Raw genomic sequence first — 144,179 nt, 5'->3', positions numbered from 1 at the left:
AACTTGTGTCTGGTAATATGTATATGGTTGCGGTTGGCTATCTCTAGCGTTTATAAATTTTTAAAAAGAAGGGGATGGGGAGTCATTTGAACTTTAAAAAAAAATCTATATGTTTCTATAGAAAACCCCTATCTTCTTTAGTCCCCTCAAAATACATGAAAGTAACCCCCAATACACAAAGGAAAGATTAATGGTTCCCAAACAGATTACAGTTTAATATTTTCTGAAACCCAAAGTAAATTTCAGAAGGTTTGGGAGAGCCTCTGCGGACATGTTCTTCTTTAAAGCGGCAAAAGAAGAGGAAGAAAAAGAGGAAGAATAATTCAGTAATAACAATATGAACATCAAAGACAAACAAACTTCTGATTTAATTCTAAAGAAAAATTACATTTCAAACTGTTTGGGAAACGAGAACGTCTTTTACAAGGATTATAAATTATTTATTTCGTGATCAATTTCCAAGAGTACACTTTAAAGTCTTATGTTCTTGAATTTCTTTCATGTACTAATGTATGTACTTGGGTGAGGTTTGGGAATAAGTGTCAATTATATTCTAATTCGTCACCTCAAACGCATATAAAGTATTTATAAAATAAAAACAAACACTTGTTACATAGGAATAGCTCGCCAGCATGTGCAGCTTACTGTTAAATTTTATTAAAACAAAATATTGAGTCCCGATGTCATGATATCGGCAACACCGCTGCGTAGTACACGACAGCCTACAAAATAGAAAAACAAAATCAGAAACCTTATATACATATAAATATTAATAATATCCTACTGATAGTATAAATATCTATCTATCTATGCGTGAAAACATTTCAAATATACAAGCATCTTAATCCGGGTGTGGTGGTGGGGGGGGGGGGGGGGGTCTTTACCTAGACTAAGCTGCCTTACTGAACGGTATACGAGCTTCGAATGACCATATATCTTAAATCACTTAAACAAGACAACTATTCGCGCTTTAAAAATCCCGTGCTATTTACATAACAAATATCATACTCAATATATTTACGCAATGCGACAAATATTGACCAATCCGAAATATCATATATTTAAAAACACAAACCTGTTTATCCAATATAAACACCAATAGATGACCACTATGCGGACACACAATCACGTGTGATTGTTTACATAATAGAAAACACGTGTATGCTCAACTTTAATAAATACATATGTCCTCAGTGTTTTTCAAGGTAAAATAGTTTGCCCATCACACCTATTTATCTTTTAACATAAGACTTAAAATAGCTCATAAAAGGTCATCTGACCAAATTTAAGCAGATTCTTTATTTTCTATCTTTGATTTGAGACTCAAATAATACCAATTTAAATATAAGGTAAAAGTCCAAGTCAGCCCTATCCCGCCATATTTCATAAATCAAATATCTCGAAAAGGTGCTCCATGACCTATCAAAATTTTTTAGCTTATTTTGATCTTTAACTAATATTCTTCCAGCTTAAAGTATCAATTTTGAATTCTAAATTTACTTAATTTTACCTTATATCACCTAAGTACATCCTTAATTTAACAATGTAGTTAGATTTGGTATTTTGTGCACCTTTCTAAAATTGGTCCTTATTGAGGTCCAATGTATCCTAAATTAAACTTATTTACATTGTTAACAAAATTAAATTAGCTAGGTTGTTTGATATGCCGATCAACCATTTTATTTTGATTTTTAATTTTGTGGTTTGTTTTAAAATTCGTCCACTCTAAAATGCTAAAGGGCCAAAATAATACACATTGTTAGATGTCAACAGAAATTGAATTCTTGTCCGTTTTAAAATTCATTCACATTAATGTCGAAATGGTACAACATTAATTTCTGCTCGACTTCAATAGAAAAAGATTTTTTGTAGTCCTTTGATACAATGTATGTTGAATCTAACTTTATATCTTTTTAAATCATGATCCATAAGGTCCAACATTGAAATATTTTGGCCACGAGCATCACTGAAGAGACATGTATTGTCGAAATGCGCATCTGGTGCAAGAAAATTGGTACCGTTAATTTTATTACTACCACTAGGTCGATGCCTCTGCTGGTGGACTATTAGTCCCCGAGGGTATCACCAGCCCAGTAGCCAGTACTTCGGTACTGGCACGAATATACGGATATTTTGTGTTATTAAAATTTGCTGTTACAAAATATTAAAGAAATTATTATAAATTAAGGAATGTATCTCCCTCATACAAAGCTCTGATTCCTTTCACGGATTTGGCTATACTTTTTGACCTTTTGGATTATAGTTCTTCATCTTTTATATAAGCTTTGGATTTCAAATATTTTGGCCACGAGCATCACTGAAGAGACATGTATTGTCGAAATGCGCATCTGGTGCAAGAACATTGGTACCGTTAATTTTATTGGACATTATTTTATAATTATAGATGTTGAATTTATCAATGTATTTATAATATTTAAGACATTGGACCATAGTCACAAGTAGATGTCTAATTCCAAAATTATAATTTATTAGTCTACGTTTATTTTGTGTCTTAAAGGGGCAATATGTACCAGAGAAAAACATGATTGTGATTTTTTTGGGATGGGTTAATCAGTAATGAAAGTGAGATAGTCCCATAATATTTCGCATTTAGCAACCAGTTGGGTTCAAATGAATACGTAATCAGACCGTAAGGTTTTTTTTACACAACATTTTAAGATAAATACACATGTTTTAAATATAAATAATAACTTACCGATAATCATTGGCTGATATTGGTTTTTTCTTTGAGTTGAGAAACGGCCCAATAAGGTCAATTCCTATTTTCTCCCAAACTCTTTCTGGTACTGGTACTGGTGTCATTTCTGAGACAGACGTCTTTGTTTTTTTGTTGTTCCTTTGACACTCCTCACAGCACTTTAAATAATCTCCGACATCCTTAGTAATTGTATTCCAGAAATACCTACAAAAATGATACCATTTATAGTAAATAATACTTCCATTATGCACAAGATGAATAACTAGAATTTAGTGAGGTATTGGTTGCATATTATCCAGTGGCAAGTATTTCATGCATATCCATAATAAGAACAAATTGATAACAAATAAACTATGAATGTCTTGTAATAGAGATAAACTATAAATGATTGATTGTTGGTTGATTATTGTCCAGTGGCAAATATTGCATGCATGTTCTGGATGAGAGACCAACTAGGATGAAGGTCATATAAATTCGTTAGAGAATCAACAAAATGAGGACGTAATCGTGGTTATCATAATAATGATTATCTATTTATCTATCCATAGATTCTATTTGTTGGCTCTATCGTTGTATTCAAGATAATAATGTGATTTTGATTTTGAACACTGTTGTTGGATTGCTGCATCAATTATTATAACGTATATAAGTCTAATTGAATATTTTGGCAAACAACATTTTGGTAAGATGTACAATAAATATTTTCTATTCAATTAATCCTAAAATATACTGATACATATTGTTTATTCTTACCTTTCTTTTACTTTGTGGTATGTCTTGTCACGTCCCAAGTGTGATCCACAATCTACATGGCATAACCTCAACACAGATCTTAGTCTTTCTTTCGTTACAACTTGTTTCTTTCTGCTGTCTTTAATGTAGTACAGATTGTCTTTGCTTCCTAACAAAAAGTTCTTTGCTTTTCTTCTTAAAATCCGTTTTTCACTTTCATTCTTACCATCAACGTACTTGGTCTCTTTAAGGTACAGAAAGATGTCGTCGTATTCGTCTTGTTCCATTTTGTTGAATGATTTACTTTGAAACTTGTGTATTATTTATATTGAACTTGTTAAATGAGTTCACATTATTTTTGAAATTTTCTAGTATGAGTTCATTATCATGCAATGTGAAGGGTGCTAAGTGAGCTTCAGTTCTATATAAAACAATAGAATCATGACTGGTGATTTAAACATTGATTATCTTAAAAACAAAAATCTCTACTAGAAAAACAATTTTATGATGAAAACTATTGAATAAACAACCCCATCTTAGTTAAGAATTGAAAGTTTTTATAATAATTTCCAATTAACATAAAGAAAGTGGACCTAATTTCCTGCAATATTAAAACAAGACTTGAAAATAACAAACATGGACGTTTTTACCTAGGAATAATAAGAACATGGACATGATTTCCTAGAAATATTAGTCTGGGGAATTATTTTTTTTCTTCATAATATCAATACACAATTCTAAAACAATATTAAAACAACACAAGCCATGTTAATTAACCTTTAAAAATAATTGATATGGATGTCTTCATCTAGGAATAATAATGACATAAACATGATTTCCTAGGAAAATTAGTCTGCAGTGGGGACATAAATTAAAAAAATATTAATACATAACTCTAAAACAATATTAAAACCATTTATGTAAATAAACCTTTGAAATTAAATGAAATGGATGTTTTTATCTAGGAATAATTATGGCATGGACATTATTTCCTAGGAAAATTTGTCTGGGAACATATTGTTTTTATATATTATTACACAACTCTTTAACAAAATCAACATAAAAAAAATACATGAAAGGTACTTGAAAAAGTTAGTTTGGTTAAAAATAACCTTAATTTAAATTATAAAAAAACATGGACGTTTTGCCCTATCAATATTAATACCACGGACATGATTTCCTAGGAAAGTTAGTCTGGTTACTTACATTTTATCAAAAATATAAAAACACAACTCTTAAAAAAATGTTAATTATGTAAATGAATTACATGTTTCAGATTTAAAAAAAAAAAGGACATGGACATTTTTACCTAGGATTATTAATGACATGGACTTAAATTCCTAGGTAAATTAGTCTGGGGACAAAAATTACTAACATCTGGGGCCGTATGCATAAAACATCTTAACTTAAGTATTCCTTAAACTTAGATTTCACTAAGAACCTTTTTAGTTAAGTAAAATTTTTAAGTGGTATGCATAAACTTACTTAAGTCTTCACTTAACTAAGGAATACTTAAATCGGAACCTTTCTCTAATTACCGTATGATATATACTAGCTCGTCACATGTACTCATCCGTGTAAAAGTTTGTTATGATTATTAAATTTATTGATCAATGCATGCTATTATTTTTAAGAGCTGCAGGGGCCGTATGCATAAAACATCTTAACATAAGTATTCCTTAAACTTAGATTTCACTAAGAATTTCCTTAGTTAAGTCAAATTTTTATATGGTATGCATAAACTTACTTAAGTCTTCACTTAACTAAGGAATACTTAAATCGGAACCTTTCGCTAATTACCGTATGATATATATTAGGTCACCACATGTACTCACCCGTGTAAAAGTTTGTTATGATTATTTAAATTTATTGATCAATGCATGCTTTTTTTTAAAGAGCTGGGGTTAAATTAATATAGGTATGTAAAACAATTCAATAGAAAGTAACATAGTATAATGATGAACAATTTGCGCATATTTAAGACAACGCTTTTTATGGTTGATGTTTTGACGGATGAGCATTGGAAGAAAAATATTTCGGTAATCCAAACCTTTCCTCTTTAATTATCTTTAATGGGTGAAATATTTTCTGGAGACAACAAAATGTTTTAAAAATCTTAACAAAATATGACCAAGGTTCCAGTGGCATAGCACAAGTCAAGACTGGGTGTAGCATTGTAAGTATGTGCTAACAAATAAATTTACAAAACACTTTTTTCAATAAAATATTCACTTATCGTTCAGCTTATTATGCGATGCCATCTCCCTTTCCATCTTCCTTGCTTACATTTGCTTAAGGTTTAAAAAAAACTATTTGAATGTGAAATTAACATTTTTATCGCTTCCCTTTCACAACAAAAGAAGAGGGAGGGTAGATTTTTTTCCAGAAATCCATATACAAACTAGGATATTTTTCAAAAGTCCTACAATCTTTACTAAAACAAATTATAACTGCAGGAAGTATATTATCCACATCTTAACGTACTTGGCAATATTTTCGAAATCGCAATATATCTCACTGAATATATGAGGTAATATGAATAAAAAATAATTTAATACGAGTAAGGCATCATAAATTCCTTACAAAACCGACGAATTCCATGGAGGTGTAGCAGTGGGGTCTTCTGACTGCCGTAACAGTGATTCTAAACAATCAACCTAATTATTTTAAAAAAATGTAGGTCCATGCCCCCCCCCCCCCTTTATGAAAGAAATCCACCTCTGGGTAGGTCTTAAAACTTTTCGATTTTGTCCCTGCAAGTGATTTTTTTAGGCTACATCTTTAGAATAAAACTGAATTGAAAATTCAAATGACGCACAGCCCCCCCCCCTTTCCCCACCCCAAAAAAAAATGTGGCTTTGCATGCTCTCTCTTCATTCCTTAATTCTTTTTTAACTAACGGTTACAATTGATACAGCGCGGTGTATTTTAACAATTTGAAAAAAAAACGTGCACGTACAGAGTAAACAAAAGAAAAATATTACCATGAATTACATGTGTGTAAAAACTGAGTACTTTTCGGTATACATAACAACGAGAAATTGGGAAATAGTATATATAACTACCTACTGTTATCTCTTGATTTGTTGATTATACGTGATTTGAAGAAAATAACAAAATAACGATGATCTTTAATATTTACTTATTATTTAGCAATAAATAAACGAATAATTAGTATTTTATTACTGATATATATATGTTACAGTGAATTTGTATAATCAGTGATAATGTAGAATCCCTGAAATTTTCAGGGATTATGTAGAATCACTGGCTAGTTTAGTAATTATATATAATCACTAAAATTTTCAGGGATTGTGTAGAATCACTAGAAAAAATGTTAGTGATTATACATATATATATAATAACTGAAATGAAGAAATAGTTTTATTAAAGAAAATGAATAAAAGCCAAATAATTTATTCTATAAAATCATATTAAAACATCAATATAAACATAAATTGTAAAATGTTAAGAAAAATATATCAAAATGATAACCCCATTTAAAAAAATGTTAGGCACAATATATTAAAATGTTAAACCCAATATATTAAAATAATATGCTTCACATCTGTTTCTATCACAATATCCACATTTAAAAAAACCTTTTCCTTCACATATCGAATCAAATTTTTCGACACGCCTAAGAAAAATAAAGTGTTCAGTAAAACCATCTAATTGTATCCCGAAAAAAGGGAATGAGCAATCTTGAACCTGTTCAAGCAAAATACCATGTTTTGTGGCCAGGCAATATTCTTTTTCAGACTTTTTGTGAACAATTGCCAATGATTATGTTTTTGGGTTTCCCTTTTCTTTTTTCCCTGCGGAATTGCTATGAGAATATTACACCAAATACTAGCTTCCTCTAAAATATTGTTTTATTTATCAATCCTTAGTTCTGCCTGTTTTATCATCATGACATTTAGATGCGTAAGTTCTCTCAGTTTGAATTTTCTTGTTCATTTGACAAAAAAAATAATAAAAAAACAAAACAAAAAAAAACACCACAAAACAGATGTTCCATAATCTTCTGTACCACAAATAACAAGCTCTGTGGATTTACAAATAGCAACAAACAATATATACATGTAAAGTTATCGCTATAAAGGGAATGTTGATTATTATTAATTTTGAAGTCTTCAACTTTATCTCGAAACCCTGTGTTGGTTATATAAGTTAAGATTATCCTCTGTGTTTAAAAGCAAAATTATTTCATCTGGCAAGGAATATGAAAGAAAAAAATGTTAATTTGTCTATATTATTTATTTTTTAACAAACAAAGGATCCTTACATTATTGATAATCCCTGAAATCATATTAGGGAATATGTAGAATAATTATTAAAATGTTCAGTGATTATGTAAAATCACTGGTCATATTCAGGGATTATATATAATTACTAATGATTTCAGTGATTCTACATATTCCCTGAAAAATCAGGGATTCTACATAATCCCTGATTATACAAATTCACTGTAACATATATATTAATCAATCAAATTGTAGGTAACATATTAATGTTCTACCAAAATGCAAACTTTCGACTGATTTTTAACTATTTTTGAAAATTTAAGGTAGCTCTATAGGTACCTTAGACTTAAGTATTATCTTAGGCGTTTCCTTAGTATAAGGAGTTTTATGCATACCACTTAAGTTTTGTGGGCGTGACTTAAAACAACTAAGATTTTACTTAGGAAATACTTAGTTTACGATTTTTTATGCATACCACTCAGATAAAAAGGGCGGAGTTTCCTTAACTTAAGTGTTTGCTAAGGAAAATCTTAACTTAAGTAGCTTTATGCATACGGGCCCAGACTATATTTACTAGTAAAATTTGTAACCATGGACATTTTATACTAGGAATATGGGTCCGCCCGGACATATTTTACAAGGACAAATTTATCGCTTACACTAACAGTATTTATCTTCTGCAATGGGATAGGCAAAAAATAAACCCGATTGGTCCCAACTTGGTCCTGAGTGGAGAAGCAGCTAATACTATACCTGCTATGAGTCAATCATAAAACTGTTATTATATCAGATTATGGTGTTGTGAGCAATTTCTTAGATATGATATGACAAAACCAATTTACTAGTATATTTGATAAGATAAGTTGGATCATACTTAGTGAATCAGTTTTAATTATTGCGCTTAAACACTCAATATGAAGACATATCTCGAAAACAACATCGGTGATTCCAATTCGTTTCGCTTAAAATTCCGAAATAAATATACTATAATGGTTTACTTTTTGTAGATTGTTATTTGGATGGAGAGTTGTCTAATTGACACTCACACCACATCTTCCTATATCTATCTAAGTAATCTATCTTTATGCAAAATTTCAATGATTTATTATTAGAAGACCAAGTATGAATAGTGTGCTTTCCCTTTAATCTCAGCCATCCAGGCTATTTTCCGATCCCATACTGCTGTCTGCTAATGTATACGGATGATAAGCATACTAAAAATTAAAGTCTTTTGTTTAATAACCTGAACAAAAATAAAAACTCGATCTCTCAAATATGGGGCTAGCACGCTAACCACTAGTACTCCACATTAAATAGGATTCCAACTTCATAACGTCGCATTTAGCTAGTATAAACATGCAACGTCAAAATTAGACCATCACATTTCAGCGTACCCACCAACGCACGTCAGCATTTTAACAACAAGTTAGCATCACAATGTCGACACCATCGCACTTCAGAGTGATAACCAACGCACTTCAGCGTGACCATCGCGGTTCGGAGTCCAACATATATACCATATATAACCCCGAATAAGTATACATTACATAACAAAAAAACATTACAAAAGTATCATCAGGTCAAATTAACAAGAAAGTACGATTTGAAAGTACTCGAAGTTACTGACAGCTAGTTGAAAGCCAAAAGACAATTCGTAATAAAAAATCATGTATCAGAGACTATAATCATCTAAAACATATCCCAGGGATTTAGTATTTTAACGTCATGGACAGTCAAAGAACGCATTACTTGTGCAATGCCAAAAATAAATGTATCAACAGGCAGTAGGATACATGAAGTTAGAAGTTAACCTCTTTATAGACAAAAGTGAACGTGGGTGTGTCTATTTACATCTCGTTTGAAAAGAATACAAATTTACTTATATTTTAATTTGCTGATGACAAAATCGATATTAGTGCCAATGTAAACTATATTCAAAGATCCAATTACAAAATTGTTAAGATAACCTTTATCAATAAGTTTGTTTAGCAGTTCGATTAGTTTACATGGATCATATAGTGATTTCCGCGCTTTTAGTACACTATTACCTTAAATTTAGTATGTGAGATACCGTTTTCAATAAGCTTTCTACAGGTACAGCGAAATTTACTAATCAAATCGTTCAATTGTATCTATGAAAGAATTTAATAAATATAAAACTTTTAATTAGTATCAGCTGTTTTATAATTATTTATATAACTTCAATGAATTTATCAGCAACTATTATCGTTTGAAATAAATATAAGTTTATCTGCCATCTGCCATCTACAAAAAAGAAATAATGTTTTTCTTAAGTCATAGAGATTGGCACTAATGAAGTCTGACGAAAAATAGATGTACTAATACTTGTATCTTACATTCGTAATGATTAATTACTTTTGTAAGTTATATAACTTCTAAATGGAAAAGAGCTTGGCATTGGCTAGACAACAAACATTGTTCTGCTGCAGATTTAACAAACAATTCTATTGAGTAACACGCCATCACGTAACAAGGAATAATTGTACAGTGTTCTGCTGCAGATAATTTCCATTTTTACTTTTTAAGTTATTGGAAATAAAGTTGAAGAATTATTTTCACTTAATTTCAAAATGTTGAGGCAGAAATATTTTTATATTTTGTATTTCATTTGCACAATATATGCGTGCATATGTCAGGATTTAGAGAAGTTTGTTGCCCCGATACTGGACAATAAAAAAGCGCCACTTGTTGCAATAGTCGATACAACAAACATAAGTACGCATATTGTCCGGTCAATAGAAATGCCGCTCCGTGAGATTATTAACACAACGATAGAATTCAAAATAAACGAAGAACTGAAAAAAGACATAGTTTCCGGTAAAGAGTTGAGTGACGTAAATGGTCAGCTTGAAACCTTACAACACAAGATTGACAAACATATTGGAGATAACCAGGTCAAAATTACTGACGTTAAACAGGACATTGCATCATTAAGGATAGACACAGAAGAGACCATTTCACATGAAATTCTTGAACAAAAAAGGGATATGACCAAGCTTGTCGATACACTTAAGTCAGATCAAGATGAAAAGATGAAAAATTTAACTAGACATGTGGTTTTAATGCAGTCAGAAGAACAAAAAGCAGTTGACGTACATATTGGATATAGCAGAGACGAATTTACTTTAGTTAAACAGGACATTGCGACATTAAGGAAGGAAATGGAGGAGAAAATTCTTGAAAACATGAATTATTTTGCTAAAATTATCAAAACGGTGAACAAAGATCTCGATGAAAAAGTGAAGAATTTAACCAACAATGTGGAAATCATACAATTAGAATTAAGGGAAACCATACTGTCTGTTGATAACAATGCGTCAATGTTAGCAGAACAACTGGTAAAACACTCCAATAGATTGGATGCGCTCCATTCAAATATCCAATACTTTTCTGGAAAAACAAGCGCAATGCAGAGTGATATCAATAAAGTTATGTCTACAGCTAATATTAATAATGGATTATTAGGAGGTCAGGACTCTAGGCTGAACGACTTAAATGCTAAATTCAACGCCATGAATTCAAGAGGTAAGTTTAATAGGCAATATACTATTGAATATACTTTAAAAGATTCTATAAAAGTGTGGACACAGATCAATGTGGATAGTTTTGGTTTTATTAGTGTTAGTTTCTTTGACTTGGCTATCAAACTTTTCTCCGGTAATTGATTTATGTTGATGAACCCGCCAGATTTTTCTTGAGATCTATGTTTTTCTAATAGTGTTCTATGTTAAACTGTGTCTATAGTGAGAGACAAATTGGATATCAGATTAGTAGCAAAAGCTTAAAATTAATATAGTTCCATTCCTGCCATATTTGGTTAAGATTTTCGGAACTGTTTAGCCGATTTCCAGCATGGGTCCATTGTAAACTTTGTGACAGAGTAGTAGCCATAACTTATTTTGGAAAAATAATAAAACTTATAAATATGGAAACCGTAGATACACTTGTGCAAAATTTGGCTTTAATGTATGACATGGTTTCTCAGAAGCTGTATGAGTGTATAATTCATATGGCTTTATTGTATGTCACATTGGTATTCATTTCTGATTCAGTTAGGCAATAAAAACTGCAAATTAAAGATTTGATCCCCTTATCATCATTAGTGCAATATTTCATTTAAATGTGTAAGAAGATGGTCTGAGAAGTATGTATTTCCATTTCCATTCTCAATTTCATGCATGATAATATATACATACTTAATTCTATTGCTTATATGTTAATCTTTGTCCAATGGTGCAAGTGGTAGTGATAATCTGAGTTTTGGCCATTGACGAAATAACTGTGGTATAAAGACTGGCAATTGATCATTCCTACAATAATCATTACAATTTTAGACAATCACGAAGTTCGTATTTCTAAATTCAGATTTACAAATCGTACTTCTACATCAGTTGGTCTCTGGTAGAGAGTTGTCTTATTGGCAATCCAATTACACCTTGTCATTTTTATTTTGTAATGGATGAAAACATTATTGTTCCAATTGGCAAAACGATTTTGCAGATAATTAAAATGTGAAAAATTAAGACAGTACCTTGAACTCATACCTTTGGCCTAGGTGAACTAATATACTAGTATGCAGACAGTATATTTTCTTGTTTAATTTTATTCTTTTTTTAGAAATGTTTTCTGTATAGATTCCCAAGGCCTGATTGAAGTGATACAAGAGTTTGTTTTCGAATTACAAAACGTATTCTCTTAAAATATTTTTTCTTTTCATGATTATTAATTTTGCGAGAAGTCAATAAGGATTGATTGTGTAGACTTCCAGATTTATTAAACACGAAGTATAGCACATTACTGATTTGGAAATGATTTTGTAATGAAAAAGATTTGCAAAGATCTTATGTCATCACTTGGCGTCCGTCGTCTGTAGTTGTCAACAATGTTCAGCGAGTACAAAAAAGGTTATTACAACAAAAATTGTCAATTGACCCCTTAAGGAGTTATTGCCCTTTAAAAACAATTTTGACACAATTTGTTCATTATGTTTACTTACATATAAATAAAAAATTCTCCTCTGAAACTATTTGGCCCAATACTTATTAACTTTAACTATAAGTGTTCTTTGGGGTAACTTGTTTATTAACTATATCCGAAGTTTAGATCCATTAACAGACATGGCCGCCATAGCTAAAAATAGAACATAGGGGTCAAATGCAGTTTTTGGCTTTTAGCTCAAAAACTATTATAGCAGTTACAATAAAAAGTGATAAATTGGTCATGATCTCTCTGTTATGAAAGTTCAAACAAGCTCGATAACCCATTGATGGGTTACTGTCGGAAATAATGTATTTTTATTAAATTTTACTGTTTTTGTTATTATCTTCAATATTATAATAGATAGAGAGAAATTGTAAAATGGCAAAAATGTCCAGTAAGATCTACAAATAAGTCAAATTATCGAATAGTCAATTGACTGCGTAAGGAGTAATTGCCCTGGGACGTTTATTTTTTTTTTACCTTTTTCCATCTTAGTCTATTACTTTTTACAAAAATCATTTTCTCTGCAACAACTTGGCCAAATACTTACAATCTTAATCTGAATGATCTTTATGGTATCTTGTTAATACTTTGTATCAGAAGTTTTGATCCATTAACAGACATAGCTAAAATAGAACATAGGGGTCAAATTCAGTTTTGGGCTTTTATCTCAAGAACTATAGAAGTTAAAGCAAAGGTGAAAGAGAGTTACTGTGATAAATGGGTCATGATCTATTTGTAATGGAATTTTCAGATAAGTTCGACAGCTCATTGTTGAATTACTGTTGGAAATAGTTTTTATTTTTTAAATTTTACTTTTTTGTTATTTTCTTTAATATTATAATAGATAGAGAGAAAGCATTAATCATGGCAATAACTGTTCAGCTAAGTAAGATCAACAAATAAATAAACATGATCATGATAGTCAATTGATCCCTTATAGACTTATTGCCCTTAAAACGGTTTTTTATTTTATGATAAAATTGAGAATGAACATGGGGAATATGTTAAAAAGGCAACAACCCGACTTTTAAAGAAAAGATTAAAACGAAATCATTTAAAAGCAAGGCGGTAGTTTTAAAAATTAGAAAAGGGTCAAATGAAGTTTGAGGCTTTCATATTAACACTCAAAGCAGTAGGAAACAAATTGACATGCGTGAAAGTGTTAAACGGGTTTAGATTTACCCGTCAAGCAATCTACAGACTAAAAGGACAACTTATTGTTGGTTTACTGTCTAGAAATAGTTAACTTTTAGGAAATTTTACATTTTTCGGTTATGTATCAACTTTTATATTATTAAAAAACATTTTTAAAAAGAGAGAAAGTGGTTATGACAAAATTATTCAGGAAAGTAATATCTACCAATAAGTAAAATGCCTGAAACTGAAATGACAGGTGAGCGATATCAGGCTCGCATGATGATCCTCTTGTTTGTGTTTGGTTATCTGGAGAAAGATATACTAGTATATTGTATATGCTGAAATTTTTTTTTAACAAACGTGGTAAAGAAAATAGAAGCATTCATATAAATGATTGTGTAATAGAGCAGAGCTGTAATACACATTAACATGATTAAGAGGAATTAAGAATTTTTCAATACATAATGACATTAGTTGAAATGTTTTAACAAGTGGAGATAATTATGAAAGTTTTTAAGGCTTTGTGAGTTTCGTCCTTTTACAGAGATGAAACATGTAAACATAATGACCATTTTTACTTACGACTCTTCCGTGGAAAGACCTATTGGTTTTGTTCTGATTGTTATTTTTCTTCCGCCTATTTTTTTTTTCTTGTGCTGTAATTTTGTTTGAAGAAGATATTGCTTAGTTTTTTGTATATAATATCATACAGTCTATACGCTTTTAGAACTTACCCTGCTTTTCCCTCACATTTTTCTATGTAAGAGTTATCTCCACGGACACTGATTTTCCTTCGCAATCGTAAAAGAAAGTGACAAATATATTTATCCAAATTGCTCGTTATATCATCAGAATGTTTCGTTTTATTTTGACCGAAGCTTTTCAGAGACTTCATATGAGAGTTATTTCATCTTTTGTATTTAGAATAAGTGACATACAATTGTAACTGGTAAACCATAATTGTGATAGTGCCGTAGGGTCTTTGAATTTGAAGTCCCTGGTCCAAAAAAAGACAGTAAAGTCAAGGTTAATATTCTTAATTTATATTTTTGTTTATTTTTACTATTTTTTTATTGAAAGGGTACCTTGACATTTAATGAGAGTTTTCTCCCCTTTTATATACTTAATATTGCTTATATCTAATATTTCGCATAAGATGATATAACTCATTTACAATATATAGTACAGATCTAGGGTCTATTGATTTGAGGTCCTAGGTTGATGACCTTGAAATTGAGGTCGAGGTCATAAGTAAATTGGACGTTCTAGATTTTGATTTATGTTTTGACTTCGTATGTTTACATGATAAAGCCATGACACTTTATGCATTAGTTGCAAGCAATATATTCTTGCAAAATTTAAAAAAAAAAGTAGTTATGTTTGTTTTATTTAATGTAAAGGTGTATAGAATTGTATATTTTTAGAATCAGTGTCAAGTAAACAATCAAAATAAGTGACATTTTTCAAAACGGAAGTAACAAATTCTCTCCTTTATTTTGAAAAAAAAACGTGTTATAAAACCCTATATTTTTAATGACATTTAAAAGCAAATTTTAATAGTTTTATGTCAAAGTATATTGTTTCGAGTTGAAAGAATTTAGATGTTCTCTGAACAATTGGTTTTTAATTATGCTTACTTTTATTTGGCTACCTGATAGACTAAACAAAAACATTTAGTAAGCAAGCTCACATACAATCTTACCCGGGACTCTAATTGACGGCACACATATTCTGTTTCCTTCAAACTAAGGTACGAGTTGAGATGGATTAACTGTGACATCCCATTTGTCCGACAACCATTATTCTGACAGCCCATTACTCATACAGCTCACTATTCCGACAGCCCATTACTCCGACAGCTCATTATTCCGACAGCTCTTTATTCCGACGATGCATCTGTCTTAAGTGTATCATGTGTATGGGGAAATTGTCTAAAAGACCAACTGCGTACTTTATAATATTTGTGGTTGTCCGTTTTGCTTTCGATTAGACAGTCTTCTGATGTGGGATATTTGTCTCAGTATATTTGAGTTGATACACATGCGTATTGCAATTGTTCAGTCATTACCCTCGTCCCTCTTTCGTTTTACGGGTCTGGGTGTCATTCAGTGCTGTTCTCGTTTGCTCGGATTTTTTTTGTCTTGGTCTCTATTCTTTTCACTAGATCTTCGGTTTTCCCCTTTCGCGTTTCAGGGGAGTGAGCTCGAGGTTTCACCGCTATAAACTACAAAGATAAATACAAACTCAGGTCCTATAAAAAAGATGACAAATAGGAGATGAAATATGTGCTCCTAAACGATAAGCAATAAACTCAAAAACACCCACCCAAGCGATTTTTTGAATATCATGTTCGGTTATATGAATCCACGAAATACAGAGACAGTACACAGCACTTCCAATAACGATCGATCAGATATAGTCTGAGAAATGGCACTCAATATATTTGGTACCGATTCTATATCCCGAACTTATTTTTAATTTCTAGAAAAACATGCCTCTTTTATAATGCATGGTTGGGGGAGGGACATGACTGATGAATTACAACAAAACTATTTACGAAAAATAAATACGGTATGACAGACATGAGCTATGGAAAACCACTTACCTATCAGATACTGACTTGGGACAGGCATAGTTAAGAGTTTGGCGGGGTAAAAATTAGTTGAAAAGCGCTTAACTCATCAGATCAATACAAATCACCCACACTTTTAACACTTATTAATACCGGACGTAACAGGGTATTTATTATACATCCCTCACAACAATAAAAACTCAAAGTACATATCTGAGAGTATTTGCCGTCATTGGCAGCTTTCGTTGCATCTTTCTCATGAACTACATTACAAGGATTTCTGAAATTTGGTTTCAGGGTTTATAGAAGTCATCTATACCGTGTGATGCTTTTTAAGACTCACAACCCAACTACTTCCTGTTTACCGAAATATTTGGGCGGGGTATCATCAGTGAGCAGTAGCTCGCACTTTCACTTGTCATTAATTTATATGCTCTTTATACATGTTATAGACCCTGTAATTTGGAAAATGCAATATTCTATTCTGATCTATTCTATATACAGATTTCGAATTAAATATAAATAAAGTATTCGATCTACTTATGTAATATAAACGGAGTTATTTATAAAAATATGTTATAGCATTTATACTATTAAACGAGAAGACCTCATTTTGTGTGTCGCTTCTCTTCCTTCCACAATAAATTAATCATCATGCTTCTGTGTCCTATAGGTACCATGTATTGTCGCATTTGTCATTCATTCTTATGATTATTCAGTTTGGGTTATTTTGGGAGAAAAACGAAAAAAAACTGCGTCCGGATATTTTTTCCGTCTTGAACGAAATTTTAAGTCAGACTAGACATCCGGTTTGCGTTTTTTTTTTTTTTGTACTTTATACATACCAAAGACTATGAATAACGTGTATTTGCTATCTGCTATCAATTTCAGAATTACTATCCACGGCGGTCACTGAGTTTATTAAATAGAGAGGGTCTATATAATATGTCAATGACCGCCGTGGATCGATTAGTAAATTGAGAGTTGAAAGTAAAAAGCATTATGGAAATCAACAGAAGCAAAAAATATAGGAGTTTTGGAGGAAAACAATTGTCATGTCCCAAGGTACCTATATTTTTTTATACTTTTTCTGAAATTCTTCAGTCATAAAATCTTTTACAAAAATTCATCGGGTCACTAAGTATAGTAAATACTGTAAAAGCACAAATTTTCGTGGGGGATTAAATTTCGTTTATTTCGTGGATAAGAATTATCCTCAAAATTAAAACCCCAACGAAAATTTAACTGTAGATTTACATTATTTTATGATCTGACTAAATCTTATTGACATTATATAATTGATTAACATAAATGCAGACAATGAAATAAATCGGTTAATTGATTAGACATCGATATTCAAAGGTTTTCTTTAAGTCAGATGATAATCCTAATCCTTTGTTTGTTCAGTAATTAATAATAATTAATAATCACCAAGAACTGTCAATCAATGTCATTTAACAGTCTAATGCGTCTGTAATGCCCTCAAGTTGTAATACATTTATTACACAATAATTGTCCTTGGATAAAACATCAAAGGTGTGTAACAGCCAATTAGCGTGTGCAGGTTACAACACTTGATTAGTGCTCACTGTTACTATGAAATGCAATTATTGATTTTTCCCAACGGCAAAAGTTCACATCAGTTTTATTGAGTATTGTCAATTATAAAGTGACATTTGTATAATTTTTTTCTAAACTTAAAAACCACGAAAATTAATCCCCACGAACTTACTTTTGGATACAAAACCACGAAATTTTAACCCCACGAAAATTAATGTTTATACAGTAGAACACGTAGAAAGGGTCTATATAATATATCAATGACCGCCGTGGATTGATAGTAAAAAGCAAACACACTTTATTTTTTGTAATGTGTGTTCATAAACGTATGTTCATATTGAAATAAATAGAAAACAAAAAAATGGAAATTTTGAGAAAAAAGGGAGAAGGGCTTGAAAAACAATTGTCCTGTCCCCAAAAACTTTTAACTTTTGTTGACTTTCCTGAAATTCTCCAGTCATTAATTTTTTACAAAAATTCATCCTACAACACTTTACATGTACTGGCTTTCAACCACGCTCTGGATGCCCGCGATTTCGCGGGTGTGTTTCTAGCATTTATCATCATGCCTCGCTAAAGTATTTCAGTTTGGGTTATTTTTGGAGGAAAACGAAAATATAGGCGCTCATATGTTTATTTTTTCAGTCATCGGACTGACTTTTTGAGAAATATAAAAGACTTCCGCTGCCCTTATAGTATTTGCTACTAGAACTTATATAGTAATGTAACGTGTACACAGGGTAAGCGTGTCTGTTTCTATTCAGAATGAGTCCGTTACCAGTTTGATACTGGATCCAAAATTGCTCTATTTACAAAACATATAACAAATAAGGTTTATTCAAATATTAACGTCAATGAACCAAAATATGTACAACTGCTCTTTGCAATCTTTAATAAACTATCTATAAACTATTCTACTCAAAATATATACACTGGTACAAATTTGTACTATTACAAATTTGTCCTGGGTCTGGAACAAACTTGTCCTCCTGGTACAATAATGCACCCTACAAGTTTACACACTTGTCTTTGTTCCTCTGGTACAACTATGTACTTTACAAGGTGGTCATACAGATTCACACTTGTCCTATACGGTACAATACGGTTCCGCTTGTAAATGTACAAGTCCGTATTTATAACAGGCACCGACCTGTTCTTTATTACACTTACTTAGTAATATTATCAATAATACCTTATATATACGAGACAGCGATCTCGAATATCGACGTACCGTAGCTTGGTCTTATGTCTCCGAAGACTTATGACAATCGACCCTGAGCTAGGAATCTCTCCTGCTTATATACCCCAATGGTAGCCGTACCATTATTATAGGAGGGGTGTTCTTATTTACTCTCATTACTCCTACTGACAGTTTCCTTTGGAATACCACTTCACGTTTGACCTGACCCAAAGTTTACCCGCGAAACATCTTACTCTTTTCTATGTTTTATTAAAGTATATATACAATGCATAAAATAATGCTTCTACCGAACTGTAACTAATGTAAACAATCTAACCTTAGATACAAAATCATCACATAACCCACGCCTCAAAAACACATGCGTCCCGCATGTCTAAAACTAACTTTACAACATAGAAATACTATATACACTTTTGAATTCAGTTAAATGTACAAAATCTATTTAACAATATGATCTGCCATCCAGGCTGGTTTTCGCCTTGTTCGGTGCCCTTCGTGACTACTTTCCTCAGTTTCTTCAACAGGCAACGTTGACTCATGAACAGCAATGTCTTGAACATAAGGAGTTTCTATAGGGTCGTTTTCAGCTGTATCATTTTCAGTGTCTAATGAAACAAAAGTGTTATTATCTGATTCTGTCCTTAATGTCTGTTTGTTCTTTTTCTTAAGTCTGTCAACATGTATGACTTGTGGTTTCTCTCTGTATCCACAGTCAACTTTATCAGGAATATGACAGTTCTTGTCCATTCGTTTTTGATGCGTTTTGTTATTTGATTTTGCCATGTGATTATGGACTTTCCCAATTGATCTTCCTCTAAGTTCAGTATTTTTGTGATTTTACTTTTTATATGTAAGGTCACCATATTTGTCGAGAATTTTGAAAGGACCTTTCCAGAAACTAGTCAATTTTGAAGACATCCCAGGTTTCTTAACTTGGAAATAAACATACACCTCGTCATCTTTTCTGAAATTTTGGTATGACAATTTGAGGTCGTGATAGTGTTTCTGTCTTCGCATTTGCCCTTTTATTTTGCCTCTGACAAAACTGTGGGAGATTTCTGACTTTTCCTTAAGCTCCCAAGCCCACTTATGTGCAGGAATATCTTTAACTGATGGTGGCATTTCATACATGATGTCTAAAGGGTTTGATAGTTCCCTACCTAACATGAGACTATTTGGCGTTTGTCCAGTCGTCTCGTGCTCGGATGCCCTATATGCCATCATGACAAAAGGAATGTATTCATCCCAGTCTCTCTGGTTCTGTTCCACAAATGAACTTAACATTATTGCAAGAGTCTTATTAAACCTTTCCACCATACCATCAGATTTTGGATGATATAGAGTGGTACGTGTTTTCTTAATGTTTAGAATACAACACATCTCTTGAAACAACAAACTTTCAAATTGCCTTCCTTGATCTGAATGAATCCAATGAGGAACACCAAATCTTACAATGACTTCTTCAACTATAATCTTAGCCACAGTCTTAGCTTCCATATTTGGCATGGCAAAAGATTCCGTCCACTTTGTGTAGTAGTCAGAAACTACCAAGATATATTTGTTACCACTCTCTGTTTCTGGCAACTCACCAAGGATATCTGTAGCTATCCTTTCCATTGGTCCATTAGCTTCAACTAAAGCCATTGGAGCTATTTTGGACTTTTGTGGACTTTTTCGCTTTGCACATTTGTCACATCTGTTTATGTAAGTCCTGACGTCATTTTGTAACCCAGGCCAATGATAAGATTGTCTAATTTTTGCCAAAGTTTTATGGATACCCAAATGAGCAGAACATTTATCATCATGGGAAAATTGTAAAACCTTTTTGCGTTCTGATAAAGGAATGATAGCCTGCATTTTTACAATTTTGGTTACAGGGTCTTCAAATCGTCTGTAAATAAGTCCATCTCTTAACTCTAAGTTGTTCCATTGATTCCAAAGTGATCTCAAGAAAAATCCCTTGTCAGAAATATCTTTGTAATCAGGACGTTCGTCCGTTTCTACCCATTTTTTCACTATTTTCAGGTCATGATCATTTTTCTGAATTTCTTTTAGAGACAAATCATGATGGTCAGTGTCATCATCTTTGTCATTACTATCATCAAAACGGATGATAGCATTAACAGCGTCATATTTGTCTTTAATCTCAGTCGAAACAGTCTCTTTTTCTAAACCGGAATGATAACCACATTGTTTGCAAGGAATGCGACTAAGTGCGTCTGCATTCCTATGTTGCACTCCTGGCCGATGATGAATTTGCATCTCAAATGATCCTAATGTCTCTATCCATCTAGCTATCTGTCCTTCTAGGTTCTAAAAGTTAAGTAACCACTTTAATGATCCGTGATCAGTTCTTACCGTGAATTTTCTACCGTAAAGGTATGGTTTAAAATGTTTAACAAAACAAACCACAGCAAGCAACTCCTTGCGTGTCACACAGTACTTTCGTTCTGATTTTGAAAGTGTACGACTAGCATAAGCCACAACATGTTCAAGTCCTTCATCAGATGTCTGAGTCAGGACAGCTCCGACTGCCAAATTGCTTGCATCAGTATCCAAAATAAATTCTTTATTAAAATCTGGATATGCAAGAACTGGTGCGTTTATTAATTTACCTTTTAATTGATCAAAAGCCTCTTGGCAATCTGAAGTCCAAACAAACTGAGTTTCTTTCTCTGTAATTTTGTGTAACGGTTTAGCAATGTGGGCAAAGTTTTTGATAAGTTTTCTGTAGTACCCACAAAGACCTAAAAAGGAACGAACTTCAGTTATATTTGTAGGGGTAGGCCACTCTTTAACAGCTTTAATCTTGTCAGGGTCAGTTGATATTCCTTCCTCAGATACTATATGTCCTAATAAACGAACCTTGGTGGTACACAAGGTGCACTTCTTCGCCTTCAGCTTTAAACCAGCCGATTTAAGCCTAGCAAAAACGTCTCTTAAATTATCAAGCATACCATCTAGTGTTTTTCCAAAAACGATTATATCGTCAATGTAAACCAGACATGTTTCCCACTACAAACCAGCAAGTATGGTTTCCATCAATCGCTCAAATGTCTGTGCAGCGCAACACAACCGAAACGGCATGACCCGAAATTGAAATAAACCCCTTCGCGTTGCAAAAGCGGTTTTGTGTTTGTCATTTTCGGCCAGTTCCACCTGCCAATATCCTGAACAACAGTCCAGAGTACTGACCCAATTCGGGAAGTGATTCGCTGGTTCTCTGACTTCTCTCTTTAAACTGAACTCTGTACAACTCAGTTTGACTAGAAGGCGCAAATCGCTCTTCAAGTGCACTGACTAAATCGGAAAAGTTTTGTCTTTTCTCACTTGGTAAATCTCCAAGTACAGCCTGTGCTTGTCCCATTAACGATACCGCTAAGTATAACCCTTTTCGATTTTCCGACCAATTATTTACAAGTGCACACATTTCAAAATGGGACAAATAGTCCGTCCATGATGTGCTACCATCATATTGACATGGATTGATTTTTACACCAGAATTATCTGTGTTACCAGTTTGTCGGTACTTTGATTTGTCAGTTTTGTCTTTTTCCCTAATGTAACTAGTATTTATGGGTAAAGGCAAAGTATCCCCTTCCTTTAAATCAATTTGGGAAAATTTTACAGTTTTGTGCGTATTCGGGTTGTTGAATGTTGGTAAATCAACTTTTTCATTATCTCCCTTTCTTGACAATAAAGACCCTCTAGATACCAGACCCGAATCATTTCTTTTTATATAAAAGTATCTTTTGGACGAACACCCTGATCTTTAGGTGTAGACGAAACAAAACTGTTTCTGTTCCTTGTTTCTTCCATACCTTCAATTTGTTTTGTCAATTCGTCATCAAAAGACATTATTGTATTTTAATTTGCGATATAACTATGCATTCACAATATAATAATATCAACACAATGTCATAAATGTACAACGTAATAAATGTCAATCAAAATATTGCCTGTACCACTATCGATCGTTAATCCCTAATGTAAATAATAATCGTAACTTAACCGTGGGAAATTTAAAACGTTAACAGGACAATTTTGATCTGTGCAAAAGTGAACAGTTTGAACAAAAACGATCTGTGCAAAAGTGAACAGTAAATTCTCACAAGACAGTTTATATATAAGTTTATTAGATGATCAAATTTCACTGAGGATTTAAAAATGAACAATTCGGATCCCACCGCTAGCCACCAAATTATGTAACGTGTACACAGGGTAAGCGTGTCTGTTTCTATTTAGAATGAGTCCGTTACCAGTTTGATACTGGATCCAAAATTGCTCTATTTTCAAAACATATAACAAATAAGGTTTATTCAAATATTAACGTCAATGAACCAAAATATGTACAACTGCTCTTTGCAATCTTTAATAAACTATCTATAAACTATTCTACTCAAAATATATACACTGGTACAAATTTGTACTATTACAAATTTGTCCTGGGTCAGGAACAAACTTGTCCTCCTGGTACAATAATGCACCCTACAAGTTTACACACTTGTCTTTGTTCCTCTGGCACAATTATGTACTTTACAAGGTGGTCACACAGACTCACACTTGTCCTATACGGTACAATACGGTTCCGCTTGTAAATGTACAAGTCCGTATTTATAACAGGCACCGACCTGTTCTTTATTACACTTATTAATATTATCAATAATACCTTATATATACGAGACAGCGATCTCGAATATCGACGTACCGTAGCTTGGTCTTATGTCTCCGAAGACTTATGACAATCGACCCTGAGCTAGGAATCTCTCCTGCTTTTATACCCCAATGGTAGCCGTACCATTATTATAGGAGGGGTGTTCTTATTTACTCTCATTACTCCTACTGACAGTTTCCTTTGGAACACCACTTCACGTTTGGCCTGACCCAAAGTTTACCCGCGAAACATCTTACTCTTTTCTATGTTTTATTAAAGTATATATACAATGCATAAAATAATGCTTCTACCGAACTGTAACTAATGTAAACAATCTAACCTTAGATACAAAATCATCACAGTAAGTACGGTTACCTTGAGTTATCCAAGTAATTATGTGGCAAATGGCAGATACGACTTGAGGATTAGACGTCTGTCTTCATCAAGCTCTCTGATTATTCTGCAATGTTGGTTAGTACTCACCACCGGAAGTTGACAGTAACACTATATAGGTAAATGTCCGGGTTCGGTGATAATCAGATCCGGACAAGTCAATTACAACATTCTTCCCCCTTCTCTCTGAAAAGATTGTTGGTATAATGTAAATTTATAATAAGAATGATTAATGATAGTTCTCTATTCTGAAGTCCTCTTTGTTCGGCTATGTTTTCCTTAAACTGTGAATGAAGTTACTGTCATTTAATCATGTCAGAAACTGTCCCGCGGATATCATGATATTTCCATTGATTTACTTAAAACTTGAGGTGTTACTGTCATTTTACCATGTCAGTAATAACCCCCCTTTGTCCTAATATTTCCAGTGGTCCTTTGAAACGAAAGTCATTCAACAGAACGGCACAATATTTACAGATACACATCAAATACACAAAATTCACATAACAGTTTTACAACACAGTACAATTGTGACAGTTTCACATGATACACACACGCATAAAGTTATTTACAGTTAAAAATATATACACACAAAGGTACGCTATTCAAACTTGTATAGCTGCTGAGCATTTCGGGTGGTGATGTCAGCAATTTCCCTTCCTGGAATATTAAACATGATGGACAATTTCTGTATTATCGATCTTATCAATACCGGAGAACTGTCCTCATAGTTCTTAGGGTGAAGGTATGGTGCATCACTCTCCAGGATGATGTCCTCTAGGCTCATCTCGCAAACCTGTGAGCGGAGTTGTGGATATGTATCCTCCATTAATAGTAATGGAGAAATACCAAATTTGGTGTTCGGAAAGCACCGCTTTATATTTTCGTATGTTCTTTTATCTTGCGAGAAACAGTGCCAGTGGACCCCATGATCCCTGTCAAGTATCTCTGACATAATATCCAAGCACTGGGCAGTTATGTTTTTACCTCTGCAGTGAATCACGACGGGCAACTTGCAATCTCTGGCCAGCTCTAATTGTACTCGTAGTACCTTAACTTGCTCTCTCAAATCTCTCCCCTGACTCACGTCAATTGTACGATTAAATTAAATTAACGATTACACCATTTCTCAAAGAGTCTGATTAAATTAATGATTACATTGGCAAAGTAATCATGATTACATCTGATTACAATGATTTTTATATGTACCCATTTGAAAGATTTAAATTAAAATTGGTTATCACTGTTGCACTTATTGAGACGTGATTTAATTTGTGTTAATGTTTATACAAAATAATAACATCAAAACTCATCAATTTAATAGACCGCAAAGATTCACAACATATATACATGAACATTTTGTAACTGTTTATTGTCCGTTACATTTAATCATCATTAATCTCTGAAATGTTTGAAATTTGAGTCTACATCTGTCTGGTCTGAAAATTTTCCCTCCAATACTAAACAGTCTCTCAACAGCAGCAGAGGAAGCCTGTATTGAAAAATACCTCCAGGCCAGCTTTGACAAATGTGGATGTGTACTCTGTCTAGCTTTCCAAAATTCCAAAGGGTCACACTCCATATCTTCAAGTGGTTCACTTAAATAATCCTCTACTTTACATTGCATTTTAGAATGATGACGTTTTCTTGGGGTAGCAGGAGAGTCAAGAAAGGAAAACAAATCTGTTTTAGCTTTCTTTTTTGGAGGTGACAGAGATTCATTATCTTCATCCATAATGGTGTCCTCTAAACTCCTTACTTTATCTTTTAGTAAACTTTCTAAGTCACTTCTGTTTTGATCACACTACTGTAGTTTGAAACGTGGATCAAGAGCAGTTGCAATAATCAAAGCCTCATTTTCTTCATACTTAGAAAGTCTTTTTGCAATAGACTCTATTAAGGTTGTTACTATTTTGTTGTTATACAAAGACACCAAACTTTGGAGCTTCTTCCTTAAGCCAACAGTTACTGGAATAGGTAGACTAGCTGTAACATGCTTCTGTTGTTGTATAAGGTGTGTCGCATCTTCAAATGGTGTAAGAATTTCACAGAGCTCCTTTGAAAGCTTTCTCTCGTATGCAGACAGCTTTACAGAATAATCTATTTCCTGCAGTTTACTTTCTGGTATTTTTAATATCGACCGAATCATAATAAACTGTGAATTCCATCTAGTAACATTTTGTGCTTGAACACGTTACTCACTTTCAAGAATTTCACTTGCATTTATAGATTTCCTTATATGGCTTATAATTTGTGATGCCTTTGAAAATACATTCTTAAGATGTTGGTTTGTTTGTTGTATACCATCTCTAACAACAAGCTGCAATGTATGTGCATAGCATGGTAAATGAAATGACAAGTGATCAAAATGTTCCTGTGTATCAGAGATATCATCAGTGTCCTCATTGTCTTCATCGTCACTACTATCTTCAGAATTAACAGTCTCAAATGAATATCCTGGTAATGGCATGTCAAAAGTTTTCAGCATATTTGATGCATTATCAGTAACAATACATAAAACCTTGTCAACCAGATTAAAAGTTGCAAGAGTTTCTTCATAATAATGACCAATGTTTTCACTAGTATGTTTGCCTTTGAATTTATTGCACGCAATCATTACAGACTTTAACTCCCAGTCAGAAACAAAATGTCCTGTAATTCCAAGAAATGCTGACATCTGCCTATTTGACCATAAATCCAATGTAAGACACACATTTTGTGCTTTTGATAACTGATCTTTAAAAATATCTTGAATTCTATTTGCCTTGTCTACAATAAGTTTACTCGCCAGATATTTTCTAGATGGGACTTGAAACTTGGGATCCAGTTTTTCACAAATTTTTTTGAATTTAGGACTTTCAACAGTAGACAATGGTAGTAGATTCCCAGCAATAAATTCTACAGTTGCATCATTCAAATCTATTTGACGAATGTCTGCTTTAGCATACTTGGACTTTAGTTGAATAAAAGTTTGCATAGAGGCTTGGGTGTCTTTTTTCTGACATTTTGCAGGCTTTATAATTATTTCAGGGTGCACTCTCTGGAATATAAAATAAAGTTACCATTAAAAAAAATCTAAAATTATAATATATTTGTTGAAAAATCTTTAACAAAATATAAACATTTACAATCATTACATTTGACATGTCCATATTTTGTTTGCTAATTAGATACATTTTCACATATTTGATTTGCCTTTTGTTTTATTGCCCTGAGAGACAGCTACACACAATTGATCTTGAAATAAAAACAGACCTTAATTGGTCTTCCTGTCAATTCAATGGTGACAATAATCACATTATCAACAAAGGATTATAATTCAGGATTAAAGACAATTATAAATTGTCAAATATACACCTTAGAATTGTGAATACATGTTCATTAGTTTTACTAAGGCTAATGAGTGGTTTAAAATCTGTTTATGTTTTAATTTAACAGAAACAAAATAAATAAATCAAATCTAAACTAATACTAACATTTACTGTCTACACAATACACATGTTCATTAAAATTGTTTTTCCTTGAAAAATAATAATCTGATGATAAATAAAAAGAAATCTATATTTCTTCTTTGATAAAACCAAGAATGGCAAGTCTAGTTACGTCTAGTCTCAATTATAACAGAAAGGTTAATTTAAAAAACCCAATGAATTTGTTATATAAATTTATTTTTTTTACAATAAAAATCAAATTCAGTGTCTTCATTGTCCTCATTAATCTGAAATAAATCTTATAAATGAAACATATAGTAATAAAAATCCTTACCTTGAGATGTGTCAAAAAGTTTGAAGTCGTCTTTGTGTGTCCAGATATTACTGCAGTACAAAGTTTACATTTGGCTCTGACTTTCCCACATGCATCTTTAGGCAATATAAAATACTCCGAAATAGGTGGACCTGACATATCTGATCCACTTTTCACAATGAAAATCAACTAATTTTCTATACACTTTTATAACTCAAAATAAATGAATTGAACTCACTACGAATATGACCAGTCTTGAGGAAATTTTGCCAAGGGCTTTTGGAATTTAAAAAAACTAAATTTCTATCCAGTGAGTTTAACTTTATACAAAAGTCTTTCCTAAATTTCATTATAAAAACTTGTTCTCACAAAACATGCAAAACAAGTTTTAAAAAGATCATTGAGAGAACATTTGTTTGAATGCAATTATATGTGTGTCCATACTTTTTAATATATTTAAGTAAACATGAAAACAAAACTATTTTTACAAATTTATATATTTATTTAATACAAGGTGAACTCTTTTTTTTTAATTATTTCAGACATGCTATATTCATGATATTGACAATAAACACTATTTGAGATTTTTTTCATTGTAATCAGAATGTAATCATAAAGTAATCAGGATTACAGGGCATTTTGAGAAGTAATCGATTAAATTAAATTACATGTAATCAGATTTTTGGCTGATTAATGATTACACTGATTACTTGAAAAATTGTAATCAATTACAGCTGATAAACGATTACAATTACCCCATCTCTGGATTCTTCTCTTCAATTCATTATAGTGCCGACCCACCTGGTTCCCTGCTACCTTTGGGTGGATGCCAATAGTATGAAGAATTCTCTTATCCTCCTTTAACAAATCCCCATCTAGGCAAGCTGTCCACAGACTTGGAAACACAAAATTGGATATTAGTTTTCGAATCTGAAATTTCTCATTATCTTGTTCTTCCCAAATGTATGATGGCAAGCCAGAGAATCTGGCTTGTAGAAAGAATTTGTCCCAATGAAAATGAGTGTCAATAACTGTGTGTATTGGATGTGAGGTAATTTTGCATAGAGATAATTTACAATTGTATGAAAGAAAGTTTTCAGAATCCTCAGATGATTTGATCAAGAAAGCTAAAACCTTACAATGTAAAATAGAATGGATGTAAGTTGGTGGAAAAACCGTGTAAGCTGATGAAGAGTGAAAATGATTTATCCTGTTGAAATTTAGCAAAAACGGTAGGTCTGTTTGATGAAAGGATGCTTTGTCACACTGTTCTAGGGTTGACATCTCTCTGGCGAATGTTACCAATTTATCTAATGTGGAAACCTTGAACTGACGACAAAGTTCTATGAGCAAGCCATTCATCAATTCCACCCAGTCAACCAATAACTCCTCTTTGTATCCATGTTTGCTCTGAATTATGATAGTCGTTGCAATGTATGGTTAGTGCACCCTGTTGGCCAAATTGAAGTTGGCAGGTCCAACATGCCAACAGAGGTGCAGTATACCAGGGAACATAAGCCCGGAGCACATGTCTTCTTACATTTACAAACCTCCCAGTACATATACAACATGGCCTTGACCTTTTTTTATTATTGCTGCTACCTTTAATTCTTTGTTCTTTCAGCAAACCCACTTCCTGTACTTCTGGCTCATAGTCTAGCTCTTCCTCTTCCATTCTTTAAAAATAAGATAAAGAAAAAACAAAATTAAACATATATGACATATATACACTATCTATACACAAACTACATCACCATTAGTCCATTATAAAATCTTTAAAGTGGGCAGGGGCATTTCTGTCCCTCCCTCTGTTCCTCTCAGACAGTTTAACCTGTGCTTCCACAGTATCAGCTACATTATAGATTATTGTCTGATTCCCAAAATTATCATCAAGGTTCATGAGGGTTTCCCAATCCTGTAGTGTAAACTGTTCGGCTTCTTGTGAGCTCCTTTTATTAGTCAGAAAATCTGACTGCCCAATTCCAGTATTGCTTCCAACAGTCAGAGAGTCTGACTGTGAAAGGCTACTGTCCATCATGTTCCCCGACATTTGCTCATTGTTACTGAAAAGCCAATCTAGCCCTAAGTCACACTGTTCTTCTTTGTCAGTTAAATCCTCCAACATTTTCCTCTCCACTTTTTCTAGTATTCTTTTCTTGAGCCTTTGTGTCCAGATAGGTAAATCACGAATTTGACTGAGTTTGAGCCTATCATGATGAACAACTTCAGACGTCTTTTTGTTCCTTTTTTTGTACAGGACCGGTGATTTAACCTCAGCTACCACAAAGGGTCCTTTCCATGGTGCCTTTAGTTTTGGACACACCCCAACTTTCCTGGCTGAATCTATTTTAAAAACAGTATCTTCTACCTTATATACCTTACAATTGACATTCAGGTCATATTCTTTCTTATGCCCCACCTACGATAGTAGAGGGGCATTATGTTTTCTGGTCTGTGCGTCCGTCCGTCCGTCTGTCCGTTCGTTCGTCCGTCCGTCTGTCCGTTCGTCCGTCCGTCTGTCCCGCTTCAGGTTAAAGTTTTTGGTCAAGGTAGTTTTTGATGAAGTTTAAGTCCAATCGACTTCAAACTTAGTACACATGTCCCCTATGATATGATCTTTCTAATTTTAATGCCAAATTAGAGTTTTTACCCCAATTTCACGGTCCACTGAACATGGAAAATGATAGTGCGAGTGGGGCATTCGTGTACTGAGGACACATTCTTGTTTTGCCTCCACTGAGCCATTTAAATGTTTTTCCTGGCAAGGACATGTACCTCTGTCAGCGTCTCTCTAAGAATCTTTATATAATCTGTTAGCTCTGTTTGTTTCCTAGTCCTGTTATGTGCATCAAGACCCAAAACTAGGTCAATAGGTTGAATAATTTGCTTGCCAAAAACCATGAAATTTGGTGTGAACCCAGTTTGTCTGTTTTCTGTAGCTCTAATGGCACCAGTAAGTTGCTGTAGGTGCACATCCCAGCTATCTTGTCGTTTCTTAGTGAAGCACCTTATCATCTGCGCAAGAGTGCGATTATAACGTTCAACTTGACCGTTTGAAGCTGGATGATATGCTGTAGTCCTTGTTTTCGTTATCTCTAGGAGTTCACAGAGTGTCGTACCACGTTACCATCAACGTTTTTCCTGTATGGATACGGTGTTTAATTTCCCCTTTAAATAGGCCCAAACCCATATCCCCTTTCGCAAACACGTCCTGAAATAGAATCAATAATTCTGCTATGTCCTTACTTTCTGACTGTGTCATACCTTTAATGGTCCTTGAATACAGATCTTGTATATGTTTTGGAATAAGTTCATTCATATCTTTAATTGAAAGAGCTTGTTCGACAGAGACCCTGTCAGACATATTTTTATCAAGATTTTGTGAACTTACTTGAGAGTGGTTATTATCAGCTTTAATGGATAAAATTGTATGTGCTGGTGGAACCATATTTGAGTTTTCGTTTGTCTCTGAAACAGTTGTCAGGCTATCAGATATTCTGTCAGCCTCTGCAGCTTGATGTGTTACAAAATATGGCTCGAAATTATTTAGTGACTTGTCAGAAAACCTGTCAAGTTCATTTACATCTGTCAAAGGTATTGTGCATTCTATTTCTGTGCCAATTCCAAATTTCAACCCTCCTTTCAAAGTGACAAACTTATTGGAGCCATTACGTACTACTGTTGAGACCTCTTGACCTATTTCGAGCACAACATTTGGTGTTAATAAACCTTTTAGTTCATAGTTCGGCTGTATAATAATATCAGAATTAGGTGTCCTATCAATCTCAATTTTTAATACCATCATTGACTGAGGGGGAACAACTGTTTTCCTCCCTACTGTTACTCTGTAAACATGTGAAATTTTACCCTCCTTATTACCTAAACAAATGGCGGGTATACGATCTTGATTTATCTGTACGGTATAATTACCTAAATCAATTATAGCCTTGAAATGTTCCAAAAAATCAATACCTAATATTACCTGATCTGTGATCTCTGCAGCCACAAACCTCCATTTGACTTTGAGTTTACCAACTGTCACGTCAAGGTCATCTGTGTATCTGGCTTCCATTTCAGACCCTTTTCCAGTCCCTTTCAATATTATGTGCTGCTTCATCTTTACTTTTGGCCCCAACTGTTTAAGGAGTGATGTACTGATCACGGAAACTTGAGCTTCACTATCTACAACAGCTAAAACTGTTTGCCCATTAAGAATTAAGTTTATGTACAATGTTTTTGAATCTGAATTATGTTATACAGAAATAGTTCCTGAATTTTCGCTGTATTGCCAATATCCTCTTTTTTTAAATTGTTTACATCTGTACATATTTGGCCACCATGCCCCGAGCTGATCAAGAATTGGCCGTCTTTCTTGATCCCTGGTAGTTTAAAGTGTTGTTACTTGGGGATGGAAATCTACTTCGTATGGGCGACCCATTTCGATACATTATCCTGCTTGGACAATCCCGGGCATAATGTCCTTCTTTTCCACACTGAAAACAGCCTGTTCCCCTATATGGGCTTGTTAACCTTTCTGGTGTAGGAGACCTATATGTACTTCTTGTCCTCTGGTTTTGACCCTGATTTTGGTTAATTATATTGAGAATCTACAAAATATTTTTTGTCTCTGCAAGATCATCTTCTGTTTTATTAAGTCTTTTCTCAATACTAGCACTTACCCCTCTATTATCATCATCTTTCTCAACAACCCCTACAGCAAATTTTTTTTTCTTCCTGTTCTTGGACATCTTCTGTATCTGAAAATGTAACTCTTTTCACTTCAGACTTCTTACCGCCCATAATAACTTTTTGGTTAGCTGCTGCACTACGTACAAATTGGACTGCTTGATCTAAGGATTCTGGGTTCTTGTCCATGGCAACCAAAGCAGCTCTTTTATCTAGACAACCTCTCAAAAATGCATCAGTAGCCAGCGTCTCAGCAAACTTCTCTGGAGTATCAGGATACCCATCAACCGCCAACTCCTGTGCCCTCTCTGCAAAATCTCTCAAATTCTCTTCATTGTCTTGCCTCAAATTCTGTAATAATCTACGTAAAATATGGGGTAATTCCTTTTTCCAAAATTTCTCATTAAATTTCTGACAAAACAGTTTATAATTTGCCTGTAATGATTTAACCCTGTTACTGTAGTACTTCAGATCCCTATCTCTTAAAAGTTCTATTAATTTGAACAATCTTTGCTCATCAGTCCATTTATATCTATCAGCTGTGGTAGAAAACTGAAAAAAGTATGGTCGCCAGTCACTTTTGTCATAAAAAATAGCCAGCTTTGGAGCAGATGGACCATATTTGTCGGGAGTCGAAGGGAGTTTATACTCCTGATTTCGATTCCCTGTCAGTTATTACCTTTTGAATTCTAGCAAGAGACTCTTGCTGTTCTATTTGAGATTGCATTTTCTCTGTTTTTTTCATGATACCGGTCTAATTCCTTATCTTTTGTTTCTACCATTTCTCTAAAATGATTTAATTCTTGTTTTACCTTTTGTAAGTATTCATTTCGCTCTTGCTCATACTGCAACCTTTGTTGTTCCCATATCATCTGGTCAGCCTGTAACTGAAAACTAACTACCATGTCAGAACGATCCTTTTCAATATTAGATATTTTATCCCTTAGTAATGCTACCTTTAACGCAAGATCTTCCCCCGATGGCTTAACTTCTTTAAAAGTTATTAGATTGTCTTTTAATAAAGATGCCAAAAGAGTACTAGAAATTTCTGTAATATCAAAGATGTTGTCTTCAGTAAGTGTACCTTTTCCTTCTCTTGCCCTTACTATGGCATTTGCTTTAGCCTCCCCAATGCCTTTTAACGACTTCAGTTGTAAAAATGTAGCTGTGTTAATATTCACTGGTTCTGTCATGATTGAATAAATCTATTTCTTATAAAATGAAATAAATATAAGACACAATGTTTTGCTATATAATTAATCAGTAACACTGACTAAATTGTTAACAGGTTAAGTTTCAGTAACACTGACACTTGCCTGTATCTCTTTGTCATTGACAATGACAAAGAAAAATGTATCAATCAAACTTCAGTTTCTAAAATGATTAAATAATTGTCCAATAAATAATCAGTGAAACTGACAAAGGATTATTGACAATTGTTTTAAACACTTAGAAAATTATCCGTATATTTCGTCAATTTCGAATCTTTTATTGTTTCAAAATTCAAAAAGAAAAATTTTGCCGCTACAAAATCATTTCCGGTATTCTCCAGGTGAGTTGAAACAAGGATTTGTATATACAAATCCTTGGTTGAAACAAACTTCTGACACCAATATAGTATTTGCTACTAGAACTTATATAGTAAGTAAGGTTACCTTGAGTTACCCAAGTAATTATGTGGCAAATGGCAGATACGACTTGAGGATTAGACGTCTGTCTTCATCAAGCTCTCTGATTATTCTGCAATGTTGGTTAGTACTCACCACCGGAAGTTGACAGTAACACTATAGGTAAATGTCCGGGTTCGGTGATAATCAGATCCGGACAAGTCAATTACAACATTCTTCCGTTTTCTTTTTTCTTATTAAGGGTCACTAAGTATAGTAAATAGAAAGGGTCTATATAATATATCAATGACCGCCGTGGATTGATTAGTTAACTGAGAATTGATAGTAAAAGCAAACACACTTTATTTATAGTAATGTATGTTCATAAACGTATGTTCATATTGAAATAAATAGAAAAAAAATGGAAATTTTGAGAAAAAAAGGGAGAAGGGCTTGAAAAACAATTGTCCTGTCCCCAAGAACCTTTAACTTTTATTGACTTTCCTGAAATTCTCCAGTCATTAATATTTTTACAAAAATTCATCCTACAACACTTTACATGTACTGGCTTTCAACCACGCTCTGGATGCCCGCGATTTCGCGGGTGTGTTTCTAGCATTTATCATCATGCCTTGCTAAAGTATTTCAGTTTGGGTTATATTTGGAGGAAAACGAAAATATAAGCGCTCATATGATTATTTTTCCCGTCATCGGACTGACTTTTTGAGAAATATAAAAGACTTCCGCTGCCCTTTATGCCTGTTTTGAAATTAAACACAATTTGCATAAGTACTTGGGACAGAACAATTATATTTTTGTGTTTTTCTGTATACTATGATCATACATATACTATAGATAAAGTGTATTTGCTATTTATATATATATTATGAATTCCAATAGTTTTCTTTCCACGACGGTCACTGAAATATTTCTGTATACTGCATACATATACTATGAATAAATTGTATAAATTTTCTATAATTTACTATAAATTCCAATAGTTTACTGGGGTGACTTTTAATATATCAGTGACCGTTTTCTCATATAGTAATTATAGTATATATATAATATATGTATGTTCATAGTATACAGAAAAACAGAAAGAATAAAAATCGGTATTTGGAAAAAAGGGGGAGGGCAAAAAAAATAAAATTTGCTCAGTCCCCAAGTACCTTTGACTTTTGATAACTCTCCTGGAATTCTCCAGTTATATTTTTTTTACAGTTTACATACGCTCTATTTCCCCACGATTTCGCGGGTGTGTTCTAGTATACGTAATAATTCAGACACATGTTACTTTACCCTGATACCCTGATAATTGATAAGTGTCGGACTAATGGGTTGTCAGATTATTATGCTGTCGGAGCAATTAGTTGTCGGAATATTGTGTTGTCGGACTAATGGGTTGTCGGACCATTAGGCTATCGGTTTAATGGGCTGTTGGACTAATGTGCTGTCGGAATAATGGCGTGTAAACACGTGTAATATTGTAGAACTATTATATTTTTGATTTGTAAAACTTCTTAATGTGTAAAACTTTTTGATTTGTAACTTGCGGATTTATTTTAACTTGCAGTTGTTCTTCAGAAACAGAACTTCTTATTGGTGGGCAGCTGCATGTTTTATGTAACGAACGAAGAAAATACGTTAACAATATATTTAACACATGGCATGGATAAAATCTCTTTGTTCTTACTGTGCTATAATCTGAATAATGCACAGCTAAGGTGTGCATTAACTTCCTCAAATATACTGCAAAGTTCAAATTTATTCTTAATTACCTTTCAGGGGCGTTTCCTGGATTCTCAAAGGGGTGTTACACGTACTCTATAAAATTAAAAAATATCATCGTTTGTAGCGAGACTTAAAATGTAACGTTGACCAATTCAAAGATGACCAACTTATTCGCCCCCTCCAAAAAAATAATAAAAATTAAAACAATATCCGCCATCTGACTTGAAGTTTAACAAAAGTTGATTAAGTAAACACTTTGTATACAAACATCGTCGTTTCAAAATAAGAAAAAAAGATTGTTGGTGTTTTAATGTCACTTTTAAGCGCCACATTTCGGCTGTTCTGTGGCGCCCGTTTTTATTGGTAGAGGGAGCCAGAGTGTCCGGAGAAAGCCACACACCTTTGATAGGAAAACTGACAGTGCTAATCAATTAATACTCGAAAACCCCCGTACGGGCGGAGCCCGTCCTCAAACCCTCAGTGTTGACTGTCTAGTCTAGTGATTACAGTAGAAGAACTACTTAGAATTTTTGGAAAACGAGGCCTCTGATGAAAATCAGAAAGGTTTCTCCTGACTTTTTTATTATATAAACTGGGACATAACATTTTATTTTTTAGTTTTGCGCACACAATGTAATTAAAAATCTTAAATCTAATACGGAAGCCGTAAGGGGACACACAAAACATTAGAATTTTTTTTTTTTAATTCGAGATCACGATAAAACATTACCGTTTTACCGAGATCTCGATAAAAAATATATCGTTATCTCGAGAAAACGAAACTGTTATATCGAGATCTCGTATTATTAAATCGTTATCTCGGTTTAATATATCGAGATCTCGATATAAAATATATCGTTATCTCGAGAAAACGAAACTGTTAAATCGAGATCTCGGATTATTATATCGTTATCTCGATTTATTAAAACGAGATCTCGGATTATTAAATCGTTATCTCGGTTAAATATATCGAGATCTCGATTAAAATATATCGTTATCTCGATAAAACGAATCTGTTTTTCTGAATTCGTCATTCTGATGTTACAAATATTCAAATTAATATCAGAAACAAAAATTCAAAGCACTCTTTAAAAATTTTAACTTAACTTTAATTCATTCATTTATTTAGTTTCGGGGAATAAACTAGTGGACTTCCCTAGCTATTATTAACCGAAATTCCTTGGTTCAATGTATGGAAAACCTGACTACCAAAACATATAAATATATTAAAATACTCAACGTTACCATTTGTTTATTTTCACAGTACCTTTGATGTTCTTCCTGCCATATTTATAGATATAACATGTCCATTTTGCCGCAATGACCATTAGAGGGGTTACAGAAGACCTACATGCCAAAATTAGCGTGAAAATTATTAAAATAGCTAATTTTGAATAATGAATGGGATATTTTGAATAATGGAATGGACTGTTGCGACCCTTCAGACCCTATACAGATATACATTAGACCTTATTCGAAAGCTTATTAATAGAGAAACAAAAGGAATATAGTCAATATGTCCTGCAACGCATATTAGAGGAGTAACCAAGGACCTAAAAAAAGAAATACGGGTGAACATCATAAAATAGCTTATTTTGAATAATGGAGTGAACTTCTGCGACCCGTCAGCCCATAATTAAGGAAAAATTTATGGACCATTTGAAAGCTTATTAATAGAGAAACAAAATGGTCATAAATAATATGTGCCGCAATGACCATTAGAGTGGGTTACGGAGGACCTAAATGCCTAAATACGCGTGAACGTTAAGAAATATGTAGCCAATTTTGAATAATGGAAGGGATATTTTGAATAATAGAATGGACTGCTGCGATCTTATAGTCCCTAATTACATACATACCTTATACCTCATTCAAAAGCTTATTTATAGAGAACAAAAGACATATAGTCAATCTGTTCCGCAACGCATATTTGAGGATTGACATAGAACCTACATGTCGAAATACGCGTGAACATTAAGAAATAGCTTATTTTGAATAATGGAATCGATATTTTGAAAAATGGAATGGACTGCTGCAATCCTTCGGCCCCTAATTACATACATACCTTATACCTTATATAGCTTATTTATAGAAAACAAAAGACATATAGTCAATATGTTCCGCAACGCTTATTAGAGGAGTAACGCAGACCCTTCGACCCCTTTATACACTACTTGAAAGCTTAAAGAAAGAGGGATACAATGGTATATTAATAAGCTTTCGAATTAGGTATACTGTATATTTGGAATTAGGGCTTGAAGGGTCGCGACAGTCTATTCCAATATTCCAAACATCCATTCCATTATTCAAAATTGGCCATTTCTTAATATTCACGTGTATTTTGGCATTTAGGTCCTCATTAACCTCTCTAACTGTCATTGCGGCACATACTATTTATATCATTTTGTTCCTCTTTTAATAAGCTTTCAAATGGTGTATAAAGTTTTCCTTAATTTGTGGCTGACGGGTCGCTGAAGTTCATTCCATTATTTAAAATAAGCTTTTTCATAATGTTCAGCCGTATTTCTATTTTTAGGTCCTTCAATACTTCTCTAATATGCGTTGCGGAACATATTGACTATATAAATTTTGTTCCTCTATTAATAGGCTTTTAATTGAGGTCTATTAACAGCAAAGGTAACGTGAAAATAAAAATAAAGAATACGTTGAGTATTTTAATACTTATATATATGTTTTGGTATTCAGGTCGTCCATACATTGTACAATGGAATTTCGGTTAAAAATAGTTAGGGAAATCCACTAGTTTATTCTCTGAAACTAAATAAATGAATGAATTAAGTTAAAATTTTTAAAGAATGCTTTGCATTTTTTTTTTTATATTAATTGGGTATTTGTTAGATAACAACAAAATGACGAATTCAGAAATACAGTTTCGTTTTATTGAGATAACGATATATTTGTATCGAGATCCCGATATATTTAACCGAGATAACGATTTAATAATCCGAGATCTCGTTTTAATAAATCGAGATAACAATATAATAATCCCGAGATCTCGATTTAATAAATCGAGATGACGATATAATAATCCAAGATCTCGGTTTAATATATAGTTTCGTTTTCTCGAGATAACGATATAATAATCCGAGATCTCGATATAAGAGTTTCGTTTTCTCGAGATAACGATATAATAATCCGAGATCTCGATATAACAGTTTCGTTTTCTCGAGATAACGATACATTTTTTATCGAGACCTCGATATATTAAACCGAGATAACGATTTAATAATTCGAGATCTCAATATAACAGTTAAGTTTTTTCGAGAGAACGCAACTGTTATATCGAGATCTCGGATTATTATATCGTTATCTCGAGAAAACGAAACCCTTATATCGAGATCTCGGATTATTATATCGTTATCTCGAGAAAACGAAACTATATATTAAACCGAGATAACAATATAATAATCCGAGATCTCGATATAATAATCCGAGATCTCGATATAATAAATCGAGATCTCGATATAATAAATCGAGATAACGATTTAATAATCCGAGATAACGATTTAATAATCCGAGATCTCGATATAACAATTTCGTTTTATCGAGATAACGATATATTTTTTATCGAGATCTCGGTAAAACGGTAATGTTTTATCGTGATCTTGAATTAAAAAAAAAAATTTCTAATGTTTTGTGTGTCCCCTTACGGCTTTATAAATCTGTGTTAAAGGCAAAAAAGATAATAATGATTTTTAATAGTTTCTGCCAAACAAATAAATCATGTATTTAAGAATATTGAAATCTGATTTGAATAAATTTTAGACTCAATACATTTGGGGTCGGGGGGGAGGGGTTAAAGATTGGAAAGAAAATCGTTGTTTCTGTTTATCTAACATTTTAAATTTATGTACTAACATCTTTCTCGGTTCATCTTTCTCTAAGCATATCAATTAATATCTACTCAATAACACCGATTTGAAAGTACAATATGTCAAAGTATTAATAGTCACTTATTTCCAAAAAATATTATGATTAAATTTAACAGAAACGATCGAAAAAAATTACAATTAAATCGCAAATAATGTAACAATTTAGGAAGAAGTCTAAATATAAAAAAAAATAATAATAATTTAAAACTTACCAACCTCTATTATATAAACATGATAAAGGCTCATTTCCAACTTTCTATATTCTACAAGAAACTTTCCTATGAGCCGTGGATTGCGGAATATCGTTTGCATATTTCTAAAACGTTCACATAAATTAATGGCGTCATGTGTTAAAACAGTAAATGGCCAATCAAATCGGTATATTGGATTTAATTTGCACGGCTCGTGTGACCCTTTAACCAGAACTCCTACGTCGTTCGGGTGAATCAGGGTCACCCAAGCTATGCTGATTAAATCCAATATACCGACTTGCTTGGTCAATAACTATAACGAAATTGCATTACACATTTTAAAAAAGTAACATTTTACATTTATCAAGCTGAAATGTAGAAATCCATGCAATAGATGAAGAAAATACATGTTACAAATTAAGAAATAACATTTTACAAATTTAAGAAAATGCATGTAACATATGGCAAGCCGTTCTCGTCAAAACTATGTTTAAATCCTTTTTTCGAAAAAATTACACCATGAGATTAAAAAACCTAAATTAACACACTGAGAAATCGAAATGACACACTGAGATTTAAAATTACACACTGAGATTAAAACAAATGAAAAACACACACTGAGAAATTAAAATTACACACTGAGAGTTTAAAAAGACACACTGAGATTAAATAAATTGAAAAACACACACTGAGAATTGTTAATTACACACTTAGATTTCAAAAATACACATTGAGATTAATATGCAAAACGTATAATCACAAAATTACTGAACTTAGAGGAAAATCAATTCGGAAAGTCCATAATCACATGGCAAAATCAAATAACAAAACGCATCAAAAACGAATGGACAAGAACTGTCATATTCCTGACTTGGTACAGGCATTTTTAAATGTAGAAAATGGTGGATTAAACCTGGTTCTATAGCGCTAACCCTCTCACTTTAATGACAAATTACTAATGAATATTCATGAGATGAATAATTTATCATAGTCTCTAGAACTCTTGTCATTATTATGAAATGCGGTTCCTTCAACCAACGTTCATAATAAATTTTGCTAACTCATATTCATAAGTTATTTGTCAATATAATTCAGATTAATATTATTGCTAACGGTGTATTGGTATTGTTTGCTTAAAACTGTTTAAACATAGGTCCTTTTTCAAAAGTCTTTCAACTGTTACCCTGATTTCGCAAGGTAATCTTTTATTTATATTTTTGCTGTTACGTTCATATGTTATAATAGACACTTGGGTGAACATGTCATTGCATTGTTTGTCTTTTTGTAGATTGTTCCGATGATTTCTTATAATTTTAATAAAGTTTTCAACATTTGGTTATATCAGAGACATATAATACATGTCTCTGGTTATATTTTGTAATGAGAGTAAATGGGTATTTGTCTTATTCTATTAGTCTTTAACGTTGTATTGCTAATGTATTTTATAAAACATTTAGCTCCAGATTGAAGGACTAACGAGTTATGTCCCCTAGTTGTTTTAAGCTTGTAATTATTATAGATTAAGATTACGTATGCTAATTAGATATGTGCGCATAAAAGTGCGCACAAATCTCAGTGTGTAATGTAAAATTCTCAGTGTGTGTTTTTCAGTTTATTATATCTCAGTGTGTCTTTTGGAAATCTCGGTGTGTAATTTTCAATTCTCAGTGTGTAATTTTCAATTCTCAGTGTGTGTTTTTCATTTTTCGTAATCTCAGTGCGTCTTTATGTAATCTCAGTGTGTAATTTCTTATTCTCAGTATATGTTTTTAGTTTTTTTAATCTCAGTGTGTTTTTATTAAATTCTCAGTGTGTAAAATTTTCGAAAAATGTTTTAAACATAGTTTTGACGAGAACTTGCCATAGTAACAAATTTAGAAATTGCATTCAACAATTGAATAATTATGGCGGATATTCCCTTCTATAGCAATAAACCATAATGATAGTTCATAAGTATACAAATAAATTAATGTACTGTACAAACATGTACTGTTATATCGGTTTATAACTTCTTTACTTATTATCTAAAACCTATATTGATTTCTATATTGATAACAAAATAAATGAGTTTCACGAAATGCAATTGCTTAAGTGATAAAAGAAATATAGTCAGTTAGTAAGCATACATATGTATGATTTTTCAGGAAAAGGTATTTCACACATATCTATACTATTGTTTTTAATATATGTTTTATAAGATAAATAAAATTGTTTTCATAACATTCAATTTTTTTTTCAGTGGCCATGACAGCTCATCCTTCATTCAATGGAAGGTTACAAGGCATTATAAAGTTTGATTACATCAAATTTAGTGTTGGCATCAACAATCTACCAACATATAAAAGTACCGGGAAGTTTATGGTGGAGAAGGAGGGACTATACATAATAGCGGTTTCAATCTACTCCAAGACCAATAATGCTAACTACTACATTTCCCTGAATGGAAATACGATATCGTACACAAGGATTGCTTATACCAGTAATCTTCCTTCTTTAATGCAACATACCGGTTCTGTTGTTCTAGTACGACAGTTACATCCTAATGATAGTCTGTGGGTATACTATACTGGTACCTATTATATATATGGCGGGATTTGGTCGACACTTACCATTGTAAAAATCAAATAAAACAATCACTAACATCTTAAGCAAAATAATGTCCGTGTTTACAGACATAAAACAGATTGTAATTCTTTAATCACATTTATATGACTTTCAACACTAAAATTATAACCATCGCTATATAGAACTAGAAAGGGTGATACAATGAAATACATGTAGTTGAAATTATGACATATATATCATGCTATATAGAATTATCGAGTTCGTGAAATATATTTCTGAATTAGGTTAAAAAAAAGACAAAAGTAATGTGAATTTTGTTATATTTATGTAGTTGAAGATCATGGCCATATGTTAACTTTTTTTATGTATTTTGAATATGTTGTGTCGTTGGGTTGCTTTTTTGGGGCACAAATTCTCTCACTTTCTTTTGTTGATTAATCATATTATTTTTAAAAACTATACCTTGAGTCAGTTTTCGCAAGGTAAAGATGATCCCAAATTCCGGTCATAGGTTTGTAAATACAGTTGTACTTTAAGAAATGAAGTTGCAGAAAAGGACTGACATGGTTAACCAAAACAGGAAAATATGCTTTAATCATTGTGATATTTGGGAAATTTGCTGTATTACTGCTTTTCGGAAAATTCAAGAATATTTTTTTTAATTTTGTGTCAACATCGCCAGCTTTGATTTAAATGTAAGCAAGACAACAATTAAACATGAGAGGACAATGTCAAACATGAGAGGACAATGTAAAGCACGATATGTCACTGTAAAACATGATTGGACAATGTCAAACAGGATAGATCTATACCAAACATGATAAGATATGTCTAAATATGATTGGACTGTTTTAAGAAAATACAAGCTGCTTAACGATTTCCTTGGTTTTTCCAGATTGGGGTATAGTGTTTTGAAAACAACTTTCATTGCTTACTTCTATTCACGGAGTTCCAGTAAAACCTTCAATTTTGTTCATATTTTTTCCATTTAGAAAAGAGGGACGAAAGATACCAGAGGGACAGTCAAACTCATAGATTGAAAATAAACTGACAACGCCATGGCTAAAAATAAAATGACAAACAGACAAATAATAGTATACAGAAGACAGAACATAGAAAACTAAAGACTAAGAAACACGAACCCCATCAAAAACTAGGGCTGTTCTCAGAAGCTCCGGAAGGGTAAGCAGATCCTGCTCCACATGTGGCACATGTCGTGTTGATTTTGTTATATTACAAATGCGGTAAATAGTATAATTCGATAGATCAAATTCGTGAAAAGGGAATGGTATTGTAGTAACGACATAAGGAACATATCCGATATCATCTGTGAAATGGTTATTCCATAACGGTCAACCAACTCGTGATGGCGTCCGTGAAATTTACGAAGGGATGATTTCAACTTCACCATTTGGAACTCTTAATTTAATAACTTCCTTGTAATACCGCTGTCCCACTAGACCACCATCGCACTACGATCTGTGAAAAAATGCAAATTTTGACAATCGTAGTACGATCGTGTAGATCGCAGTAAGGTCGTAATAAGGTCGTGGTGATGTCTTCAAGAACGTGATGAGCGTGGTCAACATTGAACATGTTCAAAACAATCGTGATGCGGTCGTGGCGAATTAAGATCATAGTAGAATCGTAGTGAGAGCGTAGTAAGGTCGTTGTAAGATCGTGAAGGTCGCTGTACCATCGTAGCGGGAGCGTAGCTAAAGCGTGTTTCTATTCGTAGAGACCGCGCTACTATCTCACAGCGACGTTACCACGACCTCACTACGACCATCTAGTTCTCACTGCGACCCATCTACGCTTCTACTACGACTATACCTGTTTACCCCACGCTGTTCAAGATCATAGTACGATTCTAGCACGCTCTTCTTACGACCTGACTACGGTCATACTACGACCATCGTGTGCATTGTCTTTTTTCACATGAAATTTATAAAAAGCTTTCCATGTTTTGTTTGTCTGTATGCAATCTTTTTCTTTAACTGCTCAACCATGCTTGACACATCTGTGTCATCCCTGCTATCGTTCACTAAAACATCGTAATTTGAGCTTGATGGACCAGCAGTAGGTTGTGATTCAGGTTGCATTGGTCGGCTCGACATCTCTAGATCAGGATTCGTTACTATAAGAGCTCCCTCTGCCTCAACATCTACTCTTACCACCACGCCCACGTATTCTGAGAGATTTTGGTGGCATAACTGTGTTGTGTCCGAGGAATCTACTGTTATGTATTAATCAGAAATATAAGGAATGGAACAGTATTTATATGGAACACGATGTTGACGTTATTGATGAGAACATAGTAAGATCACGAATGTAGTATAATAGTGGTAAGAACGTGTTATAATCGCAGTAGAAGCGTGGTAAGATCGTGTTGCAATCGGATAACTCGTGGTATGGTCGTAGTAAGAACGTGATGAACGCAGAAAGATCTTGATAAGCGTAGTGAGGTCGCAGAATAAGCGCGTTGAGAACGTAGTATAATCGTAGCGGGATCGGTGTAGAAGCGTAAAGCATCGGTCACACCTTACCGGATAGCTCGAACGGACGCCTAACAGATAACTTTTTTTCAATCCGTTGATGTCCGTTAGACGTCCGTTCTTATCCGTTAGACGTCCGTTCTTATCCGTTAGACGTCCGTCCATATCCGTTTCATGTCCGTTTAGCGTACGTTTTATCCGTCGACGTCCGTTCTGTCCGTTGGAAAATTTTGAGCATGTTCAAAACTTTGAACGGACGTCCAACGGATAAAATGTCCGTTAAACGTCCGTTTTGTACTATACTCGTCCCTTTTGCTTCCGTTTCGTATCCGTTACTTGTCCGTTATACATCCGTTGGAGGTCTTGTAGACAAATTCACCAACGGACGTCTACCGGACGTTTAATGGATAAAACGGATGTCGAACGAATGTGAAACGGACTTCTACCGGACGTATAACGGATAAAACGGATGATGACCGGATCTGAAACGGATAAATGACGAATGAAAAATTCGCGTCAGATATGCCAATCATTGGTATGTCTGATTTTTTTAGTGTAATGAAGTCTTATATTCCCTAAAGGGCACGTCTTCACTATCAACAAATCTTATTCAGATTAGACACTACCCATATGGTTGCATTTTGGAGAACAAACCAAAACCAGTTACACAGAAACTTTTTGAATATTTATGCGATTTACATGTATTTTTATGCCTTAAAATTTTCTGTATATCTCTGTTCATCCGTTTTATCCGGTACGCTTCCATTAGGTGTCCGTTTTATGCAGTACTCGTCCGTTGGATGTACGTTCGTCATTATCCTGGTTCCCGGGACTACGTTCCAGGCATTAGCTATTAGCATACTCTCTCACGAGGTTATATTGGTATATGTGTAACATAGTGATATTAGGAACCAGTCTATTTCGACATCCGTTCTGTCCGGTACGTTTCCGTTTCTCGTACGTTGCATATCCGTTGTGTGTCCGTTATAAATGCATTCGTTACGCGTCCGTTTTATTTGGTTAGTACATAAACGGACTCCTAACGGATAACAATTTTGTCAACGGACAACTTTTATTTTCATCCGTTAGGTTTCCGTTCGTGCTATCAGGTAAGGTGTGTTTGCCATGTGTTTTTTGTTAATTCGATTACATGAAGAAATTGGAAGTTCAATATTCGTAGTATATTATTGAAATTTTAGTCTTAATTAATACCAAATAAAGTGTATAAATTGTACAGAAAGGAACAACATTATGTAATTAAAAACTAACTAAATGATAGAATTGTAAAATGAAATACGAGAATGTAGCTTTTAGTGAATGTTTTTGGGAATATCAAAAGAAAAGATAGGGTCACCGTACGTTTTTTTCTGGCTACAATACAAAATAGCAAAATTCCATGCAGATTCCTACAGAAAATGCACTGTTTTAGAGGTACTTTCCCTGAAAATGCCAATATTAAAAAATCAAGTAAAAATCAAGTAAAAATAATTTACACTTTTACCGATATTAACATTTAAAAGTTATAATCATGAACATTTGTTCTTTTAAATTAAAATTCACGTTAGTTATATGCATTCCTGGATCAAATTTTGCTAACATTATTAAAAATCTGGACCCTTGGTTCTCTGTTCTTTACAATCCAAGATGGCGAAAGACAACCTTTACGGTAATATTATATTTCTTTCTATGAAGAAATAACATAAAAAATGGGATTCACACTAAATAACCCACATAGAAGAGTATAGATTATTTCAGATTTGAGGTCTATAATATTCTTAAAAAATACTCAAAGAAAACGAAAGTAAAGTAGCATATAAAACTGAAAGCAGGCTCAAGGTACATAACCTTCTACATAATATATGGAATAATGACAATAGTTCATATAAAAAAGAAGATGTGGTATGATTGCCAATGAGACAACTATCCACAAAAGACCAACATGACACAGACATTAACAACTATAGGTCACCGTATTCAGTTCGCTGTAATTCTCTTCTTTGAACTTGTTGACTTGGTTACCATCTTACACTCTGAATTTTACTTGCCAATTTCCATTCCTTTAACAGTAAAGCGTTTGGTGTCTTTTCAATGATACATCCACCCAACGGCAAAATGTGAGGCGACCCAGAGGGCAAAATACAGTACTTAAAGTGTCTATACAAAGCTTTAGCTCAAAATCGCTTCCGAGTCTATAAAAGTGGGAAAAAATAAAATCACAAAAATACTGAAATCAGAGGAAAAGTAAATTGGAAAGTCCCTAATCGCATGGCAAAATCAAATGACAAAACACATCAAAAACGAATGGACAACAACTGACCAACAACTGTAATATTCCTGACTTGGTACAGGCATTTTTAAATGTAGAAAATGGTGGATTAAACCTGGTTTTATAGCGCTAAACCTCTAAAAATATATTTCAAATAACAAAAAAACAATAATATAAAGCATACGTCAACTACGATTCCAAAATGTGGACTTGCACATGCAAATGTTGTTAGAACTGACTCAAACTGCCTACAATCCTATCGTTCACTTTATTCCTTTAAGATATTTGTGTGTCTCTCGTGTTAGACAAGTTTAATAGATCTGAACATATTCCATTAAGGGCTCAGTAAGTAAGCATTCACTCAAATCTTTCCCATACAAAAATAAAATCGTTAGTTTTACTAGTGACTGTTAAGAACATTGTCTGGTAGTATCCAAAATACAGCAACAGTTACTTATAGTCCAGTAATTCGATATTCAAATTATTAAATTTCTTGAAGTGGCATTGTCCTTACTGTAAACATTAAAACAAAAATGGCCAAAAACAGTTTCATTAAATTGCATTCAAGTTCTATATTATATTTCGTACGTTGATAAAAAAAAAAAAAAAAAATATTTTAATGGTTTATCACGTTGAAATTTTCATCCAATAGCGCTAAACTATGTATGCAAGGAAACCCAAACTCAATGATTGACTGATTCAAATTTGCATGAAGGTTACACTAGGTACAGTTTTTGGTGAAGATGAAAAGATGCAAAAAAATAAGGTTTATTTAAATAAATACAACAAACATGCATCTTCGCTAGCCATGGGTTCCGATCCCCCCTGTCCTCTCCACCCTTAGCAGATTAACAGGTCGGGAACTCTACCATATATGGAAATGCATGAATTACAAAAATGTAGCATACTTATGTCCTCGCACATGTAACTGTTTATTTACGTGTGACGCAATTTATGTTTACCTGGGTGTTTGACCAATTCATTACATGATTAACAATGCACGAAGGGCTACTACGTGTTTACTATCAACGAAGAACACGTGTTAATTCCTGAAATACAACACATTTTTTTTGTGCAATGCGGGATCAACATTTTCGCTAAGTTTTTCATTTTATGTATCCACATTTATAGTTCGTGATAAAAAGTATTCGTTCTATGCTCAGTTTAACGAAGAGTTGTTTCTATGCGAAGAAACAAGTGTTTTCACTATCCGGTATATAGCCATTAATATGTTTGATGTTTGATACGGAGATTTCAGGTTTCGTCCACCAGACAGCAACGAAACAACAGTGAAAACACAATTACTAGTATAAGGTTAGTCGTCGATAACAGTCGGTGCTAATATTTATGAGGGCAGCAACTTTCGTACAGAAAGTTAAAGAAAAATATGTGATCCTTGAATTTTGAGTTCGTTCAAAAAGGCCAAGACTTGGAGTTTGTCAAATATCTGATGGGGTTTTCACTATTTTTTAATGATATTGTACCTTCTTTTATGATTAAAAGGTAATTTAAATTGCCGATAAGAATGTGTTCGTTCATTTGTTTTTAAGAAACAACAACGTATACTCATCAAGCGGGGCCATTTTTAGCCGTTTATAAGGAATGAGTTTTTCTCATTGTTGAAGTTTGCATATCATTAGTTTCATCCACTTCATTTGAGCTTAAGTAGATAATTGTCCCGTTGGAAATCATATCCCATTTCCTGAAGGTAGTGAAGCAAACTGTAGTTTCATTTTGTCTTTGCAAAGTTCGTTTTTATTTCTAATGGAGATATTAGATAATTTTTATTTCTTTAACGGACTCAGACATTTGCCAACCTTAATAAAATCATTAATATGAATGTATGTTCAGTTTTTTTCTGCAGTTTGTCACAAACATGTTTAAGAAATTTTATTTGACAATAAAGAATATCATTATTAATGATTTTATCCATGTTTATGTGCGACAAAGTGGGAACTTTGATATGTTTGTGAAAATTGCAGCGTTGGATCTAATAAAATTGAGAATGGAAATGGGGAATGTGTCAAAGAGACAACAACCCGACCAAATAAAAAACAACAGCAGAGGGTCACCAACAGGTCTTCAATGTAGCGAGAAATTCCCGCACCCGGAGGCGTCCTTCAGCTGGCCCCTAAACAAAGTTATACTAGTCCAGTGATAATGAACGCCATACTAATTTCCAAATTGTACACAAGAAACTAAAATTAAAATAATACAAGACTAACAAAGGCCAGAGGCTCCTGACTTGGGACAGGCGCAAAAATGCGGCGGGGTTAAACATGTTTGTGAGATCTCAACCCTCCCCCTATACCTCTAACCAATGTAGAAAAGTAAACGCATAACAATACGCACATTAAAATTCAGTTCAAGAGAAGTCCGAGTCTGATGTCAGAAGATGTAACCAAAGAAAATAAACAAAATGACAATAATACATAAATAACAACAGACTACTAGCAGTTAACTGACATGCCAGCTCCAGACTTCAATTAAACTGACTGAAAAATTATGATTTCATCATATGAACATCAGGCACAATCCTTCCCGTTAGGGGTTTAGTATCATACCATCATAACATATATGAGAAGAACATAACCCGTGTCATGCCAACAACTGTTTTTAGAATAAATGTGTTTAGTTCCGATGCAAAGACCTTATCAGTGACTCAATATTAACGCCAAAATATGCAATCTTTAATGACTTGACAACAGTATCGTAATTATATCCCTTCTTAATAAGTCTATTCAAAGGTTTTGTAAGTTTCTGAGGTGAATACTGACACCTTTGTGCTTTATAAAGAATATTTCCATAAAAAATTGGATGTGAAATACCTAAACGTATTAGAAGTCTGCATGTTGAGCTATATTTACGAATGATGTCTTTATACCGATGATAAAATTTAGTAAATGTTTAGACTAGTTTGTGATATCGAAAACCCTGGTGTAATAATTTTTCAGTAATACATGAATTTCTCTCGTTAAAATCTAAAACATTGCTACATACACGAGCGAATCGTACAAGTTGAGATATATAAACACCGTAAGATGGTGACAAGGGAACGTCACCATCTAAAAACGGATAATTAACGATAGGAAATGAAAAATCATCCCTTTTATCATAAATTTTAGTATTCAGCTTTCCATTAGTGATATAGATATCAAGATCGAGAAAAGGGCAGTGGTCATTGTTAGTATTAGCTTTATTTAAAGTAAGTTCAACAGGATAAATTTCATTAATATACATACTGAAGTCGTCATTATTGAGAGCCAAAATATCATCCAAATATCTAAAAGTATTATTAAATTTGTTTATCAGATGTTGTTTCGATGGGTCTTTGCTTATTTTTGTCATAAATTGTAACTCATAACAATACAAAAACAGGTCCGCAATAAGTGGTGCACAGTTAGTCCCCATTGGAATTCCGATAATTTGACGATATACGGAATCTCCAAAGCGAACAAAAATGTTATCTAGTAAAAATTCAAGGGCATATATAGTATCAAAGCATGTCCAATTAACATAGTTTTTTTGTTTATTGCTACTAAAAAATGACCTAAAAGAGTTTGAACATATATATTCACATTCTGATTTTTTGAATGCCCATTTAATTAGGTGTGTGAATTTTTTCTTAATGAGAATGTGAGGCAATGTGGTATACAGGGTAGAAAAATCAAAAACTTTGAACAGATTCAAAATCACCAATATAAGCATGCAATTTATCAAGTACTTCCAACGAGTTCTTGACACTCCAAAAGTAATTTATTCCACTATTTTCGAAGGCCTTATTTGAACAATTTATTATCAGGTTTTTAATTGTACCAAGTGTGCCGGTAAGAAGAATAGACAATTTAGTAGTTGAACAATGGCTTGAAGACGAAATAAATCTATATTTGTAAGGGGTTTTGTGTAGCTTCGGAAGCCAATACATGGTTGGGACTTTCATTGTATTTGGCTCTGCTTGTAAAGCGGTGGCTAAAAGTTTATGTTTGTTACAGATTTCGTTTTCTGAAAATGGAGTCTAAACCTATTGTATTTCTTTTATCTATTGGATAAATTTCTTCTCCTTGAGTATATAAAATAAGGCCGTTGTTTTTTTGTTCTTTGGATTGTTTTGCACTTGTGATTCGTGGTCCCTTTATAGCTTACTTTTCAGCATCTATAATACTAAAATTACGAGGTCCAATTTGTCAGCCGTCATCACGTAAAAACGACGAATCAAAGAATTCACTTTTATATACAACTTATATAGTACAAAGGTGTAGATCAAAAATTACACCACTCCAGGGCCTTTTGTTTTCCACGTAATTAATATTGCCAATAATTAGGAAGTTCCGGGTCGAGTCCGATACCGATACCAATAGTATAATCACCTGTTACCTATTACCTTATCTGTACGTTCCGCATCTGACAGGCGCACCACCAAACGGTGTATTCAGGATTAATATGCTATATTTACGGGTCATAATCACAGGGTTGACACTACTAAATTGTCAAATTGTTACCTATTGTAGTATTTTAATCCTTAAGACTTTCTAAGATAACAATACGAATACTAAAAATCTGGACTAAAAATAAGTTTCAATTTGTTAGCGGGAATGACGTAAAACAGCGAATCAAAGAATTCAACTTTATTTATAACGAATATAGGACAATGCTGTTGATTAAAAAATACTCCATTCCAGGACCTTTTGTTTTCCAAATAATTAATATTACCAATAATTGATAAGTTCCAGTTCGACGGGTTCAAACAGAAAGATTTGCAAGCAGAGAAAATTGTGTATCTTATAATCGGCATGACTTTATCAGATGACAGTACTAATACTAAAATAAGGCTTGCGCATAGTTATATACTTTACTTCAGTCACGGACCCGCGATATCACGGGTGTGTTCTAGTTGAATCTATGATTGCTTACTCTACTAGATTGTGTCTTGGATGGAAAGATGTCTCATTTGGCATTCATACCTCATCTTCTTATTTCTATAAACAAAGCACGTTCTAGAAAAACCTTATAGGTAATAATGGCCCACTATGATCCAGGGGCCGTATGCATAAAACATCTTAACTTAAGTATTCCTTAAACTTAGATTTCACTAAGAATTTCCTTAGTTAAGTCAAATTCTTAAATGGTATGCATAAACTTACTTAAGTATTCACTTAACTAAGGAATACTTAAATCAAAACCTTTCTCTAGTTACCGTATGATAAATATATATGTACTCATCCGTGTAAAAGTTTGTTATGATTATTTTAATTTATTGATCAATGCATGCTTTTATTTTAAAGAGCTGGGTTAAATTGATATAGGCATGTAAAACAATTCAATAGAACGTAACATAGTTTAATGATGAACAATTGGCGCATATAAGACAACGCTTTTTATGGTTGATGTATGGTTGATGCTTTGACGGATGAGCATTGGTAATCCAAAACTCTCCTCTACTTAATCTTTAATTATCTTTCATGGGTGTAATATTTTCTGGAGACAACAATATGTTTTAAACTCTAACAAAACATGATCAAGGTTAAATCAGTGGCGTAGCACAAGACTGAGTACAGCATTGTAAGCATGCATGTGCTAACAAATAATTTTACAAAACACTTTTTTTCAATAAAATGTTCACTTATCGTGGAGCTTATTATGCGCTGCCATCTCCCTGTCCAGAACCCTTGCCTTCATTTGATTATAGTTTAAAAAAAATCTATTTTGATGTGAAATTAACATTTTTATCACTTCCCTTTTACAACAAAAAAAGGGGGAGGGTAGATTGTTTTCCAGAAATCCATATACAAACTAGGGTATGTTTCAAAAGTCCTACTATCTTTACTAAAACAAATTATTACAGTAAGTAAATTCTCCACATCTTAACGAACTTAGAAATATTTTCGAACCGCAATATATCTCTCTGAATATATAAGGTAATATGAAAAAATAATTTAAAACGAGTAAGGTATCACAAATACCTTATATAACCGACGAATTCCATGGGGGTGTAGCAGTGGGGACTTCTGACTGCCGTAACAGTGATTCCAAACAATCAACCTAATTGTTTCATATCCTCCCCCCTTTTATGAAAGAAATCCACCTCTGGTAGGTCTTAAAACTTTTCGATTTTGTCCCGGTAAGTGAACAAAAAATTAGGGTATGCCCTACATCTTTAGAATAAAACTGAATTGAAAGTTCAAATGACGCACCACCCCCACCAAACCGCATCCACCCGGCAAAACAGAAACCACCCCCACACATATATAAAGTGTGGTTTTTCATGCTCTCTTCATTCCTTGATTCGGTTTTTAACTAACGGTTAAAATTGATACCGCGCGGTGCGGTGTATTTTAATAATTAAAAAAAACCGTGCACGTACAAAGTAAACAAAAGAAAAAAAGTACCATGAATTACATGTGTGTAACACTCAGTACTTTTCGGTATACATAACATCGAGATTAGGAAATAGTATATATAACTACCCACTGTTATCTCTTGATTTGTTAATTATACGTGATTCGAAGAAAATAACGACGATCTTTAATATTTACTTATTATTTAGCAATAAATAAACGAATAATTAGTTTATTACTGATATATATATATTAATCAATCAAATTGTAGGTAACATAATAATGTTCTACCAAAAACGCAAACTTTCGACTAATTTTTAACTATTTTTGAAAATTTAAGGTAGCTCTATAGGTACCTTAGACTTAAGTGTTATCTTAGGCGTTTCCTTAGTATAAGGAGTTTTATGCATACCACTTAAGTTTTGTGGGCGTGACTTAAAACAACTAAGATTTTACTTAGGAAATACTTAGTTTAAGATTTTTTATGCATACCACTTAGATAAAAAGGGCGGAGTTTCCTTAACTTAAGTGTTTACTAAGGAAAATCTTAACTTAAGTAGCTCTATGCATACGGGCCCAGAGGATTTAAATAATTGGAGATATTGCACATACGTCAATTATTCAATAGGACAGCAGCCGAACGATAAAAATACCTCTGAGGTATATTTTGGGATAAAATTAGCGACAGACGGACTTTAACGATGGATGAAACTATACAAAATATATTAAGCTATTTATCGTCCCAGCTTTTATAACATTTATTTTTAGCATACTGAATATTATGATGTTCTTACTTCTAGTTCATGTCCTGATAAAACGTTTACACACCCTGTACAGATGAAAGTGTTTCAGTGCCAGTTTTCGTGTTTTTCGAGGCAATAATATTTTGGAATGACTCATACAGGTTTTAAAGAGCTCACAAAATTTTCATACGGGACAGTGGTCACTTTATATGAAATATCACTGTTTCAAGCCGTGAAATTATTGCACAGGTACAATGCATAACAATGGAAAAAAACCTGTTCAACTACTTTTACAAGGCGAAAAAGAAAGTCGAAATGTGAAGCAAGTAAACAATACTTTTTTAATCTGAGCATGCAAATTGAAGATTTTATACTAAACATATTTTCAAAGCAAAAACATTTATTTTGAGAGTCCCATACACTATATTAGTTGACAGTTTTCTCACAAATTCCACGTGTTTTCAAGTAGTAGTATACTCGTAGTAGCCCACAATGCATTGTAGTTCATTGACCCGATTGGTCAGTTTTTCAAGCCCATATTGGCCTTGTGTTTGGATAATTACTATGCAAATACATTCTGACGCAAGGAAATCTAGAGTTATCGACCTGATTAAGCAAATATTAGTTATAACAATGTTGCGCCATCTATCGGTAGATTAAAGTCACGCCCATTCCGAATACATTATTCTTGACCAATGGTAGCACTTGAGCTCTTCCATTTGGAGGTTAAACACGGTAGCATCTAGATTCTTCACACTTGATAAAGCAGGAAACATAATAATATACGTTGACATTCATGCATTTGTGCAAGAAACATGCATAGAAACTTCAATTAGCCGATTAAAAACATTCAAATTGTCACTAAATATAGTCGTATGTTTCGGGATGTAAAGACTTGATGCACAATAAGCACGTGGTAATTATTTATATGCACATTTCTACATTTACACGTGATCATGGTCTAGGCACTTTTTGAATGGATGCAGCGAGTTTCGACTGCAAGCAATGAAAATCATTAACTTGTGTCTCCAACATTCTATCTTAATCCGCCTGGAAAGGAAGGAAGATGATGGTAACCCTTGGTTAGCAACGATGACAACAAACATGCAGAAATATGTTTTAAAAAGTCGCGAACCTGATATTATAACCGAATAGATTAAGGTGTTTGTCAACGCTGTGTTAACCTAAACAAATTCAAACTCTATATTTGATTCATAAATATTAGGACAATATACAATATAAAAAAGAAGATGTGGTATGATTGCCAATGAGACAACTATCCACAAAAGACCAAAATGACACAGACATTAACAACTATAGGTCACCGTACGACCTTCAACAATGAGCAAAGCCCATACCGCATAGTCAGCTATAATAGGCTCCGATAAAACAACGTAAAACAATTTAAACGAGAAAACTAAGGCCTTATTTATGTAAAAAAAATGAACGAAAAACAAATATGTAACACATAAACAAATGACAACCACTGAATTACAGGTTCCTGAGCATATTCTACTAAAAAGCCAACTGCCTCAAGAAAAAGCGTGAAAGGTATCACAGTTGCTAAGACTTTCATTGAAATCATGGATTCCTCGTTCACAGATTTAATCAGCCATTATATGTAACGTATGAGCACCAATGAGCAAGGATGCGTACCCAAAGAAGTAATTAAATTTTAAACGGTGAAGAATGAGACAAATATTTGCGTGGTTAGTAACTATTCAGCATTGCTTTCAACTGACTTGTGCAAGAATGTAAACACTATATATTCTTTCAATTCAAAAGCAAACAAAAATTCAACAACAATCTTTTGGTTATCAGTCAGCGGTCTTATGTTCACGTATTGCTTTATGTTTTAAAGAAAGCAACTTGTTATGATTTTTTATTAAATAAGTATTGTAGGAAACGAATACATAAAGGGAATCAACTGATCATAGATACCAAGCTTCAAAATGTGTACGACAGACACGAGTTTAATCTACGAAAGACTCATCAGTGACGCTCGAATTAAAACAAAGACCAAATAAAGTACGTAGTTGAAAAGCATCGAGGATAAAAAAAAAAATGCTAAAATAATAAATTCTTACGGATGTTAATGATGAAACGTTATCTTTTCGGAAATTTCAACAGTATTTCATTTCTCATTTGTATCAAAGAACTGTATCATCTCCTAGCCTTTAACACACCAACACCAACAAGTGCAATGCCCGCCCTTTTCCCAAAAAAAGATGCAATTTGTTCATTATATTAATCTCAGAGAACAATAGTTATATAAAATTAAACACAGAGACGGATTAAGGATGAGGGGGCGCGCCCTCTTTTTTGTACAAATTTGGTATCACTGAAGCATGACTGGAGCGGGTCCCTTCTCAGGCAGCCAATGTCATCAAAATCAATTATGATTTTTAAAAGAGTGATTACATGTACTTGTAATATTGATGTAAGTCTAAAGCATCAATTTTGACATTGTCATTTTTATGTGTCCATTGAGGAAATTTATATCCGGATTATTTGCGGTATTCGCGGTTTAATTTATTCAAAATCCGTTAAGAGTTAGGGGCGATCAGAAGATTGATTGTATTATGGTACTCTTTGTTTGTCCATAATCAATGACCGTAGTTTATCTTTTGACGTCTCCTTTAAAAATAATTGTGGTGATGTTCAGTGGTTGGGGTTTGTTGATGTGGTTCATAAGTATTTTTCGTAATTTTCATAGCGATAAGACCGTTGGTTTTCCTGTTTAAATGGCTTTACTCTAGTCATTTTCGGGGACCTTTCTAGCTTCCTGTTTGGTGTTAGTATTGAAGCTCGTAACCCTAAGTTAGCAGTGGGATTAAATTATTGATTTCAGTTGCCTATTTTTTTATGCTTTTTAAAGACTGCAGGCATTACAAATGAAAATAAACCCCGATGAAACAGTAAACCAACAATAGGTCTTTTATACCAATAAAATCAGACAAGTCCAAAGAATGTTAACTTAAGATTCAGAAGAGAAAGTACCTAATGAAATGGCAAAATCAAAAGATCAAACGAATGGATAACAGCTGTCATATTCCTGACTTGGTACAGGTATTTTCTTAATATGTAGAAAATGGTGGATTGTACCTGTTTTTAAAGCTAGCTAAACTTCTCACTTGTATGACAGTTGCATCAAATTCTATTATATTGACAACGATGCGTGAACAAAACAAACAGACATAACAGGTAAAAATGTTAAATAAAATAATAAGTAGTGGGTTTTCCCAAGTTAAATCGTGTAGTTGTTTATTTGTTTTTACACCAAGTTGTTGTTTATATGATATTTTATTTAAGTAGTGACATGTTAATTCATTTGTATCATTAGTGTGGTATGCCTTCTTTGTAGTACGGATATTGTGTACTCATGCGCACCGACGCAAATGGTTATTTCATCACTAGATTATGAATAAGTTTAGTAATGTAATAGGATAATTTGTTGCGCTTCTTTGTAAGTACGGTTTTCTTATTTATTATGACAAATTTTTGTCTACGTTTTAAACCGAATATGGAAGTAATACAAAGAATATTTCTTAAAATTAATTGTATTTTTTCAAATAAGTTTACTAACAGAGATATATCAATAACTTTATGACTGCCTTACGGTCAATACACACCTAGATAAATGAAAAACCTCGATAGAGCCCGTTTATCAATTGTTGATCTTTTTATATTCAGTGTATACATATTTATCAGACTTGTTCACTTGTCGTTATTGGGCATCACAGTAGGATTTGAGACACACTGTTTTAACATCTTTCATTCTGCATTTAGATAAACTGAGAAACATTCAATTACGTGTGTACATATAAACGTTCTTGTACACATTATTTTTATTTATTTCCACAATTTAAAAAAAGTTTGATTTCTTAAGAACTTGTGTTCGACTAATCTGCAACTTGTTTTGTGCAGGTGGATGTTATTTATATAAGATCCTCTCGTTATTTATGTGAGTGTGTATCAGTGAAAAGGTGCCTCCTTCTTTAGTTTCATTGATCTCTGTACGTTTACCACCTAAGGCCTCCTTGTTTTTCTAATAGTTGAAAGTATTTTTTTGTATTTCACTGCATTGCTTGTCATTTCAGTCGCCTTTGTTATTCTGTTTATAACCCATCGATTCCGTTCAGCAGGGTTGTCCATTTAATGCTTATTTTTTTTCAACCGGAAATATGGATAGTTCATTTAGTCGAGCTGCTTGACTTTTCTTTAAATCATTTAGTTTTATTATCAAACTTGGACTGTATTACAGTGTTACATTTATGTCAGGTTTAAAAATGTGGTGACTGAGAAAACGTTAAAAAAGGAAGGTTACATTATATTTCCAAAATTATTTTTATACTGTTGGAGTTCTTGTGTATCAATAATTTTCGATGAAGTTAATATTTACATAATTTGTATTAATGATTCACGATGTGACCGCTACGAAGAGTAAACAAGTGATGCGTCATGTGACATTTTTTACATATTAATGTCTTCTGATTAATGTTAATTAATGAGTGTTTTATTTCGCATGGTGATAGGATTGTAAGACATACAGTTACATGTAACCACTGCGGTTATTTTTATGATATATATATAAATACAAATTATTACGTAACAGTTGTGGGTTATATTCCGCCTAAAATATATGAAAAACCACAATTCTATTGTTATATTAATAAAATTATAATACGATAAAATTCTTCCGCCACGTACATAAATATATTTATTTTCTAAATTCTCTTCGTTCAAACAAACATTAAATTATTTATATACTAGACTATATAATTTCTATATACCTCGGCCCAATCTGTTTCTCCTCCCATTCATAATAGAAATAACTAAAACTTGACACTAGTTTTAGAACTTGTCAGGCACGATGAACATTCTCTTTTATATAATAACAAATAATTGCAATACATGTATATTAAATGATAACAAATAACAAAGGTTTGAAATTGTGTAAATACAGTCCACTTCACAGAATAAGTGAATAAGTTGCACTCAACAATCTACAAAAAACAAACAGAAAATGTTACAACAAGTATTTAATACTGTTTTCGAATATATATGTGCTTAAGTATAACTAACAAAAACTACGTGTGAACATGCGAATGGTCAACGCTCTTATCGATAATTTCAAATCGAGTCCACCGTATTTAAGTCCACTCAGGTTTATAATATAAATATATTCTTTATACCTCAGCCCAATCTGTTTCTTATCTCATTCATAATAGAAATAACCAAAACTTGACTGGCACGATGACCATTCTCGAATGTACATTGTAACAAAGAAAGAAAGAAATTGCAGTAATAAATGATATAAACCTAAAGATTTTGAAACTAATAAGCGTTTTTTTTTTTCAAATTGTCGCTTATATAACTGTCTTTCGCAATATCAGATTTCCACCTTCCGTGAATCTTTACTAATCTGTCCGAGACACCAGAGTTACTAGCGGCTGAGCAACCGCCTGCCCTAAAACTATGTGTACCAAAAATTCTTGCGTTTAAACCTATTTCCGATAGAGCCCTTTTACAATCTCTCTAGTCCTAGTATAAGATAGTTGTATATTCTTTTTTCTCAGCTTACAGTTGTTTGTACTTTTACAATACGATAAAGCTCTGAACACAAAATCATCTGTCTATTTTAGCTTATCTAAATAATCACTTAAAATTTTAACAGGACAGTGTGCTTGATCAAGTTTAGCTATCAAAACGGTTTTTCCTTTTCTATATGAATCGGTTTTGCTACTTTCAATACAGATATCAATATGATCGTCTCCGAATGTAATGTTCTTAGCTCTAATCTGGCATAATTCACTACCTTAAAAATCCTGAATAAGCCAGAAAACACATAGTTAATAATCTAAGATTTTTTAACGAACTATTTGTACCGCCAAATTTCTTAAAAAGACTGAGCATGATGTTTGCATTCATCGGTTCTTTTTTCTGAATAGGCATATTAAGCTTTCTTTTAGATGCCTCCACAATACAATTAACTATATCCGAGGCGCATGGGTCTTCAAACCCAGCTAAACTGTGAGCCCACTTTATAGCGTAACATGCAGCTTCTATAGTACTGTAGTGTTTAGCAATTTGCATTAGATATTGAAGATATAAACTGACATAAATGTCATTGGCAGGAAGGACAGACTTGATTTCTGTATACTTAGCAAACCTATCGAAGGTATGTGGACCCCAGAGGTCGTCTAAAAACCGAAAGTACTCTGGAGAAATACCCCAGTCATCAATATCTATAATCCGACTTAATAAATCAGCCTGCTCGTTCTCTTTTCTGGGTAACCAGATAATGTGTAATGTAATGTTTTCAAGTAAACAACACCTATAAATTTCTAAGGACAACTGTTGTAACTCTTGTACTATGCTACCTTTATTTATGATGCTAACAGCATTCTTGTTATCTGTGTGAAAGGTCACTATACTGTTTTGTACGAGTTTCGAAAATGCACTGACACATAACTGATTCGTGAATTGCTTTTACTTCTCGCCAAGTAGAACTCCTAACTCGCTCAGTTTCTAACCACATTTTGTGCAAATTTTTTGTTGAATTTTGTATGAAACCAGCAGCGTCTGTATCGCTAGCGTCTGTAAAAACATGAAAATTTGAAATGTTCTTTACCAGATCAACCGCCTTTAATAAAGGCAAATCATCTCTCCAGAATATTAGCTCATTGATACAATCAGGATACTTGCCGATGTTTACATATTGATCCCAATAGTCTCTTATATTAATGACCGAAAAAATATTTCTTGTCACGATCTGGGTAACATTACCTACTGCTGGTGTTAAAGCAATTAAGTTACCACAGATTTTGGCCAACTGTCGTACCTTCACCCTGTAACTAGAATTTAGTATAACAGCTACCAAATTCAAGATTTGATCTATTTTTCTTTGAGGAATTTGCAATTTGCAAGAAATTAAATTCCATGATAAACCTAACCACTCAACGTGCTGTGACGGTAACCATACACACTTTGTTTGGCACAAAACCAGAAGCAATCAAGTCTGCTTTGATTCTTCGGGCGTGCTTTTCACATAGTTCATAACTAACTTCGACCCCAAAACCACCATCTAAATAAACAGCTACCTTTATGCTAGATTATCGCCAGTGCTTTACCAATTGTCTCACAGTTTTAGTAAATATGGTATATATATATACCCGCTGGAACTTAAACCAAATGGCGACATAGTAAAAACATAAAATTCTCCTTTCCACGAAAACCTGAAATACTTTTGATGTTGTTCTAAAATGTTTAATGATGATATCCCGACTCCAAATCAAAGACATATCCGTAACAATTCAAAGTAACATATTGTGATAAAGTTTTCCAATCTTCGAATTTGATTTTGTTTACAATCACTCGCTTATTTACGTGTCTAAAATCTAAAATCTATCTACCGTTAACTGAAACAGTTAAAGGATTAACAACATGTGGCATAATTGATACACGTTTTACTAAACCGCCCGATACAACACGGGTATCATTCGGTTTATCGAGAGAAATGGTCGTGAAAGAATATCTAACGGCGGTAAAGTATTGAGTGACGATCGTGAAAGACATTTAATGAAAATTCTAGGTCAGAATCTTTGAAAAAATTGCTTAATTTTCAAAACGCGGAACAAATCCGAACAAAAAATATGTCTGTCAAAATGGTTTAACTTCCTCAACATAACTGTGAAATAAGATAGAGAAAATATGCAGTACTTTATGAAAAAACACAAAAGGCGCAATGCATGTCTATGAAATTAATTACAAATAACACGCTTTTTGTACCTATAATGGTCATATATCAGTTTATCATGATATATTTGAAATTTAATCTTTGGTGTATCTGATAGTACAGTAAAATTAGGGTATGTTCTTCTCTTAAAAGCATTAATTTGTATACGAAAACCTTGAATTTGTTGAATATCCATCAACCTTGATCGTGAAAGATCAGGCAACGCATTATTTTGATCGTCACGGAAAGATAATGCGTGACCATACTTATTACTAGTAATCAGAAATCAATTTTTCTTTTACCATTTGATAAACCTGCAACTGGTTGATGCCTGTAACTATTTGATAAGGATGAACATTAAAGCTATTCTTATTTTTTTATTCAACACTTTACCTCGGAAGTTAAAAAAAAACAACAACTAAAAACGTCTCTAAATAAGTTTGAACGATTCAGCTCTGAGAATCGGTCAAGTGCAATTCAGGCAGACCGACACTATTTAGCCAATAATATTGATTTGTAACGTTTAAACCAAAATGATATCTATCAAACAAAAAATTACAGCCAAACAGCATCTTTCATGAGTTATTTGAGATTGAACGATAACCAACATTTTGTGCAACAGTATACTTTCTTAAGTTCTGTATATACAACGCAGATGTGGATTGATTTAACTATATACCACAGACTATAGAATACCAGAGCGCAAATTCTGTAATGTCTTGTCTGCTTTACTTATGATAGTTAATTTTTTTAACGTCTATAATATCAAGGGTTTTACTAGAAGTGTCAAATGCGCTTAATGCGCTTAATGTATTTTTTGTCCATCTGATGAGTTAAGCCTTTTCAATTGATTTTAATTGTCTGTTCTTATGTTGTACTGTTATGCCACTGTCTCAGTTTAGGGGGAGGGTTGGGATCCCGCTTACATGTCTAACCCCGCCACATTATTTATGTATGTGCCTGTCAAAAGTCAGGAGCCTGTAATTCAGTGGTTGTCGTTTGTTAATGTGTTACATTTGTTTTTCGTTCATTTTTTTTTATACAAATAAGGCCATTAGTTTTCTCGTTTGAATTGTTTTACATTGTCATATCCGGGGCCTTTTATAGCTGAATATGCGGTATGGGCTTAGCTCATTGTTAAAGGCCATATGGTGACCTATAGTTGTTAATGTCTGTGTCATTTTGGTCTCTTGTGGATAGTTGTCTCTTTGGCAATCATACCACATCTTCTTTTTTTAAAATTATAATTGTCAATGGTTCATAAAAATAGTGCAAGGTCAGATGAACCATGAAATACAGATCTCTACAAATATCATGTAGACCAAATAAATGTGTTCCGATCCTTACAGTGCCTTAGAAACTGACAAATGTAAAAGTTATGTTTGGCCAATTAATTCGTAACATAAGGTCAAAAGTATATGAACCCTGACCGACAGCCAGACAGACATCTTACTATCATTCAATATATCAAATACAATTGACGTCATCATAGTCATATATGAAACATGCAGACAGACATGTACACCATACACGAAATACCATGGCGGTCTAGCATACGGGTATATATCCAAAAGGTTAGACAACATAAAACGAGCATTGCCGAATGATGCATGATAATGAGTTCGATGTTATTTGAAACTTTGCAGAAGTCGAAAATGTACACCTCACAATCATAACAACAGACAGTTATCCTAAAGCTTAACGAATCCGCGATACGGACTTGACCACAAAAATGAATCTTCATCCATAGAATAAGGCAAATTCGGGGTCAGGTGAATCTTGTCTGACGGACATGTAGTTTATAGGATCCAATATACAAAATGTGAGTATCCTATAACTCGTGATAAGTGAGTACTTCACAAGACAATAAAAAGCTTCATCCTACAATCATCCAACTATTTTACATTTCCTTTTCTGAAAATATTAATACTTTGAAAAGCTTAAACCTATTGAGGATGTTGACCTATATATATATATAGCTTTTTCTCAATACCAATAACAAATATTAATTATGATATGATTGAAGAATAATTTGAACGTCTTCGTAGCATCAAATCTTTCACGATCCTTTTCACGATCTTCTAAAATGCGGTACGTGATCTTTCACGTTCCGAAAAATCAATTTTTATGTAAATAGTTCTTTATTTACCAATTTTCAGATTATGTTTATAAAAAATAACGATGAGAACCATTTGATTAATTCAAATATAATGCCATTATTCGTATTAAAGTAGTTTTTCTAGTCGAATTTGTGAAAAAATCATGTTTCTTTACATTATTTATGTCATTGAAATGTCGAGAAGCAATCTGCCTTTTGTTGTTTTGTAATAACTATGTACTTTTTAAACTGGATATTCTCACATACTGATCATAATGTTAAACCATTTTGACAGACAGTTTTATTTTGTCGTAAATTTATCTGTGTAATTAATTAAATTAGAATATGTATTGACCTTTCATATGTCTTCTCGATTAAATGTCTTTCACGATCCGTTACCAGAACATTCACGATCGTCTCTCAATACTTGACCACCGTTAGATATTCTTTCACGATCATTTCTATCGTTAAACCGAATGACACCCGTGTACAAGCTCTTTAATTCAATAAAACTAGAAGCGTTAATACTTTTCCAAAAGTTTACAGAAATTTTTAGCCTGTCTTTAACAAAAATATCTGAACAACCCTTTTCATATTCAAAATAAGATTCAGACTCGGATTTCTCTTGAACTGAATTTTAATGTGCGTATTGCTATGCGTTTACTTTTCTGCATTGGCTAAAGGTATAGGGGGAGGGTTGAGATCTCACAAACATGTTTAACCCCGCCGCATTTTTGCCCCTGTCCCAAGTCAGGAGCCTCTGGCCTTTGTTAGTCTTGTATTATTTTAACTTTTAGTTTCTTATGTACAATTTGGAGTTTAGTATGGCGTTCATTATCACTGAACTAGTATACATATTTGTTATGGGGCCAGCTGAAGGGCGCCTCCGGGTGCGGGAGTTTCTTGCTGCATTGAAGACCTGTTGGAGACCTTCTGCTGTTGTCTGCTTTGTGGTCGGGTTGTCGTCTCTTTGACACATTCCCCATTTCCATTCTCAATTTTATATCATAAACATCTTGTACTTGTAAAATGTCCGTATGAGCGCTGAAATTCTTAGGAAGTTCCTATGGGAGCTCCAAATCTAGTCTTTGTGTCTTTTTTGCAGTCGGATGCCCAATGTCCAAATAATCCACACCTGAAACACATATCTCCTTCCCTGGACCTTTTGACCTGGTTTCCGTAAAAATAATGTCCTAAAAAATTCGGCGAAAGATTTAATTCTCCGCCCCCTCTTTCAAATATTCTGGAAACGCCCCTGCGGTGAGAGCATTTGGTGGGTGTATTTTTCTTTTCAAACTAATACCAAGATAATCCAAACTAAATAGGATATCAAAACCACACAGTGCCCTATAGCAGTAATGTAAATGGGTAATATTTATTAATTTGAAACGATACACAAAGAAAATCCGACCGTGCAAGACCCTCATGGGTAGTCAATGTCGTTAAAAATAAACTCGTCACAAAGAAAATCCGACCGTGCAAGACCCTCATGGGTAGTCAATGTCGTTAAAAATAAACTCGTCACAAAGAAAATCCGACCGTGCGAGACCCTCATGGGTAGTCAATGTCGTTAAAAATAAACTCGTCACAAAGAAAATCCGACCGTGCAAGACCCTCATGGGTAGTCAATGTCGTTAAAAATAAACTCGTCACAAAGAAAATCCGACCGTGCGAGACCCTCATGGGTAGTCAATGTCGTTAAAAATAAACTCGTCACAAAGAAAATCCGACCGTGCAAGACCTTCATGCATTGGGTAGTCAATGTCGTTAAAAATAAACTCGTCACAAAGAAAATCCGACCGTGCAAGACCTTCATGGGTAGTCAATATCGTTAAAAATAAACTCGTCACAAAGAAAATCTGACCGTGCAAGACCTTCATGGGTAGTCAATATCGTTAAAAATAAACTCGTCACAAAGAAAATCCGACCGTGCAAGACCTTCATGGGTAGTCAATATCGTTAAAAATAAACTCGTCACAAAGAAAATCCGAACGTGCAAGACCTTCATAGGTAGTCAATGTCGTTTAAAATAAACTCGTCACAAAGAAAATCTGACCGTGCAAGACCTTCATGGGTAGTCAATATCGTTAAAAATAAACTCGTCACAAAGAAAATCCGACCGTGCAAGACCTTCATGGGTATTCAATTTCGTTAAAAGTAAACTCGTCACAAAGAAAATCCGACAGTGCAAGACCCTCATGGGAGGTCAATGTCGTTAAAAATAAACTCGTCACAAAGAAAATCCGACCGTACAAGACCCTCATGGGTAGTCAATGTCGTAAAAAATAAACTCGTCAGAAAGAAAATCCGACCGTGCAAGACCCTCATGGGTAGTCAATGTCGTTAAAAATAAACTCGTCACAAAGAAAATCCGACCGTGCACGACCCTCATTGGTAGTCAATTTCGTTAAACATATTAAACTCGTCAGAAAGAAAATCCGACCGTGCAAGACCTTCATGGGTAGTCAATGTCGTTAAAAATAAACTCGTCACAAAAAAAAAATCCGATCGTGCAAGACCTTCATGGGTAGTCAATGTCGTTACAAATTAACTCGTCTCAAAGAAAATCCGACCGTGCAAGACCCTCATGGGTATTCAATGTCGTTAAAAATAAACTCGTCACAAAGAAAATCCGACCGTGCAAGACCTTCATGGGTAGTCATTGTCGTTAAAAATAAACTCGTAACAAAGAAACTCAGACCGTACAAGACCTTCATGGGTAGTCAATTTCGATAAAAGTAAACACGTCACAAAGAAAATCAGACCGTGCGAGACCCTCATGGGTAGTCAATGTCGTTAAAAAAAAATCCGACAGTGCAAGATCATCATTTGTAGCCAATGTCCACAGGCACTCGTCTCAGACAAAAAATAATCCTATACTAGTATACCTTTTTTATATAAAGGTATAGAGGATTATTATTTTCTGAGACGAGTGCCTGTGTCAATGTCGTTAAGGTTTATGACCCCTTCTGTAGCCATGCGAATTACGAAATTCACAAACTGCAGAAGTATCAAAACAGCAAAGATAATGAATACTAGAGATAGGCCATTTTTAGGATTTTGTGGCAAATAAATCTAAGATTTCTGTAGAAAATTCACAGCCTTTCCTCATTTACTCTCATATTTGACAATTCGGTGTTTTATAAATGGAGGACTATTGCATGCAGTGCTGGAAATGATTTCCTTAAAGCAAGTTTAAAATTTGATAACTAAAATTTCTGTATTAAATGCTGTGGATTTTCTATAAAAATCTTGGTTTATTTGCCACAAAGTACTCTTTTTCTATTAAATGTAATGAAACAGTAAATAATATAATGCTTTGCATCAAGTTTCTCCTTGGTATATTTTCAAAATGGCCTATCTCTATTATTCATTATATCTGTAGTTTTGATACAATTGAAGTTTTAAATAAATCATATACAAATGGCTAAAAAGGGGTCAAAAAACCTTAAAAATAAACTCGTCACAAAGAAATGATTTCTATGGCAAGCCGTTTTGCTATTTATTCCAACTTCAAGATATCTCATAAACTTTATTAGATATCTAATAAACTTTATAAGATATCTTATATACCCCAATAAAAATGAAATTATATGTGAAATCTTACATGTTATATGAGATATCTTGAAATACGAATAAATAGCAAAATGGCTTGCCATAGTTTTATCATTCAGTGGATGCACGAATAACAAGCATTTCTACCAGAACGAAGGTAAATTAAATACATTGTACTAAAGCTTTTTTCTATATTGTTCGAGTTCACTCTCGGCTTTTCCGGCTGACATGTTGAATTGCGAGAAGATAGTAATTCAATTTTATGTACTTTTCATCTATATGTTTATAACCAGATAATATTCTATTAATTGGACGGTAGTGACGTAAATGTAACTTAAATAACGGTAAAATTGCATAACGAAATGACATCCTGCATTCTTATGTATGTATAAGCTGTATCTATCGTAACCAAGTACATGTACATATAACTGATATGAGGGTCTAATTGGGGTTTACAGAAAGGTGAAGACAGTGACTATTATTACACGAGTTCTATAGTAAATTTAGGAGGAAATTGTGAGAGAAAAATATTATAAAGAATAATGGGCAAAGAAATGAATATGAAATATAGATCGTAAGAATTTATAAGGGTTCAAATATGAAGACCCCTTATCAAGTTTTTCTATATGAATATTAAAGCTGTAGACATCATTTAATTTATACTTTCATTGAGATAAAAATAAATTAATCTTCATAGCGCCAATACATGAACTTTGAGTTTTTACCACAGTCATTATCACTAAATGGAGTATTCAGTATAAATCTAACAAGTGTAATTGTTTTGAATTATACTCCTAATAGAAAAGTTTTTCTAACGCAGTATATATATAAAGAAAGTAAGTTTTCATAAGTGCATGGGGACCCACTGACTGCCTAAGAGGGACCGGATTTAGGCATGCTTCAGTGATTCCCTATATAATAAACCACATTTGTCGCACAAAAAGGGGGCGGGACCCCTGCCCACCTCTTAAATTCGTCTCTCATTGTAACCCTTCACTAAAAAGGAGAAATAAACGTTTCTAGGGAAAATGACAGAAATATAGTTTAGAATTATTGAAACACATCTATTACCTATAGACAAATATATTTTAAAGGTGGGTCTGACCTAACCTTAGTATACCTATTACAATAATAAAAAAAAAACAGCCGTATAGTCTTGTCAAAAATCATACAGACACGTTACATGTGTGATACACACTTTTTCAGAGGATCTCAAGAAAGTGTCCTTTTTTTTCGGCATAAGAATAGCAACTCCAAAGTAATGACCTCATATGGAACTTTCTTTTTCATTTGATTCAGTTGAAAACTAAGGCTTTTCTATCTCAGGAATAGATTACCTTAGCTGTATTTTAGGAATTTTTTATCCTCAATGCTCTTCAACTTCGTACTTTATTTGGCCTTTTATAACATTTTTGATTCGAGCGTCACTGATGAGTCAGTTATTAGTTATTGGTTATTAGTTGACACCAATGAATCCACTTTGACAACAAATTGCAAAATCAAATGTTATACTAGTATGTTCGGTATTTTTTCATCGTAATTTATTTATTTAAATCTTCAATGAACCTATATGATATACCGTAGTGACGCAGTTTTCGCCCTTGTTAATGCATATAGCAACTAGCTGATTCAAAGAAGACTTGCGTTTCTTTATTGGTAAAATTTTATGCCGCGTCAATGTGACAAGTGTTGATTGGTCGAGAAAATCATACGTCCGTATTACAAAGCTGTCAAACTAAGTCAATTAAGATCGTAGTCAGTGGCGAATCTAGGTGGGGAAGATTTCCGAGGGTTCCCATGATGGAACAACCTTTTTTTCACGATCAATACATTTGCATGGGGTCATATATTTTGGTCCCTCCTATCTCCTAAGTAATTTGACCCCCTGGATCGGCCCATGGTAGACGAACGCACTTTGTCATAGCCTCGAGGTCATAGCAGTTCTCCGGGACCACACATCTTAATGATACGGAAATGTTTGTAAAAGAAAGTCATCTTGTTCTCTACCTTGACTTAAAATAAACAACATTTTTATCCATATTCAGTGTTGAACAAATTAATCAATTAAAATTTAAGTAAGACAGTTCTATGTAAATCATTGTACATATTTGTTTAGCCATTTTCTTTATATTAGCATCCAAAGTCAATTACATTTTCAGACTGTCATGTGATCTCTGGTGCAAAGAAAAAATAACGTGACTATAGGGATCCATCATTTTTTTTTATTGATATCGATTATTTAATATGATGCATTTGGTCATAATTGTTATGATTGTCTGGAGGCGAAAACAAATCATTTGATAATTAAGGAAGTAAGGAACGAGATGTCATTCATCGTATCATATGAATAATAAGAGAAATTCAATGTTAATTGTTGTCTGATTGATGCAGCAACCAAACAAAAAAACAGTAAAGACATCTAAACAAAAGAAGTCTACACAAGGTTAGAAACAAATAACAACAAATGGAAGTTTTTAACGACCTTGACTGGCTATACAGTACTTGCACGATCGGTAAAGAAACAAATGTAAATCAGTTGGAGCCTTTTATAGGTGGGCTTTGTTCATTATTGAAGGCCTTACAGTGACCTACAGTTGTTAATTCCTGTACCATATTGTATCTTGTGGAGAGTTGTCTCATTGACAATCTTACCACACCTTTTTTTTCATATACGTAAAAATAAAAAATAAAAGTCCCAAAAATCGAAACTTTAGAAACACTTGTAAACAGATATATATATATATATATATATATATATGCATCCTTTACTTGACAGATGAGATATATATATATATATATATATATATATATATATATATATATGCATCCTTTACTTGACAGATGCTTATACTATGTTTTGTCAATAACTTGGTTTATATCAGGTTAATTAGTGTAAATGTGTATTCATGTGTTTTTTTTTGTTTAAATGTACTTTAATCATTCCAATCATTTTCTGTGCTTTATTTTTGTAATTCATTTGATTGTATAGCTCAAATTTTGGGCACCATGATTGGTTAATAAAATTATCTATTTATGAGGGCCCTCATGGGGTTTTTGATTATGTGATTACTTGGCCGTTTTTTTAATGATTATTTGATTATTAAGCCAAATATTTCATGATTATTTGATTACCTAGGACTGTATTTTTAGTTTATGATTATTTGATTACTAAAGATAAGCAAATATTTAATGATTATGTGATTATATTGGCAAAAAAATGGTGATTATGTGATTACTAGGACCCCCCCCCCCCCCCCCATGAGGGGCCTCATTTATCTATCTTATACTTTTCTATGCTTAGCGGGTTACCATGGTTACCTGTGCAATATTTTGATTTGACAAACATTTATATCATTAACGACTTCCGACACCACTTAATTATTGTGTTACGTAATTAGATGACATGAAATTACTTCTCTAATTCAAAATATTACAGAATACTAGACCTTCTTATCTCTATTGAAACTCTCGTGACGTCATGTACTTTTGAAAAGATTTGGAGCTAGATTATTCTAAAATGGCATCGGACGTTATAATATAATTTATATGGTTCAACTTTTAATTCATCTGTTGTAAACTATGTATTTGTACCAATGCGATTAATATTCTTTTTTGAAACATTATTTTTGAGTTCATGTAATTGATTAATTGTTGGTTGCTTAACGTCCAGTGGCAAATATGTTATGCATGGTCAGGGCGATTGTTCAAGCAACAATAATGGTGAGCAGTTTAAAAAGTAAAATCACAAAAATACTGAACTCAGAGGAAAATCTAATCGGAAAGTCCATAATCACATGGCAAAATCAAATGACAAACAACATCAAAAACGAATGGACAAGAACTGTCATTCTCCTGACTTGGTACAGGACACTTAAGTGTCATTAATGGTGCGAAGGTTACGGCCAACATTTTTCTATCAATTACATGAACATCCGCCGCTTTAATTGATCAGATGGGGTATACAAATATGACCTCTCGTGCTGATTGGTTACATAGGGTATACACATATAACCCCTCGTTCTGCCTTTTGTTCAGATACCGACCGTGCAAGGGCTGTATAGCCAATCAAGGTCGTTAAAAACTTTCATTTGTTGCTGTTTAGGTGGGAAATAAAAAAAAATGCATGACACTTCGTGCTGATACGTATTTATTTTCTCTTTGATAAATGTCAACATTTTAATTGCACGTTAACCCGATATTTTTTTCTTACCTTTGTTTCTGCCAGAAATTATACGATTGTTTAGAATAAGTTTCTTAACTGAAGTTTCTATTCATTATGGAACCGATCACATTTATTTCATGCACTTAACCAAAGGAGTCTCCCTAGCTTGAACATTGAACTAACGATTTACAGTCTTCTTTTAGTTCGTCAAAGTTACCCGATTCTTCATAAACGTCTATTTATATTATGTATGTGGTATAATAGCCAATGAGACAACTCTCCATCCAAGTCACAATTTGTTAAAGAAAAACCATTATAGATCAAAGTACGGTCTTTAACATTGCACATTGGCTCACAGCGAACAGTAAGCTATAAAGGGCCCGAAAAATTACTAGTGTAAAACCATAGCCTGGTTCTGTTAAGTCCATGTTAACATCCGGGGTGTAACCATGAAGTATTTGCCACTGAAAATTGAATAATCTACAATGAAGCAATTCAGTCGTTCCCTATCCCTGATCTATTCACTGTAGCGTAATCATCTACACAGGGGCGGACCCAGGATTTTTCAAAGGAGGGGCGAAATATTAAAAACTCGCCGAGCGGAGCGATTCGAAAAATCTTTTGGGACCTTTTAAGGCTAAAAAACCTTAAATAAGTGTAAAATGCACTTCTTCAACCGGCGGTTACTTACATCGTACGTGGGGCTTGTATATTTTATTGTTCCTGTAAAGTGTATGGGTTGGACTTTCTTATGCTGTATTCTCCCTATTAATTGTCTATCATATAATGATAGTATGGATCCAAAGGCATGTACTGATATATTTGATGTGGGACTTGTCAGTAAAACATAGACATGGAAAATTTTCGTTTGTTGTATGTTAAGTTAGAATAATCTCACAGATTTCTTGTTGTAAACAAGATCTACGTCGGGCTATTAGATGAAATTTAGAATACGACCGACACGATTTAATAAAGACAAACAAGCAATTGTTATCCAAATGTTTAGTTGATATGTTTCACCGAACAAAAATAAGGGAAGTGAGGGGTTCCAGATCAGCCAAAGGCGTATACGAATGAAACAACAAATTTATAAATGACGGTCGACAAACAGACAAATGGAGACATAAAAACCACACCCAGCATGCAGGTTGCAGTCTTGTCTTGAAAAAGTATAATAAACTGTATTTAATATATCAATTCGGCATATGAAACAGACAGTCTGCGTGCACATTCCGGTCAGACATGCAAACCCCTACCCCTCCAAAAAAAATACGCCCGTTTTTTAATCATCATGTTCATTTAAATGCTTCATAATTCTGTTGGAAATTTTCGTTTCTAATAGCAAAAAGTGGACAAGATTATTTTTTTCAATCCAGATACGGCAAGAATTTTAATTTTAGGCAAAAATCAAAGTCAGATTTTGTTCTCTCTCAAATATCTCAGACTGCCTCCTCAAATCAAATGGTTCGCATCTTAGACTCTAGAGCTTATACTGACTGGGGATCATTATTCAGCTATGTTATTTTAAAATAGGCTGGGGCGTATAGGGTTGAACATGTTTTCGTAGGTGAATAATATTGCTGAGGAACATTTTCCATGAGAGTGTAATAGAGTTTTACTTTCTATTTAGTGGAATTGTGAAATAGAAGTCAATTATTATACGTTTTTGTTTAATTCTGTGTCGCTATGAAGGTGTCGTGATTGTCATCCTTAGCCTTATCAATGTGTTACTGTAATTTGAATTTCAAAAGGGCTGAGTGCCGTTCAACTTTTTTAGGCAAACTGGTCAACTCCACCGTAGCGAATTTTATGGCTTTGACATAATCAGTTTAAATACCAGCAAAAACTATCATTATAAGTAAAGAATTGTGAGTTCACGAAGTCTAGTCTGATTAATCATTTTACAAAAAAAAATCCAAGCAGAGGGGGGCGTACGCCTTCTACGTTCCCTCTGGATCCGCCACTGCTACATGTATTGACTGTAGCGTAATCAGATCTTTCTCTTCCTTTCAATCGAACTGGAAGTAGTAAGATAGCTTGTTAGGAGATCGAAAGTTTCATCCAGAACAATTCAAATCTGGGAACAGTATATCTATATATATGCTCCTGGTAAACCAAAAACTTTAAACAGATTTCTTAAAGTTTCTTCTTCACTGTCGAGTAATAAGGAGTAGAAACTTGAAGAAATATGGTCAACTGCAATAAAAAAAAATGTCAAATGACGAAATACTTTATCTCTCTTTTGACTGCTATCGCATGAATTAGCAAGTTTACAGTTCGACTACATGGGGGCGTCAATATCATGATTACAAAGCACTGTTGATATTTACATCCTATAAGCATGTTCTTGTCCAGAATGTACATGTATTGGTCATATATACTATGTCTTTCTATAATCTTAAACACAGGTAACACTAATAGATACTTTATTAGTATCAAAATCGAGGCATTTTGCATGTTAAAAGCATTGGTAATAATTAGCCTGAGGTCAGCCTATATTACATGTTTTAACATTCTTTGCATGTAATATTCATGGCCTACATTATGTAACACGACATATAATTAATACAGAGCTTAAATAAAACTTTTAAAAAAATATATATAATGTACCAATAGTACCAGGATAACCATATAAATACAGGGCTGTATTTAACTTTTGATATATAAACTTTCATACTGTGCGTATTGCTATGTGTTTCTTTATTCTACATTGGCTAGAAGTATAGGGAGGGTTGAGATCTCATAGCATGTTTAACCCGTCGCATTTTTGCGCTTGTCCCAAGTCAGGAGGATCTGGTCTTTGTTAGTCTTTTATGTTTTTCAATGTAAGCTCAGTTTTATTCAGTTGCCAGCTTTTGGCCACCTCCGGGTGCGTTGAAGACCAACTTGTGGCCTTCGGCTGTTGTCTGATCTATGGTCGGGTTGTTTTCTCTTTGACATATTCCTCATTTCCATTTTCAATTTTATTTATATTTCATACTGCCAGAAGAAACCTGTGTCAGTGGTTGTCCTTTGTTGATGGGGTTCTGAAGTGTTTCTCGTTTCTCGTTTCTCGATCGTTTTTATATAATACATTAGACGTTGGTTTTCCTGTTTGAATTAATTCATACCAGTAATTTCGGGGCCATTTATAGATTGCTGTTGGTGCAGGGAAGGCTCCGTGTTGAAGGCCGCAACTGTTTACTTTTTACACATTGTGACTTGCATTTGGATGGAGAGTTGTCTCATTGGCACTCATACCTCAATTTCTATAAATTATACATAGTTATGGAGCGTTAATTACTAAAACTTTCAAGACAGAAACAACAATACTGGTAGTGCCAGGATAACTGTATCACAAAATAATGACTTTTTTGTCGAACGTCAAACAAGCAACCATTAATCATTCTTTATTGTCAAATACACACGTGCGTTTGTCATAATATTTTATTTGTTTTCATATCTGTTTTTCATAGACCGATTCTCATTGAAATCAAAACTATTGTTTTTACAAGTCGGTTCTCGTTCCCATTTTATCACATTCAATTATGCTATGATTGTTTTAACTCATTACCTTTATGAAAAGATCCATCATAAGCAGCTAATAAGTTTTTGTAAACATAATATATAACCTTTCGACATTTACCTTTGCAATATGTTAATTTAACAAAAACAAGTAAATCCTTTACGACTTCCGACATCACTAAATTCTTGTATATTATATAATGAGATGACATGAAATTACGTCTGTGACAAAAACAAATGTTATATTCGGAAACAACAATGACATGCACAATGCATTCGTCACAACTCGGCCAATTCCGTATCTCAATCTAACGATAGATGGAGGAAGCGGAGTCACCCGAAGTCTGCCGATTGATGCTATTTATTTCTTTCTATTTATTGAAATGACTATCCATTGCCGGGTTAAAACAAGACATGTATCATTGTCCCGCGTAGTAATGTATTGCCGACTATATAATATGGGTCGTACGGTTATAGTTTTTTACAAGAACTTTATTTGAATGTTGGTGAATAGTTGCCTCATTAGCAACCATACAAAATCTTCTTATTTTTAAATCAAATATCTGTTCTTGATATTGATAGTACACCTGATCGCAATCTAATCCAATCCGCAGAAGGAGCCTCGGCGGCCGAGTGGTCTAAGTAGACTAGTTACTACTGGTATCACTAATAGTCCGTCGACTCTGAGGTTGTGAGTTCGAACCCCGCCTGAAAGTCGGTGGTTTTTCCCCGGCACTCTGGCATCCTCCACAAATAAAATCTGGCCGCCACGAAATAGCACAAAAGCGGAGCTTAAAAGTGGCGTTAAAACACTAAAAAATCAATCCGGATAAGTTCTGAACTGTGACAACTTTATCATCCAGTTGAAGCTATACGGGGCCCTGTTTCAGCAATATGTTTTTAATGCATAAAACTTCGAAAAGAAGCCTGTATAAACTATCGTTAACACTTCAACAACACATTTTTATGATCGTATTTTGTGTTTTAATGGATTATTTTCTATCAATGTTCATTGCTAAACTTTTCCTCCCTCAGCTCGTTACTAATGACTTTTTTTTTTAAACACTTGACCCATATAGGAGTTGTCCAAGTATAAAAAAAGATGTGATGTGATTACCAGTGAGACAACTCTTTACAACACACCTAATGACAGAAAAATTAACAACTATGGTCACCGTACGGCCTATATCTCCCCCCCCCCCCCCCGTATTGGACTAAATGGCGATTAGGTGTATTGAACTTGTATAATAATGTATAATAATTGAAATGTCTTACATATGTGCCCATTTCATTTAAACCTGTTTACCACAGAATTTAAAGCACACATTCCAACCGGACGATGCCTGTCATTAATGCACCCCTTACAAAATAAATCGAACACATCGCTTTACCATAGTGATTTCACGATTGTCTTGTCTTGACTTGGTGCCTTTCATTGTAGAAACTTTTTATACCGATCCATTTGTTTTTCTTATTGAATATGTACTGTACTAAGTAGAAAATTTAATAGAAATTTCTGTTTCTTGTGGGTTTTACACTTTTTACACTTGTTGAAACTGAAATTTTTGATGAGTTGGATTGATACCAATACCGATCAACGTTTCGTTTACGTACCCGACGGCATCACCAGCCAAACATTTGTATCATCTTTTTCTATACACTTACCGTTCATTAGGCGTTATAGCTTTTCTAAGCTAAGGTTTCTTTTAGTTAATCTAGACTTTGGCACAGCATTTTGTACGTTTTCAATTTTTTAATGTGTTCAATTTTGGAATTGGTTTTGTTTTGTTTGATTCGAGCGCCATTGACGAGTCTTGTGAAAAGAAACTCACGTCGGACGTATAAATTTTACGCCCCGTGTTCTTTTGTCTTTTTAGTTCTTACTTTATTATTACATATACTAGTATATTAAAGCTGTAGCGTTAAGCATCACCAAGGTCGCTTACAAAACCTGACATTTGTCAAAAGTTAATAGCGTTTAAAATAACTTGTTTTGCTATATAAAGAACCGTGTTGTAAAGTCAACGCCTGATCTTCTTGTCAGTGATACTATTTTTAACTGTAAAAAGGTCCTACGGACTTTAAAACGATACATATTTCTGGTTTTGAAATGTTTAATGCTTTGAAAGTTCTCGAATAAAATCTGTACTGTTTAATCTTTGATACCTTAGAACTGAACTTATGATACTATGGCACTAGAGGATCTGTACGTGTTAGGATAAATCTGCAATCAGTAAAATGTGGAATGAGTGCAAATGAGATAAACTCCATCAAAGTCACTAAGTGTAAAAAAGTAAACAATTATAGGTCAAAGTATGGTCTTCAACACAGAGCCTTAGCTGAAACAGAACAACAAATTATGAAGGACCCAAAATGACAAGTGTAAAACAAATTCAAACAGGAAAAACAACGGTCTTATCTATATTTAAATACGAGAAACGAGAAACACTGATGAATAGCATGACCATACAACAACCACAGAACAACAGGTTCCCTGAAAAAAGGAAAATATTTTAAACGCGTCATTAAAAGTTTCATTTATTATTCCGACTGTTTGTCTATAGGATGAAGATATGTGATTTTAAGGACGTTTACTGCTTTTTGTATTGGTTTTTTATTGGTCTTTGTTTGTTTTTCAGATGGCAATTTTAAATGAAGGAAACATATAGAGAGAAGCGTTTCCCGCCAAATTTCAAAGGCTTATATCTCTAAAATAAGACACGGACCATATTTTTTTTCTGCTATTTTAGTTCCTTTATTTATATAGTTACATACTATCAATTTATAACAGTGTTTTAAATAACCTGTTATTTTGAAAAATAGTAGCAAATATCCTTAAAACCAATACAGATGTTGGCAATCATCCATTTTAGTATACTAATACAAATGAAACTTATAGAAATCTCGCGTTTCTTCGAGGTTAGTCCGAGATTACACTGACGTCCAACGGCTGTTTTGTCAGACAAGCTGGGGCGTCGGCTGTTTTGTCAGACAAGCTGGGGCGTCACACGGCCCCAGCTTGTTTGGCAAAATAGCCGTTGGACGTCAGAGTAATCTCGGACTACTTCGAGGTTGGTCTAGATAATCTTAGGCAAACGTTTGTTTTAATGATGTCGATGATGTTTAAACATTTCGTGGAATTTTGATTCTTTTTACTCTAGTACACATTGTGTGTGATTTCGTTTCATTGTCGGTTATCTAAATATTGCTTAGGAATCAACCATTTAACTCCAGGGGGTTTTGTTTTTTGTCTGAGTCACAATTAACACTATAAAGTAAAGGGGAAATCTGGATAAAGAAATTCCTCAATTTGGGAATCAGAAGATGTTTTTTGTTTTTTGTTTTTGGTTTTATGAAAATACCATTCTGGCTCTATCCCTTACTAAACAACATAGCTGTCAGATTTTAAATTCTTAAATTTAGAGATCATATAATATATGTGTTTTGAAGGAATGTGTGGTCGTTTCCATTGACCAATCCATGTCTGTTTTTATGCATCAAATTTTCAAACCTTTAAACACAAAGATAAAAACATTCATGCATGACTCATTAAACAGACTTCAAGTTGTTTGACCTTTTTATCTAAGGGTGCTACCATTTGATTTTTTATGGGAGGTTTGGATGGGGTAGGATGAAATTTGAAAAAATGGCATGATAGATTTTTTTTTCATTAGAAAAAAGGATGAAGCACTTGGCAAAAATAAATGCAGAATGACAATTTATTTTTAAAAAAAGTTAGAATTTTTTTTTAAAAGAAGGCAGTACTGTATAGAGTGAAAATAAAAAGGCAGGACAGAGATTACAACTAAAAAATTGCAGGAAAAAAATGTTCATCATAATGCGCCACCCCACCCCCTACTCTAACAATCCAATTGTGGCTCCCTAACAAACAACACATACTCATTAAACATAGTTTGAACCACATATAGATATATGACATACGTATGACTTATCTTTACATTCCTAATAAAGATTTAAAAGAAAATCTTGAACAAGTGAAAATAACACTTAGTTTATAATTATTAGGCACACCTAGAGCTTTTCTGGGTTTACCTTCATTAGGAAAATTCATAGATGACTGTTGGAAAGCATATGTATGTTAAAAATTTTATCCTGCATGTCTTTTTTTTTTTTTGTTGTAATATCTGTACTGCCTTTTTATTTTTTAACTCTATTCGGTCCTGACTTTATTTACATTAATTGTCATGCTTTTTTTTTTTTGGCAAAGTTGCTCATCCTGTCCTTGTTTTCAAATTCCATCACACCCTCCCCACCCCTATAAAAATCAAATGAAAGCTTCTTAATACATTAGACGAGTGTTTCTTGTAATTCTAATTTGTTACCTGTTCGTGTTGTAATTGATGATCTTACAAGTAAAATTCATCTTCATTTAACTTTTGCCCTTTCATATTTTGATATTCTAACATTTTACCTTCATCACCTGTCACATTCTCAACCTTGTACAGTATTATCAAAACATTAATCAAATTAATCATACATAGTTTGTTTAGTATTATTACATATTAATTCCAGATGGCTTTGATTGGTGATGTTTAATGTGAATATAATTTTATGCTGCATGAACTGTTCGGATTATCAGAAGACGTTTGATTGGTAAGACTTACTTGTATGTAAATGCTTGCGCACTTGTAGGGCTATATAATATTAAGACTTGGGGCCAGCTGAAGGACGCCTCCGGGTGCGGAAATTTCTCGCTACATTGAAGACCTGTTGGTGACCCTCTGCTGTTGTTTTTTATTTGGGCGGGTTGTTGTCTCTTTGACACATTCCCCATTTCCATTCTCAATTTTATTGTACTTCTATGTAAATGCTGGCACACTTGTATGTAGATTAAACATGACTTTTTAGAATACTTTATACATCACAATAACAACATACCTCTTACACAATTAACCTCAACCATGAAACAAACATGGACAGAAATGTTATGTCAATAAACCAGAAAACACAGATTTAAAATATCGAACAATCATTGACAAACACAAAAAGTAAACTCATAAAAATACCGAGCTCCGAGGTAATTCAAACTGGAAAGTCGCCAATCAAATGACAAAGTCAAAAGCTTAAACACATCAAACGAATGGATAACAACTATCATATTCCTGACTTAGTATGGGCATTTTCTTGTGTAGAAAATTGAGGTAGTACGTCTATGTAACGAATGAATAACAACTGTCATATTTCTAACTTGGAACAGGCATTTTCTTTCATAGAAAATGGTGGAAATCTGGTTTTATAGCTAGGTAAACCTCTCACTTGTATGCCAGTTGAAAGAAATATCCTTATTTTGACACCGATGTGTGAACAAAACAAAAAGTAAAAATGTCTAAACAGTGGAACAACAGTCAACATTGTGTTTTAGTCTTAATCACTATAAACAAACAAAATATGTGACAAAGAAACACAAAAAGGCACATAGACAAAGCAGATAAAACCCAACATAGAAGTACACACATTTTGTAATCAATTTACTTTTTTTGATATTTGAATTTTCATTAACTTATTCACCTATATATATTATTCTCTGAAGCAGAAATTATTTTAGTATTATCATATACTTAGACTAAATAATATATGATTTTTACTGTATGATAATAAAAATAAATTAACGTAAACTCCATATTTTTCGAATTGGTGCTTATCGGACTGATACGAAAAGTTTATCACATGCTTCAATTGTTATCACATACCTTTCCGTAACATTATCGCATGGCATTCCGGTGATACTCGGCAAATTCTGGAAAATACTCCTCAATGCTACGTTTTCAGTGAAAAAAATTACAAAGAAGTCAACAAAACAATTATTTGAATACTGGAAAGTATATTGTGAAGCATAATACAAAGAATTTTACAAAAATACTGAACTTCGAGGAAAATTCAAAACAGAAAGTCCCTAATCAAATGGCAAAATCAAATGACAAAACACATCGAACGAATGGACAACAACTGTCATATTCCTGACTCGGTACAGGCATTTTCAAATGAAGAAAATGGTGGATTGAACCTGTTTTTTAATAGCGCTTAACTGCTCACTTGTATGACAGTCGCATCAAATTCCATATTTACAACGATGTATGAACAAAACAAATAGATATAAAAGTAAAAATGTGGAAATAATGGTAGAACATTCATTATTGTGATTTAATCTAAATCACTATAAACCTATCAAATATGTTACAAAGAAACACTATAGACAAAGCACATTAAAATCTCATAGAAGGGCACACACATATTTTGTAATCAATTTACTTTTTTCTATATTTGAATTTTCATTAACTTATTTACTTATATAATATATTATTCTCCGAAGCAGAAATTATTTCAATAATATAAGATAAAAGACAAAATATGAAAATTATCCAAGATTGTCTTTTTTTTACCTTTTTGTTCTTTTCATATGGCGAACAAAGTAACTTTATTGTGTTTTTAATATATATATAAATATAAACAAATACATTTGTTTATATATATATATATCAACATAAAATGTCAGTTCGGTAGCATATATATCTTTATAAAATGACTTTGCTGTACTTAAAAAAAACTACAGACACTCTGCTTGAGGATATATCTATTAAAGTAAATCAAACTGGCAGGGTTATTTTAGAGGAAAATTCATGCTCAACTGTTTATATTTATTTTGAAGGCTATATATTAATATATATCAAACACTATTCAATCATTAATTGTTGACTTACTTGCATTGCAAGATGGAAACAGCAAGAAAAGTTAAGAATTTAAAATCAACTTTACACTAGAGTTAATTGTGAAAATATGAAAAAACAAACGTTAACGTAGAATCCGATCTCGAAAATCGATGAGAGACAGAAAAATTATGGCAAAGTAGAAAAACAAACTGTGAAAAGACTAACAACAGTCGACAAAACAATGAATAGAAATTTAGACGAAGCAACACGAACCCAATAAAAACGGCGATGGTATTAGGCTGAAAGGTTAAGCATATCCTGTCCCCATGTAAGCATGTCCTTTTGGATTGAACTACTCACATTTATCGTAAAATCTAATTTTGCATCGGGTTTCAGGAAGGTTTGTTATTTCTTACGAAAGCCGAGAAGGATCATTCAAAATTCAAAATTCAAAATTTAAAATTCAATATTCAAAACTCAAACATCCTACATTAATCTATCATGATTCCCCGCGCTTACAGAAGCCAAAAAAGATCGCAATTTACACTTTAATATACTACTGAAAGCTATTTTATAAAGTTTGATAAGAACACGAACCCATTGAAACAAGGCAAAGGGTCCGTTAAGCCTTCATAGGGATACATCCAACTTTACCATTTGAAACCCTTGGTAACACAGCGTCATTGCAAGTAGCACCCCTCTATCAAGAAAAAAGGAAAGGAAACCCGAGCCTGGAAAGTCGCTGTACTGAAATGGAACGTTCACAATGGAAAAATTGAAATCATCGCTTTTTCGTAAAGTTTAAATATGCATGAAATAATTTCCACTGGAGGTTAAGCAAACAACAAATCTCTTATAATAACCTAGTTTTCCAACGGAATAATCTAGTTATTAAAATATGTATAATCAAAAGACAGAGTTTGTGTATCAATTATCAAATCTGATAATTTAATGTTGTTATATCAACAAAATTCGAGTTTTTGACGATTTTTCTTTATGTTATTTGGGAGTTACGGTCTATGATTGACGAAAGATGATACTTTTGGCATTTACTTATGTAATTCCATTTATTACAAAAGCGTATAAGGGTCATCCTTTTTATTTTATTTTTTTTTTCAAATTGTCGACTTTAATCTTGGAATTATCAACTTTAATCTTAAAATTTCCAACTTTAATCTTGGAGTTATCAATTTTAATCTGGGTGGAGGAGTTAACTTCGATTTTTTTTGGTAGGGGTGTGCTATGTTTGTCTTAAACGATGTACCCATTTTTATATAATATTAACTAATGTATGGTACCTATATTTATATATTAAAATTGTGACCCGCCATGACATTTCCAGGCTTATGGAGGTTGAACGTCATTGTTAGAAAAATTATAAACATGATAAATATCGAGAAGAAGAGATAAAGGCTTTCCTTGGCTTCTTTTTTGAGGACGCCGAACTATATATTATATATAAGTTTTGAAGAAGTTTTACTTTATCGTTTGAAGTGAAAAATATTTGAATGTACATTTTTGATTGATACACAAAAAAAATCAAAATTCTCTGCTCTAAAGATTTTATTTCATAAATGGAGTCTGAACTATATCCATAACAAATGCACCGTATCAAATGCATATAAGAGAACACCTACTTATAAACTGTTACGCGTCGCATACTATGTATAAAGACATGCATAATAAATCTTAATCAAAAGAAGGAATTCTTAAAGCTTACTTTGACAAATTTTAAACTAACTTCATTTCAACAAGTTTAAATTAAATAATATTCTAAAATAGAGCTACAAAAAACCAAAATGCTCTGCTCTATAGATTTTCTTTCATAAATGAAGTTTAATGTCTGTACATGAAAATAATATATAGTTGTGAATCTAGTAACGATATACATTTGTCAAGTTGGGAATCTAATTGACTATGAACATTTGCCAAGTAGGGAACCTACTGACTGTATACATATATTTTGGTCAGAAAAGTAGTTTGACGTTCGAAATACTCATAATATCTCTAACATTAACCGATTTTCTTTTTTAGAGTACAACAAAGTTTTTAACAAAAATGCTGGTCCATGATCATAAGCCTACATTAGCTGAAAGTAAGTTTAGATAATGACCAAAAACATCATTTTTCAAGGGCTGACGGTATTGACTTTGCTTGACGGAATCATTTGTGCCTGACAGATTTACAACATTTATTGTACTTGTTTAAATGAAAGTATCTTGTTTTATAGATTCGTTTTATTCATGGCAGTTAGTTGACTTGATTGCATTTGATTGTTATATCATTGACGCCCCACGTGATCAAACAATTTATTTTGCTTCAACATCAAATTAAGTTTGAGATGTGGTAATAGTCAGGGGCTATAATAAACATCAGTCTCGAACAAACAGAAAACACATAAATATTTTTTCCCAGAAAACATGCCGTGAAAGAGGTTTACATTTTAATGTTTGTATATAGATGTAAGTAAATACGGACTATGGAGATGCATTGGTCATCTGTTTTTCATTGAATGTATTGCAATTTATTTCAAGTCGCAAAACTTTTTACTAGTATATAAAGAAGTATAACAGCAATACCGAACTCCAAGGAATATCAAAAAAGGGGAAATAAGTAAAACTGACACATTTCAAGGGGTATCAATCGACCGAACAAGTGAAAAACAACAGCTATATGCATAACTGGGTACAGGCATTTTCGAAGAAATTGGTGAACCTAGCCTGGTTTTATGTCTAAGTCTAGCTTAACCTCCCGCTTGTTCGACTGTTGTTTATAAATTCTGTTATACTGTCAAAATTAGGTACCGTTAATGCAATCATAACACCTCAATTTATTCTATATTAATATATAAAATGGTTTTAGTTCTGTTGCTAAAACCTGCCTTAAAATTTTATTGCGACGAAAAATATTTTATAACGTTGAAATTTAACGATGATATTTTCTGTACATGTATTATTTTGTCCTTGAATGTATATGGTGTCATTGCACATTTATGTTTTGTGCAAATAGCAAAACTATTTTTTCATTTAAACCTTCATGCACTGTTCTCATCATCAATCCATTTCGCTCAATGCTTACACCATGTTTTTAATACATCACATGTTTCTTTCAGTCTATGGTTATGGTATCTTAGCTAATGCAATATGTTGTGTATGTTCTATTGGTGGAGCTGTGATTCTTCCATGCGCAAAACGTTTCTCAAATGCATACCACGTGTTTCTGTCAGTTTTTATGGGGTTGGCTGTAGGGACATTGTTTACGGGAGCAGTAGTACATTTGATTCCTGAGGTATGTCAGTTAATTTGCCAAATTAACTAATTAAAGCAGTTGATTGTTTTTAAACTGAGTTTGGTTCCCTCCGTAAAATATCCATTATACCTTCGGAATATACAAATAATAAGAATTACAAGAACAGCCAGGTACCAGTATAATCCAAACTTAACTCTTATTGGAACAAGAAGATAACGTTACATTACAATAAATAGTGTCTCATGTTATTTTCAATTTACATTAGACATTTGACACAAAGAGTACATGCGGAAAACTGTCGGCAGGTATGATTTTTTTAGGATGTGAGCAATATTCGAATTTTGAAATTGCTGAGATAAAGATATAGGAAGATGTGGTGTGAGTGCCAATGAAACCACTCTTCATCCAAATAACAATTTGAAAAAAGTACATGTAAGATATAAATATTCAAATGCATGTCAAATTGGATATTGTTCACATTGTTGGCACTCATACCACATTTTTCTATAACAACGAAAGCCTACTTGGATTGCAGACCAGAGTTTAAACTTCAATTAGAAAATGAGGGCGGCATGATGTCGGTATTCAACTCGAAAGTTCCTTTCATGGCCCCTTAAGAGTTGCTGCAAGGGTTTTGTGGCTTATGGATAGAGTGGCACTCGGTTAACATGAGGCATACGTTTTACGTTCACATACTTGCATAAATAGACATCTTTCATAGCCAAAAGCACGCCACTAATACAAATTGATATAGTTACCATCTTGGAAAACTTCAGGGATTATTTATCAAAATAATGACCATTAATTAAAGATGCTTGATGTTATAGGCTTTAGGAATGCACAGCCACAGTGCACACGAGCACGAGCACGGACATAACGAAACAGAAATCCACCATGACGAGAACCATCATAATGAATACCATGTGGAGGACTATATTTGGTACTGTATGGTTATCTTGTTGGGTAAGTTTTAATCTGAAACGGATGTTACAAATCTCCGTCCGCGCGCACAATACAAATGAGGAAATGTAAATTCATTTGAAAAATGATTTACTAGAAAGAGAGAAACTGTTTCTTTAAATGCCGATCATTAACTTCGGACATTTAACAACAAGCAAACATTTCTTCAATCCTGTTTTGCGCCTGTATCAAGTCGGAGCCTTTGTCAGTCCTTTATGTTTTTGTTTTAATTTCAATTTCATTTATATGTTTCGGGTTTTATAGTGACATCAATTTTCACTGTACTAGTAGACATTTTTGTTAAAATGCCATCTGAAGCACGCCTTAGAGTGCTGGATTATCTCGCTGAGTTGAAGACCCACAGGGGTCCTGGCTGTTTTCTGCTCTTTTGTCTGGTAATTGTCACTTTGGCAAATTATCACTTTTAATTCTCAATTTCCATTCACAATTGTATCGCCTTACTAAGTTAACTTGAGTGTAAGCCACACACTATGAATCTCACTAACCATACCATATATCAACCAAAATCATGCGCAAGTCAACTAACACACTTTCATTAAAAGCAACAGTAGTATTCCGATATTCAAAAAATTGTTACCCTGTTATACAAATCTAATTAAAAAACAAGAGAATCGCATTGACTTTAAATGAGATAAGACTGAGTTATTCGGCATCTTATTAATGATAGGCAGTTTTCCGCTGTTTAACAGTAAAAATATAAGAAGTTTGAAGCCATCGTGCATTTGTATAGAATACTTGAATAAATAAAAAAAATATGGTACAAATGTTCGACCGACTAATTTAAATGTCTTATCAGCAACACGAGGATGTTCTTCAGAAGATTTAGCATAATACTTTTGAATTTTCAAATTCAAGGGGCATAAGCCTATATCTCAACCTTCTACTATACGGATCAAAAGACTATTCCACGTCTGTGAGTTTAGACACAGGAGTATTATATCGATCAATTAATTAGTGATGGTGATTGTAAGGCCACCAATGGGTCTTCAATGCAGCGCGAAAATCCTGCACTCGGAGTTGGTCATCAGCTGGACCCGAAATAAGTACTAGTCTAGTGAAAATGGACGTAACACTAATTTCTTAAACATATAAATAAACTACAAATAAAAAAACATACAAGACTAATAATAAAGGCCAGCGATTCTTGACTTGGGACAGGTACAAAAATGCGGCGAGGTTTAACATGATTTGTCAGATCTCAACCCTTTCCCTATACCAATGTAGAATACAGTAACACATAGCAGAAACTATAACGATAATTTATCGTTACAATTTTTGAAGAATGATTACAAATGTGAAATTAATAGGTCCGATTTCAGGACAATCTGAATACAGATATATGAATTATATATTAGAATGCGAGTTTTAAGTATTGCGGTACTAGCCCAGTCGAATTATTCGCATTGCTAAAAAACTCGCAATTATTTCTAAATTTACAATATACGAAATGATTTAAAATATCTTCTGACTATCGTATCTTGAGAAGCAGACAATTCTATAAAAATTAAATAAATATAATAGAGGACAAGATACATTACGCAAGTGTATCCATTATATATTGTATGTATGAAAATTAAGAAAATCTATATCATTAATCTTTAAAATTTATTGTATTTGTTGAATATTGAAAAAATGTTTTCGAACGTAGGCAAATTTTATTTCATGGTAGTTCTGTTGTTTTTCTTTCAGGAACGTATTCATTTTATCTCCTTGAAACAGCTATGTCTATCATAAAAAGGAAAAAGGTAATATATCAATTATTCTTTGCCTCGAACACTGAAGAACAAAAAGTACTAATACATGACTTTGTTCAATGGTATTTTTAAATGCCAAGCTTTCATATGTTCGAGTTTCAACGTTCAAGCTGAGGTTCAATCTAGAATATACGTCAGACGCTCGAAATTTATAACTTGTTATTTGCATTTACTAGCTCTGCATCAATACCTTTCGCGGTGGTCATCCACAACTGAATATCTATGGAAACCATCATTCCAGCTGACACCGTCTTCTCGCGTATTCAATTAAAGAGAAAGAACATATGTATCGACTCATGCCAAAAAATCACATTTTTGTATTTGATCATCCTAAGTTAAGAAACAGAGCTACAAAACACTTTGTTTTATTTAAAAAATGCAATAACGTCTTCACCATGGAACAAAGACTGTCACCTCCCTGAATGTTCATGACAATCCTTTTAGCTCTGGTTTTGGTACATTTTGATAACTGTCGGTATTAAATATTTGTTAAAAGTGCATACATTATGACATACCGAAGAATTCATTACATTTAATATAAATCTAAGTTAGGATATTTGTTGTCAAACAATTGTTTTTCTAATTCTCATTAAAGGGAAACAAGCTACGAGGGATGAAAAAAGTTAAAATATGATTTAGTTTGATTCAATCATTAATAAAAGTTAAATACTGAAATAATAATTCGTTTTCATCAGCCAATTTAGTTCTGTTATGTCAAAATAAGCGAAGAAATATCGCTGCTGAATTACTCACTTGCAAGTGAATAATTTTACTTCATGTAATCCGTATTCGTGTGACCTTTTATTTAACCCAAAAGCTAGGGACATAAACAATTAAATGCTTTAACTGTTTATTTCAGACTTGTTGTAATTTGGATATGTGTTTAGGTATCATATAAATTGAAAAAGAGAATCTAAGTAAAATCGGCGAACATGAATTTAACAGCTAGTGCCCAAATAAAATAAGCTAAAGAAGAATATATAAAAGATCTATTAACAGATCAAGAAATTTGTGATTAAGACTGGGGTACAACATTTGTTTAAAACATATGTTGTCCTTCCAGAAGTAAAATGGATTATACTGCAAATTATCATACTTTTGCATGATTTGTAAAACAATGATATTTTAATTTACAGTTTATTTACTTGTGTGGTTTCATTAAACACAAATTTTCGTCACTCAACAAAGGTTTTCTTAAATGTGAGTAATACAAGATTTAATTGAAAATCTTTAAACTGTCGAAACGAAAGAAACAAACTGTCTAAACTAATTCGACGAGAATATGTTTGTGTAATTTTCAAATACTCGAAACTAATCACCAAGTTTATATTTGCATTCTGATATTTTAAGTGAGATAATAAGTGAACTGGTTTACTTTTTCATCATTTCTTCTATAGGGTATTGTCGCAGACCCTGACCCAACACCAGAACCTGTAGTAATGACAGTTAACAAACCAAATGGAGATTTCCATAAAATGGAGGAGGTAATTAAAATTTTGTTTGTTAAATTGTTGTTATACACATTTATTTGCTTTTGTTGTAGTTAAGTGTTTATGTTGTTCCGTTTTTTCCGGATTTGTCCTTCCTTAATTGAACTATGACTGTTGAACAGCGGTTTACTGTTTTTGCCTTTATTTATCTTTATACCAAAATTAAAACAAATCATAAATAAATACTCGTTGCACAAAAATCAGAGCATAGACTGTGACGAAATGGTTTCAAGCAGATCCTCCTCCCATGTAACACCCGTCGTAGGGATTCTTTTTTGTAGTAGTACAAACCGACTGATAAGTCTAATTCGGTTGTTCATATTCCTGAAAAAATTGATCAGATTTTAGTCGCCATTTGGAATATATCCTTTGTCATCTGTGAACCAGATTGTCCATAGTGGTCAACTAACTCGTGATTGCGTCCATAAAAATTAAAATAAAACTACTGTTGCCCCCATTTTTTGGTGCATTTTCTGTTGGTCATTTACTTGTCTGATCGTTGTTTTTATCTATCTATTTTTATCGATTAGTATGCCTGCCTTTACCGTTTTTTTACATGTTTAATTGTCTTTGATACATGAACCTTCTGTCTGAATTTGAAAAAATGGGCATTATATTTGTCTCAAAAATAGAGTTCAAGTTCTCATTTGATAAAACCTGTCTCAATACGTGGAATATCTATTAAAACATATTTATCAAATTACCCCCTTTTTTCTCACAAAGTATAAAATCTGCATATTCACAAAACGAAACAAGAGTAATTTAAGTTGTTATTTGATAATGGATGTCTCAATATGAGGAATATTTATTAAAACGTATGCTTCAAATTATTCCTATTCTTCATTTAGATTAGTTCGAGCGACTCAAAAAGTATGAAATCTACAAATTCACAAAAAGAATCAGGTAAGCATGGTTATATTTTATGCCTCACGTTTTTTTAAATTCAGAATATTTGATAGAGTATTCAAAGTAATGGAATCTACGGACGTATCAAATTTAGAGATGGTTAATTTTGTTTACAAAGGCAATCTTATTAAAAATTAAATCCCCGCCCTTGTTCCTCATTGTGTATATGTCGCGCGTGGGAGCGACATATAAACAACGAGGAACAAGTGCGGAGATTTCATTTTAATTAGATTGTAAAAAATGTTGAATGGCTTTATACAGTTAGCGTTCTTCACGTTAAATTCAAAAAACTATATTTGCCTAACGACGTCCACGGAGCTATGAATCAAATGTGGATACTTATCAATTCCAAACAGATGCTAACAGACATCTGGCAAAGTACTTTGAATCTAAGTCTTAAAAAGAACACATTTGAATTCTGTACCCGTTACACTAGTATTCCTAATTCAAAACTTTAATGAAGATTGAACGACTAAGTCGAACTGTGTTTCAATAAAAATGGAATGAGCAACATAGATAATCATATATTGTATGGGGAAGGGATATTTATATATTAACTGTATACAAACTTTTTTTGGATTTTTAAAATACTAAGGCTTTTCTACATTAGGAATAGATTACCTTAGTTGTATTTGTCAAATCTTTTAGTAATTTTTGTCCTCGGTGATCTTCAGTTTCGTACCTTATTTGGCTTTTTCAACCTTTTTTCATTCGAGCGTCACTGATAAGTTTTTGTAGACAAAACGCGCGTCTGACATCAATACCAAATTTAATCCTGGTATCTCTGATGAGATTTTATACATCATGCTTCGTTAACCATTATGTTTCAAGCAAATTGTTATTCAAACAAAATACCCCCCATATTTGAATTGTATTTAAAAACGTTTGGAAGACGTATTTATCAACAAAGAACCTGCATTTCAATTCCATTTAAGGAATAAATCATTAAAAAACGATGATGGCGTCACGTTCATATGACATAATTATGTTCAGGAGATACTAGATACAATACTTTCATTCAATCAGAAGACGTGTTATATCCAAAAATTGAATTATAATGAAATAATAATATGTTTTCTGTCTATAGGAAATAACATAAAAAAAAATGTGATGCAAACTTTTAAATAAAACGCTACTTGGATTAATTAGTGTGCACCACTTTTTAGCTTACCAGGCCCGAAGGTCCAAGTGATCTTTTCTCATCACTTGGCCAAATTCAATCAAACTTGGTCAGAATCATCATTGGGGTATCTAGTTTACAAAATTTGTCCGGTTACCCGGCCAGCCAATCAAGATGGCCGCCATGGCTAAAAATAGAACATAGGGAGTAAAATGTAGATATTTGCTTATAACTCTGAAACCAAAGCATTTAGAGCAAATCTGACTAATGTTTATCAGGTCAATTTCTATCTGCCCTGAAATTTTCAGATGAATCGGAATACCTATTGTTGGGTTGCAGCCCCTAAATTGGTAATTTTAAGGAAATTTTGCGATTTTTTGTTATTATCTTAAATATTATTATAGATAGAGATAGACTGTAAACAGCAATAATGTTAGGCAAAGTAAGATCTCCAAATAAGTGAAATGACCAAAATGACCTGAAGGAGTTATTGCCCTTTATAGTCAATTTTTAACAATTTTTTGACAATTTTTGTAACTTTTACAAAAATCTTCTCCTCTGAAAGTACTGGGCCAAATTTAACCAAACTTGTCCACAATCATTATTAGAGTATGTAGTTTTAAAAATGTGTCCGATGACCTGGCATGTGAACCAAGATGGTCGACATGGCTAAAAATAGTAAATGGGGTAAAATGCAGTTTTTGACACATATCTCTGAAACCAAAGCATTTAGAGAAAATCTGCTGTAAAAAAATTGTTCATTAGGTCAAGATCTATCTGCCCTTTAATTTTCAGACCAATCGGGCAACTTGTTGTTGGGCTGCTGCCCCTGAATTGGTAATTTTAAGAAATTTTTGCAGCTTTTGGTTATTATCTTGAATATTATTATAGATAGAGATAAACTATAAATTGCAATAATTTACAGCAAAGTAAGAGCTACAAATAAGTCAACTTGACCAAAGTGGTCAATTGAAACCCTTAATGAGTTATTGTCCTTTATAGTCAATGATTTTCTGTTTCATAAATTTGTAAATTTTTGCAAATTGTTTTCCACTGTCACTTCTAGGGTGATTTCATTAAAGATACAGATAATTGTAAGCAGCAAGATTGTTCAATAAAGTAAGATCTTCAAACACATCACCAACACCAAAACACAATTTTGTCATGAATCCATCTGTGTCCTTTGTTTAATATGCACATAGACCAAGGTGAGCGATACAGGCTCTTTAGAGCCTTTAGTTTTATGTTTTTTCTTCATAGACAGACAAAAAATAACAGTCATTCATTAAATAGATTAATGGTAGTATGTTTTTCTATCGTTTTATTTTGGACTGCGTAACTTTGAAATTAAATAATAAAAGTCCCCCGTATAACAAAATGTCTTCTCTACAAATATAGGTTCACGCCAGAATTACATTACTGTGTCTCTAAAGGAGGGTAAAAATACCAGTGTGACAGTCAAACTCTTAGATCGAAAATAAATTGACTTAAAAATAAAAAAAACAAACAAAAAATAATAGTACACAAGTCACAACACAGCAAACTAAATACTAAGCAACACGAACCCCACCAAAACATTGGGGGTGATAAAGTTCCTCAGTCAAACATTACGAATTGTTTTAACACCAGAATATTTATATTTTACATTTTGCTTGAATTCGTAGGCAATACATCTTTAGCACTTATGATTATAATTGGAGATGCAATACACAACGTTACTGATGGTCTAGCTTTAGGAGCAGCCTTTTCCAGTAGTATAGGAGAGGGAATTTCACTTACCATCGCAATATTTTGTCATGAGTTGCCACAAGAATTAGGTAAGACATTATTGTAATCCTTGTTTCGTAAAACAAATCCGTTAGAGAGCAACTATTCAACCTAAAAAAAAAGGGGAAGAGGGGTTATGTTTTTTTTCAGTCATAGTCAGAATATTTTTCTCCAGTTTTTTCAACGCTTTTTCTTTTTTTTTTAATTAATAACTATAAGGTATTTGGAAAATGTGAATTAAGAATAATTTGTTCGTCATCTGCTTGACAACAATAAATTATCATCAAGTTGGGGATCAGAGTATTTTGGAAAAAAAATATGAAGTTTAATGGTCGTTTCGTTATCAAAATGCCTGCATACAGAAACAGGATACTTTAAACAAAAAGATGATGTATTTTAATATTTGGAAAAAAATATAAAGTTGTATTATTCATGGCATTACTTTGTTTAGAAAAGAAGACCCCTTGCACCTGTAAATAACCTAAGATTATAAAATATGTTATTGAAATTTGTGTCATCATAAAAAAGACATAATAATAAAAAAGTGGTATGACTGCTAATGAGACAACTGTCAGCCAGAGACCAAATGGCATTCAAGTTATACACTATATGCCACCTAACGGCCTTCAACAATAAAAAAAAACCCATACTGCATAGTCAATAAATATAATCTGGCAATACAACGAGTCATATAATTTTGAGTGTGGATTTTTTTTTTAAATAAATGTCTTAAAAAGAACAAATTTAAGGTTATTTAAAGCTGTCGACATTTATTTATGAAGGACTCGCACTTTTTCTTTGTAGGTGATTTTGCAATATTGCTGAACAGTGGTATGTCATTTTGCAAGGCAGTATTAGCGAATTTGTTTGCATCACTGTCAGCTTTTATTGGATTTTTTGTTGGTGTACAAGTAGCAACAGACGAAACAGCCGTAAAGTGGATTTTTGCTTTCACAGCTGGGAACTTTTTATATATATCTTTAGTAGACATGGTAAGAAATATAACAATACAAGTTAGAGGTTTTGCTAGCTATAAAACCAGGTTAAACTCACCATTTTCCACCTGACAAATGCCCGTGCCAAGTCAGGGATATGGCAGTTGCAATTTTGAGCTTGAACTTTTAATTTGTCATTTGATTAAAGACTTTTCGTTTTAAATTTTCGCGAGAAGAAAACAATTTTTTTTACAAATACAACACCTTCGGTAATTAATAGATGTTTTAGCCTAAATCTGCATCTCACTACTATACTTGACGACCTCAAAGTAGTCAGTTAACTTGAACATCTATTTGTATCGGAGCCAGCCAGACAGAGGAGACTATAATTGAGAACAGTAATTGACGTCAGATCATCGATTTAGTTCTATCCCCAATATTTGCCTTTAGTCTTTCTTAACGTTTTTGGTGGAAGAAGACTTCAAGTCTTCTGAAGGCCAATGGTGCCGACTTTAAAATCACTGAAACCTCCGTATGCCGCATTCGTTTCTTTGTATTACAATTTCATAACAACTTCTGATTCCTGACACCGATTTTTACACATGATTAAGCATCTGAATCATTTAGTTTGTATTGTCCATTTGACTTCTATATATTTGCAGAAAAAAATCTTAAAAATTCATTTTTATAAATTAATAATTTTTTCCTCGATGTATGTTAATATATGATATATACGAACTCTGACTATTAATTTCATAATTTTTGGTCAATAATTAAAAAAGTTTCCCATTAGGTCTCTATGTTAATTTTATTTTTTGAAGTGTTGATTATCTGATTGAGTAAGTATAAGTAGTGTAACGGCCTTCCAACCAAAACAAAAACAACATACATGTGCTTTTAATGTTTGTTTATTTGAACCATGTGGGCAGGTTTGTTTTGCATATTATAAGAACTAAATCAAAAAAAAAGAAATGTGTCTGACAAAATTATATCTATCATAGAACATTTTCCAAATGTAAAAAAAATCATATTCTGCGCATTTTTCAGTAAAACTAAAAGGCGTCGCGCAAGTATATGGTATATATGGTTATACGCATAGCAATTTTTTTTTAATGAAAGGCGATACAAACAATTGTAGATGTAATTTAGAAGACACAAAATAGATCGTTGGTTCTAAAAGATAAATTGGCATTAGTAAATATTGCATAATTGTAATATAACGTAAGTAATACCACGTTTTAGTGAATATTTGGGAAAAAAGTCTGTTAATGGGTTCGACAAATAAAATGTGTCAGTTAAGAGTTATTTAGCCAAGACAAAGTTTAGCAAACTTTATATTTTTCCATTGAAGATGAGAATGAGATGTACCTGAGAGTAAAAAAATGAAAATACCGTGCAACAGTATCCTTTTAGTGAGAGCATTTTTATTTTGACTTTCTTTGCATTTTATTGAAGGGTGTGTCACTTCAATATAGCGTGATATGGATTGGCCGCTGGAATATGCATAAATTTATTATTAAAGTTTTCAATCAGCCTTAATTTTTTGTGTCTGTTCAACCAATCGGTTCTTTTGTTGTATTACTTAATCATATGTTGTTTATAAATCATTCTAAAGAAGTAAATGGAAAAGAATTAATGCAGCTAAATTTGGTTATCTTAAGTTTTATTTCATTTTATTCCGTTTAGTTCATTTCTACATAAGTGCAGAGGAGAACTGCAGTTGTGCGCTTGTAAAGGTCTAGCATTTGTCCCCAATTTGAGTATATCGCAATCCGTTACTGTTTCAACACCCCAACCCCATCCACACCCCTGAAACTTTATTTTGTTTGCACTTTACAAGATTTACTGAGCTATTAGATTTAGCGGTTGATATGAGGCCAAAGTTTATCGGACTCCAGTCTCAAATAACATAAGCAATACACCGTAATAAAACTGCAAAGCATATAGATGACGTTGTCTATTTCATCTAAAAATAACGAGATGTGGAATAAATGCCAAAACTGTTATAACAATCATCTAGAGGGTCTAAATAGTGAAAAGGGGTGGTTCATGTCTGTACTCTTAAACACTTTTATTTTCCTATCCTTTTTTAGCAATGCACCACTCTATATTGTCCTTATCTGTTATGCTATATTCTGCGTCTCCATCAAGATTCTCGTGTATACCATGAGGGTCCGGATTGGAGTTGTTTATTTCTGTATTCTTTTAATAATTGTTATGTCACTTTCTCTACATTTTATTTGTTTTACTCATTATTCTTTCTCTATTCTTTATATTTTACTTAGACACATTTTAAACTAACTTCATTTTAACAAGTTTAAATAAAGTAGAGCTACAAAAAACCCAAAATGCTCTGCTCTATAGATTTTCTTTCATAGATGGAGTCTGCAATATATCCATAATAAATGCACTATATCAAGTGTATTTATGTGAACACCAAGACTTTTAAACTGTTACACGTCGCAAACTTTGTTTCGAGACATGCATGATAAATCTAAATTAAAAGACAAATTTAAAAAATTTATATACTGCATACCAATGTAGGTGACAAATTGGTCTCAGTCATAACAACGAAACAGAATCCACATGATATATGCAACCATTATTGGATTAAATAAATATTACTTTGATGTAATACTTTTTGAAACCATTTTTATCAATTTTCAATGTCCATTGTTTTTTTATTGGTCGGGTTGTTGTCTCTTTGGCACATTCCCCATTTCCATTCTCAATTTTATCTAAATCTATGTTTCATTGTTCATGTGTTGTTTCCGTATATTTTCGTCTCTCGTCTTGATTCTACCCATTTCATCCGATAACACCACATATAGCAATCAAATTATACTTTTATTACCATTCATAACTCTTAACAGACCAATCAACAGACCAGGTTTTATACATCCGACCCATTAACAGACCAGTTTTTTTAATAAAAATTGATCAATGTCACCAAAAATACAGATTTTCGTGTGGATTTTTCACACAATAATAATAATATGGTAAACAAACAAAATGCCTGTCTTTTTTCGATGTTCAAAATATCTCATGCAAGTAAATTCAACCAACTTTTCATTTTGTGTACATTTTGTGTACATTTTGTGTGTGTAAAATGTGTATAGATTTATTGATGAGTAACCCGCCTTTTCATTTGATAGATTGTTTATCGAAGCTAAAAAAAAAAATTACACTACTGAATTCAGTACATTAGAATTGTTTTGTCAGACATGAATATTTGTTATGATAAAAAATATATTTAAAAAAAGTTTTTTAATGAAACATACTGAACTTGCAATGATTTTCTCTATAACACCTGATTAACAGACTTTAAACAACCCGATTAACACACAAACCGTCGATAAAGCCGCATACTCAATTTAGATTAACCGACCAATCTCTCGGTTAGCCGAGTGACGGCCGTGAGCATGACACAGCTTATACTAATAACGTAGATTATACGAACACGATATTTAAAAAAAATAAGATCCTACTTTCCACAAGTGTTTTTTTGTTAAATTTGGATCTTATCAACAGAAGAAATGCAATTCATCTTCAATTTACGAAAGCCGAGAAGGATTTTTCACAATTCAAAATTCAGAATTCAAAATTTAAAATTCAAAATTCAAAATTTAAGTTTCAAAATTCAAAACTCAAAATCCTACATTAATCTATCATGATTCCCCGCGCTTACGAAAGCCGAAAAAGATCGCACTTTACACTTTAATATACTACTGAAAGCTATTTTAGAAAGTTTGTTAAGAACACGAACCCATTAAAACAAGGCAAAGGGTCCGTTAAACATTCATAGGGATAAATCCAACTTCGCTTCACTGAAATGGAACGTTCACAATGGAAAAATTGAAATCATCACTTTTTCGTAAAGTTTAAATATGCTGGAGGTTAAGCAATCAACAACAAATCTCTTATAATAACATAGTTTTCCAACGGAAGAATTTAGTTATTAAAATATGTATAAACAAAAGACAGAGTTTGTGTATCGTTTATCAAATTCTGATAATTTAATGTTGTTATATCAACAAAATTCTTGTTAAGTTTTTGACGATTTTTCTTTATGTTATTTGGGAGTTTATGAGTCTATGATTGACCAAAGATGATACTTTTAGCATTTACTTGTGTAATTCCATTTATACTGCACTCGTTCTATTTGAGCAGTCAAAATGCGTTGACTGTATATTTCTATGTCATATACAGTCACTGACCCGATATCACTTTTCCTCATGAATATTTAAATAGAAATTGACGAAATAATATTGAATTATTCATACGACCTCTTCAACTTGTTTTTATTTCAAATGCATACAACGATGCGTGGAACGACTCACATTGTTTCTTTTGCAATTATTGTAAAAACATATTTAATATGTTAATGGTTTTTCTTTGCAACCTATAAATCATTATGTTTTATGCTTATGGTTGATATTAAGTCTATACTCAAACGATTTAGTTCACCATCGAGTTTTGGTTTCAACAGGAAAATATAAATTTCATAGTGTGTATATTTCTCCGCGAGCATGATGTGAGGCCCTTTTAAAGGGTATTTCCCTCAATATTTAAATCAAATAAATAACCTTAATTCATTACACAACAATTAAAAATGTTTGTTTTTAGATTGCGGTTTAAAGACAATAATACTCGGCACAGCCTCGCTTTCTAAGCCTCATCCTTATATCGTTGATATGTCAAGTCAATGCACTATTATTGTTTATTTATTACAAAAGCGTATTAGGGTCATTCTTTTTATGCCCCACCTACGATAGTAGAGGGGCATTATGTTTTCTGGTCTGTGCGTCCGTTCGTCCGTCCGTCCGTTCGTTCGTTCTTCCGTCTGTCCCGCTTCAGGTTAAAGTTTTTGGTCGAGGTAGTTTTTGATGAAGTTGAAATCCAATCGACTTCAAACTTGGTACACTTGTTCTCTATGATATGATCTTTCTAATTTTAATGCCAAATTAGAGATTTTACCCCAATTTCACGGTCCACTGAACATAGAAAATGATAGTGCGAGTGGGGCATTCGTGTACTGAGGACACATTCTTGTTATTTATTTTTTTCAAATTGTCGACTTTAATCTTGGAATTATCAACTTTAATCTTGCTATTTCTAACTATCATCTTGGAATTATCAATCTTGGTGGAGGGGTTAACTTCTTTTGGTATGGTTGTGCTATGTTTGTCTAAAACAATGTTTCCATGTTTATATAATATTAACTAATATATAGTACCTACAGTTATATATTAAAATTGTGACCCGCCATGACATTTTCAGGCTTAAGGCTTTAAATTAAATACGTATTTGTGAAGAAGAGATAAACACTTTCCTTAGCTTCTTTTTTTGCGGACGCCGAACTATACATTATATATAAGTTTTGAAGAAGTTTTACTTTATCGTTTGAAGTGAAAAATATTTGAATCTACATTTTTAAATGATACACAAAAAAAATCAAAATTCTTTGCTCTATAGATTTTATTTCATAAAGGGAGTCTTAAATTTATCTTACCTCCTAAACCATTCCAGGAATATGATTGGTTAAAAGCGTCCGCGTGCAAACCGTGTATATTTGATATTAGGTTAGTAGGGAGGCTGGGTTTATCTCATACACGGTTAGTAGTGGAGTTACGTCCCTTTATATTCCATATTAGGTAAGAAGGGGGCGGGGCTTATTTCATACACGGTTAGTAATGGTGTTATGTCCCTTTATAAAAACAAAACGGTACTGAGAAAAAAAAACTTAAAAGTTCCAACAGACGAAGAAATTGATGATTAAGATTGAAATAAATTCATAAAACACATTTAAACCTTAAAAGTCGTTATTGTTGGCATCTGTTTTTGTAGGATCAATGGAAGTATTTTCTTAATGCTAGTCTTAATTTCACAAGTTAAGATAGTCGGTAAGATAAATTCGTTACATAGTGTGCTAGTGACGTAATACGGTATATATGGGGTCAGTAAATTCCATATGGGGATTCGAGCTTCGCTCTCACCCCATATATACCGTATTAGGTCACTAGCACACTATGTAACTAATAATATCCATGACAAATATACCGTATCAAATGTATATAAGAGAACACCTACTTATTAACTGTTACGCGTCGCATACTATGTATAGAGAGATGCATAATAAATCTTAATTAAAAGAAGGAATTCTTAAAGCTTACTTTGACACATTTTAAACTAACTTCATTTTAACAAGTTTAAATAAAGTAGAGCTACAAAAAACCCAAAATGCTCTGCTCTATAGATTTTCTTTCATAGATGGAGTCTGCAATATATCCATAATAAATGCACTATATCAAGTGTATTTATGTGAACACCAAGACTTTTAAACTGTTACACGTCGCAAACTTTGTTTCGAGACATGCATGATAAATCTAAATTAAAAGACAAATTTAAAAAATTTATATACTGCATACCAATGTAGGTGACAAATTGGTCTCAGTCATAACAACGAAACAGAATCCACATGATATATGCAACCATTATTGAATTAAATAAATATTCCTTTGATGTAATACTTTTTGAAACCATTTTTATCAATTTTCAATGTCGCATTGTTTTTTTATGGTCGGGTTGTTGTCTCTTTGGCACATTCCCCATTTCCATTCTCAATTTTATCTAAATCTATGTTTCATTGTTCATGTGTTGTTTCCGTATATTTTCGTCTCTCGTCTTGATTCTACCCATTTCATCCGATAACACCACATATAGCAATCAAATTATACTTTTATTACCATTCATAACTCTTAACAGACCAATCAACAGACCAGGTTTTATACATCCGACCCATTAACAGACCAGTTTTTTAATAAAAATTGATTAATGTCACCAAAAATACAGATTTTCGTGTGGATTTTTCACACAATAATAATAATATGGTAAACAAACAAAATGCCTGTCTTTTTTCGATGTTCAAAATATCGCATGCAAGTAAATTCAACCAACTTTTCATTTTGTGTACATTTTGTGTACATTTTGTGTGTGTAAAATGTGTATAAATTTATTGATGAGTAACCCGCCTTTTCATTTGATAGATTGTTTATCGAAGCTAGAAAAAAAATAATTACACTACTGAATTCAGTACATTAGAATTGTTTTGTCAGACATGAATATTTTTTATGATAAAAAATATATTTAAAAAAAGTGTTTTAATGAAACATACTGAACTTGCAATGATTTTCTCTATAACACCTGATTAACAGACTTTAAACGACCCGATTAACAGACAAACCGTCGATATAGCCGCATACTCAATTTAGATTAACCGACCAATCTCTCGGTTAGCCGAGTGACGGCCGTGAGCATGACACAGCTTATACTAATAACGTAGATTATACGAACACGATATTTAAAAAAAATAAGATCCTACTTTCCACAAGTGTTTTTTTTTTTTGTTAAATTTGGATCTTATCAACAGAAGAAATGCAATTCATCTTCAATTTACGAAAGCCGAGAAGGATTTTTCACAATTCAAAATTCAAAATTCAAAATTTAAAATTCAAAATTCAAAATTCAAAATTTAAATTTCAAAATTCAAAACTCAAATATCCTACATTAATCTATCATGATTCCCCGCGCTTACGAAAGCCGAAAAAGATCGCACTTTACACTTTAATATACTACTGAAAGCTATTTTAGAAAGTTTGTTAAGAACACGAACCCATTAAAACAAGGCAAAGGGTCCGTTAAACATTCATAGGGATAAATCCAACTTCGCTTCACTGAAATGGAACGTTCACAATGGAAAAATTGAAATCATCGCTTTTTCGTAAAGTTTAAATATGCTGGAGGTTAAGCAATCAACAACAAATCTCTTATAATAACATAGTTTTCCAACGGAAGAATTTAGTTATTAAAATATGTATAAACAAAAGACAGAGTTTGTGTATCGTTTATCAAATTCTGATAATCTAATGTTGTTATATCAACAAAATTCTTGTTAAGTTTTTGACGATTTTTCTTTATGTTATTTGGGAGTTTATGAGTCTATGATTGACCAAAGATGATACTTTTAGCATTTACTTGTGTAATTCCATTTACACTGCACTCGTTCTATTTGAGCAGTCAAAATGCGTTGACTGTATATTTCTATGTCATATACAGTCACTGACCCGATATCACTTTTCCTCATGAATATTTAAATAGAAATTGACGAAATAATATTGAATTATTCATACAACCTCTTCAACTTGTTTTTGTTTCAAATGCATACAACGATGCGTGGAACGACTCACATTGTTTCTTTTGCAATTATTGTAAAAACATATTTAATATGTTAATGGTTTTTCTTTGCAACCTATAAATCATTATGTTTTATGCTTATGGTTGATATTAAGTCTATACTCAAACGATTTAGTTCACCATCGAGTTTTGGTTTCAACAGGAAAATATAAATTGCATTGTGTTGTATATTTCTCCGCGACCATGATGTGAGGCCCTTTTAAAGGGTATTTCCCTCAATATTTAAATCAAATAAATAACCTTAATGCATTACACAACAATTAAAAATGTTTTTTTTTTAGATTGCGGTTAAAAGACAATAATACTCGGCACAGCCTCGCATTTCCCCGTTTCTAAGCCTCATCCTTATATCGTTGATATGTCAAGTCAATGCACTATTATTGTCTATTTATTACAAAAGCGTATTAGGGTCATTCTTTTTATTTATTTTTTTAAATTGTCGACTTTAATCTTGGAATTATCAACTTTAATCTTGTTATTTCTAACTTTCATCTTGGAATTATCAATCTGGGTGGAGGGGTTAACTTCTTTTGGTATGGTTGTGCTATGTTTGTCTAAAACAATGTTCCCATGTTTATATAATATTAACTAATATATAGTACCTACAGTTATATATTAAAATTGTGACCCGCCATGACATTTTCAGGCTTAAGGCTTTAAATTAAATACGTATTTGTAAAGAAGAGATAAACACTTTCCTTAGCTTCTTTTTTTGCGGACGCCGAACTATACATTATATATAAATTTTGAAGAAGTTTTACTTTATCGTTTGAAGTGAATAATATTTAAATCTACATTTTTAAATGATACACAAAAAAAAAATCAAAATTCTTTGCTCTATAGATTTTATTTGATAAGGGGAGTCTTAAATATATCCATAACAAATGCACCTACTTATAAACTGTTACGCGTCGCATACTATGTATAGAGACATGCATAATAAATCTTAATTAAAAGAAGGAATTCTTAAAGCTTACTTTGACACATTTTAAACTAACTTCATTTTAACAAGTTTAAATAAAGTAGAGCTACAAAAAACCCAAAATGCTCTGCTCTATAGATTTTCTTTCATAGATGGAGTCTGCAATATATCCATAACAAATGCACTATATCAAGTGTATTTATGTGAACACCAAGACTTTTAAACTGTTACACGTCGCAAACTTTGTTTCGAGACATGCATGATAAATCTAAATTAAAAGACAAATTTAAAAAAATTATATACTGCATACCAATGTAGGTGACAAATTGGTCTCAGTCATAACAACGAAACAGAATCCACATGATATATGCAACCATTATTGGATTAAATAAATATTACTTTGATGTAATACTTTTTGAAACCATTTTTATCAATTTTCAATGTCTATTGTTTTTTTATGGTTGGGTTGTTGTCTCTTTGGCACATTCCCCATTTCCATTCTCAATTTTATCTAAATCTATGTTTCATTGTTCATGTGTTGTTTCCGTATATTTTCGTCTCTCGTCTTGATTCTACCCATTTCATCCGATAACACCACATATAGCAATCAAATTATACTTTTATTACCATTCATAACTCTTAACAGACCAATCAACAGACCAGGTTTTATACATCCGACCCATTAACAGACCAGTTTTTTAATAAAAATTGATTAATGTCACCAAAAATACAGATTTTCGTGTGGATTTTTCACACAATAATAATAATATGGTAAACAAACAAAATGCCTGTCTTTTTTCGATGTTCAAAATATCGCATGCAAGTAAATTCAACCAACTTTTCATTTTGTGTACATTTTGTGTACATTTTGTGTGTGTAAAATGTGTATAAATTTATTGATGAGTAACCCGCCTTTTCATTTGATAGATTGTTTATCGAAGCTAGAAAAAAAATAATTACACTACTGAATTCAGTACATTAGAATTGTTTTGTCAGACATGAATATTTTTTATGATAAAAAATATATTTAAAAAAAGTTTTTTAATGAAACATACTGAACTTGCAATGATTTTCTCTATAACACCTGATTAACAGACTTTAAACGACCCGATTAACAGACAAACCGTCGATATAGCCGCATACTCAATTTAGATTAACCGACCAATCTCTCGGTTAGCCGAGTGACGGTCGTGAGCATGACACAGCTTATACTAATAACGTAGATTATACGAACACGATATTTAAAAAAAATAAGATCCTACTTTCCACAAGTGTTTTTTTGTTAAATTTGGATCTTATCAACAGAAGAAATGCAATTCATCTTCAATTTACGAAAGCCGAGAAGGATTTTTCACAATTCAAAATTCAAAATTCAAAATTTAAAATTCAAAATTCAAAATTCAAAATTCAAATTTCAAAATTCAAAACTCAAAAATCCTACATTAATCTATCATGATTCCCCACGCTTACGAAAGCCGAAAAAGATCGCACTTTACACTTTAATATACTACTGAAAGCTATTTTAAAAAGTTTGTTAAGAACACGAACCCATTGAAACAAGGCAAAGGGTCCGTTAAACATTCATAGGGATAAATCCAACTTCGCTTCACTGAAATGGAACGTTCACAATGGAAAAATTGAAATCATCGCTTTTTCGTAAAGTTTAAATATGCTGGAGGTTAAGCAATCAACAACAAATCTCTTATAATAACATAGTTTTCCAACGGAAGAATTTAGTTATTAAAATATGTATAAACAAAAGACAGAGTTTGTGTATCGTTTATCAAATTCTGATAATTTAATGTTGTTATATCAACAAAATTCTTGTTAAGTTTTTGACGATTTTTCTTTATGTTATTTGGGAGTTTATGAGTCTATGATTGACGAAAGATGATACTTTTAGCATTTACTTGTGTAATTCCATTTATACTGCACTCGTTCTATTTGAGCAGTAAAAATGCGTTGACTGTATATTTCTATGTCATATACAGTCACTGACCCGATATCACTTTTCCTCATGAATATTTAAATAGAAATTGACGAAATAATATTGAATTATTCATACGACCTCTTCAACTTGTTTTTGTTTCAAATGCATACAACGATGCGTGGAACGACTCACATTGTTTCTTTTGCAATTATTGTAAAAACATATTTAATATGTTAATGGTTTTTCTTTGCAACCTATAAGTCATTATGTTTTATGCTTATGGTTGATATTAAGTCTATACTCAAACGATTTAGTTCACCATCGAGTTTTGGTTTCAACAGGAAAATATAAATTTCATTGTGTTGTATATTTCTCCGCGAGCATGATGTGAGGCCCTTTTAAAGGGTATTTCCCTCAATATTTAAATTAAATAAATAACCTTAATGCATTACACAACAATTAAAAATGTTTTTTTTTTTAGATTGCGGTTTAAAGACAATAATTCTCGGCACAGCCTCGCATTTCCCCGTTTCTAAGCCTCATCCTTATATCGTTGATATGTCAAGTCAATGCACTATTATTGACTATTTATTACAAAAGCGTATTAGGGTCATTCTTTTTATTTATTTTTTTTCAAATTGTCGACTTTAATCTTGGAATTATCAACTTTAATCTTGCTATTTCCAACTTTCATCTTGGAATTATCAATCTGGGTGGAGGGGTTAACTTCTTTTGGTATGGTTGTGCTATGTTTGTCTAAAACAATGTTCCCATGTTTATATAATATTAACTAATATATAGTACCTACAGTTATATATTAAAATTGTGACCCGCCATGACATTTTCAGGCTTAAGGCTTTAAATTAAATACGTATTTGTGAAGAAGAGATAAACACTTTCCTAAGCTTCTTTTTTTGCGGACGCCGAACTATACATTATATATAAGTTTTGAAGAAGTTTTACTTTATCGTTTGAAGTGAAAAATATTTGAATCTACATTTTTAAATGATACACAAAAAAAATCACAATTCTTTGCTCTAAAGATTTTATTTCATAAAGGGAGTCTTAAATATATCCATAACAAATGTACCGTATCAAATGCATATAAGAGAACACCTACTTATAAACTGTTACGCGTCGCATACTATGTATAGAGAGATGCATAATAAATCTTAATCAAAAGAAGGAATTCTTAAAGCTTACTTTGACACATTTTAAACTAACTTCATTTTAACAAGTTTAAATAAAGTAGAGCTACAAAAAACCCAAAATGCTCTGCTGTATAGATTTTCTTTCATAGATGGAGTCTGCAATATATCCATAATAAATGAACTATATCAATGGCATTTATGTGAACACCAAGACTTTTAAACTGTTACACGTCGCAAACTTTGTTTCGAGACATGCTTGATAAATCTAAATTAAAAGACAAATTTAAAAAAGGGAATTCATAAAGCTTACTTTGACAAATTCTAAACTAACTTCGTTTCAACAAGTTTAAATTACATGTTCTTAAATAGAGCTTAGAATTGTTTGTATTGTAGTAAATTTAATTCTTTGACATTTTATTCAAATACGCTATTGAACATTACAAAGAGCCAATAAATACAATACTTTTGTATTTTATAAATAAGTGCCTTCAATAAATAAAAGTCGTCATAGAACAGTCTCATTTTTCATACTGGTATTCGAAATGACTCGTTTCATTGCTATTACAACACATATGTCATAATAACAGTGTACGTATAGAAGCCATGGGCAAAAAGGGTACAAAACTATGCCCCTCCCATTTTAAGACAAAAATTGGAAGTAAAAAATGAAAATGAAAGAGAACAATCACTAAATTTTAGATTATTACACTACATAGAAAATATGGGTTTTTTTCTTGTTACTTTCAGAAGTTTGCCTCTCCCCTTTTCCACACACAAACTTTTTTCAAACTTATCCATTCTTATAAATGGCCTATTTCTATACGAAGGTATACACAGACAGACGTGCCGCCGTAATAATCTCAGCTACAGCGGAGGGGGCATTAATTTTAACGCTTGTCCGTCTGTACGTCCGTACGTATTCATGGGAAACTTAGAATTTTCCGCAATTTAACTTTATTTTGCCTCAAACAATGCCATGAAAACTAAGCCCATTGATAAATGGAAAAATGTTAAATTTGTCGTCTACGCGCTCTAACTTTATTTGCCTCAACCAAAAGTTATGAAAGTTACAAACAATGCTTATTACCACTTCAACAATGAGCAAACCCCATACTACATAGCAAATCATATAAAACCCCGATGTCATTATATGAAAAAGAGGACTGCTTCAAATGCCATCAGCACCACTGAACCAAAATGATACATATGCGGATACTTAGCATGTTCCAGAGAGGTATACAGCCGGTAAAAACATAAATTAAAGCTGGTACTCCAGGAATTTATTCGCATAGGAGTATTTTCAACTAATTTGACACAAAGCTTCTTTTTTTATGCCCCTTTCTGGTCTGTGCCTCGTTCGTCCGTCCGGTTAAAGTTTTTGTCGAGGTAGTTTTTGATGAAGCTGAAGTCCAATCAACTTGAAACTTAATACACATGTTCCCCGTGATATGATCTTTCTAATTTTAATGCCAAATTATAGTTTTGACCCCAATTTCATGGTCCACTGAACATAGAAAATGATAGTGCAAAGTTCAGGTTAAAGTTTTTGGTCAAGGTAGTTTTTGATGAAGTTAAAGTTACATCAACTTGAAACTTAGTACACATGTTTCCTCTGATATGATCTTTCTAATTTTAATTCCAAATTAACGTTTTGACCCCAATTTCACGGTCCACTGCACATAGAAAATGATAGTGGGAATGGGGCATCCGTGTACTATGGACACATTCTTGTTTATCTTTATTATACACAAAATTTCTGTAGCCTGTTGTACTCGCCGTTTAATTGCCTTTTTAGGAGGGAAATGATAACTTTATTTGGAAATGTTGTTTTTTAGTGCAAATCTTTTTTTATTGTTACTACCAGAAAGTTTTCTTGTGAATTTTTAATCTATAGTGTCTTTGCTAAAACAGAACCAACATTGAAAGATTAAGTTTTCAGTGTTTACTTAGAAGGTAATATTTTGACACTAGATTTTCCACTGAGAGCAATGAAAAAATCCGAAACCCCTGGGGTAATATTGATATTCAGGTACATTGCAAAACATTTTCACCAGTTTCAAAGACGGTTTCCGGTTAAAGAAATAACAGAAATGAATTAATAAATAAATCATTTAAAATTAACAGTTGAAATTTTATATTACAATCAAATATAGTATGTCAAAACTATGTAAGCATCCTCTACAATGAAAGTAAATTTGTCTTTTCGTACACAATGCGAAATGCTTAATTTCTTACAGCATAAAACTCTCAATGTGTTCCCTGTGTGGATAAAAAAAACGCTACGATCTCCATTCTTCGCCTGTCTATTCTCTAATTTGAAAATGCCTGTACCAAGTCAGGAATATGACAGTTCTTGTCCATTCGTTTTTGATGCGTTTTGTTATTTGATTTTGCCATGTGATTATGGACTTTCCGAATTGATTTTCCTCTGAGTTCAGTATTTTTGTGATTTTACTTTTTACACCTGACAATAAATCTCATTCAATACACCGAAAAATGGACGACATATTCTTTGTGTTGTATAAATGAGGATGATGCACATTCTGTATGTGTCTGTCCCAAGTCAGGCGCCTGTAATTCGGTGGTTGTCGTTTTTTACTGTCTATCAAAATTTTGTTTTCGTCTGAATTGTTTTACATTTGTCATTTTGGGGCCTGCCATAGCTGATGTGATATGGGTTTTACTCATTGATGAAGGCCGTACGGTGACCTATAGTTTTTAATTTCTGAGTCATATTAGTCTCTTGTGGAGCGTTGTCTCATTGGCAATCATACCATATCGTCTTACTTTTATATAATGAAAGATTCTCAAGTCATGAAAAGAAGAAGAAAAAAAAAACAATCGAATAAGGATTGAAGTGACACTCGATATCTCTCTCCCGGAATAAAAGTGATAACAAGAAATGTTTCACTTGTCTGACATAATGTCGGCACATATCCCTTGAAAAGTGATATAATGTTTGTCTGTGCATAATTATATTATTAATCTACGGTATATTTTATCAGATCAATTGATCAGATTAAGACAATATTTGTTGTGTTTGCATTGCAACTGCAGTAAAACAGGATTATCTTTCCTGATTTGCGAGTTTTGAATTCTGAATTATGAATGATCCTCCTCGGCTTTCGTATCAATTTTATATACTGTATTTGGAAAATACTACCAAACTGTTTGCATCATATATTCATTCCTGAATATATAAGAGACACAATTGAATATGTTTTGATATTTTATCTTGATTATACTGTATTGTATCTATTCGTCATTCGAATGAAACTGGGGAAATTATTGATTTCACACATATAAAGAACAGACATTGCTTATAAACAAACGTTCATATACTTTATGCAAATAGCATAAACCTTTTTTTAGAAAAAAAATGTATATTTTATTTGGTTTCGTCAATATATATCAATATTCTCGTAAACACACACTATTTTTTTTTTATCATATAGTGTATAGTATTCCATTTATGTTTCAGTTACCAGAGCTAGTCAGGCATGGAAGTGGAAGTATAAAGACAGTTTGTTATCACAACATTGGGATGATATTTGGCGCCTTTATTCTTGTTGTTATAGCAGTTTTTGAAGAACATATAGATGTTAATTGATATTAAGATGGTACCCAACACTTTAACTAAAATAAATTCGGCTCGTTTAATTTTCATAAAATTTTTACAAAGTATTTACTTTGACCCTTTGACAAAAATATAAAAATTTCAAAAAATTTGAACCAACCGTTTTATCACAAAAATTACACTGGTTATATAGCAGTTTTTGACAAACACTTATTTTGATCATTGAGAAGCTTAATATTCCCTTTACAACACAACGTTAATAAAACGTTTAGCTGATTTTACAGAGTTATCTTCCTGTAGTGTTAGGTACCACCTTAAGATAATGATTTAAACTTGTACATTCGGATCTTACAACTATACAGTTCATTGTCCTGGCAAATTTTTCAGTGTATCTAACTTTGTTGTAAATATTTTTCTTTTATATTACTTGTCCCATTAATCGTCGTTCGTAAAACTTTTGTTTTTCCTTTTGAAATTCATCGGAAACACAACAATCTGTCAGTCTTTTGCGATCAACGAAAATACAAATATGACAACTTCAGCCCATACAGCAAGCGTTTTGTAAATAACTTTATCAGGTACGATTATCAGGTACGATTGAAACTGAAAGTTAAGGTTCCTTTAAAGTGGCGGTCCCTTATGTGACTGACAACTAAGGTTTTGTTATAATCCTTTAGTGCATACAAAACCCATTAATGATAACATGTAATAAAGAGTTAACATATTGATAATAGAAGCAAACAATAATAAACAAAACAAAGAAGACGAAGTTTTGGACCTAAGTTTGATATGGGTTATTTACTATTGAGATACGAGTTAATTTAAGTTATGTTTTTTATTTAATCACTTTATGGTTGAACTCTCATTAATGTCTTTAAGGTGGTATGGGTGTCTTCCTCCATCTTGGATTGTAAAAAACAGAGAACCAAAGGTCCATATTTTCTATCAAGTTAGCAAAATGGGATGCAGGAATGCAGATATTTAATGTGATTTTCATTTAAAAGAACCAATTTATAAGAATATAACTTACAAATATTAATATTTTTGCAAATGTTGATTAGTTTTTATTGTTTTCAATTTTTTTAAAATTGGCATTTCAAGGGGAGGTAACTTTAAAACAGTGCATTTTCTGAAGGATTCTACAAGAAATTTTCCTATTTTGTATTTTAGCCGGAAAAAACGTACGGTGACCTTATCTTTTCTTTTGATATTCTCAAAGCATTGTCTGAAAGCTATCTTTTCCTTAAGTATTTAACAATTCTATCATTTTGTTTAGTTTCTAATCACAAAATGGTGTTTTTTCCTGTATAATCCATACAAAATGTGTTATTTTGTCACGTCCTGTAGCTTGAGAAAATGCACGGTGACCTACCATTTTTATATATTTTTCAACATATATCAATAGATACTACGTTTTGGCAAAGTATGAACAAATTCTATCATTTTTATTTTAGACTCCCATACTACCTTAACTGAAAACAATATGTATATGAATATGATGCTGTGTTTTGTTTTTATGTTTATTGCAGTTTTTTGTTTAATTAATCAGAATTGCTAAAATGATTTTTATATGAACAGATTATATTTTTTACCAATAGATACATGTTTTGCTATCAAATTTCATTTTTTTGATTCATATAAATTTGATGACGCAAAAAGTGCTTATTGTAAATGTCTTCTTTCACATCGAGTTGTATTTTTTGTGTCAGATTAAAGAATAATGTCAAGAAATCCGATCTTACTATTAAAAACAGTTCTTACCAAGCCATTTAGAAATGCATGAGTATATGTTATGCTCGATTGTATTTGTAAATATTATTCACCAAATTACAAATAGATAATATAACCTGCAAATGTATTTGTTATGGTCTTGAAATATTTTAGGTTGTTTGTTCTCAGCTGTCTCCGGTAACGTCCAATTTTCCGCAACTGTCTATCTTCATTTTTACAATAAATTTGTTTACACACAAGTGGATTTGTTTTCTATTTATTTCGATACGACATACCAATTTTAAAGTAGAATCTGCTAGCAATCTTACACAGCTACTTTTGCATAGGTACTATTTCTGTACTAAAAATATGCAGTACTGGAAATTTACTTTTAATAATTAGTACTATTTCTTTACTTTAAAACTATGGTAATATTTAGGTACTTTTATTTTACAGTACTTGATTTGCACTAAATATTTTTGTACAGAAATAATACAATATTCCATGTTTGAAAAATCATAACTTTGGGAGATTTGAAATAGAAAAATCTTACAAAATGCTGAAAAAGTAAAGGTAGTAACCAAAAATCTGTAGTACCTAAATTTCAAGTATAAATACAGTACTGTAAAATACAGGTACCTAAATATTACCATAATTTTATAGTAACACAATAGTACTGAATATTAAAAGTAAATTTCCAGTACTACAAATTTTTAGTACAGAAATAGTACCTATGCAAAAGTAGCTGTGTACAATATAAAACCTCCAATATCAATCATACAATTATACTTACATACAATGTACATTAACTTTAACCCAAATATCTAAGTAAAAGCGAATCAGAAAATATTCAAACTGATGAATCGAAGTCTAACTGATAAACGGCTTGGCAAATAACATACACTAAAACACGACAAAGAGCGCCAAAGAAAGATCAAAACAATCCTACCAAACACCGAGGTGCTTCGGGGATACCTAATCCTGTTCAATGTTTGTAACCCTTTGTGTTGTTCATGTTGGAACAAATCGGAACATATCCGTCGCCATCTGTGTAAAACCAACACAGACGATTTTTGTCGTGATGGTGTACAATAAAAGCATACTGAAATGTTTGTATAACAATTTGTGGCTTGATGAAATTTAATAACATCTAGTTCTATCATTCGAAATTGTTTCTTTCCTAGTGGGGATATGACTTATTTTGAAGAATTATTCCTAAGACGATTGTATTTAAAATCAAAATTAGAAAAAAAAACTTTAAATGACCTGCTTAAATCTAACTAATGAATATGATGGAACCTTTTCATATCAACGATTTTTTTGGTGATTTTTCTTCCTATAACGCAACATTTCAACGCTGCTTGCATGGAAGTAAATATATTCCAGTTGCTACGATATAACAGATCTTGTTGATCGTCGATAGTACATTAAAACAATACACTTCATTTCTGTGTTATATTGCAAATAGCAGTTGACTACAAAATCCAGTAATAAAGTTAAACTTTTGTCAGTATCATGTGACGTTATTTCTCTTCAAAGTTTGAGGATCGGTAGAGATGTACTTCCTTGATATTTCAGAGCTTCTAATAAGCCTCTTTAAAAACAGATTGAACTTTTTTTCTGACATAGAAATCATATTGTATCGAAAGTACTTACAACAATATCGAACTTCGAATTAAATTCACAAAGAGAAAATATGATATACTGATAATATCAACCAAAAGGTATACGTCGGGACATTTTAACTTTTTGTGCGGTGAATGTAATATGGTAATTTACATCTACTTTTGTGGAGAATGACTTTGTTATTGCAACCATCAATTTTGATAGCAGTCACAATTGCATTACAGATTAAGGCATTAGACTCTTGTCAGTGATTAGATCTCATATATCATTGTTTTGTGTATGTTTTGATTGAATGGTTCTGATGAAGATAAACTTAGAAAAAGCGCTTCGAACGTACAAAAGATATAACAAAAACGCATAAAAAATATATGTTCATAAGCATGCAAATCAATTATGTACCTCTTTAATCATGAAATAAGTTTATTAAAGAGGGTCATGTTGAAAAGATATAATAAAGTTAAGTTTAGTATTATTTTTTTCATTATTGTGAATTATAGATATGATATATTATGCAAAATGTGCAAAATTGAGACGGCAACACAACAAAACATAAAAATGACAAATTAATTATGAAATGTTATATTAGAACGTCAACAATTGACAAGTGAGTTTATTCTTTCACGACCAGTATTATCAAGTGTAATTGTTTGTACTAGGTAGCAATTGTAAATAGAATTCGTATTAAAAAGAGATTGGAAAGATACAAAAGAGACAAACAAACTAGTTTGTTGAAAAGAACTAACATTTTCATAGCAAAACAAAGTAATACCACCTTAACGCAAACTACAGTGTATTTAACACAAGATAAACAAAACTAATTACTGAACAAGACGAACCCCAACAAAAAGCCCGGGTAGATCCCATGTGCCTTCGAACGGGTAAATCTATCCTGATCCACATGGAGCACCAGTAGAGTTACTCATGTAAGTACATACCACGTGATAAGTCACATTCGAGAAAATGAAGCAGTACGATTATTGGTACATATTCGTCGTTATCTGTGAAACAGATATTTCATGTTTACCAAAGTACGATATTGAAATTGATGATGTCAATCAAGAAAATGAAGCGGTACGATTATTGATACATATTCGTCGTTATGTGTGAAACAGATATTTCATGTTTGCCAAAGTACGATATTGAAATTGATGATGTCAACTTCAACACTTGGAGCTCTTGGTTTTATAACTTGCTTGTAAGTGCAGCAACTTTCTATCAAATAAATCATGATAGGAAATATAAACATTTGTGTATAGTATCAAGTGGGATTTATATAGCACAGTGGTCTGCATTTTGTGTTGATATGAATTGTTGTTGATATGGTCATAATTAGGAAACTTTTTTCAAAATACTAGATATTTTCCAACTTAAGCTGCATTTGGCGAAGCTTTTCGGAATTTTTGTCCTCTATCTCGTATTTTATCATTTGTCATTTGAACTTTGTTAATTCGAGTACCCACTAGTGATTGCTTTGTATATAGTCGAAATGCACGAGTCCGGTTTACTTTTTTAATCCTGGTTCTTATGATCAGTTTGGTCATCACTCGTATGAGTTTGCAGTCAAAACAGGCGTGTGGCGAAAATATCTTTAATCCTGGTAAGATTGTATTCCCAATAAGCAGTCGAGCTAAGATTTTGCTTCAAAGAAATGGAACGTTCATATTGAAGAAGCTGCAATCATACATTGTGTCGTAAAAGTTTGTTATCCGCCGACCCTTGTTGTCAGTTTCTATATGTTTGTCAAACTATGAAGCAGATTTTACTGTATCGGGTTTTGTCCTTGATATGACCCTTTTATACACCAACAAACAACAACTACTGAATAACAAGGCATATTTATATTTTATGTTTTATTGAACAAAATTATAAACTAACGTATTATCCCTAAAACTTGTGGTAACGATCGAACTGTATATCAAATTTTTAAATCAAATTCTTGTTTTTTAAATGTTGCCAAGATGTACTGATGCGAAAAAAAAGTTAAAAGATTATAATTGACGATTTAACAAATAATAAGGGTTGTTAATATCATAAGTGTAGACAACAATTACATGATTTGTCTTCAAGAGTTTGTTTTGTTTTGCACAGGCTCCAAAAATCTTGACCTATTAGTGGTGTGTCGGTAATTTTGAACTGCAAAATTTATGTTTTAGATAATATTGTAATAATCCTTTAATGCACCCCATTCATCAAACAGGATGAGATGAAATTATTCAAAATAGGATCCCGATCTGACATTGCGCATTCTCTCATTTTCTCCAATACTAGGAAGGGTAAGTATTATTTGTCAATGTTATATTTCATTGCTGAGGGTTCTACAATGTAAATTTGCTTTTCCTCACAAACTATACTCTCAACGTTGCGGCAGAAATGTTTCAAGTAAAAAAATGCTTGTTCATTTTTGTTCCTAATTCTATATATGAATAATGTGATGTTATCTAGAATCTATTAATTAGCTTAACGTTCGTTCAACGTATCAATCATGCTTTCTTTCTTAAAACGAAAATAATACTTTATGCCTGTACCAAGTTAGGAGTATGACAGTTATTATCTATTCAATTGGTGCGTTTGAGCTTTTGATTTTGTCATTTGATTATGGAATTCCTGTTTTAAATTTTCCTTGGATTTGCGTATTTTTATTATTTTAGTAATACCCTTTTTATATGTTTTATGTGTGATTCAGAAGGATGAAGTTTTATTTCATATCCTTGATATCCTTGAACTATATTCAAATAATATTTTGTCATAATTTCACAGACCTTCAGCATTTACTTTTGCAAGTGAAATAGAGAAACAGATAATTTGAACCATTTAGTATCCAATGAAATTATTTGAAAACTCATTAAGTATGCCTAACAATTGTAAAAAAATAAAAGGGAAATATTTCCAAATTATGATTTTTTATTTTGATAAGGTAGCCCAACACATATATTGATTTATTTTTTTGCCTGTAAAATATGACGTAGTTTCTAAGTTCGGTGATAATTGTATCTGTTATAATTTTGTCCATTTTGTTGTACTTGGTGGGTTTTTTTTTTCAATTTAAAAAACAGATTTTTTTCGAATGTATTTGACTTAAACCTAGTTCTCTAAAATGGTTACAAGATAAAACTGATGTGTTAATTAATTTCAAATTATATATCATAATGTTTCCATTACACGACAATACTTGCACATACTACATTAACTTATTACAAACACATTGTTGACAGTTTACTTTTCCTAGGTCTTGTTTTGATAGTTGAATCAGGAAGTGTTGACATTTAATGATCAACTACTTTCCCCTCTGTTTTTGAAGTAGTTGATGTAGTTTAATGTAAGTAAATATTTTCTTTATAGGTTTTTGTGAACTGTTGCTTGTTTTTCGTCGATTATTTTTAGCCAGTGTTGTCGGTTTTTATTCGACTTATGTTTTTTTATTGTTTTCTTTTTATCCTAGTATATTATATTCGATTCGTATCCCTTGATGCAACATATTGAATTCAATTGTTAATACAGGCTAGTAAGATAGTAAAATTCATACGACTTTATTTTCTTATTTGTCGATACTAATGATTCATTGAAAACAGACGGTTTGATTTTTTCCCCTCAAATGATATCTTTAATGCACTTTTCTTTGCTGTTTTGACAAATTACTCGACCGACAGCAGTTGGCCAAATATCCCTGTGAATTAGTCACTGGATAACCAGGGAATTTATTCAGTGAATTCATATCTATAGGTAGTTTGTTAGTTTTACAATTCATAGTTATTACATACATTTTGCAAAAATATATTGTTTCATGATTACGGAAAGTGTACAGTTTTGTCCGGTTCTGTTTCTAAAGATGAAAACTTTGTGATCATTGACCTTAACGCTTTTGTTTGATTGATTTTAGCCGTAAATGCACTTGTTTTATCACCGAAAAGAATTTCGTACATGACAGGTGAATGCATATTTACCTGTGGTATTCTTTAATCAAAAAGACATTATCAGTCCATGTGTATTTAATATGCACTCAGTACTATATACGACGCAGAGCACTTTACCTGTGAGATTTTGTATCACCAATTGCATAACCACAAAACACATTACCTTTAAAAATGTATACCTAATGCATTATGTTAATGAACAAGTTTGTCAAAATTGATATTTCGCTATCAAAATCTCTTAATTTAACACCGTAATTTGTTTTGACCGCGATTGAACTTGTTCAATCAGTACATATGTCAGATTAAGGTATTTTTTTTTCTCCAATTTCTTCTTTAAAATGAACTTTTAACATTGCATCATAGAAAAAAATCGATTCTAATAGGAAAAATTTTAACTCTTGTTCTTCAAATCGGACTAATAATACGCGTTCAAAAGGCATTTATTTTGATTTGATGAAGCCAAAACATAATAGAACATCAACCGTTTCACGATAAACAAATGAACAGATACATGTAAACTTACTTCGAGAAAGGTTTTATTCCCTTTTCTAGCAAGAAACACCAAAATAAATGTCCATTATTATTTATGGCGTTGTTTAAAACACAGCCATCATTGCAATTCGTCTTTCCAGAATCTAAAGGACTATGGGTAATCTCATTGTTTGTGCACCAAAATGAAAATAACGTTACGTCATTGGATGGATGTCCATTGTTTAAAACGTTTCAAACCAATCACAACGTTTTGGTGTACGCTTTTGAAAATATTACCCAGAATGCATTAGATTCTCAAACGGCGAATTTCAATGGTTAAGTCAATTACATACAGCCTATTTATAAATTGGAATTAAAACATGGCCTTCTTTTTAAAACAAAAGAAAAACGTGATATTAAGAGATATATTTTGATATCCAATTAAATTATTAATAAGAGTTGTGGGCATGTGAGAGATCCAGCTAGCTAAACATCAAACCAGGTTTAATCCACCATTTTCTACAAAAATAAAATGCCTTTACAACGTCAGAATTATGAAAGTTGTTATCCATGAATTTAATGTGTAAGGGCTTGTGAGTTTTCCATATAATGAGGGACTTTCTGTTGACAATTTTCCTCAGAGATCGATAGTTCTTGTTTTTTTTACTTTAAAGGCAGTATCCAAAAATTATATATATATTGCTCTCAACACGAGTCACCCCTTTATCGTCCCCTGCCCACGGACTATTAACGTTTCGCATGACTTTACTTGTACACGATGTCAGGGGAGAGCCGAAAATTAAGTCTCTGAAATTTTCTCTACGGAACGAGGATCAACCAGGATCCTTTGTGTTTCAAGTCCGATGCGCTAACCACTAAATAACGGCTTTCCTCAGTTACAAGTATTTACGAGTTCTTATGATCTTGCAGCATTTATACTTTTTCCCCATTATTACCATCATGTTCTATGAGTTGACTGTTCTTACACAATTTTTAATTTTTATAAATTTAAAATCGTTGTGCTCTCGTTGTATTTGTTTGCTGGCGTATGTGTTTATCTAGCAATCGTGACTTCTTTATGACTATTAAAGAACTCCAAATCAGAAACAAAGAAAGGACACGGCTCCTTTTTTAGGGTCACCTGATTTTCTTACACCATATTGTTTTTATGTTTATCAAAATAAAACAATATTTTTTCATTAACATACAGGAACAAGATTTGATTTTATACGCATTGTGAATATATTTCTCTCCCTAATTTGCAAACGAAAATGAAACTATTTTAATTTCAAAAAGTCTTTAACAAGTTTAGACTCAAAAACTTTACCTCAAACAAAATAATGACCTTTTTGCACTTTACAAAAATGAATAAATGTGCCTAACTGCTAAGGAGGTTTATAAATTGTTAACAATATAATGGAATAAATGCGATTGTTATACAGGTCAGAGGTTTAGCTTGCTATAAACCAAATTAAATCTACAATTTTCTACGTGACGGAATGGATGCTCCAAATCAGGAATATAACAGGTGTTTTCCATTCATTTGATGTGTCTGAGTTTGTGATTTTGCCATTTGATAAAGGGATTTTCCATTTTTAATTTTCCGCTGATTTCGTTATTTGACCTTTTACCTGAATAACCCCAATTAAGTTTTATGTAATGTACTATAATATTACTTCTCGCTTACTAACGGGTACAATTCTCGTGTATAGGAAAAAATAAATTCGTAGTTCAGACGAGCACAAGTTTTATGTGAAGTCATGATTAGTATAACCATGATAACATCTTTATATGACGCGACTTTAAATGTTAACACGAGCTAAGATTTTTCTATTCCCGAACAGCCTTATCCGGATTTGCTCATATTTTAGAACGTTTGCTCTTTAACTTCGTAATTAATTTGTTCCCAAGTATTTTGTATTTGAGAGCCACTTATATAAAGCCGATAAGGGTAATTCGAAAAAAAATAATGTATGTCGTATAGGTCAACATAATACCTTTAATAATTAGCAAAGCCCCTGCGTAGTCAGCTATAGACAAATGTTACACAATGTAATTTAAACGGGAAAACTAACGGCTTTACTAATATGCAAGATACGACCGAAAACAAACATTGTAAAACAACAACAAACGACAACAACTAGATTACATGCTCCTAATCGCTATGTCATACTTACGACAACCTTAGCGTCGTCACTTTTTGAGGCACTAGGAAATTCAAAATAGTCGTCAGTGAGGCAAAGTTTGTATGGTCAACAAATTCATCTTCTTTTTAGTAATAATGAAAACTAGATACAATCAAAGTTAAAGTAAAAATTAAAGTTATTTACATGCACATAATAAAACTTTAGTCTATTATCAAGTCAATGAAACCCGGTTGAACAATGGAGAACTCGGCCTCCTTCGAGCCTCTAGTTGTGTTTGGCATGTACAAATTTGTGTAAAACATGACTGCGTTCCCATCGCAAGTTCTGAAAAAGATGAATTTTAAGCGTTTTTTTTATAAAGACTATGTGAAACTTTGCACTCCCAGTGCTCAGACCCCTGGAGCTCTGTACCTGCATTTGTACACAATTGAATGTTAATGTCCTACTGATGCTTGATGCAAATTATTATATTGCTACTGTTGGTTCTTAATGCGACTTTTAATGCGTCCTCGCTATTTAAGCCTTTAATAAAATATTACACTCCAAGTTATTTAACTCAATGTTGCCCAGGACAACAATTCCTACAAACTTAAATCATCATATAAAGATCATCCATTCTCTAAGATTGGTCCATAATGGTCTGGTATTTCTTCAAAAGAAGATTTTTAAAGCTTGTTCCATTGGAGCCTATGTTTAACTTTAGACCCTTAAACTCTAGCCTAATGGATCCCCTGACTTTCATCTATTACCTAAAGAAGTTGTGTCTTGTACCCGAAGTGGTATGCGAGCGACTGCTATCGCTTGTTGTCCGGCCTTTGAAAATATTTTTCCTTATTAGATGTTTCATTCACAAAAGCCGTGCTTCGATTTTTAACTTTTTAAAAACACAGCCGCTGTTACTAAGAATATGACATAATGGTCACGCATGAGTTTTTGATAATATAAAGAAAACCGTTACATTTATCCAAAATCTGTCGACTGTTCATCATGACATAATGGACCTTTGCCGAACATTCCAGAAAATCAATTTGACCCATATCTGAGTTGTGTCATTTAAACGAACTATTTGATAACAACTGTCGAATTCCTAAATTGTTACAGGACATTTTAAGAAAAATGGTAGATTAAACCTGATTTAACGGATAGCCAAACCTCCCATTTTATGACAATGTTAAAAAATATCGCTGAAATGATAACAGTACGTGACAGAAATACAGCACACATGCACACGCAAGAACATTCATCAAAGAGAAACGCACAAACAAATTATTAATATTCGCAAAAAATTTAAACTGCAAAACAACAACAAACATATTTCATCAACGACAAACACCACATGTACAGGATATAACAAAAACAGTGACGAGCTGACGTAACTCACATGAAATTTCGAACTTTATACAATTATTTTTGAAGTTCTATAAAAATAGACCATATGGAGAAATAGCACATTTTTGTCTCGCTTGCAACGAAAGTAATAAATAGCGAGACACATGAATTGATTTTCGGCGACGGCGTCTAAACTTTTATCAACATTTTGTGATTTTTGTCATCTTTAACAGAAGGGTTCAATTCAAACTTCGCCATCACTGGCGGCTATATTGAACTTCGGATCAGCCCAATACGTAACAATTCTTTTTCAGGACCTGGATACGAGGTATATATATACTAAGTTTAAATTCAGTTGTAAATTACGATATAGCGATGTCTTACGACATAAGGTTGTCGAAGTTAAGACATAGCGATGTCGTTATTTCCACATAGCAATGTCGTTATTTCCACATAATATGTCGTTACAACGACATAGCTATGTTGTTATTTCCACGTTATATGTCGTTATTACGACATAGCGATGTCGTTATTTCCCCATACTATGTCGTTATTATGACATATCGATGTCAGTACTACGACACACTATGTCGTATTTATGACATACTATGTCGTAATGTCGATACTATGTCGTAATTACGACATAAATTAAATTTTATCGAATGACCCTTATCGGCTTCCGTGGAAAACAATGGTCTAGCGTACTTTAATAATATTTATAATCATTGTATCTGTTTTAGACTTTCATCAAACTATATTCACGATATAAATAAATACGACAGACTTCTGTTAGAGATATACAAGATTTTAAATGCATTCATATCGTTGACTTTATGAAATTTGATAGTGCTAATTTGAACCAGGTACTATTTATAATTAGATATTTTTGAAGTTTTGAGTTAACATTTGTGCGCTAAAGAATAAGACAAAACTTCCTTTTTGAATTTTCTATAAATATATTGTTTACAGGGTAAAAATTTAAAAATAGAATTGTAAAATTTGTTTACAATAGTATACCGCTATATCTACTTTTTTTTAACAACACAGGAATTAATGTATAATTAGTATCCTATCATTTTCTTTCAAGAACTTTCAAATATCTATTTTCGAGATTTTTTGCTTGTTTCATAATATAATATATTTTGGTGTCACAAAATTTATACTATATACATTTAATTTTACATACTTTTCAATATATCTAAGATTCCAAAATAAAACACTGAATGTATAGAAGACCTACATATTTCTTTGTATTAATGAAGATTTAATAATAATCTCATGACAAACGTTACCAAACATTATAGTATGTTTGTATGAACATCTTTCCATAGGAGGAGACTATTTAAAACGGAATTGATTATTTTCTCATATTTTTATATAACAAATTTAAACACAAGTAAATTTGGATATCTAAAGAATTTTGATTGTCAATTTGTTAGCTTTTCCAGCTCTTTAAAAAAAAAACCCTTTTCATTAAATAATAAAAATATTAACACAATAATTTAGCTTTTACCTGTAACCGACAGTATAAGGGGTATATTAGATTTCAATTCGGTTATCACAAACTAATACACACCAACCATATATGTTTATCTATGCAGTTTGTTTTTAAACACTTTATGTAGTAACAGTTATCTTATGGAATTAATTTAGTGTAGGATTGATCTAATGATCTATCAACAGTTTCTCTTAATTAAGGATCAAGATACACTCATGGATGGTCAGGAACCTTATGGAATAAGTCTCGTTCCATTTTTTAAAGCAACACGACCTGTAAAGTCAACAGTAGTATACGGCTGTTACATGTTTACTTTTTTATATACTTCGTTGCTTAAAAAAATATCTATATATTTATATATATATAACTCGTCTAAACATCAACTCAACAATGTTAGATCTGTAAATTTGCTTTCGCAAATTTTTTGTTCTTCCCTCGCCGGGATTCGAACCCATGCTACTGAGATATCGTGACACCTAATCGCCTGCACTGTAGCCGTCCCGCTAGACCACACGACCACCTGGGCTTCACAATAATAAAGCTTTCAGTGGCCGTGTGTTACCTTCCCTATATATATAATTTTCTCTGGGTTTTGGTATTTATGTATCTATAGCAAGAGTGTATTACACGATCAATTAGCAGTGGGAACACCTATTGATTTTGTTCTGATTATTATTTTTTTTTCCGCCTTATCTTTTTCTTGCGTAGTATTGTTGTTTCATCAGATGTCGCTTACATATTTGGAATATAATATCACATAGTTTATTCGCTTTAAAAATTTACAACCGCGTAACAAAATACTTTTCATTGTAAGAGTTTTCTCCCCAAACGCTGTTTTCCTTGTGGCCACTACTCCTTCGCAACCGAAAAAGATTACGACAAATTTATTTTAACAAATTGCTCATTACATCTTCAGGATTAGGAGTTTAGTTTTGACCGAAGTTATCCGGAGACTCCCTATGAGAGTTATTCCCCCTTATGTATTTGATATAAGTGATTTGCATTTCCAACTGGTAAACCATAAGTGATAGAGACCTAGGGTCTTTTGATTTGAGATCCTTGGTCCAAAAAAAAATAAAATAAGGTCAAAAACAAAGCCCAAGGTCATATTCTAAATTCTTTATTTTGGCTTATTTTGGCTATTTTCAAATTCTGTACAACATATCGACAAATTATTTTTTCTAAATTGTTAGTTGCGACATGTCGTTACTTACATATTTTGGTTGAACGGGTACGTAGACAATTAATGGGAATTTTCATCCATCCTTTATTTTGAATTACGCGTATAGTGATATATCTCATTAACCATACATAATAAAGACCTGGGGTCTTTTGATTTGAGATCCTTGGTTTATGACGTTAAAATTGAGGTCAAGGTCATAGGTAATTTGCACGTTCTAGATTTTGACCTTTGCTTTAAATTCATATTTATACATTATAAAGCCATAGGAACTTACATTTTAGATTCATTTTTAATATTTTGATAATAAAATAGATCTTTACTTGTGGAAAGACCTTCAATTGTTCTTTGAACAATTGGTTTTTAATTATAAATATATTTCTTCATAACTTTCAATAGAAACAAACTATTTTTAACTTCCAAAAAGTGTTAATTAAGTTTAAACTCATGCAATTTAGTTAGAGTGTATAACACTGTCGATTAAAATGATCTTTTTTGGCTATAGTTCTTGCTATTCTTATTGTACTCACACATATGTTTGACTGTTTAGGCCTGGAATTATCCTTTATTAATCAATATTTTGTTAATTTATGTGATTGTCTTACAAGTGAGAGATTTAACTAGCTATAAAACAAGGTTTTAGCCACAATTTTCTGCAAAAAGGAATACCAATACCATGTCAGGAAAATGACAGTTGATATCAAAAGATCAAACGAATAAAACGGTCATAATCCTGACTTGGTACAGGCATTTTCGTTTGTAGGAAATGATGATTGAAACCTGGTTTTGATGCTAGTTTAACCTCTTACTTGTATGATAGTCGCATCAATGTCTGGGATGAAAAAAAACTTGTGTTACGAATAATTCACCATTTTTAACCAGTATATTTACAGATAATCAATGATAGTAAATGTTAACAGATATACAGTTTCGGCAAAAACAGAGAAGTAACATTTCTTTGTCTTAAATCCATTTTGTTAATTAAATGTTAGTGTTTTGTAAGAAACCAATGACAAAACTGGTTAGATTTCCAAACTAGGAATTTAGTATCAAAATGCCATATATTCATTAAATGTACGGATAAACCGTTATAATAAAGTGCACTCCACATTTAATCAATTAGATATATAGGATATCATTTTCAGTTTAACCAGGATATTAATTATTTCGGTCAGGTATTTAAGTTCATATTTATATATAATGCTGTTCGTAACGACATAATAATATTTTTTTGTCAATAAAAATATATTGTTGACATGGTGTATAACTAACTGTACTTTTCCATAATTTAACGCATTTGTGTATATATTTAAACATAAATAATGTTTAAAATAGTTTATAGATTTTTATTTGTATTAAATATAGAAAAATAGACTAAAATTTATATCCAATCAATAATCAACAAGGTTTTAATCGGTACGCTTTCTTTTATACAAAACAAAGGGTTTGTAAAATAAGGGATTAAAAGGTAAATTGTTTTTCTTTGAATATTTTGCTTATATCTATAAACTAAAATAGGCTTGTTATTTGTTATAATTCAATCATAATGAGACCTTAATCAAAGATATTTAACCATTTTTAGTCTTTTTCATATTTTATATAACAGATATATCAAATAGCATGTTTTAAATGTTCACAGAACATATGTCGTTTGGACTTCAAAACTAGTTTATTTTTTTCAAATGGTGTCAAACGTGTTGGCTTGATAGATGCTTAAACAAAATAAAAGCCTCATTTATACATTTCTATTGATATCTAAATAAAATTTTGTTAAGCAATTTATTGAAAGTCTGGGGGATATCAGATCTTACCTGTTTCTTTTTTGATAGAGATAAAAAGGGTGAAGAATATATATCTAAAATAATCTTTACAGTTTTATGTTCAAAGTTAGGCCCTAGTCACATGTTTAGTAATTGACATCTTAATGTCCGAGGATCTTTTAAAATTTGTTTGTATAACAACATATGTACACAAGAAAGGAACAATAAAATAAGAAACTTTTAATGGTGGATGCTACAAGTAGATAAGGATTTGATTGCCCTTTCAGAGCACCTAAGATCAAATATGGTGGGGCTCTTGTCGCTCGGTAATCAGTTATCTAAGTTTTGTTTTGTGTTCTGTTGTTCGTCCTTTCGTCGTTATTCGATTTTGTAATATCATTGTAAATGTGTTTACGACTGATGAATTCTAATATCTCTTTAGTGTAGTTTGAAATTTGGCGACTATGTTGAACGAACCTATCCAATCGAACTAGAGAAAAAGGATGCTACAAATACACTTAAGTCTGCTTCATATCTTGACTTACATCTGGAAATTGACAATGAGGGTTGGTTGACAACAAAACTTTACGACAAAAGAGATTATTTCAGCTTCCCAATTGTGAACTTTCCATGTCTATGTAATAACATTTCAGAAGCGCCTACATACGGAGTATATATCTCCCAATTGATACTATATTCCCGGGCTTGTATTTCCTATCAAGATTTCGTTGCAAGCGGATTGCTACTCACAAGGAAGCTTTTACACCAAGAGTTCCAAACGGGGAAGTCGAAATCATCCCATCGTAAATTTTACGGACTCCATCACGAGTTGGTTAACCGTTATTGAATAACCGTTTCACAGATTACTAGTATATTGGATATGTTCCTTATGTCGCGACTACAATACCCTTCCCTTTTCACGAATGTGACCTACCGAATAAGATAATTTACCGGATTTGTAATAACATACGCAACACGACGGCTTGCCAATGTGGATTTCCGTTTCGGAGCCCCTGAGATCACCCCAGTTTTGGTGGAGTTCGTGTTGCTTAGTCTTCAGGGTTTTTTTGTTTTGTCGTCTGTACTATTATTTGTCTGTTTGGGTTTTTTTTAAGCCATGGCGTTGCCAGCTTATTTTCAATCTATGAGTTTGAATCTCCCTCTGGTATCTTTCGCCCTCTTTGATGAAATTAAATGACGTCGATTCATGTTGCATCGATACATGCAATTTCCAAGCTAAAACGCAAACGTATTTACGCGATAATTTTTCATAAAAACTATTTTTTGAGATAATTGGGATTAACTCATGGCAAAAAATAGCATGTCATACAAATAGAATTTTATCCTTTGTTCAATACCGCATGTTGAGATGGGATGAAACTTTTTAGTTTTGTTGGACTATTGGGTTTCTATCTTGTAGCGTATAAGCAACAGTAAACGTATATCATGGTATATCTATCAATTTATGGTTTTCCAAAGTGTTGGTTGTACATTCAATAAAAGTGTAACCGAGCGACTTATGTTCTTATTATTTCAAATTGTTGAATATTGCTGTGATTGACCACAAAGTAAAATAAATAATAATTGTTTATTGGTTTCAGTTATGATATAGTAGAAAAATGCCTACTACAGCTGAAAGTAAGTTTATATAACCTATCAATAGTCATATGCAGTAGGTACATTTAAAGGCAATATAGTCACTACAAAATTTTCATACTTGCAAGTAATGATAACAGCGATTGTCTTCACTCTTCCGGGTCAATTGTTTTACTACTTTAATCATATTGAACAAACTTTCAATAACTTTTGATAGCTATAATCTGTTATTTTCTTTAATTGTATTTCAATTTTTGTTCTATTTGCTTTAAAATTATGTCATATGAAACTTTCCAACATATTATAGACGTGTTATCATGTAATTAACACGTAATCACGGATAATTTGTTTCTAAATTTTCCTAATTTATGAACTGCTTCGATGACGATCACATCAAAATACCAAGGGGAGATAACAAAACATGATAAGTCAGATAAAGACATGCAAAAAACGATAGAAAACCATAATAAGTCGAAGAAAGAAAAAACAAGGGTAGATAAAAAACCAAATAAGTAAAAGGACAAGCAATTAGAGATAACAAAACACAACAACATTTCGAAAAAAAAGACAAGCAAGGGCAGATAACAAAAACAATTAAACTAAGAAAGGTGATAAAGAGGAGATAACAAAACATAAGAAAGAGTCAAAGAAAGACAACAAGAAGAGGTAACAAACACAATAAGTTTAAGAAAGACAGACAATAACCGGAAAAAAGACTGAAAAAACCCAAAAGACAAAGACACAAAACACTATATAAATTAGAAATGCAGGGATTGATTGCGGTTACAACAAATGAAACATATCAGTTATATCACGTGACAACATGTTACTCTTCCAAGGTTCCTGAATTCATCCCAGAATTTTTTCAGGGTATGTGTTTCAGAATCTTTATTTGTCTGTGCTACGTTTTGTTATTGGCGTTTGTCTTTTTGAAGTTTTTTTGTTTGGATTTGTGTTGTCTAATTTTATTGGAATATTGATTCTTTTTGCCACCTAGTTGTCTTTTCTGATTTTACAAATAAAACAGTTGATAACTGATGTTTAAATCTCATAATTAAAATTTAGGTTGTAAAAATCAAGGTAAAAAAACAACCCTGAGGTATCTACAGGAACCCCAAACTGAAAGATAGGATGTATATAATCTTGCTTTGCATTCATCTCCCGCCTAACGAATCCAAACTCAGTTAAACAAAGCATAATGTCGTCCGAAAGACGCCATGAAGATTACTAAACATTTACCGTCGAAAACCATTTATTCAATTACCCAAATGAAATATGCTATCCTATTGCAAAAAAATATTGCTTTTGATTCCAAGTCCTAGAATATCGTATTCCAGCAATGCAAACAAAAGTTACTTACTTTGATATCATCATCGAGTTTCATTGTGGATATAACTGCATCTCATTACATTTTACTTTTAAAAATATGTTAATACTTTTCATGTATGTATTTCAGTCTATGGTTATGGTATCTTAGCTAATGCAATATGTTGCGTATGTTCTATTTGTGGAGCTGCCATTTTGCCATGTGCTAAGCGGTTCTCAAATGCATACCACGTGTTTTTGTCTGTTTTTATGGGATTAGCTGTCGGAACACTGTTTACAGGGGCAGTGGTTCATCTTATTCCTGAGGTGAGCTTAATATTTTATCTTGTCACAGGTAAAATAAATATGAAAAATTGTATAGTTTTGATTGTTATTTTATTGTGTAATATATTCTTAAAAATGATTGCTGTATTTAAACAATAAAGTCAAAACAATTATATTTGAATACAGTGTAATTTCAAGACTGTATTTTAAATACTAGTATTCATTTTAATTCAGCAATGTGATATGATGCTGAATTTAAAAGAAGTGCTTGTCGTTTGTCTTGTAATTCGCATACTGTGTATATTGTATGTCATTGTAGCATTTATATATATATATTCTAATATTTCAAGAAGTATTTGGCCCGTTTATTCAATTTATGAACCAACACCTTCAACTACAGTAGTAAACAAATAATACTAAACACATCATAGAGAGCAACACTTAAGTCATCTTGTTAACAGATGACTAAAAAGAGCAACTCACTGAATTCCTTCGACCAGTTGTTTGTAGAATTTGTGATATTCATGTATCGAAAGGGTAAAACAAGTATATGTTGTCTATTGATGTTTTTGTTATCTGCAGGCTTTAGGGTCCAACTTTGGGACTTTTTTGGTATTTGTTTACTGTTTTTGTTATACACTCTATAGGTCCAAATTTGTTAACATTGTTTTTGTTATACACTCTATAGGTCCAAATTTGTTAACATTGTTTTTGTTATACACTCTATAGGTCAACATTTGTTAACATTGTTTTTGTTATACACTCTATAGGTCCACATTTGTTAACATTGTTTTTGTTATACACTCTGTAGGTCCACATTTGTTAACATTGTTTTTGTTATACTTTATATTTCCACATTTGTTAACATTAATTTTGTTATACACTCTATAGGTACTCATTTGTTAACATTGTTTTTGTTATACACTTAATAGGTCCACATTTGTTAACATTGCTTTTGTTATACACTCTATAGGTCCACATTTGTTAACATTGTTTTTGTTATACACTCTATAGGTCCACATTTGTTAACATTGTTTTTGTTATACACTTTATAGGTCCACATTTGTTAACATTGTTTTTGTTATACACCCTATAGGTCCACACTTGTTAACATTGTTTTTGTTATACACTCTATAGGTCCACATTTGTTAACATTGTTTTTGTTATACACTCTATAGGTCAACATTTGTTAACATTGTTTTTGTTATACACTCTATATGGCCACATTTGTTAACATTGTTTTTGTTATACACTCTTTAGGTCCACATTTGTTAACATTGTTTTTGTTATACACTTTATAGGTCCGAATTTGTTAACATTGTTTTTGTTATAGGCTCTAGGGGTCCATGGGCATTCTGATCATGAGCATGAAAACGAGGACAACAGTACAGAACACGACCATGACGATCATAAAGCAGGGATCCATGTTGAAAACTACATATGGTATACAATGGTTGTATTACTGGGTAGGTGTTGTTTAGAAACCTACATAGGCTTAAGCATTATCATAACTATGAATAATATGAGGAATCAGACATCACCACAGACAATTTTCAAGGGTGCAATTTATAAATCAATTATGAAGCTGTTGATATATATTTTTTAATTGTTTACAGTTTATCAAACTATCATATTCAAATCGAAATCCAAGGGTAGATCTTGAAAGTCCAAGCATGGGAGAGCAACACACTTTATTATCTGTGTCTTTTTTACTTTGTATATATTGTACAGAAAAAAGATGCGAAAGATACCAAAAGGAACAGTCGAATCACAAGTCGAAAACAAACTGACAATGCAATGGCAATAAAAAAAAACAAAATACATACAACAGTTCACATAACACAAAATATAAAACCAACAACGAGATATACACTTACCCCTAAAAAAAATCGGGTAGATTACAGGTGTTCTGGTAGAGTAAGTCGATCCTGCTTCATATATGGCACGCGTCGGGATGGTAATGCTAGTACAACAAACAGGTGAAATGAATAAATTGTTTTTTGTTTTCTTTTTTGATAGGAACATATGCATTTTATCTTTTGGAAATGATACTGACTTTCCTGAAAAAAAGAAAGGTAATGTATTGATAGTATAGAATTTTGTAAAAAATAAAACATTTTTACAGCCATTAAGATTTGAATAAAAATACAACCATTATCTGTTACCAAATGGATGGTTTTACAATCAATTTAGTGGATACGACACAAGGTCCTTCTTCAAGTGGGCTAAAACGATTGTCCTTTATCAGGTAGACTAGAACGGAAAATATGCATAATAAAATGATGTCACCATACTAGTGATTTGTAAAATTATAAAGTTTTACATTATACTTATGTTGGCCTGCATACACCTTATCGCTATTTAGTCCATTCCGGGAAAAACAGTCATTTATACAACTTCCTGTTTGGGTCACCGGCCGAAAAACGGAGGTCATCAGTAGTGAGCTGAGGGAGAAAAAACTTTAGAAAGTGATCATCAAGAAACTTTGATATAGTATGATCCACTTTTTTCGAAATTAAAATTGAAGTAAAAAATATTTTGTTTGAAGTATTTACGGTAGTTTAAACAGGTCTCATTAAAAAGTATCATGCATGGTGAATTGTTTAAACAGGGTCCCAGATAGCTTCAACTGGATGAAAAAGTTGTGTAATTTTAGAACTTATCCGGAATGGAATAAATAGCGATTAGGTGTATTATACCTACATCCATTAAATATTGTCTATCTCAAAACATCTGTTTTTGGGAACACTTGTGTAAAAACTCCATGACGGTAATCCACTAGGATGTTGTTACTGAAATAAACACACAAGTGTGAAGAAGAAATGCACTCAACTATAAATGCTTTGAAATTGTTCTTAATGATTTTTTTTTTTTTTTTTATTTTTTTTTCAGAATTTTTTAAATGCCAATAAGTTAACTCTCCAAAAGAGATCAAATGACACATGAAGAAATCAATAACTATAGATCACAGTACGGCCCCGAAATTACAAATGTAAAACAATTTAAAAAAGAAAACTAAACAGCCTCATAAATGTACAAAATAATGAACGAGAAACAAATATGATATCCATCAACAAACGACAACCATTAAAATGCATACACCTGACTTACAATAGGCATATACAACATGTGGCGGGGTTAAAATAGAACTAAGGCGCCAACCCAACCCTAACCTGGGACAGTGTGATAACAGTGTAACTTGAAAAGTATGTTGAAAAGTGCTTCACTTATCAAACAGATACAAAGCAGGTGTATTTACAAATCAAATATCGGCATTGTTTTACATGGAAATTAACAGTAGAAAATGGCAGGTAAACTTATATATATTTACAGGGACTTATATCAGAAGTAGCCATATCAACTGAACCAGGAGCAGCAAACCTCGGACAACTTGATAGTGATTCCAAAAGTTCGAAAGATTTTTACAATGTATGTACACGTTCATTTGCCATTGCTTCTCCCAGCATCGCCTCAACTGTTACAAATATCGGGATAAACACGTGTTGCTTTCTAGGCGTCGTCGTAAAACTTAATGTTTTCTAATATTAGGGCATACATATTATCCATAAGCTAACTTTAAAGCCAAAGAAAAGATTATAAAACAATGTTAATGATGTGATATTATTGACAATGAGACATTTATCCAACATATCCTAACATGAAGCATCAGTTTGGCTATTGTACAGTTTTCATATGTATGTAATAGTGAAGTTATGTATAAATGAACAAATTTATACGGACATTTAAATGGGGAATAAAAAAAACTAGAAAAGAACATTTTAAAAGCAGTTTCCCAAAGTCATTTATCTAAAGCAGCGTATTACCTCACTTCTATCATGAGTGCCTACATTTACGTGAATGGTTGGTGCTAGTCTAAATTACACCAAAAGCTTAAATATTACTTCAATGGTAATACTTTAAAAGAAATTATATTTGTTTGATTTTTTTCTCTAGTAAAAGGGGAGTAACCTATTTTGAGTTATGTTTCGTTGCTCATTTTAAATGCATTGCATAAACTATTTGATTCTTACATACACATCATTTCGTCCGGGTGTTTAACTTACAATTTTTTGTCATCTTGGAAATATGTGCTGATTGCAGAATCTCAACACTCCCTGTTGAATTAATGGGGATCATTGTTGTCAGTTTATTTCTAAATGTTTTTTCTATGTCATTTGATTATTGTCCCAGTGCCGTACTTTCTTTGATTTCTGAACATGAGTAAAATTATGCTAACTCCAATGGAAATGTTTACCGCACGTTTCTCAACAAAGCTGGTGTTTCTAAAAACCACATATCTAAGGATGAGCAGTACAATCGCGGCTAAGAAATTGGAGAAATTTACAAATCGTACTCTATCTGTTACAAGTATGGAAAAGAAGACTAATCAATGCAACGGTAGATTTTTGTACGACATCTTTAAAAAAAATAATGCCCATTACTTTTTTTGTTATTTAGTACCATTAGTTTAGCACGATCACCATATTTCTAAAAAAAAATACGTTTGTGCATTTTGTGTGCGTCGATTGTTGAAAAAGAATCAGGAAAATCAAACCATAAAATGGTAGTTTACCTTTATATATATATTTATGAATTTGTTCACTGTCAAACAAAAGTGTTTATCTTCTTGACTGAACGTTTCAACTATATTCATATTTTTTTTCTATTACAGGTCAATTCAAAAGGTCACATTAATTTAGGATCAGAAGAAAAAAAAGGTAAACTTTTGATTATATTTTATGTCATTATCATACACTTAGATGGAATATCTTATAACTTTCGCACAATGATAATAGCATTTACTTTACGTAAATTCAAAATTTTCCGAAATATTTTCAATAGAAAACGAATTTTTAACCTTAAACAAATCTTTGTTTATCGTCAAATTATCCGGCTAAACATGAATTTACATAGCAAGCAATATATATTGTTCGTTTTATTGTGTTTTTGGTGATGCTGTACCTTTCTAGACTTGTTATATATTATATTTTGTAGTGTACTGTATCATAATTATATGATCTATCGCCCCGTAAGATTTATCGTTGACTATCTATTCAGTCATTTAATATATATATATATATATATATAAGATGTGGTATGATTGCCAATACGACAACTTTCCACAAGAGACCAAATGACACAGTAAATTAGCAACTATAGGTCACCGTACGTCCTCCAACAATGAGCAAAGCCCATATCGCATAGTTAGCTATAAAAGACCCCGAAATTTTATCTTTTTTTTTAATTTTTAATTTAATTTTAATTTTTGTTATTTTATTTCAAAAAGTTGATACTAAACTTAACGATTATGCGTTATTTGTTAATCCAAATTGAATGTATTTGATTATATACATATAGATATCGCTCCACTAGCATACATGATAATAATTGGAGATGCTATACACAACACTACCGATGGTCTCGTGCTGGGAGCAGCTTTCTCGAGCGATATAGCGGCTGGTATTGGTCTTACTATAGCTATATTCTGTCACGAATTACCACAGGAATTAGGTAATTATTATACAATTATAGCCTTTGTATGAGGTCGATACGAGGTTATATCGACCTAAGAAAAGCATATTGACTGAGGACGAAGTCCGAGGTCGATATGCTTCTCTAGGTCGATATAACATCGTATTGACCTCAACCAAAGGCTACAATTGTTATATTATTAATCAACAACTATTGCATGAACAATGTAAAATTGGGGATTTCTAGAATGTATTTTTAGTAACATGCTGTATGCCCTGTGCAATATGCTGTTTTTGACCTAAGAAAAGCTTAACACAACAGCATTGGCATGCAATCTGAGTAAATACAAATGTACATGTGATCAAGTTTTAACGAATCACAAATCCTTCAAAATATTCGATTAATAATATAATGCTATATTTAGTCTTAAATTTCTTTCCTTAGTAATTGTTTATTCTGCAACAATGGTTTCATTATCCTGCAATCAATCAGGACTGGACTTCAATTTGACTCAGAAAAAAAATCAAAGGACATATTTTACCGAGTTTTAAGTTGGGATATTTCCAGAAGTCCTTGCGTGTAAAGTATGAAAAGAATCTTGTTTCTCAAGTTTTAAGTGTGAACTATGCATGGGTGCGTTTTGTACATACCAAAAGACGGTAACACAGAAACGAAGTATTAACTGTACATTTGTAGCTATAGTCTGTCATGAATTACCACAGGAATTAGGTAACTTTAATGCTATAGTTATTCACAATTTCGCACAGAAATCAAGTGTTTACTATAGCTGCAGCCCTTCGCGAATTCCATCTAGTTCCTCACATGTCCCCATGTAGAGATATTATATGAAGAAAAAAAATAGTATGGCACCTACTCTTTTTTTAACCAACAACAATCCAATCCCAATAGATAATGACGTTTTCTTTATTATAGTGAGGTCAATAAAACAACACTTTTTTTCAATCTGAACAATCTAATGTAATGTACTGTTGAATCTAATATACTTATCATTTACTATCTAACATAAATTGTTTTTTGCATGTAATTTATTGAATAATATAAATGTCGTTAACTAGATGAAAAATGTTTTCATTGCTTCGTGCGTTTTTCTTTAAAACATATTTTAGCATTCAACTCTTAAAAATCAAGCAATAAACCAATACAAATAAATATACTGTAAGCGTTCTGAGCACTTTGAAATAAACACCCATGCATATACTTTACCGCTGTATACCGCTCACGACAATAAAACACCATTTTCTAACTATGCTAATACCAGTTTGCTTACCTTATGAAGAACTATCCAACGTAGACCCTTGAAAGACATAGATGGATTATTATCTTACCTCCTATACATTTCTAGAAACATGATTGGTTAAAAGCGTCCGCGTGGAGACCGTGTATATTCCATATTAGTTTTTTAGGGAGGCGAGGCTTATTCCATACACGGTTAGTAGCATGGATTAATACTTTGATGACAAAGTTAGATACAGAAAAATTGTGATTTTGTAAAAATTCCGATCATACTTACCTGACTATACACTGGGACTATTACACTAACAGTATTATATAATAGTCCTAGCTATACACTTATACAGTCTTGTTCATACAACTTATCTTATTTTTCTAGGTGATTTTGCTGTGCTAATAACCAGTGGGTTGTCGTTCTGTCAGGCAATATTGGCCAATTTGTTCTCGTCATTGACAGCCTTTATTGGTTTCTTTGTTGGTGTACAGGTGGCGTCGTATGCAACTGCCGTCAACTGGATTTATGCGGTAACAGCAGGAAATTTTCTGTACATAGCCCTCGTTGACATGGTAAGATATAAATTTAAAATCAACTAAAACTGTCTTTTCCGTTAGGTTTTATAATTCATTTTTTTTTTTTTTTTTATAGGACGGGACAACTTCAGGCAATTTTTGCAAAGGTTTATGCAATTTTATGTTAAATTGCTTAATTGCTTAATTTTTTTTTATTATAAAAATGCCACAAAACTTCGAATAATAGCACAGTTTAAAGCTGTAAGAATAAGAATGTTTCCCAGGTTTTTTTTACTACGAACACATTAATCACATAATTCATTTATCAAAACCTAAATTGGTAGTCGCTCAAATGGTCATGTTAATAAAACTAAAATTTAGTCTAAATTTTGAAAATTGATGTGTCTCAAACTGAAAATGATAATTTCCATATTATTGAGTTCAATTCGAATCTTATATATAGCAGCCTCGTTCTCGTTTTTGTCACGTGTTTATGACTTGAACTAAGGAATGAAAAAACCAAAACAATAGCATACATCTCATAATTTGCGTTTGTGTCAAGCTAAAACAATGCGTTCATGATAAAGATCAATTAGACAGAAAGTTTAGTAAGACTTAAGAGGGTACAAAACACCTAAGGGAGTTAACCCTTTAAAAATCAGCAGAATGTTTCAATCAAATACTACTAGTCAAGAAAGCTCGAGCTTTTCAAGAAGCCCAAATAGTGTTTTTCAAACTGCTATATGTCTAATAAAGTATTCATGAAAATTGTGTGATTCAAATTTCTTACAAATCTAATATATTTGTTAACCTACAGGTCAAATTAAATATTTATTTTCAAAAACATAAGAAAAATTAAACTAGTCAGATTTTTTAGCGTCAAAGTGTTGGTTACCCCCTTTATTAAGTATTGTATAAGTAAGTAAGAAGTCTATCTTATTATTTCAGTTACCAGAGCTAATGAAGCGGGGATCTAATAGTTGGAAGACTTTCTGTTATCACAATATCGGAATTTTAACTGGAGCACTTCTATTAGTTATTGTAGCAGTTTTTGAGGAGCACATAGAAGTATGATACCGATAGACAATCACCAAGTAGTTATCTCTCGAGATTTCAACGAGACTTGAATAAAAAGTCATCCTTAAGTAGTATACAAAACAAGACATAATATTTATTTATTTATCTATATTTTTCTGTTATTTGTATAGCATATTAAGAACGTCTATTTTCTTTTTTAGCTCCAAGGGCCATGAGAGATTTTATTTTCACTTTGCCTCCGTTGTTCGTCTGTTACCTGTCGTCCATCGTCCGTAAACTTTTCATTATAAAATCTTCTCTTCTGACACTACTATAAAAAGACTTGAAAATAGAATTTGTATGCTTCAACTATATAGTTTATGATTTTCGTTGTAAGTAGATCAACAAATATGACTGCCGTGTCTGAAAATATAACATAATGACCAGTACCTGACTGACATTACTGACAAACTATAGCCATAGAGGAGCACTGACATAGTACAAATGTTAGGACAAAAATCTCTGTTTAAATATTGAAATTTTTTTCTTAACATCTTGGAAATCATTGGGTTGTATTGTTTTTGCAGTTTTGTCTGTTATCAAAAAACTTTAAGCCGCTAGTTTAAACATGACTATCGCAAAGAGATTAAAAAAAAAAAAAAAAAAAGTAACAGTTACTATTTTATGTGTTAAAAAATAATCCACTTAAAACAAATTGGCGATTTTTCCATAGATTAGCGATTTACATGGAAGGCACATCTGTGCGTATGGTTATATACTTTTAAAGATATTTTATTAAATAGGGTACATTGTGTTTTCATACTGTTTGTGGTTATATGTTATTCCTTGATTGATTTATTTATTATATAGGAATGTCTGTATGAAATGATCGTCTTTTTTATATGTACCATTTTATGTGTTATGTACATTTTAGCACCACATTATTACCTATTCCGTATTGTAATGTCCTATTTTTATATATCCTTTTTCTGTCGGCCTTTTATATATATATTTTTACTCAATTATTCAATTCATATCCAGGCACTCATACGTAAAAGTATATATTAGTGGTGTTTTAAGCTTAATAGCACAGTAGAAATAAGTTCCACTTAACACGAATTATAGTATAAAGAAGTATACTTTTGTGCTAAATTTGTATGCAGATCTGACTTTTTATCTGACAGCAAACACCAATAATAACACGGTTTTTCATGCATTTCGATATAAATTAACTAATTAGATCGCAGTTATATTACATGTTGTTTTTTTTTAAATAAAGTTGTGCCTTTACATTTTGTGTTTGTGTTTTCGTTTCTGGTTTGCTGATTGGGTAACATAACACATGTTGTCTAAAAATAAAACTTCTATAATGATTACAGTGATTACAGGGATTAAAAAATAGTGGTATATAATAAATCAAACCAAATATAATAGAACGTGCTATGGTTTGACAATTTGACAACTCTCCCCTACAGACCAAATGTTCAACACACATGGACATATTACTCACATTAATTCCACGTGAATTTGAATTCATGGAAATTTCACCTCAAACGAGCTTGTTCGTGAAATCAGTTCATGAGAGTTTCATGTGAATCTCGTTAAACTCACTTTTTTGAAAGAAAGTGATTCAAATAACATCTTCATTAAGATTCCATATTTTATTTTTTTTTATAAAGTTCCATGAAGTGTAACTTTCACGTAAGATTCATTTGAATTTCAAGTCATGATGTCTTCACATGATAATTTTCTCGAGAGTTTCATGTATTTCCTCGTTTGAAGTGAACCCCACGTGAATTTCATCAGAGATTCATGTGAAATTCACAGGAACAAATTTTGTCTGAGTATAGTTAACTGTATCTGAGAATTTTAAATGTAAATTTCCAATCAAACAAAACAAAGCAACCTCAACTGAAAAACCTTATTGACAGCACAAACCCATATATCATCTTTGGTACGGAGACCTGGATTGACAATAGTATTAAAGACTCTCAGATTTTTCCAAAAGGGTATAACATATTTAGAAATGACAGAAACCAATCAGGAATAGGCGTCCTCATAGCAGTAAAGAACATATATATATATAACATCTGTTCCAGAATGGCAAACTGACTGCAAAATTGTATGGTGCAAATTGGAGTTTGTTGGCTACAAAGCTATCTACCTATCGTCTTACTACAACCCTAGGACATCAAATGAAGAAAGTATAAATCCGTTTGGTAGAAGTATAGAAAGAGCTTCAGGAATAAACAATGCCTTTATATTATCTGCTGGAGATTTCAACCTACCAGGATGGGACTGGACGAAAAACATTATAAAACCAAATACCCAGTATCCTACCATACATCATAAATTTACAGAAATATTAGATGAATATAGTCAACTAGTCGAAGAATCAACAAGAGGCAGTAATATCTTAGATCCTATAGTAACAAACCATCCATCCAGTTACCGTAGGGGTGAGATCATACCGGGTATATCAAATCATGATATACTGTATTCTGAAATCAATATAACACCTACCAATCAACAAAAACCTCGTCAGATACCATTATATAGTAAAGCGAAATGGGAGAATGTAAGAAATGACATCAAAAACATCTACCAGTCACTACTACATATAACAAGGGAAGATAAGTCAGTAGAGAACAATATATTTGGATGAAAGCAGAAAAAAATACATACCGCACAAAACAGCAAAGAATACTGTGGATTCATTTATTTTCGTGGGTATCAATTTTCGTGGATTAAGAAAAACTTGCATATTCGTGGATATTTAATTTCGTGGTTTTGCTGAAGTCTGCATACAAACCTATAGAAAAATTAAAAACCAATTGTTCAGAGAACAATTGAAGGTCTTTCCACCAGTAAATATCTATTTTGATATTAAAATATTAAAAATCAGTCTAAAATGTCAATTCCTATGGCTTTATGATGTATAGATATGAATTTCAAGCAAAGGTCATAATCTAGAACGTCAAATTTACCTATGACCTTGACCTCAATTTCAAGGTCACAAACTGAGGATCTCAAATCAAAAGACCCTAGGTCTCTAATATGTATGGTAAATAAGTTATATGACTTTACGCATAATTTTAGATATGATAGGGGCTAAAACTCACGTTTATTGACTACGCACCCTTTCAACCAAAATTATTAAGTTACGACATGTTGCAACTAACAATTTAGTAAAAATTATTTGTCGATATCTTATAAGGTTAATGAAAATGAGTGAAAATAAGCCAAAACCAAAAATTTAGAATATGACCTTGACCTTTGACCTTGACCTCAATTTCAAGGTCACAAACTGAGGATCTCAAATCAAAAGACCCTAGGTCTCTAATTTGTATGGTAAATAAGTTTTATCACTTTACGCATAATTTTAGATATGATAGGGGCTAAAACTCATATTTATTGTCTACGCACCCTTTCAACCGAAATAATTATGTTACGACATGTTGCAACTAACAATTTAGTAAAAATAATTTATCGATATCTTATAAGGTTAATGAAAATGAGTGAAAATAAGCCAAAATCAAAAATTTAGAATATGACCTTGACCTTTGACCTTGACCTCAATTTCTAGGTCACAAACTGAGGATCTCAAATCAAAAGACCCTAGGTCTCTAATATGTATGGTAAATAAGTTATATCACTTAACGCATAATTTTAGATATGATAGGTCTAAAACTCCCATTTATTGTCTACGCACCCTTTCAACCAAAATTATTACGTTACGACATGTCGCAACTAACAATTTAGTAAAAATAATTTGTCGATATCTTATAAGGTTAATGAAAATGAGTGAAAATAAGACAAATTCAAAAATTAGAATATGACCTTGACCTTTGACCTTGACCTAATTTTCATTTTTTTGGACCAAGGACCTCAAATCAAAAGATCCTAGGTCTCTATCACTTATGGTGTTCCAGTTTAAAATACATTTCAAAATTTCAAATACAAAAAGGGAAATAACTCTCATATGGAGCGTTCATATTGCTTCGGTCGAAATTGGACAAATCATGCGAAGGATATAACAAGCAATTTTATAAAATAAATTTGTCGTAATCTTTTACGGTTGCGAAGGAGATGCGCTAACAAGGAAAACAGTGTTTGGGGAGATAACTCCTACAAAGAAAAGTATTCGGTTACGCAGGGTAAATTTCAAAAGCGCATAAACTGTTCAATATCATATACCAAATATCTAAGCGACATATTGCGAAACAAATGTTTATCGCAAGAACAAAATTTGGCGGAAGAAAAAAAAAAAAAAAAAAAAAATAATCAGAAGAAAAACAATAGGTCTTTCCACAGAAAAGTGGAAAGACCTAATTATCATTTGTTGAATATTTAATTTCGTGGTTTGACTGTGCCCACGAAATCAACGAAAATTGGTATCCAACGAATAATAATGAATCCACAGTAAACTAAGATGGATGTCCATGGCTCAATAGAGACTTGAAACAACTTATTAGAGAACGGGACAGATGGTTTAACCGTAAAAAGAAATCTGGTAACCATGGTGATTCAACAAAATACAAAAAACTAAAACAAAATACACAATGAGAACTTCGCCGTGCTCACTGGGAATACATAGACGTTATTATTACACCACAACAAGATTACCCCATTGGCACTAGAAACTGCATGAAGCGCTTTTGGACTTACATCAAACACAAAAGATCTGATAACAACAGCATCCCTCCCCTAAAATCAGAGGGAATCCTTCATACAGAATCAAAGGACAAGACAAACATTTTAAATTCACAATTTCAAAAAGGTTTCTTATCAAGAGAAGATGTAACAGAAAAATAATTCAAAGTGAGTGTAAGATGACTGGAACTTATCCAACTATGCCTGAAATTAATATCACAGAAAATGAAGTCACCAAACTACTAAACAACTTAAGGATGTACTTAGGTGAGGTTTTGGAATTTGTGTCAAATGTTCGGACTCCTTGGTGTTTTTCCATACAATACAATGTAAAATATTTTGCCCCATAACACCCATTTATTTTTTCATATAAGACTTAATAGCTCATGAAAGGCCATTTACCAAAATTTTAGAAGATTCTTGATTTTCTTTCTTTTGTTTTGAGACCCAAATAATACCAATGCAAATATAAGGTAAAAGTTCGAGTCAGTCTTTTCCCGCCATATTTTAAATCTCAAATATCTCGAAAAGGAGGTCCATGACCTATCAATATTTTTAGCTTATCTCTATCATGTCTATCCTTTTAATTGATGCCTTACCAGTTTATAGTATCAATCTTAATTTCTTGATTTCTTAATTTCTACCTTACCTCACCTAAGTACATCCTTATACGTACACAAAGCTGCTGGACCAGATAATATAACACCTAAAATTTTGAAAGAATTGTCGTCTGAGATATCACCCATCCTAACTCTGTTATTTAAAGGTCGTACAATTCCGGGAAAGTACCACAAATATGGAGATCAGCAAATGTATGTCCCATCTGTAAAAAAGGTAAAAAAAAATGAATCAGTGAATTATAGACCTGTGTCACTGACTTGGATTGCCTGCAAACTAATGAAACACATTGTCACTAGCAACATCATGGCTCATGCTGCAAAATACAACATCTTGAATCCCTTACAACATGGTTTCCGTAAAGGACTGTAAAGGCGCGACACCCAGCTTGTTGAATTCATAGATGACGTCTCAAAAAACCTTGATCTAGGTCAACAAACAGATTGTCTAATTTTGGATTTCAGCAAAGCATTCGACAAAGTGTCCCACAGCTTACTATACTTTTTGGACTTTTTGGATTATAGCTCTTCATTTTTTAAATAAGCTTTGGATTTCAAATATTTTGGCAACGAGCATCACTGAAGAGACATGTATTGTCGAAATGCGCATCTGGTGCAGGGAAATTGGTACCGTTAATGTTATTACTACCACTGGGTCGATGCCTCTGCTGGTGGACTGTTATTCCCCGAGAATATCACCAGCCCAGTAGCCAGTACCTCTGTACCGGCATGAACTTACGATTGTTTGTGTTATTAAAATTTGCTGTTACAAAATGTGAGAAATAATTATAAATTAAGGAATTATCTCCCTCATGCATAACTCTGATTCCTTTCACGGATTTGGCTATACTTTTTGGACGTTTTGGATTATAGCTCTTCATCTTTTAAATAAGCTCTGGATTTCAAATATTTGGCAACGAGCATCACTGAAGAGACATGTATTGTCGAAATGTGCATCTGGTGCAGGAAAATTAGTACCGTTAATGGTATTACTAACACACAATCTTGACCACTGTGGTATAAAAGGGAAGACCAACATTTGGTACCAAAATTTTCTTAAAGACCGGAAACAAGCTGTAGCTGTAGAAGGAAAATCATCCGGATACATAGATGTAGAATATGGGGTGCCACAAGGCTCAGTATAAGGCTCCAGCTTGTTCCTTTATTATATCAACGACATGCCAGAAAACCGACTGTAAGGTTATTTGTAGATGACACCATTGCATATATTAGAATAACATCAGATGTCGATGGACTCCACCTTCAAGACGACCTTAATTAGCTGGCATTATGGGAACACACCCGGAAAAGGAGTTTTCACCCTGAAAAATGTAATGTGTTTGCCATCACTAGAAAGAGAGAACCAACCATAAACAAATATGTACTCCATGGCCATGAACTTCAACATGTGACGGTAGCCAAATATCTAGGTGTTTCTATAACGTCAGATATGAAGTAGAGTGAACACATTACAACCATCTGCAAGAAAGCAAACAACACTGACTATGAGCTTCCTAAAAAGAAACCAGAACATTCGTAAATGTAACACTGAAAGAAAGAGCATATAAATCACTTGTACGACCGACGTGGAATATGCCTGTAC

At 32.5% G+C, this 144,179-nt stretch overlaps 2 protein-coding genes across 4 annotated transcripts; both read left to right on the top strand.

The window, feature by feature from the left end:
- The first annotated feature begins 57,846 nt into the window (after positions 1 to 57,846).
- On the top strand, positions 57,847 to 110,692 carry LOC143076504 (zinc transporter ZIP12-like). 3 transcript variants are annotated; one of them, XM_076252323.1, is made up of 11 exons: positions 57,847 to 57,944; positions 80,069 to 80,149; positions 84,238 to 84,298; positions 85,316 to 85,491; positions 86,280 to 86,415; positions 88,123 to 88,178; positions 89,585 to 89,671; positions 90,526 to 90,580; positions 93,368 to 93,520; positions 94,275 to 94,462; positions 110,143 to 110,692. In XM_076252323.1, exons 3-11 carry the CDS (start codon positions 84,262 to 84,264, stop codon positions 110,269 to 110,271), a joined length of 1,017 nt encoding a protein of 338 aa, XP_076108438.1. In that variant the 5' UTR covers positions 57,847 to 57,944; positions 80,069 to 80,149; positions 84,238 to 84,261; the 3' UTR covers positions 110,272 to 110,692. The 3 variants fall into 3 exon arrangements, with proteins under 3 accessions (XP_076108438.1, XP_076108439.1, XP_076108440.1); XM_076252324.1 differs by lacking the exon at positions 57,847 to 57,944 and adding an exon at positions 63,751 to 64,038; XM_076252325.1 differs by lacking the exons at positions 57,847 to 57,944; positions 80,069 to 80,149 and adding an exon at positions 82,829 to 82,997.
- Positions 110,693 to 116,824: 6,132 nt separating this feature from the next.
- LOC143076501 (zinc transporter ZIP12-like) lies at positions 116,825 to 138,596 on the top strand. Its single transcript, XM_076252317.1, has 10 exons — positions 116,825 to 116,890; positions 127,472 to 127,508; positions 128,923 to 129,098; positions 130,390 to 130,522; positions 131,076 to 131,131; positions 132,390 to 132,485; positions 133,729 to 133,774; positions 134,415 to 134,567; positions 136,159 to 136,346; positions 137,238 to 138,596. The coding sequence occupies exons 2-10, from the start codon at positions 127,490 to 127,492 to the stop codon at positions 137,361 to 137,363; spliced, it is 993 nt and encodes a 330-aa protein (XP_076108432.1). The 5' UTR covers positions 116,825 to 116,890; positions 127,472 to 127,489; the 3' UTR covers positions 137,364 to 138,596.
- The last annotated feature ends 5,583 nt before the right edge of the window (positions 138,597 to 144,179 follow it).

The sequence above is a fragment of the Mytilus galloprovincialis genome, chromosome 5 (genome assembly GCF_965363235.1).
Source record: "Mytilus galloprovincialis chromosome 5, xbMytGall1.hap1.1, whole genome shotgun sequence".
In the NCBI taxonomy this organism is placed as follows: Eukaryota; Metazoa; Mollusca; class Bivalvia; order Mytilida; family Mytilidae; genus Mytilus; species Mytilus galloprovincialis.
The sequence above is the reverse complement of the archived record's forward strand: the minus strand, read 5'-3'. Positions and strand labels throughout refer to the sequence as shown.

Coding starts and splice junctions, on each gene's coding strand:
- LOC143076504 (XM_076252323.1), top strand. CDS start 84,262: ATGCTGGTCCATGATCATAAGCCTACATTAGCTGAAA. Junction 85,492..86,279: donor TAGTACATTTGATTCCTGAG/GTATGTCAGTTA, acceptor TTGATGTTATAG/GCTTTAGGAATGCACAGCCA. Junction 94,463..110,142: donor ATATATCTTTAGTAGACATG/GTAAGAAATATA, acceptor TTTATGTTTCAG/TTACCAGAGCTAGTCAGGCA.
- LOC143076501 (XM_076252317.1), top strand. Junction 130,523..131,075: donor TACAATGGTTGTATTACTGG/GTAGGTGTTGTT, acceptor CTTTTTTGATAG/GAACATATGCATTTTATCTT. Junction 132,486..133,728: donor GTTCGAAAGATTTTTACAAT/GTATGTACACGT, acceptor TTTCTATTACAG/GTCAATTCAAAAGGTCACAT.